This window comes from Heloderma suspectum, chromosome 1 (genome assembly GCF_057233095.1).
Source record: "Heloderma suspectum isolate Gila_16-S chromosome 1, 16-S_ref, whole genome shotgun sequence".
Taxonomy (NCBI): Eukaryota; Metazoa; Chordata; class Lepidosauria; order Squamata; family Helodermatidae; genus Heloderma; species Heloderma suspectum.
In genome coordinates, this window is record NC_139458.1 from 392,136,992 (window position 1) to 392,276,427 (window position 139,436).

The 139,436-nt window shown below is 43.9% G+C and overlaps 1 protein-coding gene across 3 annotated transcripts; it reads right to left on the reverse strand.

Annotated features, from left to right (window-relative positions):
* Window positions 1-10,227: 10,227 nt before the first annotated feature.
* On the reverse strand, window positions 10,228-98,132 carry STUM (stum, mechanosensory transduction mediator homolog). Of its 3 annotated transcripts, none has more exons than XM_084828642.1 (3): window positions 97,607-98,132; window positions 24,347-24,530; window positions 10,228-12,839 (listed from the first exon to the last, which is right to left on the reverse strand). In XM_084828642.1, exons 1-3 carry the CDS (start codon window positions 97,812-97,814, stop codon window positions 12,809-12,811), a joined length of 423 nt encoding a protein of 140 aa, XP_084684768.1. In that variant the 5' UTR covers window positions 97,815-98,132; the 3' UTR covers window positions 10,228-12,808. The 3 variants fall into 3 exon arrangements, with proteins under 3 accessions (XP_084684768.1, XP_084684767.1, XP_084684769.1); XM_084828641.1 differs by having other exon boundaries at window positions 24,351-24,530; window positions 97,607-98,084; XM_084828643.1 differs by lacking the exon at window positions 10,228-12,839 and adding an exon at window positions 21,514-21,769 and having other exon boundaries at window positions 24,351-24,530; window positions 97,607-98,084.
* Between the last annotated feature and the right edge of the window lie 41,304 nt (window positions 98,133-139,436).

The following is a 139,436-nucleotide window of genomic DNA, read 5'->3' on the forward strand; positions in this document are numbered from 1 at the left end:
GGCTCCGATATCAGCGGGGCAGTGCATCCACTCCGGGTTTCAGTCAGTACTTGTCAGAACTCTAACGGAGCTATCCAAGGTGCAAAGCCCTGACAAGGGACACCTGGAAGCCCCCACCCCACCCCCAATCCCCAGAGTTACTCATTCTTGTCACCATTGGAACTTGCCTGTTCACCCGGCTCTTGCTCCAGCCCAGACAGTGGTGGTCGTGGTGAGGAGTACCACTTGCCACTGCCTACTTGCTCTCCCGCCGTCAAGGAAGCAAGTGGCAGTAGTGATGAGGAAGAGGATGAGCAGAAATAGCAGCTGGTGACAATGATGGTGAGAAGGTTGACTCACTAGGGTGGGAGCCCATTGAGAGTCTTTTGCCTGAGCGCCCTCCAAAGGCTGGAGCTAGTATTGGGTGCTGACCAATTATTTAGGGGCGGGGTGGGGTAGAAGGGCTGGATTTGGCTTCTCCTACTCTAGCTGATCAGTGCAACTGCTGCTTTTCTGACAGGTAATTCTGGTGATTCTCTGGTTCTATCATGTACTCAGCACTGGGAGAGAGCAAAGCTAATGTCTAACCAGGTTGCGGTATCCACCTGGTAGCAACTTCGATAGTAACCTTGGAACATTTGATAGTGGCCTGATGTGATGACCCCTCCTATGGAAAGATATGTGAAAGAGGTGCACATATAGATACAATGATTTGGAAAAAATAAAACAAAGGATTTCAGCACCTTAACAAAAACCTACATCAGAAACCCTTGGACTGTTTGGGAAAACATCAAACGAACACCATCAGAAAGGACACAGTTATATTTATTATTTACAAAGGGGACAAAGGTTAAAAAAATGAGAGAATTTGCAATATCCATTTACACAGAGTATATTTCTTTCATATGTACAAACATGCTCACTGGAATTATCATGTTAGTGCTGGAGTTACAAGGGAGGGTTCTTCAGAACATACCAGGTGCCAAAGTTTCACCCTACAGTGAAATTCAGAATGCTCAGGCTAAACATCCAAAGGCTTTTGAGGGAAATAAAAATGATTGACTGGTGAAATCCCAGAGAATAGGGTGGGATGAATTTGGACATCCCAAATTAATGTAGGGAAATTGTGTCTTTGAATTTAAATGCCTCCGTCAGAAGTTCTAGCTACACTGGCATCATTCCATTGATGTGTGACTTCAGCATTATGGATGTAAGCAGCCATTGAAGGCCATCTGTGTGCATAATATAGGTATGCAAGCTTATGTAAGGGTTGCAGTACAATGCAGTTCCTATTTTCTGGCTTCATAGTCAAAACCCTTAGGTGGAAACGGGAACTTCTAAAACCTGAACTTGCAGCCATTCCCAGATGACTCTTTGATTTTCCATTGATAACCTCCATTATCAATGATAGCGGGAAGTGAATCCTTTATCTTCCCAAGCTAGGCTTGTAAATACCTGCTCGCTTGGTTACCTGGGGCAAGTAAGAATCAATTTCAGCCAAGGAACCAGGCAAGGAAGCTTTGTAAAATGGGAAGAGTCTGACAGTTTTATTTACTTACATGATTTATGTCAACTTTCCGAGAAGTTGCCCAAAGCACTGCCGAAGCGAAGCATAAAGTTTACCATCAGAATACCAATACTAGGAACATTTGAGAATGGCGCTCCGAAGACAGAAAATAAACACAGACAGAACAGCTGACCAAGAGGGAAAGCAGCTATTTCATTATAGTTTTCTGAACAAGAACTTCAACATGTTCCTGGAGACTATTCCTTAACAAAAGCTCCACTACCACAAAGGCTGCCCTCTGTGCCTGAACAGATTTTAATTCTGAAATAAAAAGAATGGGGTGTCGACGAACATCTCCCTACATGGCCTAAAGCGGGGAGGGGGAACTCTGGGACAAATCCGGCCCTCTGGGCTTCCCCAAATGGTCCTGCCCCTTTCCTCTGGACCCACCCCTTCCCCTCAACCATCAATCATTTGGTGGTTTCCAAGCTTTTGTGCATAGAATCATAGGGTTGGAAGGGGCCTATAAGACCGTTGAGTCCAATCCCCTGATCAATGCAGGAGTCCAAGTGCAGTGCCCCCCCCATGCCCACGCCCCGGTTCCAAAAGGTTGAAAAGCCTCCCCTAAGGCTTCGTTACTGGAAGCAAAAGCTTTACACTTAAGTACGCTGGTATATTTTTTATTTTGATCCCATCCCTTTTGCCCATCCCTCTTTCCTTTAACCCTACCCGCCAATGGAATTTTGGAGATGTTCCCTGGGTGTTCCGCCCTCAGGCTAGATGAAATTCAACACCGTTGACCTAGAGGGCTAAAGACGTTTATGCAGGGGAAGGTGCTCTCTGCAGCCTGATGCTGAGCCCAAGCCACATAGGGCAACGTGTGGGGAGGCTTGCAGATGTATTTGCAAAGCTGCTCTAGGGAATCTGCTTCATTGCTCTTATTGGTTTCCTGCTTTTAACCTAAACCGGTTTTATTCTAACAGAGAGTCATTGCTTCCTTTGTAGATATTTAGTGGATATTCTTCATTCCGAGTTATTTTAAATATCTGAAAAGTGCTTTGTGCTGTCCCTTGCAGCCATCCTTTGTAGGCTAGCTGCACACCAGCTGGGTATTATCTGAGCCTTTATAATCGTCATGTTTCTCAGAGGAGAAGCTAGAGGCCTCAGAAGCCCAGGGCACCCCCAGACCAGGGACTGCCTCCAGACCCACAAGAGCCTGAGCCCTCAGGGGAGGCGGTTGCAGGGGTATCCCTGTCAGGAGAAAGGGACTCTGCCACTGAGGCAGAGCCACCCCCTGATCCCCAGGAGTGTTGTCACCTCAAGCAACAGGCTAGCACAGCTCCTGTGAGGAGTGTGAACCTGCAGAAAAGGTCTCCTCAGGAGAAAGGGACTCCTCAAGAGTAGGGCTCTGGAACGGGAGCTCTGATTACTGCAGCTGAGCTCTGGGTGGGGTCCAGATCACTTTGGGCTTAAAAGCCTTCACTAGAAATCCAGCCAGTGCTGGAGCAACTTGGTCCATCCAGCCTTTGCTGTGTGCCTTGCCTCCTGAATTGTGTGCCCTGTGACTGATGCTCCGTTTACTGACCTTCTGGACCACTTAATGTACCTGACTGATTTACTGTGTTTGACCTCTTGCTTGTTGCCTTGACTACACCTGCTGCTGCCTGATCCTCGTTGCCTGATTGACTGTGTTCTGATCTCTGCCTGGATTTTGACAACTCCTGCCTTAGCCCAAGCCTCCCTGGACTGAAATTTGCATGCTTGATCATTTGCTTGCCAATTTGACTATTATATCACTCCCTGTATTTGCTTGCAAACAGCCAAGACTCGATCTAGAGCAGGACAATAGTGCTCTTGAAATTTATCAAGTTTGTAATATCCCTCTTGAGCTGTGCCAACCTCTTGGCAAAGCTGCCCAGCAGAGTTGCCACTAGCTGGGGGGGGGGCGCTCAGGCAAGTTGCCTTTGCAGCAGGAGGGGGGAACCCTGCCAGCTGCCCTTCCTGCATTTTTTAAAAACCTGTTGGCAGTGGTTCCTCCTAGGCTGAATCTAGGCTTACCGCCTTTTTTCGCTTCCAATGCGGTTTCACTGCCCGCCTTTCACACTACGCAGTAGCCGCCTCGAATTGGAACCAGAATTTCCTACTTCCGTGCTCCCGCTTTCAATACCCTAATATCCTGGTATTTCCCCTTAATGTGCTCTGATTTTCCACTTTAGCTACCGTATCCGGTCATAGTCCCCTCCCCTGCCTGTCCATATACGGCGGTGTTTGTATTTCCCTCCTGTCCAATCACAGCTCTTGACAGCCCCATGTCTTCTTCTGGCTACTGATCACATAGCTTCCTCAGCAACTACTGTTTCCTCAGTAACAAGCAAATGTGCACGCACTTGTCTGATGTCAGAAGCTAAGCAGGGTCGGCCCTGGTCAGTAGTTGGATGGGCGATCGCCTGGGAATCAGGCTTCCTGCACTGAGCAGGGGGTTGTTCTATCCCTTCAAATGAGACTAAGTTTTACCCCCTCCTATCCCCCGCTCCAGATGTTTTTTTTTAAAATTAAGGTGTTATCCTTGTAGAATCGGGGCGTCTCTGTGATTTTTTTTCTAATTCAGGCATGATCTTCAAAATCGAAGTTGTGAAAAAACAACATCTGGAGCGGGGGATAGAAGGGGGTAAAATTTAGTCTCATTCTAAGGGATAGAACAACCCCCTGCTCAATGCAGGAAGCCTGATTCCCAGGCGGTTGCCCATCCAACTACTGACAGCCAACCCCACTTAGCATCCGAGATCAGACAAGCGCGCGCAGGAAAACAGCACAGCACTTGAGTGTGAACCAAGCTCATGCATTTGATGATGCATTGCGACAGGGAAAATGGGTGAGTGTGAATCATCACGTTTTAATGCGAGCGCGTTTAACCCGATAGGACACCGAATTCATTGCGATGGCGGGTGCAGTGTAGATGGGCCCCTAGCCTCCGTCTGCTAGCAAATGGAAGTGCTGCAGCAGCTGACGGGGAGAGGCTCCAGGCTGCATGGCATGTCATTTTAAAAGTACCTTCCCCACCCTAATTTTGGAGTAGCAGTGATCTGACCCAGTCAGACGCTGCCTTTGGGGGAACATGACCAATGAATGGTGAAGAGCCATCCCCTCACCACTCATTGGCCATATGTCCCAAAGCCAGGATTTGATTGGGTCAGATCACTGCTACTCCAAACTTAAGGAAGGTTTCCTTAATACTTTCCATTGCACCTGTGCCCTCATTGACCCCTCAAGCTGGCTTAGTGCTGCTCTCCCCAGCCCCCCACTGCTCTCTTTAGGCCTCCTCGCCATTTACCAGAACAGAAAGGAGTCCCCTTTTCTTTTCCCCCTTCTTCTTTTGGTGCCTGTGCCTGCTGCAGAGGAAAACATCCACCTGCAGACACCCACCAGCTTCATTTCCTAAGAATGTCTCTGATCCCATGTGGGGCCCAGAGGCATTCATGGGAAATGAAGATGCCCCCCTCTTTCCATACAGCAAACCTTGCAACTTTGCAGGCTGAGGCCTTTCCACCCATTTCAGAACTGGGTTGCCTTCAGCCACCTGGGTCCTCACGCTTTAGCCCCATACTGGAGACATTCAACATACATCCTCCTAGTAGGACAATCCATTCTGATCCCTAGCTAAGCACCATCTCAAGTACTCAAGCAGTGTTCTATTGAAGAGAGCATGGAACCTGTATCTCAAAAAGGAAGGGGCTATTTTCATGTTAACTGGAGGAGCTGTAAAGAAAATCTAATTCTTGTTATTTTCCTTTGGCAACTCTGGGATATTATTCAAATAGCTGAGTTAACAGCATGCAGAAGGATTCATCCATCATTAATTAAAATTGATTAGACACGAACATTCAGTTTGACAGGCAAATGTCTTCAAGAACTACGGGCAAAATCCAGTATGCATTTGCCTAACTATTCCATAGCTCCTTTTATGCTTCAGTCAAGGCTGATGAAACACTGAATTAATACAATTGGTTTAAAAAAAAAACCCTGAAACTATACAACAGTAGTATTTACATGCAAATTATATGTCCCAATACCAGGTTGTACTACGTGTGATGCTATCTTTGCCAACATCATTAAAGCAATAGAAGCAGCCAACACACAAGCATAATTAAAAGGATGCAGTCTCGGAAGACACAAGACAGCCCTTAAGAGTTCAAGATTTCCATAGCAACTGTCCCCTGATTAATCCTGCTTGCCAGAACGCACAGAAATATGCTACAAGAAAGCACCCAGAAAATCCTTTGTCAAAGGCAGGCCCACTCTAGACTCCTGTGCTGTCCTGGGCCATTCAGGAGGTAGCTCTCTCAGCACCACACTGCCAGAAGGTATGAAGAGGTGTGTTTTAGGTAGATGCATCTAATGCCTCTTAAGAGACCAACTTGGGGAACATTTAGTGCCTGGTGACAACATTTAGCATCCAGTGACATTTGATCATTTTTTAAAAATTAAAAAATATGGGCGGCTAAACAAATGCTGCATTCAAAATAACTGTGGTTCCTTTTGTATCTCAATTTTTAATATTAAATAATGTACCAGGGAATTGTATCATTGGCTGAAGAGGAATCAAATGGCGGTAAGTGCCATTGGAACATCTAGTCCAACGCATTGAACCATGACAAGAATCCCCAGTCCCTAAAGTGGCTGTGGCAGCACCTGAATTGGGGAATTCCCTCCTCAGAAGTAGTACATGAGGCTTGCCCCATTGAAAGGCAATGTAAGGTCTTTTTTAATAATTCCATTAGATTTCTCAGAATTAGGACCACTTATCCCAATGTGAGATCAACCGATGCTCATTTATGAGTTTGTATTATTTTGAATTACTTATTTTTTTGATGCTTTTGTTGATAAAAATTAAAACCCACTTAGAAACTGCCAAGAAAGATCCCATCAATTCTGTAGGTTACTTCTTCTACTGCGAAATGCAGTTAACAATTAAAAAATCCTTCCTATTGTTAAACCCTAATCTCCTGCTCTGTAGCACAATTGCTGTTGATTTAGATGCTTGATACAGAGGAATGCCAACACGCAGCTGCTACCCCAATACCCAAAATGGCTGGGTTTATTCACAATATTTATATCCCTTGACAAATAATGTATTTCATTGATTCTAGAATGCCCTCCAAATTGAAATTAGCCAGGCTCCCTCTTTGTGTTTCTTTCAACAGAAACTGAAGACACTTTTGTTTCAATGGGATTTTAATATAAAAACCTAGTTTAAATGTATAGCATCCTTTATTCTTATTGCTTCTAGGTTGGTCGTTTGCTTTGTTTTTTTGTTACAGCTTTTACAAATGGTTGTACATGCATTTTTATTGATTCGGGCCAGCCCTACCATTGGGCAGAGTGAGGCAACCATTTCAGGTGGCAGATGCTGGTGTGTGTATATATGTGTGTGTTGCAGAGCAGGGGCAGGGTACTGGAGGGCTGCCTATGCCCCATAAACTATCCTGCTGTCCATAGGTGTGAACAGTGAAAGATGCTGTCCTGTCATTAGTGTTGAAGTAGGATTCAACTCTCAGTTGGTTTCTGTATAAGAAATGGTGGGGGCATCTTGTCCTTTCTCTCAGGCAGCAAAGTGTCTTGGGCCAATCCTGCTGATGATATTATATGGTTTTATTATTATGTTGCAGGCTGCCCTGGATACTTTTAATAGAAGAGTAGAATAGGAATACATCAGAAATAAACTACCTTTTCCATCTATCAGCCGTTCTGGGTTTTCCTTGAGCAATCTCTGTTTGGACATATTTTTAAATACTGGAAAACAACCCACATATTCTGCTCCTGCTTCAAGTCTTCTCTTTTATCTTTACACTGGAAAACCCAGAATGCTAAATTATATTCTTTGGTTTTATTGGCAGTGCAGGCCTGCCCACTTACATTTAGTAAGATTGTTTTTTGTTGTGCTTACAATGCTTTTAGCTGTTAATCCACCCTGTTTCATTCACGCTTATCTAATGTAATTTCCCTCTGGGCTGTGATTACATGATTTGGGACGTGTGTTAAGGTAGAGTTTGCCAACTGGCAGTCCACAAGCAGCATCCAGCCTGTGAAGATTTTGTCCAGCTTCCATGGGCTCACCTGCAGAGAACGTTCCCCATCAATGCCTCTGTAGTGGATGCTTGGGTCTGATGTCATCAGTGGACAAATGATGGCTCAAGTACACATAAGATAGTGGCAGTAGCTGCCACGAAAGAGGAGAATATGGTCAGAAGGAGATGTTAACGCATTTCCACCCTTGCTGAAGTTGGCTACACCAGCAAAGACCCTTGGATAGGCAGACAGTGAAGCTGTCCAAAGGGCCTCCTAGGAAAAGGTGAGCAGCGCTGGACTGCGCTATCACATTGCTGTTTTAGGCATGTGCCTTTCAAAGAGAAGTACAAACAAAAGGGGAAGAAATACATAAAGTTAACACTAAAAACTAGGCTTTTAAAAAGTAAGTAGTGGAAAAAAAGATGCCCTTTTGTTGATATAAGAACATCAAACTGAAGAGACTTGTGCGTTTACTATTATTTCAGTGTTACATGATCTATCCAAAGAAGTGCTCTCTGCTGAAGCATTGGGCAAAATATTTCACATATTTGGGCAAATCCCAGAATACTGCTGTTGTGTGACTCACACAACTTCCCTTGCCCACATGGTTGCACCAGTGGCACCCCCCCCCCCCAGCTGAGTGGGCTCACGCTGAGAGTAGCACTTGCTATGCTGTTGGGGATATGCTTGCCACCTGTCAAGACTATTTCTCAGGAATATAGCGGTAAGAATCATTAGGATCTGGATATATTTCTTCTCTCCACCCCCAACACCAACTACCTAGTTTTTTTTGCCCTTATTTACAAACCCTGCCCCACCTGTTTGCCTTTATTTTTTCCCTTTGTCATCCAATGTATTGTGAACGGCATTAAAAACTATGGAAAGTGGCAAGACGTTATGCTCAACATTTATGTTTTCTTTGTTTGTAATCAAACAGTGGTTCTTGTATCTTAACATACACCAGACAAAACAGTGTGTAATATATTGTCATGACTTGAGGACTCACACTGAAACAGGAGTGACCAGTAACAGCAAAAATAACCCACTGAGTTCCATAGTATATGATCAGGGATGGATACCGATCCCTAAACTTTGCTGCAACCTAGAAATTTAGATTCTTGCTTCCCACCCCAGCTCTGCAGGGCTGGCATCTGGGAATATGAAATATTTCTCCAGCCTTAGTGAACTATGCTAGACTACCATTTGATAACCCATGTTATTTAGTCCCAAACCAGAGCATTATTTGCCAAGTTGCCTTACATCTCCACTTATCCAGCACTGCTTATCCAGCTATGACTAGGTCACAAAGTGTTTGAGATTTAATGTAATATTCCTCTGAGGAGGACATAAAAATATTTACTAAGTCTGCTATTGTGCAGTGTCTAATGAACACCTTTTGGCAAACTCTTCATTGTAGAACTCACGCACAGAAAGGTTTACATTTCTACACTATTTCTTTGGAAACATATTACCTTCAATAATTACTTGCAATGCCACTGACTCTGTGATCTTGTCTAATTTACATGAAAGGAGGCAGCAGAGGTTGCTTAAAAACATGACCAGAGTGACTCTCATTTCAAACTCACAAAATGGGCGGATGTTTCTGAATTTTAATGCAATGACAAGGGCAGTTCGTTTCTTTTCTTACTGATCGCCAGCACTGTTTAAGGAAAAGCACCAATACTGCCTACCAATGAAATAAACTCACTCTGTTATCTGCTGTGGTTGTTTTCTTTTAAAACCCCATGTTCCTCTAAAATGTAAGAGAGTGGATCTATTCTGTAGAGTGCAGATCAAGAGACTAAATAAGCATATTAGAGTCATGGCTGGCTTTAAAAATAGTTAGGACAAAGTTATACTTTAACATCCCATTAAATCCAATGGGAGAGCAAAGTACTTGTTGAAATCTCTTTCACTGAAACCAGTGGGATTTTAAAGCGTTTAGAGCTTTGGGTACAACCCTTACATTTCCTTCAAAACATATTTAATGTTGTTTGATGTGGATAGCAACCATTAACATGCTTTCAGCATTCTTTTTGTTCATGTAACCAGTGGTTAAAGAGAAAATTCTTTCCCCATTGTCAGGAGAGCCCATACCAAGCCTAAACAACTAGTAAGCCATCTTTAAACATTTCTCAAGATTCAGCAGATGTCCATGCTCAGAGACTGAATAATCACCGTATTTGGGACCAGGAGGTAATTTTCCCTGTGACTGGCTAGGGACATGGTCCTCAGGAACCCCACAGTACCCACAAACAACCCAGTATTCACAACTCAAAAACAAACCATGGGTTCTCTTCCTGGGTTGTTTGTGATTAACAACCCATAATTACACCACAGTTTGCACGTAACAACAACCCATGATTCAAGGACAGTCTATACTCTGGGTTGTGCATTCTATTGGGGTGTTCCAATGTTTGAAACCCACTTTCTTAATAAAACTGTCTTTCTACAGAGAATAGCCAAGGTGGCATCCAATCTAAAAAAACAGAAGTACAACAGAAATGAAAAGAAGAGCCTAGTAGCACCTTAAAGACTAATACACTTTATTATGGCATAAGCTTTCATGGACTCTAACCCCACGAAGGCTTATACCATAATAAAGTGTATTAGTCTTTAAGGTGCTACAAGATTCTTTGCTGGTTTTTCTGCAACAGACTAACATGGCTCTCTGAAGGGCTGCCTACACCCGTACAAACCTGCCCATGTGTTAAGATCATTGTTGGAGGCCCTATTTGCTGGCCTTCTATTAGGATCTGGAAGGTTAGAGGGCTCTAACAATAGGACCTTCACAATGATGGCCCGTGCCCTATGGAACTTTCTCCCAAGAAATATACAGCTGGCTCCATAGGTTCTTCTTTTTAGGAGGGTTTTTTTTTTTTTAAGTTATTTGGCTTTTAATTGAAATTTTTTTGTTATAAATCCTGCTTTTGTTATTCATAGTTCATTCTTAAGTTTCAATAAAATAAATATATTTTAAACACTTAAAGGGTGGAACCCTCTCACAAGTTGAACATTATGTTTTAAATTATATGCTGCCTTGGGAAGACTGAAATCTTGAAAGATGGCTAAGAAATGCATAACATAAAAAGAACTGCTTCTCTGGAAATAGAAATAAAAGTAATGATTTAAAAAATACAGAGTACCCTTTCCTTCCATGGCAGATCTCCACACCACATTCCCAGTTGCTGTAGGTATGGAGATTATACAGGGCCATCCCTGTAGTAAGTGGATTTAAACATTATAGCTCCTAGATAGAGCAGCAGCAGTAGCCTTCATATGGTGGGCTCTTTTATTTGAATTGGCTTTACTGTATTTTAGGTAGAAAAAACCTAAAATCCTGGATTCTTGAATGTAATTTTCTCCATATGACAAGTCTATGTCCCCTATGACCAGGATTCACCCATTGACTCCCCTACCACTCAGAGCTGAGTAGACTGCAAGACCAATTGTCCAAATCCACAGCTGGGCAGAAAGGCTGGTTGTCTGTAAGCAATTAGAAACAGGTGTTGCCGGTGGGCTTGTGTGCCAGCAAGAGCTGTCACAATTGAGCAGTCAGAGAGACACTTGACAGCTGCAACTTTGCTTAAGGCCATTGGTTCTTGATTTCCAATTGCTGAAAGCAAAGTATTTTTCCAGAAGCAGGAAGGAATGTCAGTTGACACTACATTAATTAACAGCCTTTCCTTTAATCATTCTCATCATGGGAAATAAGAAAAAATGGAACCACTTAATTAATTACACATTTATCTTGTCCTTCCACCAAAAGCTTAGATGGCATTTATGGTTTCCAACTCCCATCTTCCCTGCACAACAGCCCTGTGAGGTTAAGTTTGGACTGAGAACATGAGTGGCCCAAGGTCACCCAATCAGCATCATCACTGAGCAAGGATTTCAACCCACGTGTCTCCCAGTCCAAATCCAACACACTGTCTGCCAAACCAGAGATGGGTAACTTGTGGCCCTCCAGATGCTTTGGTCTACAACTCCATCATTTCTCAGCACTGGCTATGTTGGCTAGGACTGTTGGGAATTGTAGGCCAAAACCCCTGAAGAGCCATAAGTTGCCCACCCCAGCGCTAAACCATGCGGATTTAGTAACAGCTTATGAAACACCCCGAGTCAGAGAGCATGGGTTCTGATCAGCTCTGACCAGAAGTCACTGAGGGCTAAGGGTGCCCAGGAAGGTTTAAATCATGAAACCACGTGTTCACAGAGTTTGGGACAGTACAGTCAACTTTCCTTTCTCTCCAGAAACAATGGGGCAGGATTGATTCCTTTGTCCCTTTAACCCTTAGCCTCAGATTTATGCTGTGTGTGTGCACCTCTGGTAGTGTACATTTGTTGTGCCCATGGCTAAGCACGTGGGCATGTATGTTAGGAAGTAGACAGTGGCCACAGCTTTACTAAACACAGGCTACAAAATACAATCTGTTGTATATGCCACATTTCCAAAGTATAGTAACAATATCGGCACAGTTCCCTTGAGGAGCTGAGCAGGGAAAGTCTCTCTTTTCCCACTCCTCATAAAACACAACATAAAACTTGCCCCTCCCACTTTTAAAACCTGCCTCTCGCAGCCAAGAACAAAGCACCTACATACAACCTCAGAGGGTGATGATGGATCTTGGCAAGAGCCAGCTTCTTGCTTTCCTGGCAGACAACAGATCAAAACTTCTCTTCAGCATTCAGCAGGCAGAAGATGGCAGGATGCATAAATAGCTGAGTCCACATTACCTAAACAATGACATCAGATTTACAAAAGCAGCAAGCAAAATCTCAGGATGGCTGCACAAAATTGATCTTCAACGAGCACCATTAAAACGCGCGCATGCGCGCACACACACACACACACACACACACTTGAATCCTCCTGCACCCAAGAAATAATCAAGGGGTGTCTTTTGGGAAACAGCTCATCCCATCAAATGTCTTTGACATCTTGCACATGTATCTGTTTCTTTGATATTCACATCAGGGCCATTTCCTCAGCGAGTCACAAACAAGGTGAAATGTTTCCAAGCGTTCCCACCCCGGGAAGGATGAAAACAGCGACATCTCTGAGTTAGCAGGTCCCCTTCCACTGAACGTCTGCTCAATGGCCATCCTCCCCTGCGACATCTCAGCCTAGTCAGCGGCTCCCTCCTGCTTTTGGAGCAGCTTGTCTGTCATGCTGGTGTGTTGGCTGTGTCAGTCCAAAAATCTGTCTGCCAGTGCCTCCACAGTGGAGTTGGCCATCAGAGTGATCAGTGAAGGTCACTCTCTGCTGCTCTGCACCTCCGCTCCGCTGGACATACAGAAACACACAGGAAGAAGGAGACAACAAAAATTAAGTTATCTTAGTGCTGCACTGGTGCCAAAACAGCATCACAGGTGATAGAGGATGCTATGCTGTTTGTACCCTCTGAGAGGGGGAAGAAGAGGCTTAACACATTATTTTGTTGCAAATACTCAAGTGAAAACCATCATGCAAAACAATACTGCTAATAATCTTAGCCCTTTGTAACACTGTAAAGCAGCAAGAGAGGGTATAAATCAGGAAGGTAGAAATCAACTACAAGGAATAGAATTTTCTCTAATTCATTTTTGGATGGATCTTTAAAGAGGACCATGCAAATCCCTCAATTGCACTGAGAGTGCAGCATTGGGTACTAGTCACCAAATTCAGCACCCTGAGAACCTCAGCATTTATTTTAAAACCATTTCTTTACTCCTTAGGGCTGCAAAATATAGGTCCAAAGGTCTTTCCAGATGAGGAGTTAATTGTGCAGTCACCTTGCCTCAAACACAAAATTTTATGAGGGGGCAGTGTCTTCTGTTTGTAACCTTCCCATGTTTTCCCACTGCTTCTTCCATTACCACAAAAAAACCATTCAAGACCGAATAGTTGCACAGTGCCTTCTGATTGGTAGTGCTAGTAGCTGACTATCTGGAAGCACCCTAAATGTGCAGACCATACCTGGTAAAAATATCAAGCCAGGGAGTTGGGTAGAGGCTGAGCATTCCCAGTAAGTGGGTTCAGGACCTTTCAGAATAAATTATGCAAAATGAAAGCAAAACGTGCATCATTTTATCCAGGTCCCAAATCCAACATTTCACTGTACAGAATTTTTATTTTTAAGGGCACACAGAGTGTATACATAGTTCCGGTGGAGGCTCCGATGTCAATGGGGCAGTGAATTTGCTCCAGGTTTCAGTCAGAACTCTAAAGGAACTATCCAAGGCCCACTGCATAGCCCTGTTTTCATGCCAGAACCCATTCACACAAACCATAACCTTTTACACCAGCCTTTCCCAACCTGGTGCTGGCCAGGTGTATTGCACTACAGCTCCCATCATCCCCAGCCAGCACAGCCAATGGGAAATGCTGATTTACATTGACAATGTAATTTTCAGAAAGTATGTCCATGTGACAGCTGTCCATACTCCAGCACGTAACTAGGACTGCTAGAAGATGATACGTCTCAAGATCCTATATGATAGGGTGAGGGTATGGACACTTGGGGTCCTATAAGCATCATCTCTCCCAGGGGTCAAAATTCCTTGCTTGTAACTTGGGTTGTTAACATGTAGAATTTAAAAAATGTTAAGAAAGCATTCAAGTGTTTTTCTCTCCTCTTGAGTAACATCATATGGAGAGATAGGAGGGCCATGCACACTACTTGCATCCCCTGCTGACTGCCGTTCATGAGTTGGGGGAAAGTCTAAAGTGGAGTTGGGGAGTCTTATGAATGCACGTAGGTTGTGCCGATGAGGTGCAACCCTGTATGATCAGGATTGCACTTCACAGGGGCAGCCGACACGCATTTGGCAGACTTCCCTGCTTCAGACCCCCCCAGTGCATCCATAGCATGGGAGCTGGGCCATCAGGGGTCACAACAGCATGGCAGGGCTAGCGCAGGTAACATCCACATGATGTTACTTACATGGACAGAAAGACAGCCAAGTAGGGCTTATGTTTCCAAAATTATTATATGCAACACTAGGGGTACTTCCTGATGCAGGAAAGTCATTGATGCTCTTCCACTGTGAACTACATGTTGAACTGCAATCGACTTTCCACATTTGGGGGGGATCTAGCACTTTTTATGGGTGTACACTGTGCTATGTTCCATCCATACTAATGGGTGGAACATAGCTGTGTGGGCAGGAAGGGGACAATTCACCTGCTCCCCTTGCTTCTCAAGTAGACTGTATGGTAGACACACTATAAAGAAACAGTTCAGAAGCTACGTGACGAAGATTTTCAACTCTTCCCACCCCATCCCCTGCCAGGAGAAAAGTGGTTGGCTTATGGTAATCTTTCTTTCTTTCTTAACTGAGGTGTGTGGGGGGGGTCACCTGTGTGGCAGGAGGCAGCCCTTGCCATTTCACATGCTGCTGCTGAGTCAGCCGGGCTCAGCACCCTCTTCATTCACTCACTCCCAGTCTCCCAGATTGAAGACTAGCACTAAAGGCATCTACACCTGCAGAAACAGTATGGATCTTCTGCACTTAAATACATATGTATATATATATGTTGGATCTTCTGTTCTTCCACCATTTCTCTGGAATGAGAAAAGGTGGCAGAACAGAAAAGACACAGGAGGCTTTTGACTCCATCATAACGTTGTGTCCCCCAACCCTCAGTAAACAAACTGCGGGAACTGCACACTAAACCCCCTGTCTGGAAGCACTCCAGCAGTATCCATGAAAACCCACATTTGAGGGAAAAAATTAAGGAGAGAGAAAAAGGGAAAAGTGAACTTTACATTGAAATACTACAACTATTAAAGTTAGTATCCAAAAGGTACAGTATGCATTCCAGAGGGTATGCATACTTATTTGTAACATGATATGAAATAACTTGTATGTTTGGACCAATTTGGATGAAACATTTCGTACTCACAGAATAACTCCCATGGGCACCATTTATGTTGGGAAATGGCTACCCGCCTAATTTTTCCACGGATTATCTCATGAGTACATTCCCACTTCCTGCCATGGAAGTATCTTCAGAAAGCTTAAGTTGATGGCCATTTCCAATCTAGGTTTTGTGTTCGTGGGAGCATGGCTATGGAATATCTGTTTGAGTGTCCCATCAATGAAAAAGTTATGTTTAGATTTCTTCATCCTATTTTGAGGGATTACACAAACAGGTCAGACTAGGAGAAATTGGAATGGCTGCTGGCAAATAATATAAAAGGTATTACCTGTAACAATATGCATTCTGGCAGCTTTGAAATGCCATCAAAATGTGTTGATAAGAATGTCATTGACTATGAGATGGCTAATTGATTTTTATGTTGTTTTGTCAGTTCTGTTTAACCTGTATGGCTTTGTTTTATAATTTTTTGCAAGGTCTAAGGCTAAACTAATTATCATCATAACCTTTATTATATTATTATTTCTAACATACTTCTTCCATATGCACTTCATGGGATCACTCAGAAAGACATTTCAAAAGAGCAACACATTATATCAGAAGATGTGCATTTCTATGTACTGGCTTCCTACTTTAAAAAAAAATAACCTTGCCTGAAATAAATATAAAAACCCTAAGATAATCTTAGGTAGTCTAACATTTTACACTTTCAGCATAACTTTCTAAAATGATCGCAAAAGCACATAAAGATTATTATCAGGGAGGAAACATAATGAAGTTCATCTACATTTCAGAAACTGAGTGGAAACAAGGTATTACTGCAAAATTAGTTCACAGATTTAGAAATTCAAGCATGTCAATCATGTGTGCAAACACCCTGATTGTGAAGCCAATTATATACTCTGATTTCTTATTGATTTTCCCTGAAAAAAGCAACACTAAGCTTTTCATATAGTACAAATGAATGGACTGAGAAAAAGGAATTGAGGAAAAAACATACCTTGTGAAACTTTGTTGATCATTTAGAGAATATGAAAGAAACATGAAAAGAGAAAAGGAAAGACGTTATAACTATCAGGAGTATTCAAAGCACATCAATAATGGAATTTTTTTTGAATAAGTAAGGTGATAAGCAAATAAACTCAGACCAGCTACTCTACAATTAAATAATGGACATGTAGGACTGAGGATTTTTCTTTTTCTGCTCTTTAAACTACAAGAATTTTCACCTGCTTTTTGCAAATGAAGGCATTTACTGCAAAGTTATAAATGTATAAATTTGGATCTACTTCAAGACTGAGCCACAAGATCTAGTGCATGGAACAGACGTTTAACTTTCAGCAAAGCTATCTCATGCTTTTTAGTAAAAAGCGAGTTCCAGGTTAGGGATTATTAGGAAAAAGGATCAAAACTGCTGATATCATGATTAATGCCTTTATACAAATCTTTGTTATGATCACACTTGGAATGCTGCGTACAATTCTGGTCTCCACATTTCAAAAAGGATATTATAGAGCTGTGAACAGTGCAGGAAAGGGCAATCAAAATGATCAGGGGACTGAAGCAAATCCCCTATGAGGAAGCTCAAGTGGCAAAGGGAAAAGCTGTGGATGGGACTGAAGTATATGCTTGGACGAGCACCTCTTGCCCACTCTCTGATGGCCTTCCATAGCTGCATGAAGACCTTTCCTTATCAGCGGTTATTTGATCTGCCAATCTGTTAGGTTTTAACAGTGCAATCCCATGCATGACTACTCAGACGTAAGTCCCACTGAGCTCAATGATGCTTACTCCCAGGTAAGTGGGATTACAGCCTTTCCTCCCCTGGCATTTTAGGTTAAACTGTTTTTATCTGTTTTTTATCCTTTGTAATTGTATGTAATCATCATTTTTAAATATATCTGTTCTCAGCCATTTTGAGCATGTTTAAATTGAAAAGCAGGCAAATTTTTAAAAAATAAAATACAATATTCCTCACGCGCACACACCCCTGCACCCAACAGCCAATGTGCAAGTTACATACTGCTACCTTGCCAGATGTTGCCCACCACATGAATTGCTTAAATAGAAGCAAGACTCCTGGTAAGGCTGCCATGCTAGCATTAACAAGGGGCAGGGAGTCACTTCATGGATCACTGCCATGTTGTGGCGAAGGGGCTTGCGTAACTCAGTGAAGCCATAAGCTATGCTGTGCAGGGCCACCCAAGACAAACAGGTCATGGCAGGCGAGAGTGCTGGACTGGGAGCTAGGAGATCCGGGTTCTAGTCCCCACTCGGCCATGGAAGCTCACTGGGTGACTTTGGGCCAGTCACACACTCTCAGCCCAACCTACCTCACAGGGTTGTTGTTGTGAGGATAAAATGGAGAGGAGGAGGATTGAGTATGCTGCCTTGGGTTCCTTGCAAGAGGAAAAAAGGCGGGATATAAATGCAATAAATGAAATAAAAATAAATGGCAACCCACTCCAGTATTCTTGCCAAGAAAACCCCATGGAACGTATCACAAGGCTAAAAGAGATGACGCCGGAAGATGAGCCCCTCAGGTCGGAAGATGTCCAATATACTACTGGGGAAGAGCAGAGGGTATTTCCAAGTAGCGCCAGAAAGAGTGAAGTGGCTGGGCCAAAGCCAAAAGGACACTCAGCTGTGGATGTGTCTGGTGGTGAAAAGAAAATCCAATGCTGTAAAGAACAATATTGTTTAGGAACCTGGAATGTCAGATCAGTGAATCAAGGTAAGCTGGAGGTGGTCAAACATGAGATGGCAAGATTGAACATCGACATCTTGGGAATCAGCGAACTAAAATGGACAAGCATGGGCGAATTTAATTCAGGTGACCATCATTTCTACTACTGTAGGCAAGAATCCCTTAGAAGAAATGGAGTAGCACTCATAGTCAACAAAAGGGTGGGAAAAGCAGTATTGGGGTACAATCTCAAAAACGATAGAATGATCTCAGTACGAATCCAAGGCAAACCATTCAGCATCACAGTAATTCAAGTCTATGCCCCAACCACTGAGGCCGAATTAGCTGAGGTTGATGGGTTCTATGATGACCTACAACACCTTCTAGAACTAACACCAAAAAAAGATGTCCTCTTCATCATAGGGGATTGGAATGCTAAAGTAGGAAGTCAAGAAATCACCGGGATAACAGGCAAGCATGGCCTTGGTGTACAAAATGAAGCAGGACAAAGGCTAATAGAGTTTTGCCAAGAGAATATGCTGATCATAGCAAACACTCTTTTCCAACGGCACAAGAGGAGACTCTACACATGGACATCACCAGATGGTCAATATCGAAATCAGATTGATTATGTCCTTTGCAGCCAAAGATGGAAAAGCTCTATACAGTCAGTAAAAACAAGACCTAGAGCTGACTGTGGCTCAGATCATGAGCTGCTTCTTGTTGCAAAATTTCAGCTTAAACTGAAGAACGTAGGGAAAACCACTAAACCATTCAGGTATGACCTAAATCGTATCGCTTATGAATATACAGTGGAGGTGAGGAATTGATTTAAGGGATTAGACCTGATAGACAGAGTGCCTGAGGAACTATGGATAGAGGTCCGTAACATTGTTCAGGAGGCAGCAATGAAATCCATCCCAAAGAAAAAGAAATGCAAGAAAGCAAAGTGGCTGTCTGAGGAGGCTTTACAAGTAGCTGAGGAAAGGAGGGAAGCGAAAAGCAAGGGAGAAAGGGGAAGATATATCCAACTGAATGCAGAGATCCAGAGAATAGCAAGGAGAGACAAGAAGGCCTTCTTAAATGAACAATGCAAAGAAATGGAGGAAAACAACAGAATAGGAAAGACTAGAGATCTCTTCAAGAAAATCGGAGATCTCAAGGGAACGTTTTGTGCAAAGACGGGCATGATAAAGGACCAAGAAGGCAGGGACCTAACAGAAGCAGATGAGATTAAGAAGAAGTGGAAAGAATATACAGAAGAACTATACAGAAAAGATCTGAATGTCCCTGATAGCCATGATAGTGCACTCACTGAACTTGAGCCGGACATCCTCGAGAGTGAAGTCAAGTGGGCCTTAGGAAGCATTAGTAATAACAAAGCTAGCGGAGATGACAGTATCCCATTTGAGCTATTTAAAATCCTAAAAGATGATGCTGTTAAAGTGCTGCACTCAATATGCCAACAAATCTGGAACACTCAACAGTGGCCACAAGACTGGAAAAGTCTTTGGTTTACATGGTTTACATTTACATGGTTTACATTTGGTTTACATTCCAATTCCAAAGAAGGGCAACGCCAAAGAGTGTTCAAACTACCCTACAATTGCGCTCATTTCACATGCCAGCAAGGTGATGCTCAAAATCCTACAAGCTAGGCTTCAGCAGTTTGTGAACCAAGAACTATCGGAAGTACACGCTGGGTTTCGAAGAGGCAGAGGAACTAGAGATCAAATCACCAACATTCGCTGGATCATGGAGAAAGCAAGAGAATTCCAGAAAAGCATCTCTTTCTGCTTCATTGACTATGCTAAAGCCTTTCATTGTGTGGATCACAACAAACTGTGGCAAATTCTGAAAGAGATGGGGGTACCAGACCACCTTACCTGTCTCCTGAGAAACCTGTTCGAGGGTCAAGAAGCAACAGTAAGAACCAGACATGGAACAACCGATTGGTTCAAAATTGGAAAGGAGTACGACAAGGCTGCATATTGTCGCCCTGCTTATTTAACTTATATGCAGAGTACATCATGAGAAATGCTGGGTTGGATGAATCACAGGTCGGAATTAAGATTGCCAGGAGAATTATCAACAACCTCAGATACGCAGACAATACCAGCCTAATGGCAGAAAGCGAAGAAGATCTAGAGCCTCTTGTTGAGGGTGAAAGAGGAGAGTGCAAAAGCTAGTTTGAAACTCAACATTAAAAAAAGAAAGATCATGGCATCTGGCCCCATCACTTCCTGGCATATGGAAGGGGAAGAAATGGAAGCAGTCACAGAATTTATTTTCTTGGGCTCCAAGATCACCGCAGATGGTGACTGTAGCCATGAAATTAAAAGACGCTTGCTCCTTGGGAGGAAAGCTATGGCAAACCTAGACAGCATAGTAAGAAGCAGACACTGCACCTTGCCGACAAAGGTCCATCTAATCAAAGCTATGGTTTTCCCAGTAGTAATGTATGGCTGTGAGAGCTGGACTATAAGGAAGGCTAAGCACCGAAGAATTGATGCTTTCGAACTGTGGTGCTGGAGAAGACTCTTACGAGTCCCCTGGACTGCAAGGAGGTCAAATCAGTCCATCCTAAAGGAAATCAACCCTGAGTGCTCATTGGAAGGACAGATACTGAAGCTGAAGCTCAAATATTTTGGCCACCTAATGCGAAGAGAAAACTCTCTGGAAAAGACCCTGATGCTGGGAAAGACTGAAGGCAAAAGGAGAAGGGGACGGCAGAGGATGAGATGGCTAGATAGCATCACTGATGCAATGAATATGAACTTGAGCACGCTCCGGGAGAGAGCGCAGGACAGGAAGGCCTGGCGTGCTATGGTCCATGGGGTCACGAAGAGTCGGACACGACTGAACGACTGAACAAATGTGAAGAGAAAACTCTCTGGAAAAGACCCTGATGCTGGGAAAGACTGAAGGCAAAAGGAGAAGGGGACGGCAGAGGATGAGATGGCTAGATAGCATCACTGATGCAATGAATATGGATTTGAGCACGCTCCGGGAGAGAGCGCAGGACAGGAAGGCCTGGCGTGCTATGGTTCATGGGGTCACAAACAGTCGGACACAACTGAACGACTTGAGCAACAACAACAACAACAACAACAACAAGGGAGTCACTTTAGAGAAGTGAAAAGCGACCACCCAAGTCCATGCAAAGTTGAACTGCAAAGACAAACTTCCTCCAGAAGCCATGAAATCAACTTTGAGCAGGTCCATTGTCTAGATGGGCAGATAATTTGGCCAGATTTGATATTGCTCCAAAAGAGACATGGCCCAATTGTCCGATCAAGAACTCCAGGGATCTGACACATGTTTGACTTGTGCTCTGCCAGCACAAAAGTTACAACTTCAGTGCACTGCATTCTTCATATTTGTAAATGGAGAATAATGACTGTAGTGCAAAGAAGGTGAACATATGGTGACTATTAGTTACAATGAATGCCTGAACACATAAAGGCCAAGCAAAGCGCTTCAGAGTGCGCTCATTGGCATGTGTTCCCAGAGGCTTTCAGAGCAATGACCTTTTGTGCAAATTTCCTTCTCATGCCCAATGAGAATCAACTGGTTTCAAAGAAGGGAGAAGCTTAGTTCCATGCAAGGCAAGACTTGTATCTGTTTTGTCCCTTTCCAGTAGATATATGCAACTGGCAAATACACACTGAAAACATTTTAAAATATGGATGAGCTGCTTGCATCCACAAGGCTTAGTCAAGGTTGGGTTTCAGGCAGATAATTGGTTCTATTAATTCATTGTGTCTCTTTTATAAAAAGTTGCTGTCCACCCACCTTTCACATGCAGGGGTGGCAAAACTGTGTTGCACTGGCACCCACAGCTAATGATGGTGTGGGACTTCAAATGGTGGGAAGCTAAAAATATAATGCCCTCCCTCTGCTTGAACACTCTGGCCCCATTTTGAATCAGGTGCTGCCCCTTTTGAGTGGGATCAACTCAAAATAGGGCCTGTCCCTTTTTGCTACTCTGTCCTTTCTACAAATTCCCACCCACCTTCCCAAGAGGGGAAAAAAACCCTTTATCTTTGGGAAGGAGAAAGGGACAAAAGCACACATTTCCAGCTCGGGGAAAAAAGTTGCTTGCATTCAGGACTGAGAACCTGCAAGATGAGCAGGGGTGAACCTCAACAAGGCTCCAACATCACTCATTCTCCCATCCCTAGAATTCATTCCCACAAAGCAGATGCCGCACGAGGACTCTCCTTATCTGGAAACTGTATGTAGAACATCATTTTGTCCCAGCTATACCTTTGTTCCAGAGTCTTAATGCATAATTTCAGGGCCAAACCCCATGTGATGTAATGCAAGAGACCTCTAACAACATTAATCTTTAAATTATTAATGTAAAACAGGCATGGGAGGGGAGCTGAATTTGCTGCAGTGTTTCTGGTGCGGCACTGAGCCCTTTCCCCAATATAAATTGCTCCCCCTGGGCCTGCAGAAGTAAAAATATAGGGTAGATTGGGGAAAAGTTTAAATATCCCCTCCCCCAGCACCATTGCTCTAACCAAATTTGAAACCCCCTGCATATATTTTAGTGTTGAGGGTGTGTCGGATGATCTAATCACAGCTCTACTGTACCTTGTGTGGTTTGGCCCTCGGATGAGCACAAGATTTTTCTTTCTTCAAGGTCCTGTACTTGCAAAGCCTAAAATCATAACACAGTCTATACAAACTCTGCTCTACTCTGTAGCATTACGTGGATGCAGGGAAGAAATTAAGGGTGTTAAGGCTGCAATCCTATACCCACTTACCTGGAAGGAAGCACCATTGAACTCAATGGGAGATACATCTGAATGAACATGTGTAGGATTGTGCTGTAAATGGCCTAAACTATCTTTCACAGAGAGACATTCTCCATCGCTAAATTGGAAAGAAACTGCAAATTTGAGGTTGGTTGCTGGGGGGAGCAATCCTATGGCTGCTATCTTGGAGCCTGCACGGACCTTCCCCCCACTCTGTGCTGCCTGTGAGGCAGCGCAGAATGGCCTCACGCTCCGTGCTCAGAAGAGGAGTGCAGAGCAGCCAAAACGGGGTGTTCCAGGGGGCGTTCTGGAGCAGGAGGGCAGAAATGCCAGTACAACACATCCTGTGTGTCGTTGGGCAGCCTTCTCCCCTGCTCCGCCTTCCCAAAATCGGCTGTCTAGCCTCAAATGCAGGGCAGGAGAAGCGTGGAGGGAACAATCCTCACCGTGCATCTCCTGCCCTGCATTGGATAGGTGGTCACCTCTGAGTTTGGAGGCGGCCACCTATCCCCATAGGATTGCACCCTTATTTAGTTATTACAACAGAATAATGGAATTTCCTTTGAAAGCAAAGGGACTTCCTTTTTTGGTACAAAAACTGCCTGGCGATACATCAGTGGTGTAGTGATAAATTAACAGTCTCCATAACCACACCCCTAAGGAGAGTTAAAAAATTCAGGTGGCTGTGTTAATCCATATCAGCAAACCAGTTCTAGCAGTTTTCACCTCTACCAGGGGCAGTTCTTTTGTAAAGCTAATGGGTCTTAATTGCTCAGTCAGGACCAAGCCACTTCCAAATACTTGGCATTAGACCAGGGAACAATATATTGTTATTGGGAAAATTCATTTTCCTGCAGCTATTGGGGCACCGGCAGCTAATTCCAGAGGGAACAGGGAAGTCTGGGGCTGGTTGCAGATGACATCAGCATCCCTGTTAATAAAAAAAGGTGCCAGTGCTACGTCCCTGCAACCCCTGGCTCCATTACACCACCGGTTCTATTTCTAGCTAACCCAGATGACAGAAGGTGGTCCTGAAAGAGCCACTAGTTGAAAGGAGAACCAGACAGGTTTCTCCAAGCAAACATAATGCTCAAGAACTAGTTTTTCCAGGATCTAGAACGCTGTGATTGTCTCACATATGGATACATTCACAAGACTAAGAAAATACAGAGTTGGGGGAAGGAAGTCATCTTCTGGGGACTGTTCCACCTCAAAAGTGGTTGTGGGAAACCTGATGTTGCATTCCACTCAAGGGAAGAGCAGAGTGGGCAAAGCTACAAGGAGAAGCAACAGTGGAAGAGGCAAGCAAGCAAACCCTATACTTAACCACCCTGAAAACAGATCTCACCAACAGGACAGGTCACAAAAGAATAGCTTACAGTTGCCAGAGAGCTTACTCAGTTTAGCTTGTATACCTACTTCCTAAGCAGACATATCTACACTCTGGTAACAAGGAGTAGGAAGAGATTGTACTCTACTTACTAGCAAGAATGACCATGTCCATTCCCCAAAATATACTCATGATCCAGCCAACCATCACAATTGCTGTGAGGATCTGAATCAGAGCTGCTGCAATGTTCAGCCAGAAGACACAGCAAATGTGCCTGTCGGGGAGATCAGTCCGGGCTCCACACAGCACTGTGAAGGCAGACACAAATGTCCCTGTGGAAAGAAAGACCAACAGTAAAGACTCAGAAGAAAGCAGAAGGTCACAAGCACAGCAAATAAAACCAGAACGTTCAAAGTCAATGTAATTAGTGAGCACAGTCTCAGAAATGTTCCACATTTGTTTCAAGGACACCACCATCAACTACTTTTGAAAGAGTTTTGGAGACACCTTAAACCTATGAAAAGGCAAGTTTAAAAAAAAGGTTCACAGGATTGTAGTATTGGTAAGGACCATTTTCAGCTTGTTCCTATGTGGTAAACCCATCCACCACAGATCTCTATTTCTAAATATCAATCCACATTATCTCACATACTAACAATGTGAGATGGATATCTTTATCCATAGAAACATCCAAGCAATTATGCACTCATCCGCTTCCATAACATTTCTAGAATATATATGTACAGTTAGGGTGGTACCATGGGCTAAGCTCTTGCTTTTAGGTTCTTTATTGCTGCTAGAAGAAACACTCCATTCATGAAGTTTTCCGTTATTATTTTCATTTAGTATATTTCCAAAAAATCAGATAAGGACCCAATCTTCTAGTGCCCATTTCCTAATACATGTAGGGGCTGTGGACGTTACAGTGAAGAGGTGCATGGGTGGGCAGGACAGGCAGAGGTGAAAGCATTTTGGGTGAGCTTCAAACACTACTACTTTAGGGGAGGGGGATGCCAGTCACCCAAGCCTCTTGGAAAGGGACTAAGCTATGAACTAAAACATTGGAAGTGAGGTGCTGCCCCACCACTGACCATTTTAAAAAATTCAAGTCTTTTGCATATTCAAATGAAGCTGCTTTCTCCCCCTCTTCCTTTCTGTTGTTGCCTTGATTTCCAACTCCCACTTTCTCCCAAAGCCTCTTGAAGTTAGAGAAGCAGTTTAGAAGGGTAGAAGAGAAAGAGAGTGGGTGGGAGCTGCTGGTGCCACAGAAAGCGGCTCTGTAATGAAGCTGGGAGGCAGAAGAGGGAAGAAAAGATAGAAGATTCTCCCTTTAATGTGAGAGTCTCCCTCTGGCCTTTATCTTCCTAGGATTTATCAGCTGTTGAAGCCTAAGGATGAAGTGTTCCACTCTGCAACTGTTACCTGCTTCCTTTGGGTAATAAATTCTCATACGAAGCAAGAAAAATAGGCTATGCTATCATTCCTGGACAAACGTCATTCATTTTTTCTCTATGCAGAAGCTATGCCTTATATTGCAAGTTTGGGTAGAAATTAATCTTCTGTTACTCGTGTTTTGTTTCTTACTGAGCAATAGACAGGCTGGAGCTGTCATGCTGCACCTCTGTCCCTGCCAAATGCCAACTAAAATAACAGTTCCTCAAACTGAGAGCAAAATTAGATTGTACTCACTGAGCGTACAGCACATCCATGCATGCCAGAGATGCTGCATATATACATACACACATACATACACAGTTCACATGCAGGGCCTTTTCAGCTGTGGCACGCTGGTTGTGGAATGAGCTTCCCAGAGAGGCTTGCCAGACGCCCACATTGTGCTCTTTCGGGTGCCAAGTGAAGACCTTTTTATTTTCCAAGCCATTTTAAGCTATTAGTGCTGTTGTTTTAAATCTGTTATCGTATTTTAGATCTCTGCATTGCTGCTAGGCTTTATTCTGGGTTGTACTTTTATACTGTAGTTTTAAATGTTTTTATTTTATATTGTATGATTATTTTGTGGTTTTAATTGTTGTGAACTGCCCAGAGAGTTTCAGCTATTAGGCAGAATAGAAATGTAATGAACAAACAAACAAAATATTATTACTAAATATAAGTGGTAGCCAGTTTCTAAGGAGATCAGTGCTGAGACTCAAACCTGTCTAAAACAACAACAACAACCTGTCTGTTGAAAGCCCCAACTCATGATCTCAAAATGTGGGAAAGATGGCTATGGTTGCTCAGATGTGCTAGAAATACACTCTGCACATGAACACTATTTTCTTCTTTATTAATTCAGGTATTCCAGGCTGGAACAAAACAGGCTTTGCAAAATTCCAGGCAATCAAAAACAGCTTCCAGGTTTGAGCACTAGTAAACCCTGGCACAAATCTTTCAATCAGTATTAATCTATATTTGAAATTCCTCTTTAGAATCAAAACCCAAAACTTATTTGACAGTTCATATTCAATATTTGAAATCCTGTATTGAAAACGGAGGGTGGAACTGGTTGCCAGGGAAACTACTGGTTTAAAAATGCATGGGAACAGTCTAAGATGACGCATTGATCTGAATTGTGCCAGTGCTCCTGTATAAGTATTTGGGTAAGTACCCAAATTTCATCAAATTTTGGATCAAATTCCAAATGTCAAAATCCAAAAACTTACAGATTTTGAAGTTTCAAACATCCAGCGCTTACCCCTAGTCTTTTTAATAAGTATGTAGAAGGGAGAATTTTAGCAGGTACAGTTTCTCCTATCATAGATCTGTACTGGAGGAATAAGGTGCTTAGGCACCTTTCATAGGAACATAGGAAGCTGCCTTATTCTGAGTTAGACCATCTAGCCCAGTATTGTCAACACCGACTGGCAGCAGCTCTCCAGGGTTTCAGGCAATACTTTTTCCAGCCTTACCTGAAGATGCTGGGGATTGCACCTGGGACCTTCTGCAAGCAAAGCGTGTGCTCTGCCACTGAGCCACGGCCTTCTCCTGTGTAGACAATCTGGCAACCCTCAAGAAAGCAGAGGTTCAAGGACCAGAAAGTAAAATTTCAAATGTGTCACATTATCACCACCTCATAAACTAGCCTTCCCCAATCTGGTGCCCTCCACGTTGTTGGACTACAACTCCCACGATGGCCACGCCTGCTGGAGTTGCTGGGAGTTGTAGTCCAACACATCCGGAAGGCGCCAGGTAGGGGAAGACTTTTATAAGCAAACAGCTGTTCATTCCTTGAGGAAAAAGCAATAATGGTAGAGTTAAACAAATAGTTACCATCCCTGTTGGCTCTATATGTTCCAATTAGCCAGTACACTACTTTGCAAATGGAGAAATTATACCTTTGAGAAGATAAAGAGGTCAATGAAATGCAAAATGAAACACCTAATTACCATCATAGTGGCAGAGCTCCTGAGTGATTCAAGAACTGGCAACAAGCCAGCTCTCTGATTCTTTGACCCAATATTGTGCTTTCCACTTGATACCATGTTTTGTTACATCGCTATTCCAAATGTTCATACCCACACCTCCCCAATGAAGTGACACCAGGCGAGGATGACTAATAGCTGGTGCAGAAGCTATTTGAATGGGCTTACCCATACAAATAAATGCTCATGAGAATAGGCAATTTCCCCCATATGACAAGGGAAGAAAAGCGATTTTCCACAGGTGCCATCCTCCAGTGATACACTGTTCTGACTCCCTCCAGAGAGCAGTTATTTTCCTGGATATGTAGGTTCCTACTGCTACTGGGTCAGTAACATCAGAACTGATCCAGAGCTAAGCACAGCAATGTCTCAAAGCCATATAATGCAGGACAGTAGACTTGCCAATGTTTAGCACTTTAAAAAAGGCTTCTTGAGTACACCTACTCCTGTGTGGTACAGCTGGGCAAAACTCAGCTTCTAAAGAAGTAAAAAGACAAATAAAACTAATGGTTAAAAAAGCAAAAGATCCAAGAAGATAAGTCGTTTAAAATGTCACCTGGAATAACACAAGAAATAACCACTGGAAGATCATACTGCTTGAGCAACCACATTCCCACACAGGTCTCCATGATATCAGTTGGCAAGTTAGCCATAGGCGGGGTGACAGGAAGGAGACACATACTACATAATTTTGTAACTAGAAAAATGCAGTGTCCCAGAACAAACTCATACCTAGCTGGTAGAAAGATATTTGGGTCCCCTGCAAGAACCAGCAGAGTCACTGTCTTCTGCTATGAAAGTGCTATGTGAAAAGGCCCACAGAGTTTCTCTCTGATGTCACATGGGTGGAGGTAGAGATTTTTGTGTGAATGTCTGTTGTCTTATAATCAAGCAGTGAGAGACACATTCAGTGATCAGCACAGTCGTGCGGTATAGCTCTTGCTGGGCTATACCACTTCAGGCTGCATGTGAGAGTGCATGTTTGCACACAAAAACTGCATGCATAAGACAACAGAGAAATGCCTAGGTTAGATCAGTATGCAAGTTTTCTGTGTTTGACGTAGTACTCAAAATGATGGTGGTGTGGGGGAAGAAGACCTAGTATTCTTACATTTTGTCATGGTTCCCTTAGCTAGTCTTTTAGAAGGCTGGACAGGGCATGATTTAGCTAAAATTGGGGTGTCAGGGGGTGGAGCTTGTAGATTTCATTGAGGGCCCTCCTGTTCTTTCCCCCATACTTTGATCACTGGTGCAGGGAGATTAGTTATACATAAGAACATTTAAGCAATGATGCCTCACATGCAGCCTAAAGTGGTACAGTACAGCTTGGGCTCAGCTTGCAAACCACCACCTCTTGAACATTCTTTGAAATCTGAAGATGAGCATTATTATCCCATCTCTAGGCTGTGAGAAGTAAAGGCATTCACATAAAAAAGCTCATTCTCTGAATAACTTATGCTCCACTGCAATCATATTATTTCTGAGAGGAGACACATTTTTGAAGATACGCACACACACGATAGAAATTAAAGCATATAATTTATTCCTGTTTGTTATTCCAATTGCTTCATTACAAATATAGATTTTTATTGCAGCTGGTCACATCCCTCAGGGATCCTAATTGTGTCACTGTTTAGTTGCTTTGTCTATTATTATACCACACACACACGTGTATATATGCATGCACACGTGACCTCAGAGACTAGTTGTGCCTCTTATCAGTTTTAGCTGGTATACCAGCTATGGCTCTTCTTGGATAGAGAGAACCTTGCCACAGTGGTCCATGGATTGGTAAGTTGAAGACTGGATTATTGCAATGTGCTCTATGTGGGGCTGCCCTTGAAGTCGGTCCAGATATTGCAGCTGATGCAAAATGCAGCAGCTCGGTTGCTGTATGGAACAACCTATTACCAACCTATAACACCTCTGCTGAAAGAGTTGCACTGGCTACCTGTACACTACTGGGCCAAGCTTAAGATATTAGTACTAGTGTATAAGGCCCTAAATAACTTAGGATCAGGTTATTTGAGAGACCGTCTCTTCCCTTACTGTCCTGCCTCCTACCTTTGGTCATTAGGGGAGGCCCTTTTGGTGGTTCTGCATGCTCCCTGAATTCAGCTGGTGACCACTCAAAACAAAGGGTGTTTAGTGTAGCTGCCCCTGCTGTGTGGGATACTCTGCCCCTGGAGACAAGGTATGTGCATTTTCAATGCATGCTAAAAACATTCTCTTCACCCAAGCTTTCCCAGCTTAATTTTTGTGGATTGAGTATGCTGCTGGTCACTCTTAGATATGTATCTCTAAAATTGATATTTTGTTATTTCTATACTGTATTTAATTGCATTTTCTAATTGTTTTGCATTGTAAATCAATTCAGTCATTCCTTTTGTTAAGTGATATATACATTTCTTAAATAAAAATAAAATAAAATAAAATAAAATAAAATAGGAGCATTTTTTACATTCACTGCTCCTTGGCAACCTGGGGCATGGAGACCATGCCCCCATAAGGCCCTCACTGTGTTGACAAGCACCTTTTACCATCTCACAGAAAAATAAGAAGCCGCCTTATACTGATTCAGACCACTGGTCCAACTACCCCAGGATTGGCGGCACTGACTAGCAGCAGCATTCCAGGGTTTCAGGTGGGATTCATTCCTAGACTACCTGGAGATCCTGAGGTCTCAACCTGGGACCATCGGCATACATGGCGCGTGCTCTGCCACTGAGCTATGGCCACTCCCATCTCAGGTATATCTACTGTGTGCCACAGACAGAGGCACACCAAAACCAACAGTGCCATCTTGATTGCACCATGTATCTATTAGCCAAAGATTACTGGGTACTGCGAACTCTTCGTGGTTTCTGAGATTTCTATCAGTTATTTGGAGGCCTTAATCAATATTCTTCCAGACATTCACAGCAATAGCGATGCAAGTAAACAAACCACACATGCACAGAGTTTGTTCTACAAACTGAGTCAACAGAGTATCAACATCCCTAAGTAGTAAGGGCCATCATCAAAAGGAACATGAGCTGTTTTCAAAACAATAATGAAAAGCTGGCCCAAGCCATCAAAAGAGCAATGGCCTCAGTGCCGTTGACATACTTTCATAAGACAACAGGACATGGCAGTAATCTCAGCATCTAGCTATGTAAACAGAATGCAGACAACCAGAAACAGAGAAGTGCAGAGACATGGGAGTGAAGAAGGAAGGAAGGAAGGAAGGAAGGAAGGAGTACCTGAGTGGATGTGATGGATTCCAGGTGTTCATACTGAAATATCTTTCCAGAGTGTTCTTCGGTATAAATTTAGATGTTTTTCTTAAAACAAGATCAGTCAAAAGTAAACAAAGTAAAGAAATTTTGGACTGAAGCCTTATCCTCTGCCCCATTGTGTCCTCAGACACAAGTCGTCTTGAGTATATTTTCAAATCATAGAACAGAAATTTTGGAAAACAAAAAATCCACAGCTTGAATGAAAACTCATTCCTGCTTCTGATGGCTTCATCCCTATTCTCCTTCAAAAAGCAGATATTGGTAGAGCTCCCCATTAAGTTAAACAACCCTTCTTCTCAAGTTTCTGAACACTATTAGCCAAGGCAGAGTGGAATAAGTCAGAGTATGTCCAGATTTCATTAGAATTCAAAGAGCTTCTTCTACACCAATGTTCAGAGTTGTGTTCTATTTTCTATAGCCAATATAATTTATATCGCAGAAGTCTTCATGCAAAATGTCAGGACTCACAATGTTGACTTTACTGATACCTAACTTGTCCTCCCTTCCCCATACTAATCACTTGCTCCAGCTCCTGACATCAGCTTCTTTCAACCTTGTTTTCCCTAGTAAGAGCAGATAGAAGGGAAGGCTGAAGGAGGAGGGCTTAAAGCCCTTCCTGTAGATCAGCAGTGGGCAACTTGTGGCCATCCAAATGTTTTGGCCTACAACTCCCATCAGCCCTAGCCAGCATAGTCAATGGTGAGATAGGAACATCTCATAAAGATCATATGACAGCAGTTTTAAAGGAACTGCACTGGTTGCCAACATGCTTCCGGTTGGAATTCAAGGTGTTGCTGATGACATTTAAAGCCCTAAGAGGCTTGGAACCTTGATATTTGAGGGAGCACCTCTCCCTATATGCCTGTCCGAGGATTCAGATCTGTTGGAGGGGCCCTCCTCTGCGTCCCACCAGTGCGAGACATACACTGTGGTGAGATGTGGGAGAGGACGTTCTCTGCTGTGGCATCCCAGTTGTGGAATGCCCTCCCCTTGGAGGCCCAATTGGCGCAGACGTTGGTTTCATTTTGGTGCCGTTAAAACATGGCTTTTCACCAAAGCCTTTGAGGGCTAACTGATTCCTCCAAAGTTGCACACTGCTTTAACTGTTGTATTGTTTTAGATTTTCTAATTGGTATTAGCTTGTTTAATGGTTTAATATGCTTTTAGCTGTTTACATTATTTATTGTTTTATACTGTTTAAATTGATTTTATCTGTATACCACCCTGAGATCTTAATGATATAGGGCAGGATACAAATGTTTTGAATGAATGAATGAATGATGAGAGTTGTAGGCCAAAACAAGTTGCCCACCCTTGCTGGATATTTAAGTATGATAAAGACAGGCTGTATTCAAATGCAATACTTGGGTTCATGCCTTTCCTTTTCTCCTCTTGTTCCTCCCCTTCTCTGTGGCAATTAGAAGCTTCTGATCACAGTTAGTGAGAAAACATGGTTTGCTATTTCATCCAAACTCAGATAACCATGGCTCAGATAAAATGGCAAACTATGATTTTGTTGCTAAGCATAACTAATCACGGAGTGTGAAGGGAAGACACAAGCCCAAGGCTTGTGCTTGATCATTCCCATAAAGCTAAACTATGGTTTACTGTTACATCTGACCAGCCCCAGTGCCACCAAACTGCCCATCCCTGGCAGACAATGGCATAAAGAGAGATGTTACTTTGTGGATGCTTTAAAATAGCCAAATTCCCTCCAAAGTCAAGTCTGGACGTCTTCCAGAAGTGCCACAAAACGTTTTCATTTGGGTTGGCTTCCAGTGAGTAGATTTAGGCCGATATCTGAGCATTTTGTGGCAGAATCCTTTTGTATGTTTAGACAGAAAAAAGTCCTCCAATTCCCAGAATTCCCCGGCTAGTCATGCTGGCTGGGAATGCTGGGAATTATAGGACTCTTCTTCTATCTAAACATGCAGAGGATTGCGCCCTTAGTTGTGATTTTTAAAGCCTTTTGTACTTTGCATTTTTTGATCTTTTGGTTGAGACACGCCCCGTTTCCATGCAGTGGGTGGGATACAAATCGAAAAACAAGTAGGACTGAGTATTGACAGAAAACGGATCCCAGGAGACTTCACTCAAAAATGCCACTGGTCCCAGGAGTCTTCAAAAACACAGCACACATCAAAGCAGTGTTGATGCTGGCATAACTCCTGGGTTTCTTGCTAGGTTAGCGAGGGAAAAGATGGATTAAAAGGAAAACAAAGACAATGTGGGTTCTCTAAGAGTCCTTAGCCTTGCCGAATACCTACAGCAATACATTTATAAACCAAGTCTTGTTCCAAAGGCCAACAGCTCAGCTGGCACAGATGATCAAACACAGAAGAATTTATGATAGAAGCTCAATTTCCAGAGCCTGTTATCTAAAGGCAAGTTCCTGAATCTGCTTCTGCATGAGAGTAATCCCTTTCCAACAGCCCTGCTGTGATTATTATCAGCCATCTAAATGTCTCTGTTTCATGAAAACTAACAGCCCAGATGACATTTTAGGGCCAACAGTCCACCGCAGCCATCGAATCCCAAAATATCTGCCTAACCGTAATTCACTAATTGTCTGCTTTTAGTTTCCCCTTTCTTTATAGCCCACAGCCCCCAATATTCCTAGTGACACCCCATTGCTCTGTTATTATGGTCACACACATCTCCAACATATTGACAGGCTCTGGCTCAGAGACAGAGTCAAAGATTAGTGCAATCTTTTAAAAGCAGGCAATTAATTGGGTGTACATTATGGTGTCAAAGTTCAGGACCCAAGCTATGCTTTCCATTATGTCCCAGCAAAGAGTCTTGCAGGCTAACTTTAAAGGCTATCAAATTTATTACGGTATAAACCTTCAAGGACCACAAATCCACTTCATCAGATGCATGGAATGTCATCCTGAGTTGGCAGATATATACATGAACATGAGTATAGACACTGAGATCAAAGGGAAATGAAATGCAAAAAATGTAGACAGTGATAATTATATTGCAGCTTAGATGTATGTAAAATAATCACAGTGACCATCCACAAAGTAGCATTAATAAACATCCTTGCACTGGTAAGTTAATTAACAGCTGTAGTGGGATAAAACCCCATAATCTCAATTCAAGCCACATGTGTTAGAATTAAACTTCTTAGTAAGCAGTTTATCAATATTCTGAATAGTTCTATTTATGTGGCATCGTAAGGGTGCAATCTTGCAATTAATTGTTGTCTTCAATTTATCCCTCTTTTTGGTGAAACTATGCAGAAATTTGGTGCGATTGGTATACAGGAATATACTCTTCTATTTTACCCTTTTCATCAGACATGGTATGAAGTCTCAATGACTTATGGTGGATGGAGGGCTGAATACAAAGGAATTGCCTCATTTTAAACTAAACTCCAGTAATAATGGTTTGGAAATTGTGCTGGTGATCACCTTTAAGCCCTAAATGGCTTGGAGTCCAATATCTGAAGGAACGCTTCTTTCCATACCATCCTGCCTATGCTCTGAAATGTTCCGAGGAGGCCCTTCACCTTGTCCCATCATTGGGGAGAAGTGCACTATACATCTACAAAAGGAAACACCTTCTCTGGGATGGTGCCCTGACTTTGGAATGCTCTTCAGATACATCTACAACAGATGCAAACTCTTAAATCTTTTTGGCACCATATTAAAACATTCCTGTGGGGAAGTGATAACAGGAACATCTCTTACTTAATGATGGAATTCAACTCCCTCAGGATGCTCAGATGTACTTTGAGCTTGTTCCAGTTATTGAAATATCAGGCTACCATTACCAAGCATGGGCAACTTTGCTTTTCACAAGTTTCACCTAATGAGAAGGCTATGAAGAAGCTTCCATTCAGATTCAAACAGCAACTGTCATTCAGGCCTCTAGATCTCTACAATGCATTTTATGCAAGGCAAAGTTGCTCTTGAAAAATGGTTGCAATAAGTGCAGAAAAGCTACCTGACAGAATAGTTGTCCAGAAATAAGTTACTGACTTATCTGGCCACAGTGGTAGGGACTGAACATACTGGTATAATTGAGGGAGCACATACTTCAGAGAGCACAAACACTTGTATTGGCTTCTTACAGCCTTAGGAAAGGAAAGGTTCCTCCTGTGCAAGCACCGAGTCATTGCTGACTCCTAGAGGGATGCCGCTTTCACTGGCGTTTTCATGGCAGACTGTAGTGGGGTGGTTTGCCATTGCCTTCCCCAGTCATGACTACCTTTCCCCCAGCAAGCTGGGTACTCATTTTACCGACCTCGGAAGGATGGAAGGCTGAGTCAACCTGAGATGGCTACCTGGGTCCCAGTTTCTGCTGGGATCGAACTCAGGTTGTGGGAAAAATTTCAGTTGTTCTGACTTAATATCAATTTTGAGACAAAGTCTGCAGACCTCACGGCCACAACTGGCCTAATCTTTGGATTCTTCTGTTTCTTCACCCATCCCGTGCTTTGTGTACCATCTAGCCTGATGAAGAGTTCTGGAAAACGCAAAAGCTTGTACCATCTTTTGTGGCTGGTCTTAATAAAGGTATTTACCACCATAACTGGAACTTAGTAAAGGTATTTATCACCATAAAAGAACTATGAGAAGCTGTCTTGAGCACTCAGTGTCAGAAACTTGCTCCTCTCCTGTGACTTATTGAAAGCTCTCAAATACACTGAGAACAACGAGAACCCATCTGCCTGTACAACCCATGCATCACCACCACCCATGCATCAGTAAAGCTATACGATGAAGGCATGTATGAAGGTATTACTTGTGGTTGCTTTACAATTGTTCTGGTTTTCAGTTCCGGTGAAATTCTCTTGGTTTGCCAAAAAACAACAGTTTTCAGTCAGTTATACAGAGGCTCAAGCCAGCATAAATGCACACATTATTTTATTATTTTATTCTAATTGTTACTGCTTTTATTATTGGCTTTATTTTGTTACTGTTTTTATTATTTTTATTATTCCAGAGCCATTTCAATACACGACTGCATTACTTCAAAGAAATGGAAGTGGGCAATTTTCCTCTCCTCGGACCAGGAGGATTTTCTAGTCAGTTAACTTTGACAACCACTGATCTGCCTAATGGGAAGCTTGAAACAATGGCCTTCATGGCACTAATAACTCTGGGGACTGATATGTTAGTGACTTTGGCTGCTTTTTGTAGACAAATGCATCAAAGGCTACAAAACAGCATCAGGGTAGGAAAGAGAGTACTGGATATGCAAATCATTTTTTCCATGTTGGGCAAGTCACCCATCAGGAGTTTTAAAATGTGCTTTGCTAGTCTATTTATTTACTTATTTTAAATAGCTTATATGCTTTTAAATAATAGTTAATAATTCCCAGGGCTGTTTTCAACAATCATAAAACAATATTAAAAAAAATCCTAGGTCACATAAATAAAAAATAATTTCTAAAAACCCAGATCAGAATGTAAAAGCAGAGCCAATAAAAGTTTGTCAGCAACATTTGAGGACATGCTGGTTGAGCTGGACAAAATAAAGAGGCCTTCACCTGACGTTTGGCATTCCACATGCAGGGTACCCTTTCTCCAGTCACTACCCATCTAACTTCAGAAAGCAGAGGATGTGGAGGAGTGCTTCCAATGGCAATCCTAGCATCCAGGCAAGCTCATGTGGGAGCAGGCAGGCCTAGAGATACTTGTTCAGAACTGTAAAGGTAAGCATCAGCCATTTGAATTGGCCCTTTTCAACGCAGCACTAGCTATCTAGTGTGACCCCCAACATATTGAAGGTCCTCTTGGGCAGAACAGCAAGTTACAAACATTGTGGATAGGTGGTTCTTGAGTCCAGGAAACAGGAATATTATCTGTTCTGGATGGGGTTACACTTCCCCAGAAACAGCAGATATATAGCTTGGGGGTGCTCCTGGATTCCACTCTGTCACTAGAAGCCCAGGTGGCTTCAGTGGCCAGGAGTGCCTTTTTTTCAGCTCCAGCTGGTTCACCAGTTACAGCTATTCCTGGACAGGACTACCCTGGCCACCGTTATCCATGTGCTGGTAACCTCCCAATTAGATTACTGTAACTTGCTCTACACAGTGCTGCCCTTGACAATGGTCCAGAGATGGCAGTTAGCGCAGAATGCAGTGGCCAGCATGTTAACAGACATGTCTATAAAGGCACATATTTGTTGTTGTTTATTTGTTCAGTCGCTTCCGACTCTTCGTGACTTCATGGACCAGCCCATGCCAGAGCTTCCTGTCGGCCGTCGCCACCACCAGCTCCCCCAAGGTCGAGTCCGTCACCTCCAGAATATCATCCATCCATCTTGCCCTTGGTCGGCCCCTCTTCCTTTTGGCTTCCACTTTCCCTAGCATCAGCATCTTCTCCAGGGTATCCTGTCTTCTCATGATGTGGCCAAAGTACTTCAGTTTTGCCTTTAAGATCATTCCCTCAAGTGAGCAGTCTGGCCTTATTTCCTGGAGTATGGACTGGTTTGATCTTCTTGCAGTCCAAGGCACTCTCAGAATTTTCCTCCAACACCACAGTTCAAAAGCATCTATCTTCCTTCACTTAGCCTTCCTTATGGTCCAGCTCTTGCAGTCATAGGTTACTACGGGGAATACCATTGCTTTAATTATGCGGACCTTTGTTGTCAGTGTCATGTCTCTGCTCTTAACTATTTTATCAAGATTTGTCATTGCTGTCCTCCCAAGAAGTAAATGTCTTCTGATTTCCTGGCTGCAGTCGGCGTCTGCAGTAATCTTTGCACCTCGAAATACAAAGTCTGTCACTGCCTCCACGTTTTCTCCCTCTATTTGCCAGTTATCAGTCAAGCTGGTTGCCATAATCTTGGTTTTTTTGAGGTTTAACTGCAACCCAGCTTTTGCACTTTCAGGGCACATATTACACCTTCCTTAAAAAATCCACATTAGCTGCCTATTAGTCACCGGGTCCAATTTAAGGGAAGTACTAACATACAAAGCCCTAAATGGTTTGTGTCTTGGATATCTGAATGAACACCTTTTTCCATATAATCCTGTCCTGCTTTGAGGTCAGCTGGGGGGGAGGGGGGCTTCTGAGGATGCCATTACTAGCAGAGTTTTAAAAATCTATAACTCCGAAGACGGCCTTCTCAGCAGTAGCGCCATGGCTGTGGAAAATTCTCCCTCCTGAGCTCCAGTGGGCTCCTAGGCTATACTTTTCGGTGCCAACTGAAGGCCTGACTGGTTTGAAATTGTATCTGTTTTTATTTGATTTTTGTGACCCAGCTCCAAGGTCACATGTGATGAGGGGCAAGATACACATTTTATAAATAAAATAAATATAAATATATCTAATACAAACACACACACTCACTTTAGATATTTATATACACATAATGGCCTTTTCTTCCCATACGTCCATGCTACCTTTCATTTTAATTTGTGCAGCAATCTGCATTTGCAAACTTCACAAACCTCTACATTCCCCACAAATCATTTCAGTCTCTTCATATCTTTGGATTTTCTGCCCCACATATTGGTGTTGTTCTTTTGAACAACCTACCTCTGAGCTTATGATTTCTAAGAAATGTGAGCAGACACATATTTGCCAGACAGCCTATGTTGAGATATACATGAGACAGACTTGGAAGTGAACAGCAAAGAACAGCATCAACATTGGTGACTGAGCTTAGAAGTAAAAGGTAAACAATTTTTAGCAGTAAAAATATTGTTGCATATATTCCCTTATCTGGGTCACATTACTTCAATCCTGCAACATGCTAGGACCTGCAATTCGAGTCTTTAAAAACTGGAAAACATGCCATTATGTTTAAGCACTACAGTTCCACTGATCTTTAGCTATTTGTTGTTCAGTCGTTCAGTCCTGTCCGACTCTACGTGAACCCATGGACCATAGCATGCCAGGCCTTCCTGTCCTGCGCTCTCTCCCGGAGCGTGCTGATCTTTAGCTATACAAGTATTTTAAAATAAGGGAAAGTTAGAGAAGAAACTCTTAGAAAAGGATATCGGATCATCATCAAAGCACACAGATTTAAGAACTCCCCTAAAGGCATTTTTGTGCTCTCTGCAATATGCCAAATGTTCAGTATCTTAAGAGCAGGTACTTCACTATTTCTCCATTTAGTAGCAACCAGTATTTTGGCAGTTGTCAACGGATTCCAAACTACTTCATAATGTGTTTCCTTTACCATATCTTTAATATATCTGAGTAACATGACCAGTGGATCGAATGGAACTTACACCAAACATTAATTTAATTGTATACGTAACCTAACTCCAAAATGTGGCTATTTTAAGGCATAGCCACCAAATATGCCCAAAATCAACTTGTTCCTGTGTACATTGCTAAGTCTGACCCAGCCCATTCTTATAAATTTTATTTAATTGTGCTGGTGTGAAATACCACTGGTATAATCATTATAATGGTTTTCTCTAATGTTTAAACAAGGGGACAGTGCTGGTCCTTTCGTGAAGATAAAGCACTACAAGTTCCACAGATCTTAGTAAGGCTTTTCATCTATACAAGTATTTATAAAATAGGGAAAGTTAGAGAACTAACTTTCTAAGAAGAGGATACAGGATCAGAATTTAAGCACACAGATTTAAGAACTCAACCTAAGGGCAGTTTATATCTTGGCAAACTGATGTTCCCATACTTTGTCTGCTGAGATAATGTGAACTGGGGGTGGGGGTGGGGCTTTGAGAGAAGATGCTTAGGGCATCTCTACACCAGTCTAAAATCCTGCATTTAAAATGGGGCTTTCTGCTTCCGTTTTAAACGGCAGGATCACAATGACTCCCTTTTTCACATGCTTTCTTTCCCCCCACCCCCTTCCCCCTCCTTCTCCCCGTATCTGAGTCTTCCATTATCTTTCATTGATCTTGCTCCTCCTCTTGCTGCTTTTACTCTTTTCATGGAGGAAACTGAAGCGGAACACAACAGGATAATTTGATAGCTCATTATCTGCGATCTATTTAAAAATGGAACGAAGGGCATTTAGTGCAGGAGAAGCCCTGGAGGGACATGGCATCATGTAAAGAGCCCACAAATTTCCATGAATGAGCAATCTCAATCGCAGGATAAAAGTTCAGTGTGAAGGAGCCCTTAATCCTTCCTATACCACAGATTCTCCCTGCAATTCCTCCCCCCCACGCGAATGTATTAGCATTACAAGACAAACATGGCATTGGGATTCCTATGTTTGCCTCAGGGTGTGAAGGAGAACTGAACACAGAATGTGAAATGAACCGATTATCGTCTAACTGGAACAATCAACACCTTGGCAATTGAAGGATTTTCTAGATTTAACTCTTCCTAATAAAGTTATCATCCTCCCTCTCTCTCCCTCTCTCTGTCACCCCCCCCCCCAATTCTAGGTGAAAAGATAGAGGGCCCCATCATGAAATCCATAAGCCTCATCCTGATTCCCCCCAATTTTAGTCAAATCATCCCTCCCTATAGCCTTATAAAAACAACAGCTGTGGGGCCATCACAAAGGTTAATGGGAGAGGCCCTCTCTGCCCCCTCCCCATAAATTCAGAACTGCTCCAAAGAAGCAACTCCCACAGCCTCTGAGCAACAGCGTTTAAATGGGAGTACTGATTATCAGCTGCAAAGATGAGTTTATTTAGAGCTGAAACCAAATAACGAAGTCCTGCTTATCAAAGATTCCTCCTGTCTGTTCCCTAAAGTCTTTGATCTAAGGATGTTTATCCTGCAAGCCAGGGGTAGACAAATTGCGGCCTGTGGGCTACATGTGCCCCCAGGTGCCCCCTGTGGCAAAGAAGAGACAGTGTGCAGCAGAATTTTGGCAGCAAACCACGTCAGAAGGCTAGAACAGCCCGATTTTGCTTGCTTTCAAGTGACATTTAGCCATTTTAGCCTTCTGTAGCTGTTTGACACTAAAATTGGTGGCAAATCACCAGGTTTTTTGCCACCCCCAAATTCAGCAGTATTTGAAAAGTAGTCTGAGGAGGGGTCGGGGACAACGACACATCGTCACAACCTGAAGCTATTAAATCTGAATTAATTCATATATTCCTGTTGGAGTTCTCAGATTAGTCTGCATTTTTTTTTAACACTGTTGATCTTTAAATTTTGGATCATCTGGAAGACTAGAAACCAGGAGCACCACTTTGCAGCAGTTCTGCTCCTATTTGACAGGGCACTATCCAAGAGCAGCATTGGATAACCTTTTCTAACTTATAGGATTTTACCTTACAGATACTGCAGTGTTCCATCTTGTCTCCTATGCCTTTAAACATACATATGCACCCTTTGTAGCAGGCACTCTCTGACTGGGTTCGGACAACACAATAACCCACAATGGGTTAAATAAGCCTCCATGGCTTATTTAACCCACAGCTGGTTATTGTGTTGGAATTTTTAAATCCACAGTGGCTTATTTGGCCAAATTAAGCCGCTCCGATAACCTACCGTCTGCAGTAAGGGTTATTTAACCCACCGTCTCGTGTCATCTGGCACTCAGTGTGGCTTATTCCGATTGCCTCAGGGTCTGCTGGCAAGAGCAACCAAAACCCCTGCAGCTGCTCTGCTCCAGCCTGCAGAGCCCTTTTTCTGAGATCTGACAAGCAACCCAGGGACAACTGCAGCCAAACAAGCACAGACTTCCCTGATACTGCGCCACAGTTACAAAATGACAGCTTTCCCCGAGCACAATGACAGCTTGTGCTATCCCACTACAGTGAAGCTGTATAATGACAGGCTTCCCTGATCACTACTTTCAAATTGTGCAACATGGGAAATAGGGGCAAATAGGGGAATAGGGAAAGAACTGCTCACTTTTCCAAGAAGAGCCACATTTCCTCAATAATCCACTACAGAATCTGGGGGCTCCCCATGAGGGCACCCCACCTGTGCAAATTTGCCCCATTCCAGTAAACTCTCAGGGAGTTAGTCTTTCTATCTTTCTTATACATTTTGTCTCAAGACTGATGGCATCCACAGTGGATCCAGAGCCTCATTGTTGCTTTGCTGTTGTGCCACTTTCCACCAACCTCTCTCTTTCTCTACACACACACACACACACACACACTTATTTATAATGTAACTAAAACGTACTAGGAGCTTTACAAAAATATATCCCTGCCCAGATCACTTACAAGCAAAACAAGCAAGACAGTAAAACATTTTTATCGGAGAAAAAAATAAGGAGCAACAATATAGAATTGCTGGGAAAAAGTAGTTTCATTATATACGAATGCAGCGGTCAGCCCAGCATTCATACATGCAATACATGTCAACATAACCCAAGCAATAGATAACCCTATCTAAAGCATTGTTTCGAACAGAATGTTTCCTATTAGGGTTGAGAAAACCCAGAAGAAATGGACGGTGCTGATCCTTATCTATGGTTTTCTTTGTCTAAAACTGACCTTTACCAGCTGTACCAGACAATGTACATATTTATAAACATATCTGGGTTGACATCCTGGAAGAATTTCAACTTTGCTTGAATAAACAGAAATTGATTAATGAGGAAATGGAGGCAGGCTCCAAGATTCATTGTAAAACACACATTGCTCATAATAGCTATAGAAATGGAACATTCCATTTCTATGGAAAATTAGCAGTACCTACTAATATACAACAAATGCCTTGAATGCAATCCGACTTATAGGATGCAAATTGAAATACAGAAATACAAAAATAAAACCCTCATATGATTGCCACCAAAACTAAAATACTATCTACTATCTTCCTTGTATATGGAAGTTATACTATTGTTCACTGCTTAAGCAAAGGCACATTTGCTTTAATATTTGAAAATACTGCTAATGTATTCTCTAGATTATGAAAATATGACTGTCTCCAAGTTCTGAAAAGAAAATCCACTTGCTCAGGCTGTCTATACTACTGGGAAGGTGGGGGTGAAAATATTTGCAGGAAATCCACGTTCCAATCTTTTATGCATTGTTGATGCCTGATCCTAGCCACGCCCTCTGCCCGAATCTGCTATTGCTTCAGTATAATTCCTTCCTTAAAAGGGAACAATAGCCAGTCAGGGATCCTGTAGTGAACATGACATCAAGGCATCACATACCCTAATTTGGCAAAATGATTGTGATACTGACAGCGAACAAATCCTCCTTTCACCTCCACTCTGAAGACAGAAGAAAGAGGGCATGGATCGCCATTGCCCAAGCAAAAGAGCTGATGCTCCCTGTCCTGCTACACTGCATGGAAAGTTTCATTGTCCACCAGTTCTGTGAAGCAAAACATCTGCGTGAGCAGCAGGGTGCTATTACACTCATGTCCTAGTTGTGGGCTCCTCACAGGGAGTTGATTGCCCACTATGTGAACAGAATGCTGGTCTAAGTAGGTCATTGGTCTGATTCAGCAGGGCTCTTATGATGTCCCAACCAGACTCTGGTCATGCATAGTTCTTACTGTGACTAGTTGGGACGAATGGGGATCCACATCTCACTGAAAGTAATGCGCTGCAGACGGACATTTAGATGCGCATCCATATCCATTCTGCTCCAAGAATTCAACTAAGTACTACTAGATAAGGGTGAGGGAGGATTAGCTCATTTGTCTCAGCGATGGTGACATGTTCCATTTTCTCTTTCCTGATATCTTCCCCTCCCAAGCCATTTTACACCCTTCCAAAAGGTGGACATGTTTCATGAGGAAATAAAAAGTGTGTGTGTGTGTGTGTGTGTGTGTATGCATAACATGCCCTCCTGTTCTGGCTCAGCGCAACATATATAAGTGCGCGAGATAGGACAGAATCAGAAAGGATATGGCCACAAAGCTGCAAGGGAAACACATGTACCTGACAGAATTCAACATGCTAATTTTCTGCTTACTATACAACTTGAATAAGGGCACTTTAGGAATTCTTCAACAGATATTTTAGGGTTGCATTTTAGCATTAGATAACCATTAGTTTTCAACAAATACAACAGTGTTTTCTTTCTTCTGACAGCTACACACAAGCTTTTATGGTCAAAATCATCCAATTACAGTTCTTCTTATTACATTAGATGCAGCATCCTACGCCTGCATCTACACGCACGTACATATCTTTAGCTAATTGCGTTATAATTTGATGGCAGAAGCTTGTTATTGTCATTCAAAATAAAAAATAAACAAACATGGTCATTAAAAAGTTACCTTAATTTTAGGTGCACTACCTTCTACATAGCGTGCATTACATCTGCCTTTTTCAAATGAAATTCAGAGAGATACCAATGACACTGGCATAATTTACCAATGCAAGTGCCTTGGCTCTGGTACAGGGTGGAACGTGGTCAGTCAGATTTAGGACTTCAAGGACTAGTGGAAAATGTAACTCATTTTCCATTAGTCCTTGGTGCAGTGCACCTTGGTGCAGTGCAGTTATCAGCTTACCCAGACAATCAGTGCAGTATATCTGCTTCCAGCCTGTTTCTGTGCCCAATTCACAGTATTGGTGTTGACCTTTAAAGCCCTAAACAACTTGGGACTGGAGTATCTAAAGTAGCCTTACTCAACCTGGTGCCCTCCAGATGTTTGGGACTAAAACTCCAAATGATTGGTCATGTTTCCTGGGTCTGATGGGAGTTATAGTTCAAAACACATTGAGGACACCAGGTTAGGGAAAGCAGAGTTCTAAAGTAACATCTCCTCTCCTTAAATAATTTTCGGAGGCCCTCCTCAAGGTGCCCCAGCCAAATGAAGTTAGGCAGGTGGCTACAAGAAAGATGGCCTTCTAAGTGGTGGCACCATTTATGGAATGCCCTCTGAAAGGAGGCTCACCTACTGCTCACACTTTTATTTTTTCAGCAACAGGTATAGACATTTATCTTCCCTCAGGCATTGTAGGGGAATCTGATTCCCCTGCGACTATTATGATAACAATAAAAAATACTGTATTGTTTATTATAAATTATAAACAATATTATTGTTGTTTATTATCATTGTGATTTTATTTTCATAGAATCATAGAATAGTAGGGTTGGAAGGGGCCTATAAGACCACGGAGTCCAAACCTCTGCTCAATGCAGGAATCTAAGTCAAAGCATCCCTGACAGATGGCTGTCCAGCTTCACCTTGAATGCCTCCAGTGTGGGACAGCCCACCACCTCCCTAGGTCATTGGTTCCACTGTCATATTGCTCTAACAGTCACGAAGTTTTTCCTGATGTTCAGCCGGAATCTGGCTTCCTGTACCTTGAGTCCATTATTCCATGTCCTGCACTCTGGGATGATCGAGAAGTGATCCTGGCCTTCCTCTCTGTGACAATCTTTCAAGGACTTGAAGAGCACTATCATATCAGTCTTCTCTTTTCAAGGCTAAACATGCCCAGTTCTTTCAGTCTCTCTTCATAGGGCTTTGTTTCCAATCCCCTGATCATCTTAACTGCCCTCCTCTGAACCCCCTCCAGTTTGTCTGCATCCTTCTTAAAGGGTGGAGCCCAGAACTGGACACAGTATTCAACATGAGGCCTAACCAGTGCTGAGTAGAGGGGAACCAGTACTTCACATGATTTGGAAGCTATGCTTCTATTAATGCAGCCCAAAATAGCATTTGCTTTTTTTGCAGCTACATCACATTGTTGGCTCATATTCAGCTTGTGATCTACAACAATTCCAAGATCCTTCTCAATTCCAAGATCCTTGTAGTATTGTTGAGCCAAGTATCCCCCATCTTGTAACTGTGCATTTGGTTTCTTTTTCCTAGGTGCAGAACTTGGCATTTCTCCCTATTAAATTTAATTCAATTGTTTTCTGCCCAGCACTTCAGACTATCAAGGTCACTTTGAATTCTGTTTCTGTCTTCCAAAGTATTAGCTATCCTGCCCAATTTGGTGTCATCTTCAAATTGGGTAAGCATTGCCTGCTCCTCCTCCTCCAAGTCATTAATAAAAATGTTGAAGAGCACTGGGCCCAGGACTAAGCCCTGCGGTACTCCGCTCGTTACCTCTCCCCAGTTTGAGAAGATCCCATTGATAAGCACTCTTTGAGTCCGATTCTGTAGCCAACTGTGGATCCACCTTATCGTTGTTTCATCTAGCCCACTTTGAGTTAGTTTGCTCATCAGGATATCATGGGGCACTTTGTCGAAAGCTTTGCTGAAGTCCAGGTATATGATGTCCACAGCATTCCCACAGTCCACAAGGGAGGTGACCTGATCCAAAAATGAGATCAGATTCATCTGGCAGCATTTGTTCTTGACAAATCCATGTTGGCTTTGAGTAATCACTGCATTGTTTTCAAGGTGCTTACAGATGGATTGCTTTATAACCTGCTCCAGAATTTTTCCAGAGATTGATGTCAGATTGACTGGTCTGTAGTTCCCAGGTTCCTCCTTTTTGCCCTTTTTTGAAGATAGGGACAACATTTTGTTGTTGTTCAGTCGTTACGTCATGTCCGACTCTTCGTGACCCCATGGACCATAGCAGCCAGGCCTTCCTGTCCTCCGCTCTCTCCCGGAGCGTGCTCAAGTCCATATTCATTGCATCGGTGATGCTATCTAGCCATCTCATCCTCTGCCGTCCCCTTCTCCTTTTGCCTTCCGTCTTTCCCAGCATCAGGGTCTTTTCCAGGGAGTTTTCTCTTCACATTAGGTGGCCACAATATTGGAGCTTCAGCTTCAGTATCTTTCCTTCCAATGAGCACTCAGGGTTGATTTCCTTTAGGATGGACTGATTTGACCTCCTTGCAGTCCAGGGCACTTGTAAGAGTCTTCTCCAGCACCACAGTTCGAAAGCATCGATTCTTCGGCGCTCAGCCTTCCTTATAATCCAGCTCTCACAGCCATATGTTGCTACTGGGAAAACCATAGCTCTGATTATACGAACCTTTGTTGGCAAGGTGATGTCTCTGCTTCTTACTATGCTGCCTAGGTTTGCCATAGCTTTCCTCCCAAGGAGCAAGCGTCTTTTAATTTCATGGCTACAGTCACCGTCTGCGGTGATCTTGGAGCCCAAGAAAGTAAAATCTGTCACTGCTTCCATTTCTTCCCCTTCTATATGCCAGGAAGCGATGGGGCCAGATGCCATGATCTTCGTTTTTTTAATGTTGAGTTTCAAACCAGCTTTTGCACTCTCCACTTTCACCCTCAACAAGAGGCTCTTTAGAGCCTCTTCGCTTTCTGCCATTAGGGTGGTATCGTCTGCATATCTGAGGTTGTTGATAATTCTCCCAGCAATCTTAATTCCGACCTGTGATTCATCCAACCCGGCGTTTCTCATGATGTACTCTGCATATAAGTTAAATAAGCAGGGCAACAATATGCAGCCTTGTTGTACTCCTTTCCCAATTATGAACCAATTGGTTGTTCCATGTCCGGTTCGTAAATTGCTTCTTGACCCTCGTACAGGTTTCTCAGGAGACAGGTAAGGTGGTCTGGTACTCCCATCACTTTAAGAATTTGCCACAGTTTGTTGTGATCCACACAATCAAAGGCTTTAGCATAGTCAATGAAGCAGAAACAGACGTTGTTCTGAAATTTTCTTGCTTTCTCCATGATCCAGCGAATGTTGGTGATTTGATCTCTAGTTCCTCTGCCTCTTCGAAACCCAGCTTGTATTCCCAGTAGTTCTCGGTTCACATACTGCTGAAGCCTAGCTTGTAGGATTTTGAGCATCACCTTGCTGGCATGTGAAATGAGCGCAATTGTACCGTAGTCTGAACACTCTTTGGTGTTGCCCTTCTTTGGAATTGGAATGTAAACTGACCTTTTCCAGTCTTGTGGCCACTGTTGAGTGTTCCAAATGTGTTGGCATATTGAGTGCAGCATTTTAACAGCATCATCTTTTAGGATCTTAAATAGCTCAGCTGGAAGACTGTCATCTCCGCTAGCTTTGTTGTTACTAATGGCCCACTTGACTTCACTCTCGAGGATGTCCGGCTCAAGTTCAGTGACCGCACTATCATGGCTATCAGGGAGATTCAGGTCTTTTCTGTATAGTTCTTCTGTGTATTCTTTCCACCTCTTCTTAATCTCAACGGCTTCTGTTAGGTCCCTGCCTTCTTGGTCCTTTATCATGCCCGTCTTTGCACCAAACGTTCCCTTGAGATCTCCGATTTTCTTGAAGAGATCTCTAGTCTTTCCCATTCTGTTGTTTTCCTCCATTTCTTTGCATTGTTCATTTAATAAGGCCTTCTTGTTTCTCCTTGCTATTCTCTGGATCTCTGCATTCAGTTGGATATATCTTCCCCTTTCTCCCTTGCTTTTTGCTTCCCTTCTTTCCTCAGCTACTTGTAAAGCCTCCTCAGACAGCCACTTGGCTTTCTTGCATTTCTTTTTCTTTGGGATGGATTGAGTTACTGCCTCCTGAACAATGTTACGGACCTCCGTCCATAGTTCCTCAGGCACTCTGTCTATCAGGTCTAATCCCTGAAATCTATTCCTCACCTCCACTGTATATTCATAAGGGATATGATTTAGGTCATACCTGAATGGTTTAGTGGTTTTCCCTACGTTCTTCAATTTAAGCCGAAATTTTGCAAGAAGCAGCTCATGATCTGAGCCACAGTCAGCTCCAGCTCTTGTTTTAGTGACTGTATAGAGCTTCTCCATCTTTGGCTGCAAAGGACATAATCAATCTGATTTCGATATTGACCATCTGGTGATGTCATGTGTAGTCGCCTCTTGTGCTGTTGGAAAAGAGTGTTTGCTATGATCAGCGTGTTCTCTTGGCAAAACTCTATTAGCCTTTGTCCTGCTTCATTTTGTACACCATGGCCATGCTTGCCTGTTATCCCGGTGATTTCTTGACTTCCTACTTTAGCATTCCAATCCCCTATGATGAAGAGGACATCTTTTTTTGGTGTTAGTTCTAGAAGGTATTGTAGGTCTTCATAGAACTGATCAACCTCAGCTTCTTCTGCCTCAGTGGTTGGGGCACAGACTTCAATTACTTTGATGTTGAATGGTTTGCCTTGGATTCGTACTGAGATCATTCTGTTGTTTTTGAGATTGTACCCCAGTACTGCTTTTCCCACCCTTTTGTTGACTATGAGTGCTACTCCATTTCTTCTGAGGGATTCTTGCCCACAGTAGTAGATATGATGGTCACCTGAATTAAATTCGCCCATGCCTGTCCATTTTAGTTCGCTGATTCCCATGATGTTGATGTTCAATCTTGCCATCTCATGTTTGACCACCTCCAGCTTACCTTGATTCATTGATCTGACATTCCAGGTTCCTAAACAATATTGTTCTTTACAGCACTGGATTTTCTTTTCACTACCAGACACATCCACAGCTGAGTGTCCTTTTGGCTTTGGCCCAGCCGCTTCACTCTTTCTGGCGCTACTTGGAAATACTCTCTGCTCTTCCCCAGTAGTATATTCGACACCTTCCGGCCTGAGGGGCTCATCTTCCGGTGTCATCTCTTTTAGCCTTGTGATACGTTCCATGGGGTTTTCTTGGCAAGAATACTGGAGTGGGTTGCCATTTCCTTCTCCAGTGGACCACATTTTGTCAGAACTCTCTGCCATGACCTGTCCGTCTTGGGTGGCCCTGCACGGCATAGCTGATGGCTTCACTGAGTTACGCAAGCCCCTTCAACACAACAAGGCAGTGATCCATGAAGGGGAGAGACAACATTAGCCCTCCTCAAATCATCTGGCACTTTACCTGTCCTCCATGATTTCTCAACGATAATAGACAGTGGATCTGAGAGTTCTTCTGCCAGTTCCTTTATTACTCTAGGATGCAGTTCATCTGGCCCTGGAGATTTCAACTCATTCAAAGTAATTAGGTGTTCCTTGACCATAATGCCTATCGATCTCAAGCTGCAATCCTGCTCCTTCAGCCTGTACTTCGCCTTTGCCAGAGGCCTCATAGACCCTCTTTTGGGAGAAGACTAAGCCAAAGTAGGAATTGAGCACTTCTGTCTTTTCTTTGTCAGCTGTTTTCATTTTGTCATCCTTATTTAATAGCTGAACCACCATTTCTTTCCTCTGTCTTTTACTATGCACATATTTGAAGAAAGCCTTTTTGTTGCTTTTAGCATCCCTCGCTAACCTCAGCTCATTCTCAGCTTTAGCCTTCCTGACGCCATCCCTGCAATCCTGTGCTACCTGCCTGTACTCTTTCTTTGTAGCTTGGCCTTCCTTCTACTTCCTAGATGTGTCCTTTTTTGTTGTCAGGTCATCTCTAAGCTTTTTGTGAAGCCACACTGGCTTCTTCTGTTGTCTTCCCCCTTTTTTTCCTCGTTGGAATTGTTTGTAATTATGCCTTTAGAATTTCCTCTTGTAAAAACTCCCACCCATCTTGGACTTCTTTTCTCATGAGATTCACTTGCCATGGGACCTTACTTATCATTGTTCTTAGTTTATTAAAATCGGCTTTCCTAAAATCCATGGTACGCGTTTGGCTAAACTCAGGTTTTGCTTCCTTTAGAACCAAGAACTCAAGTATAACATGGTCACTTTCCCCCAGAGTTCCTGTAACTGCTACTTTATCCACTACGTCATCTCTGCTGGTTAGGATCACGTCAAGGATAGCCAATCCTCTAGTTCCTTCCTCTACTTTCTGTAGGAGGAAATTATCAGCAACACAAGTCAGGAATTTCTTGGGAGGGGCCATGTTTTGCAGAATTTGACTCCCAACAAATATTGGGGAAATTGAAGTCCTCCATTACTACTACATCATGCTTCCTTAAAACATTGGTTATTTGCTTTTCAAAAGTTTCATCCTCGACTTCTTGATTGGGTGGCCAGTAGTAGACTCCAACCGCCAGGCTCCTTTTATTCTTTGCTCCATTTATTTTAACCCAGATTCTCTCGATGGGCCTACCAAGCTCATCCTCCTGTATTTCTGTGCAGAGATATGTATTTTTTAACATATAGTGCAACTCCACCTCCCTTTCTGTTTCTCCTGTTCTTTTTGAACAAGTTATATCCTTCAATTGCTGTATTCCAGTCATGGTAGTCATCCCACCAAGTTTCAGTTACACCTATCAAGTCATAATTTCCCTCCTGTATTAAGAGTTCAAGTTCATTCTATTTATTTCCCATATCCTGGGCATCAGTCTACAGACCATGTGCTTTATAGTCTGGCTTTCTTCCTACATGTTTCTGAAGACTATTATTGGGCACTGTTAGAGCTGTTCTCTCCGTTGTGGTGCATGAGCCTTCATCCATTGTTACCCCCAATTTTACGTCTCCCTTCACCGTAGGATTCAGTTTAAAGCCCTCCTGATGAAGTTCTTCATGCTGTGGCCAAACACATTCTTCCCAGCCTTTGTGAGGTGCAACCCATCCCTTGCCAACAGTCCATCTTCCAAGAAGTATAGCCCATGGTCCCAGAATCCAAATCTCTCGCGCTGGCACCACCTTCGTAGTCAGTCATTCACCTGGAGTATTTTTCTTTCCCTTTCTATCCCTCTTCTAACTACGGGAAGGATGGATGAGAAAACTATCTGGGCCCCAAAGTTCTTGAGTTTCCTTCCCTTCAAAGTCTGATGTGATTTCTTCGTAGCTCCGCTTGGCGGTATCATTTGTTCCCACATGGATAAGAAGGGGATACCTGTCAGTGGACTTTATGAGTGCAGGCAACCCTTCAGTCATGTCTCTAATCCATCCTCCTGGAAGACAGCATACCTGGCGAGTCCACGGGTCTTTGTGACATACTTGGGTTTCGATCCCATGCAGCAAGGAGTCTCCCACTACTACTACTCTTCTCTTCTTGTTGTTGTAGGCCTTGGTTTCATCGCCGGTGCTTGACTGACCTTCAGCCTCTTGCTAGCTCTCATGCAGGTTCCCCTGTAATTCTTCCTCTGCAGGCTGTCCTCCAGTCTCATCCTCAAGTACCTGGACACGGTTCCATAGTTCCAATGCTTCCACTGGTGTAGAATGGCTTCTAGTTCTTCTGCTCCTAACCGCCACCGTTTTCCAAGCAGTATCCTCTACTCCATTTTTCCTCACCTCAGCATTTTCCTCTTCTGCTTCAGCTTGCTGTTGCTCTTCTAGCTTCTGTTCTTCACTTTGCTGCTGTAGTTCCACCATTCTGTCCAAGAACCCTTCGTGTTCTCTTATTCCCTGGAGGGTCAACACTCGCAGCTCCAGTCCTCTTACTTTTTCTTCCAGCAGCGTGATCAACTTGCACTCGTTGCACGTGTAGGCTATGTTGATCTCTGGCAAGAAAACCAACATTGCACAGACCTTGCAGGTCACCACCACTGGAGAGTCTTTTCCTTCCATAGTCTCTATTCCCTTTATGTTTCCAGCTTTCTGACTGTCATGGAGTAGCCTGTGCTTTGTCCTCTATTCACTGGAGGTTAAAAACACAGGCCCACTGGTATGGAAGTGTGTGTTACAAGAAAAAGAAATTAAAAAAAAGAAAATTAGGGGCCTCCCCCTTGACCTCCCCTGGCAAACTCCTGTTTGCTCTTCCTGTCCACTCGCTCTGATCGCTCACTTTCCAAGGCCTGTAATTTTTTATTGTATTCATTACTTTTCACCTGTTTTATTATGCAAGCCACCTTGAAAATATGATAGACAGACAGACAGACAGATAAATAAATAAGATGCCTTTAGTGGAGGCCTATCCCACAAATACTAAATATCGAGACTCAATTCAAAGGCAAAAGAGCTATAGGAATTACTCAACGATGGAATATTAAATAATTCTGCATTTTCAGTCTCTCTCCCCCCTCCCCATTTTTAAACTCCAGTGCAGATTACCCAAGACAAAGAACATGCTCCCATATGAACATGCCTGTGTACAAAGACTAACTGGTGAGTCCCTTCTTCAGATTCTCCCTACATCCAGAGGTCAGGCAGGTGATGTATAGGGGACATCAGAGCCTCTGAGAAAGATAGCTCATTCCCCAGACTTTGCGGGGGGTGGGGGGTGGATGGAGGGGAAAATGTTATTTAATGCATTGTTATTGAAATATTAAGATGCCAGTAGATGCATTGTTTTGTTATTGAAATGCTCACTAGTGTTTATTTTTTATGTACCGCTGTTAATTATTTTTCTTGGGTGCCTGTTATGAGCTGCCTTGAACACAATTTCTTTTGTAGGAAGGAAGAGTACAAATGAAATGAAATGAAGAGTACAAATTTCTGCAAAACATGGCCCCTCCAGGAAATTCCTGACTTGTGTGGCGGATAACTTCCTCCTACAGAAAGTAGAGGAAGGAACTAGAGGATCGGCTATCCTTGACTTGATCCTAACCAACAGAGATGACTTAGTGGATAAAGTAGCAGTTACAGGAACTCTGGGGGAAAGCGACCATGTTGTACTTGAGTTCTTGGTTCTAAGGGAAGCAAAAGCCGAGTGTACTCAAACGCGTACCCTGGATTTTAGGAAAGCTGATTTTAATAAACTCAGAACAATGATCAGTAAGGTCCCATGGCAAGCAATGCTAGCGAGAAAAGGAGTCCAAGATGGGTGGGAACTTTTAAAAAAGGAAATTCTCAAGGCACAATCACAAACAATTCCAACAAGAAGAAAAGGTGGAAGACAACAGAAGAAGCCAATGTGGCTTCACAAAAAGCTTAGGGATGACCTGAAAACAAAAAAGGACACATATAGGAAGTGGAAAGAAGGCCAAGTAACAAAGGAAGAGTACAGGCAGGTAGCACAGAATTGCAGGGATGGCGTCAGGAAGGCTAAAGCGGAGAACGAGGTGAGGTTAGCGAGGGATGCTAAAAACAACAAAAAGGCTTTCTTCAGCTACGTGCATAGTAAAAGGCAGAGGAAAGAAATGGTTGTTCAGCTATTAAATAAGGATGGCAAAATGATAACAGAGGACAAAGAAAAGGCAGAGGTGCTCAATTCCTACTTTGGCTCAGTCTTCTCCCAAAAGAGGGTCTATGACCCCCCTGGCAAAGGCGAAGTACAGGCTGAAGGGGCAGGATTGCAGCTTGAGATCGACAGGCATATGGTCAAGGAACACCTCATTACTTTGAATGAGTTCAAATCTCCAGGGCCAGATGAACTGCATCCTAGAGTCATAAAGGAACTGGCAGAAGAACTCTCAGAACCGCTGTCTATTCTCTTTGAGAAATCATGGAGGACCGGAGAAGTGCCAGATGACTGGAGGAGGGCTAACGTTGTCCCTATCTTCAAAAAGGGTAAAAAGGAGGAACCTGGGAACTACAGACCAGTCAGTCTGACATCAATCCCTGGGAAAATTCTGGAGCAGATCATAAAGCAATCCATCTGGAAGCACCTTGACAACAATGCCGTGATTACTCGAAGCCAACATGGATTTGTCAAAAACAAGTCCTGCCAGACAAATCTGATCTCATTTTTTGATCAAGTCACCTCCCTTGTAGACCGTGGGAATGCTGTAGACATCATATACCTCGACTTCAGCAAAGCTTTCGACAAAGTGCCCCATGATATCCTGATGAGCAAACTAGCTCGAAGTGGGCTAGATGAAACAACGATCATGTGGATCCACAGTTGGCTACAGAATCGGACTCAAAGAGTGCTTATCAATGGGACCTTCTCAAGCTGGGGAGAGGTAACGAGTGGGGTACCGCAGGGCTCAGTCCTGGGCCCAGTGCTCTTCAACATTTTTATTAATGACTTGGAGGAGGAGGTGCAGGGAATGCTGATCAAATTTGCAGATGACACAAAATTGGGAGGGATAGCTAATACTTTGGAAGACAGAAACAAAATTCAAAGTGATCTGGATAGACTGGAGTGCTGGGCAGAAAACAACAGAATGGCATTTAATAGGGACAAATGCCAAGTTCTGCACCTAGGAAAAAGAAACCAAATGCACAGTTACAAGATGGGGGATACGTGGCTCAACCACACTACGAGCGAGAAGGATCTTGGAATTGTCGTCGATCACAAGCTGAATATGAGCCAACAATGTGATGTGGCTGCAAAAAAGGCAAATGCTATTTTGGGCTGCATTCATAGAAGCATCGCTTCCAAATCCCGGGAAGTACTAGTTCCCCTCTACTCAGCACTGGTTAGGCCTCATCTGGAGTACTGTGTCCAGTTCTGGGCACCACACTTTAAGAAGGATGCAGAGAAGCTGGAGAGGGTTCAAAGGAGGGCAACAAAGATGATCAGGGGACTGGAAACAAAGCCCTATGAAGAGAGACTGAAAGAACTGGGCATGTTTAGCCTTGAGAAGAGAAGACTGAGGGGAGATATGATAGCACTCTTCAAGTACTTGAAAGGTTGTCACAGAGAAGAAGGCCAGGATCTCTTCTTGATCATCCCAGAGTGCAGGACACGGAATAATGGGCTCAAGTTACAGGAAGCCAGATTCCGGCTGAACATCAGGAAAAACTTCCTGACTGTTAGAGCAATACGGCAATGGAACCAATTACCTGGGGAGGTGGTGGGCTCTCCCACACTGGAGGCCTTCAAGACGAGGCTGGACAGCCATTTGTCAGGGATGCTCTGACTTGGATTCCTGCATTGAGCAGGGGGTTGGACTCGATGGCCTTGTAGGCCCCTTCCAACCCTACTATTCTATGATTCTATGATTCTATGAAAGTCTAATCTGAAAGAACAATATTATTCTCATTTTTATACTTGGGAAATGGAGGCCAAGACAGAGAAATGGAGACCACAGAGCAATGATAGGCCCCCTAGAGTCATGTTGGCTCTTCCCCCAGAAACATGCAGAGCAGCTTTAAAAAAGGACCAGTCCTTCATACATCTGCCTGCTCTTACTGATACAGCAACACCCACTTCTTTATTTCCTGTCCTTCATTTCCAAATTTATAACATATCCCAAACATCAGCTACTAGTACAGCAGCTGATTAGGAAGGACTAAGGAATGAACATTACAAAATTGGGAGTGGGGGTGGATAGGAGAGAAGATGCATTCCCTCCATTCCTTTTTTAGCCCATTCCGTATAGCTGAAGCATCATCAGAGTTCTGCTGGTGCTGCTTTGGAAGTTGTAGCAAGAAGCCAGATGTTGAACAGTGCAATTCTATACATGTCTACTCAGAAGTCCCATTGAGCTAAAAAGACTTACTCCCAAGTAAGTCTTGCAACCATAAAGGCCTTATTTTTCTTCTGTCTCATAATCACCTAGTGTTCAAATAGTGAAAGCTGGGGGCATTATCAGTTGCTTCAAACACAGAAGCACATAGTCTTTTAATTACATTTGTATCGGTATTGCTTGTTGAATTTGGGCAGCAAATGGTTTCAGGAAGGAGCAGCCTGCATGATAATTATAACTCAGGTAACATTTTCCAAATTTATCCCATTCCCCCCCGCCCCGGCCAACAAAGACATATTTACCTTCCTCCAAAAAAGAGAAAAAAAGATACTTTCCAAATGCTGCAGAATTAGCAGGCAAGTCATATTCCTTTGTTTGGAAGCAATATTAATTTTGCACTGTTCAGAGCTATTTATAATTACTGGACTTTTCTAAACTCAGAAACCTCTGAAAAAAATGTGTTTCTTTTCCTGATATTCTACTTTTAAGTCAGCCAGATGAGTATAATCTGTTTGCAGCCTCTCCAGCCTAGAAGAACTGCAGGCCAGCCAAAGACTCACATCAGTGTCTACAAAGTATGTCAACACTAGTGGTTTGTAAACCTTTTATACTAGTTAAATTTGGGAACACTTCTGTCAATCACTCCCCAACCCCATCCCACATAGGTAATGGTGGGATGGGGTTGGGGAGTGATTGACAGAACCTTTTAAGAGAATTGGAAGCAGACTCTTTTTGGCTGTCAGAACTGGCTTTCAAACAAGTAATAAGTTCTCCATGCCTCTTTGCATTGACCATTCTTCTTATCTTAATTCCCCTGAGTTCTGGGTAATGGTCTCTTATGTTCTGGAAGATTTCTCATAATTCCTTGTACCACACTAGCTTTTTTCTAGTCTTCCCACCCCCAACCTTCATAACTGCTTCATTCTTCAGGGCAGCTTTTTACAACATTGGCATCATTCACAAGCCTTAGATGTGCACTGTTGCTAGGGAACAAGTCCCAACTGTGCCCAGATTTTAAAACATACAAGTCAGGAAAATATTGTGCTTTTTCTCCAGTAAATTGGTGTGTGTGCATGTGAACATGCATTTTTATTGTTTCATTTTTATTCTCAGACACTCTGAAGGTTGCATTGACTTTGCAACCTTCTACTGAAGGGCCTGTCATCTTTGTTATCTGCATGTCACTGTGCACACCAATGTCACAGCATAGGAACAGCCGTGTTGTTGTTCAGTCGTTCAGTCATGTCCAACTCTTCGTGACCCCATGGACCATAGCACGCCAGGCCTTCCTGTCCTCCGCTCTCTCCCAAAGTGTGCTCAAGTTCATATTCATTGCATCGGTGATGCTATCTAGCCATCTCATCCTCTGCCGTCCCCTTCTTCTTTTGCCTTCAATCTTTCCCAGCATCAGGGTCTTTTCCAGGGAGTTTTCTCTTCGCATTAGGTGGCCACAATATTTGAGCTTCAGCTTCACTATCTGTCCTTCCAATGAGCAGTCTGGGTTGATTTCCTTTAGGATGGACTGATTTGACCTCCTTGCAGTCCAGGGGACTTGTAAGAGTCTTCTCCAGCACCACAGTTCGAAAGCATCGATTCTTCGGCGCTCAGCCTTCCTTATAGTCCAGCTCTCACAGCCATTCGGTGCTACTGGGAAAACCATAGCTCTGAATATACGAACCTCTGTCGGCGAGGTGATGTCTCTGCTTCTTACTATGCTGTCTAGGTTTGCCATAGCTTTCTTCCCAAGGAGCAAGCATCTTTTAATTTCATGGCTACAGTCACTGTCTGCGGTGATCTTGGAGCCCAAGAAAATAAAATCTGTTACTGCTTCCATTTCTTCCCCTTCTATATGCCAGGAAGTGATGGGGCCAGATGCCATGATTTTCATTTTTTAATGTTGAGTTTCAAACCAGCTTTTGCAGTCTCCACTTTCACCCTCAGCAAGAGGCTCCTTACAGCCTCTTTGCTTTCTGCCATTAGGCTGGTATCATCTGCGTATCTGAGGTTGTTGATCATTCTCCTGGCAATCTTAATTCTGACCTGTGATTCATCCAACTGGCGTTTCTCATGATGTACTCTGCATATAAGTTAAATAAGCAGGGCGACAATATATAGCCTTGTCGTACTCCTTTCCCCATTTTGAACCAATCGGTTGTTTCATGTCCGGTTCTTACTGTTGCTTCTTGACCATTGTACAGGTTTCTCAGGAGACAGGTAAGGTGGTCTGGTACTCCCATCTCTTTTAAGAATTTGCCACAGTTTGTTGTGATCCACACAATCAAAGGCCTTAGCTGTCAAGGGCTCCTTGGAGGCCTCTCTCAGTCTAATCAAGTAGCCAAGTCCAGACACAGACAAATGGATTCTTTTCAAAGCTTTATTCCTCTTTTACAACTTAACAACTCTACTGTTAGCAACTAGATATGAGCAGCAGAGTACCTATGCCCTACGTTGGAACAGTTGGTCCCCATTTGAAAGGGAATTACTGGCAGACCCCTGAACTTAAGGACTAGGGAGAGTCCTTCCCCCTTTCCCTTGGATCCTCTGGGTGCAGCCGTTGTTTGCGTGCCAACCGGGCACTACGCCTCCTTTCTGCACCCTCCATTTGGCGCCGCTCTCTGCGTAGGCGTCACACGTCCGTCAAGTCTGCTTCCCGCACTCTGTCACTCCCAGGACTGCTATCTAAGCTAGGAATGCTGGTGGGAGGAATCTCCGTCAGCTGTTGGCCCTGGGAAAGAGGAGCGCACTCCTCTCCCAGGAGTGACTCCTCTTCCTCAGAATCAGAACTACTCTGGGATTCTATGGGCTCAGTGTCCACCCTGACATTAGCATAGTCAATGAAGCAGAAATAGATGTTTTTCTGGAATTCTCTTGCTTTCTCCATGATTCAGCGAATGTTGGCGATTTGACCGTTAGCTTTGTTGTTAGTAATGCTTCCTAAGGCCCACTTGACTTCACTCTCGAGGATGTCCGGCTCAAGTTCAGTGACCGCACTATCATGGCTATCAGGGACATTCAGATCTTTCCTGTATAGTTCTTCTGTGTATTCTTTCCACCTCTTCTTAATCTCATCGGCTTCTGTTAGGTCCCTGCCTTCTTGGTCCTTTATCATGCCCGTCTTTGCACAAAACGTTCCCTTGAGATCTCTGATTTTCTTGAAGAGATCTCTAGTCTGTCCCATTCTATTGGTTTCTTCGATTTCTTTGCATTGTTCATTTAAGAAGGACTTCTTGTCTCTCCTTGCTATTCTCTGGAACTCTGCATTCAGTTGGGTATATCTTCCCCTTTCTCCCTTGCTTTTCGCTTCCCTTCTTTCCTCAGCTACTTGTAAAGCCTCCTCAGACAGCCACTTGGCTTTCTTGCATTTCTTTTTCTTTGGGATGGATTGAGTTGCTGCCTCCTGAACAATGTTACGGACCTCCGTCCATAGTTCCTCAGGCACTCTGTCAATCAGGTCTAATCCACCACCATAATTAGGGAGGAAGAGAATTGCCCCAACCCTATGTTGCCTCCTTTGCTCTTTCAGTAGTAATTCAATTACCCTGTACAGGTGAGGAAGAGGAAAGATGTAGCAAAGGACATTACGTAAGAGCTTGTTTCCTCCTCTCTTCCAGTATTTCCCTTTTATCTTGCAATGGCCCCAAGTGCACCAACAACAAATAGCATAACTGAATTATGTCATTTGATCTGCGAGCTTTGTCGTCTAGAGCCAAGCTGTTACCATCATAGGGTTTACATTTGACACAACAGCCCTCAGACTGAGACCAGGTTATCAATAAGCTGATTGCATTCAAAATTTTTAAAAACTGTTCAAACAGCTGAGTAACACCTTGCTCTCCCTTGTGGCTTAATGGCTGCTGTCATTTTAAGATGAAGTCAGGCGATGTAGAACTTACATAACATTTGTGCGAAATATGATATTGTTCAAAGCCTTGTAGGGAGACACTGTGAGCGAGCATGGGAAGCAATTCTTAGCACTGTCCTGGTGGCTGTCCATCCTAGATCCCTCCCGGCCTTCGCAGGAAGAGGCAATAACAATGGGGTTTCTGGCAAGTAGAGCAGGATCAGGCAACCACCCCATACGCTATTCAAAAGAGCAGCTGACACACACTACTGCCCAACTCAGGTCAGCCACTTCTTGCATTTCATCACTGGAGAACAATCCCATGAAGAAACTGGGAATTGGGCACACTGTCATTCTAGTCACACTGATCAGGTCTGCCACAATAGCCAGGAAAAACAAAGCCCATTGACTCAAGGACTTTGAATGGGGGATATGGCCCTCTGCTCTGGCTTCAGTATCTATGCTCCTTTCTACATAATCACTGAGTAAGCAGCAGATGTAGTTGGTACAGCTATTGCCTGGGTTGGTGAGAGACAAATCCAAGGCTGACTATTCTCTGCATTAAAAAATGTGTGCCAAGAAAAGCTGAGTTTGACACCTTTTATATCATCTCAATTGAGAAATGTTGGCATAGAACTGTTTATTTTGCAGGGTTGATGCCCAGGAGGATGGGTATCAACATAATTGCACAGCATTGAAGCCTCACATCCCAACCACGACCCTCCAGCATTTCTCAGATGAAAACAGAGACACATTTGAAGAATGCCCTGTTTTCCTAAAGATAACTTCCTGAGACTCCCTCCAATTATTACACATTGCTAGAAGGCTCCAGTCTGCCTGCTATATTCATTTACTCTACAACAGCCTGCCCTCCACTGATTTAAAAGCCAAGGCAGTGCTTGCTCATTGGCTTCAAAGGTACAGTAGGAAAACTCCCCCCAAATCCTACAATGTGCTGTGTACCATTCAAAGTGTACCACAGCAGCGTCAGTGTATAAAATGGCAGTCTGGTGTTGTGCATGGTGCTTTAGTGTTCACATGCATTTATATGCATGTGCACTGGAAACAAGATGAATCCACCTTCCCATCTCAGAGATTTGGGGCCAGACTAAACATTTTGCTAATCACACATAGCAGAGCTTACTTATTTGAGAGTAAGCATGTGCAGCCCCAGTTTGGTTTGGGACCATGGCAATTTGGGAGGGGGGAATCTAATCTTCCCCCTCCCATTTTTGTCTTAAAATTCCAATCCCCCGCAAACCTCAATGGGGGGAATAGCATTAAAAAAAGAAAAAACATTCCCATAGGAATCAATGCTATGTGTGATTAGCAGAACATTTAGTTTGGCCTTTTCAGTTCTAGAGACCCTGCATGGAGAGCCCTGAGAAATGACTACTCTAATATCTAATAATAACATTTTAAAAAGGCATCCCCACAAGGAACACAAAAAGGGACAAAATAAATACAGAGGTTTACACATGAGAACCATACTGTTTAGGAACCTGGAATGTCAGATCAATGAATCAAGGTAAGCTGGAGGTGGTCAAACATGAGATGGCAAGATTGAACATCGACATCTTGGGAATCAGCGAACTAAAATGGACAGGCATGGGCGAATTTAATTCAGGTGACCATCATATCCACTACTGTGGACAAGAATCCCTTAGAAGAAATGGAGTAGCACTTGTAGTCAACAAAAGGGTGGGAAAAGCAGTACTGGGGTACAATATTAAAAATGATAGAATGATCTCAATACGAATCCAAGGCAAACCATTCAACATCACAGTAATTCAGGTCTATGCCCCAACCACTGAGGCTGAAGAAGCTGAGGTTGATCAGTTCTATGAAGACCTACAACACCTTCTAGAACTAACACCAAACATAGATGTCCTCTTCATCATAGGGGATTGGAATGCTAAAGTAGGAAGTCAGGAAATCACTGGGATAACTGGTAGGCATGGCCTTGGTGTACAAAATGAAGTAGGACAAAAGCTAACAGAGTTTTGCCAAGAGAACACGCTGATCATAGCAAACACTCTTTTCCAACAGCACAAGAAACGACTCTACACATGGACATCACCAGATGGTCAATATCGAAATCAGATTGATTATGTCCTTTGCAGCCAAAGATGGAGAAGCTCTATACAGTCAGTAAAAACAAGACCTGGAGCTGACTGTGGCTCAGATCATGAGCTTCTTGTTGCAAAATTTCAGCTTAAATTGAAGAACGTCGGGAAAACCACTAAACCATTCAGGTATGACCTAAATCATATCCCTTATGAATATACAGTGGAGGTGAGGAATAGATTTCAGGGATTAGACCTGATAGACAGAGTGCCTGAGGAACTATGGACGGAGGTCTGTAACATTGTTCAGGAGGCAGCAATGAAATCCATCCCAAAGAAAAAGAAATGCAAGAAAGCCAAGTGGCTGTCTGAGGAGGCTTTACAAGTAGCTGAGGAAAGAAGGGAAGTGAAAAGCAAGGGAGAAAGGGGAAGATATATCCAACTGAATGCAGAGTTCCAGAGAATAGCAAGGAGAGACAAGAAGGCCTTCTTAAATGAACAATGCAAAGAAATCGAGGAAAACAACAGAATGGGAAAGACTAGAGATCTCTTCAAGAAAATTGGAGATCTCAAGGGAACATTTTGTGCAAAGACGGGCATGATAAAGGACAAAGAAGGCAGGGACCTAACAGAAGCAGATGAGATTAAGAAGAGGTGGCAAGAATACACAGACAAACTATACAGGAAAGATCTGAATGTCCCTGATAGCCATGATAGTGCGCTCACTGAACTTGAGCCGGACATCCTAGAGAGTGAAGTCAAGTGGGCCTTAGGAAGCATTAGTAACAACAAAGCTAACGGAGATAACAGTCTTCCAGCTGAGCTATTTAAAATCCTAAAAGATGATGCTGTTAAAGTGCTGCACGCAATATGCCAACAAATCTGGAACACTCAACAGTGGCCACAAGACTGGAAAAGGTCAGTTTACATTCCAATTCCAAAGAAGGGCAACGCCAAAGAGTGTTCAAACTACCGCACAAATGCGCTCATTTCACATGCCAGCAAGGTGATGCTCAAAATCCTACAAGCTAGGCTTCAGCAGTATGCGAACCAAGAACTACCGGAAGTACAAGCGGGGTTTCGAAGAGGCAGAGGAACTAGAGATCAAATCGCCAACATTTGCTGGATCATGGAGAAGGCAAGAGAATTCCAGAAAAACATCTATTTCTGCTTCATGGACTACGCTAAAGCCTTTGATTGTGTGGATCACAACAAACTGTGGCAAATTCTTGAAGTGATGGGAGTACCAGACCACCTTACCTGTCTCCTGAGAAACCTGTACGAGGGTCAAGAAGCAACAGTTAAGAACCAGACATGGAACAACCAAGTGGTTCAAAATTGGGAAAGGAGTACGACAAGGCTGTATATTGTCACCCTGCTTATTTAACTTATATGCAGAGTACATCATGAGAAACGCCAGGTTGGATGAATCACAGGTCGGAATTAAGATTGCCGGGAGAATTATCAACAACCTCCGATATGCAGACGATACCACCCTAATGGCAGAAAGCGAAGAGGCTCTAAAGAGCCTCTTGTTGAGGGTGAAAGAGGAGAGTGCAAAAGCTGGTTTGAAACTCAACATTAAAAAAACGAAGATCATGGCATCTGGCCCCATCACTTCCTGGCATATAGAAGGGGAAGAAATGGAAGCAGTGACAGATTTTACTTTCTTTGGCTCCAAGATCACCGCAGATGGTGACTGTAGCCATGAAATTAAAAGACGCTTGCTCCTTGGGAGGAAAGCTATGGCAAACCTAGACAGCATAGTAAGAAGCAGAGACATCACCTTGCCGACAAAGGTCCGTCTAATCAAAGCTATGGTTTTCCCAGTAGTAATGTATGGCTGTGAGAACTGGACTATAAGGAAGGCTGAGCGCCGAAGAATTGATGCTTTCGAACTGTGGTGCTGGAGAAGACTCTTACAAGTCCCCTGGACTGCAAGGAGGTCAAATCAGTCCATCCGAAAGGAAATCAACCCTGACTGCTCATTGGAAGGACAGATACTGAAGCTAAAGCTCAAATATTTTGGCCACCTAATGCAAAGAGAAAACTCTCTGATGCTGGGAAAGACTGAAGGCAAAAGGAGAAGGGGACGGCAGAGGATGAGATGGCTAGATAGCATCACCGATGCAATGAATATGAACTTGAGCACACTCCGGGACAGAGCGCAGGACAGGAAGGCCTGGCGTGCTATGGTCCATGGGATCACGAAGAGTCGGACACGACTGAACGACTGAACAACAACAACACAACATAAGAGGAGGGTCCATCTGGTTAGCATTCTGTTTACCCAGTGGCCAATCAGCTGCCTGTGGGAAAACCCCAAAAGAACATGAGTGCAATAGTACCCTCCCAGTTGTGTTCCCCAGCAACTGGAGAACATAGGCATACTGTGCCTGACACTGGAGGCAGCATACAGCCATCATGACTAGTAGCCATTGGTAGTCTTATCCTCCATGAATTTGTCTAATCCCTTTGTAAAGCTATCCAAATTGGTGGCTATCACTACATCTTGTAGTAGCGAATGCAATAGTTTACGCGCTGTGTGAAGACGCATTTCATTTTATATGTCCTGAATCTCCCAAATCTCAACACCAGAAAATAAGGTCTGTGCCTAATAAATAAGACAGCTGGAGCATATGTGATTAGTGAAGAAGCTACTCTTTTAAAATTTTACCAGATATCATTCCTACATTTTTAAAATCTATAACTGATCTTCTTAGGATGCTGCATTTTATGCAAAATATCCTCCTCTACAACCACCACCAATCCCGCATACCACAATCTTATATATGTTTACTCAGAAGTAAATCCCACTGTGTTAAATGGTACTTACTCCCTAGCATGTTTAGAATTGCAGCCCCAGTCTATTTTAGTTAAGAGCACAGCAGAGACCTGCTCTCAGCTGGTACCCTCAGATGTTACAATATAAAATAATTAGCAATAGCAGAAGCCCACTAATCCACCTACTTTATAACTCACGCCTAAGAATTGGCAGTTTCTACCCACTAGTTAGCAAATCTCCTGCCAGTCATGGGGAACAGGCCTCATGTTGCTAAGATTCTATTTTTTCTCCTTTTATACAAATTATTCTACAGAACATTTAATGTGAAGTACCTTAAAAAATTAAAATTAAACTGTGCTTATTAAATGAAGAAGAGAGTAAATTTTACAGTATTTATTCTTGGATTTTAGATCTTGGTTATTTGCTCATTTGGAAAACACAACTCACAGCTACATTCTCTACTGAAAAGTACTAACTTTTATTCCCTCACCCTACCCCAAACTCAATTTGGGGCCTAAAATCTAAATAGTGTTTAATCATAAGCGAGGTTTCATCTCTGGTCTGAAAAGCAAGTCAAGATTAGAGATGTGTGAGAAATTAGTTTCGGTTTGTTTTTGATCAGGATTTACCAGATTCGCACCCTCCAGACTGAACACAGACTCAGACACAATCTGCAGTCAAAGTTTGTACATTTGCAATGTGATTTGCGGAACAAAAAAATGTGTTTGACAACATGTGTACGTTTGAAAAATGTGCATGAAAAAATCCATACTTCTGAAAAATGTGCACAAACACGCTTTCATCAATGGGAGAAGAATGCATACATTTCAAAGATGTGCACAACTGATGTGTGTGTTTGGAAAAATACGCACAAAAATACACATGGATTTTCATGCGAAAAGAAAAAAATAAAGCTTGCAATCTGGTACGGACTCGAGTTGGAATAAGCTTCGAGATGGAAGTCAGACAACTTTGGCAAACTCATGTTTTGCTGATTCACACATCCCTAGTCAGGATACTTATTTTGCTTTCTTCCCACCTTTCCATAAGAATCCCATAGATGCTTGGGAGTCAAGCCCTCAAAACACATGAAGCTGAAGCTGCCTTATATGAGCCCAGACTCTTTGTCCATCTAGCCTAGTGTTGTTTACTCTGGCAATAACTGTCCAGGGTTTCCAGCAGAAAGACACCTTTCCCATCACCTGCTACCTGATCCTTTTAACTGGAGATGGCAAGGATTGAACCTGGGACCTTCTGCATGCAAAGCATGGGCTTTATCACCAACTATGGCCCCTTCACAGTTGTAGAATTCTATTGTCAACAACGGCAATTTTATGTTCTGTTGGTCTTAAGACAGCCATCTTCCCCTTTAGCAAAAAGGGCTCCAGGGGTTCTGAATGATTAACAAATTATAAAAATGTGTTTTTTCTCTTCTCTCTCTCATTCCATTACACATTCCTTAAGAGTCAATTACTATTTTTTCTTGTTTAGGTCACATTCATGTCTGGAACAGATGGCTCTCTAGAAGAGGCCTTTTCTCTCTCTTCCTTTCGTGGTTATTATCCAATAGCTCAATTAAAGCATCAATGTAATGGTAAAGCCACCCCAGAGCCAAATGGAGTTTACTTAGATGTTTTCCATTCTAGCAATATCTTAGATTCCTTTCTTCTAGGCTTGGTACAAATTTGTTTTCTTTACAAAATCATACACAAGGGAGTCTGGTTTCTGTGAACCACAAGTTTCTGGCTTTCACTATTCTAAACATTAAAAAGTTGTTAAAAACTTAAAGAAATAAAGAGGGAGTATTTCTGCATGAGGACGTCTCCCAACCCTTATTTGGTACTTAAAAACAAAAGGATGGGGAAAGTTGCATTTTTAAAAGTTGCAAGACGATATATGGGGAAGCCAAATGTCTACGCTATTCTATTTTCTGAATACTGCATATCAAGGACTAAGCACACTCAGAAGAATGGTGCCTTCTCATTCAGTTCAGCCCTCGTACCAGGACATACAGATCCATGTTTTACCACACTCGCTAGCTGTTGTGCTTCTGTCTGTAACATACTCACTTTCTACTGACATTCCAAGGGACAAACTAGCTATTATAAGGGAGACACAGAGCTGTAACTATTCCATGCCTCTTTTTCTTGTAACTTGTAATGCAATCATTACATGCAATAGAATGATGTGTCCCTGATTCCACTTAATATGAAGCAGAAATAGATGTTTTTCTGGAATTCTCTTGCTTTCTCCATGATCCAGCAAATGTTGGCGATTTGATCTCTAGTTCCTCTGCCTCTTCTAGGGATGCACGAAAGTCACTTACCTGGTCTCACAGCTTGCTTCGCGGTGGGGGGGAGGCGCTTCACTGCTCCCCTCGAAGTTCAGGCCGGGGGGGGGGAGGCTTCCCTCCTCACCCAGCCGAAATTCAGGCCGGGGGGGAGGCTTCCCGCCTTGCCCAACCGAAATTCAGGCCGGGGAGAAGCGCCCCGTCTCCCTGGCCACGAACCTCAAAAGAAAAAAGAAAAAAGAAAAAAACGCCCCTGTGATAGGCTACGTAACGATTAACGTAGCCTATCACGGCTAGATCTGCAAAGTCAGCCATGATAGGCTACGTTAATCGTCACGTAGCCTATCACGGGTGACTTTGAAAAAAAAAAAGCGCATACGCAAATGGCGGCCCCCATAGGGAGCCGCCATTCGCGTTCCTTATTTGGTCCCTGTAGTCTACGTAAATCTTTATGTAGACTACAGGGACCAAATAAGGAACGCAAATGGCGGCTCCCTATGGGGGCCGCCATTAGCCGTACGCGCTTTTTTTTTTTAAAAGTCACCCGTGATAGGCTACATGACGATTAACGTAGCCTATCACGGCTGACTTTGCAAATCTAGCCGTGATAGGCTACGTTAATCGTTACACGTAGCCTATCACAGGGGCGTTGTGTTTTTTTTTTACTTTTCTTGTAATGGCGGCGGCGGCGGCAGCCGGTCAAAAGACCGGCTGCCGCCCCTGCCCCTGACGAAGACCTGCTGAACCGCCGCCGGGACCCGCCGCCGGGAGGGACATTCGTGAAAGGTAAGTCCCATCCTGGGGGGGGCGGGGGGCGGAGAATTTCTCCCCGGACAACCTTCGGAGGACCGAATGCATTGGCACTTGGCCCCCCGAAGTTTCGGGGAGAAATTCTCCCCCATCCCTAGCCTCTTCGAAACCCAGCTTGTACTTCCGGTAGTTCTCGGTTTGCATACTGCTGAAGCCTAGCTTGTAGGATTTTGAGCATCACCTTGCTGGCATGTGAAATGAGCGCAATTGTGCGATAGTTCGAACATTCTTTGGCATTGCCCTTCTTTGGAATTGGAACGTAAACTGACCTTTTCCAGTCTTGCGGCCACTGTTGAGTGTTCCAAATTTGTTGACATATTGAGTGCAGCACTTTAACAGCATCATCTTTTAGGATTTTAAATAGCTCAGCTGGAATACTGTCATCTCCGCTAGCTTTGTTGTTACTAATGCTTCCTAAGGCCCACTTGACTTCACTCACTAGGATGTCTGGCTCAAGTTCAGTGAGCGCACTATCATGGCTATCAGGGACATTCAGATCTTTCCTGTATAGTTCTTCTTCTGCGTATTCTTTCCACCTCTTCTTAATCTCATCTGCTTCTGTTAGGTCCCTGCCTTCTTTGTCCTTTATCATGCCCGTCTTTGCACAAAACGTTCCCTTGAGATCTCCAATTTTCTTGAAGAGATCTCTAGTCTTTCCCATTCTGTTGTTTTCCTCCATTTCTTTGCATTGTTCATTTAAGAAGGCCTTCTTGTCTCTCCTTGCTATTCTCTGGAACTCTGCATTCAGTTGGATATATCTTCCCCTTTCTCCCTTGCTTTTCACTTCCCTTCTTTCCTCAGCTACTTGTAAAGCCTCCTCAGACAGCCACTTGGCTTTCTTGCATTTCTTTTTCTTTGGGATGGATTTCATTGCTGCCTCCTGAACAATGTTACGGACCTCCGTCCATAGTTCCTCAGGCACTCTGTCTATCAGGTCTAATCCCTGAAATCTATTCCTCACCTCCACTGTATATTCATAAGGGATATGATTGAGGTCATACCTGAATGGTTTAGTGGTTTTTCCTATGTTCTTCAATTTAAGCTGAAATTTTGCAACAAGAAGCTCATGATCTGAGCCACAGTCAGCTCCACGTCTTGTTTTTACTGCCTGTACAGAGCTTCTCCATCTTTGGCTGCAAAGGACATAATCAATCTGATTTCGATATTGACCATCTGGTGATGTCCATGTGTAGAGTCGCCTCTTGTGCTGTTGGAAAAGAGTGTTTGCTATGATCAGCGTGTTCTCTTGGCAAAACTCTATTAGCTTTTGTCCTGCTTCATTTTGTACACCAAGGCCATGCCTGCCTGTTATCCCGGTGATTTCTTGACTTCCTACTTTAGCATTCCAATCCCCTATGATGAAGAGGACATCTTTTGTTGGTGTTAGTTCTAGTAGGTGTTGTAAGTCTTCATAGAACCGATCAACCTCAGCTTCTTTGGCCTCAGTGGTTGGGGCATAGACCTGAATTACTGTGATGTTGAATGGTTTGCCTTGGATTCATACTGAGATCATTCTATTGTTTTTAAGACTGTACCCCAGTACTGCTTTTCCCACCCTTTTGTTGACTATGAGTGCTACTCCATTTCTTCTGAGGGATTCTTGCCCACAGTAGTAGATATGATGGTCACCTGAATTAAATTCGCCCATGCTTGTCCATTTTAGTTCGCTGATTCCCAAGATGTCGATGTTCAATCTTGCCATCTCATGTTTGACCACCTCCAGCTTACCTGGATTCATTGATCTGACATTCCAGGTTCCTAAACAATATTGTTCTTTACAGCACTGGATTTTCTTTTCACTACCAGACACATCCACAGCTGAGTGTCCTTTCGGCTTTGGCCCAGCCGCTTCACTCTTTCTGGCGCTATTTGGAAATTCCCTCTGCTCTTCCCCAGTAGTATATTCAACACCTTCCGACCTGAGGGGCTCATCTTCCGGCGTCATCTCTTTTAGCCTTGTGATAAGTTCCATGGGGTTTTCTTGGCAAGAATACTGGAGTGGGTTGCCATTTCCTTCTCCAGTGGACCACATTTTGTCAGAACTCTCTGCCATGACCTGTCCGTCTTGGGTGGCCCTGCACGGCATAGCTTATGGCTTCACTGAGTTACGCAAGCCCCTTCGCCACAACAAGGCAGTGATCCATGAAGGGGAGTGGTGGGTATTTCAGCTTTATTAGTGCCCATAGATTTGTGCTACTGTCTCCTTGTTACTTCTCTCTGAGAGAAGACTAGCAAAGCAGTACAATCTTTAAAACAAAAGATGAGAAACAGGCATGAGCCCTTTAATCAAATAACTTCTAATGGGATAAATTGGGGAGGGGGGAAACCACCATGGTAAATAGAATATTGTAAGGATACTCCATCAGACTTAAGAGGGCTGTTCATTCACAAAAACTTCCATGTGGGCAAGGCAGTATATACAAGGTCATTTAACAGGAATGTGCTCTCCTTTGAATGGTACTTTTGTAGACACTGTCAAGGTAGTGCTGTGTCAATGCCTGCATGTGTGGCAAAGCAGAGCAAATCTGAGTCAGTGATCACAGGTATCAAACATATGAAGAATAGGGACTGTAGCAATAATTGAATTTGATGGTTTGTATGGTGTATCCTTAACAGTCTACAATATTGATATTATTTATCACAGAATCATAGAACAGTAGGGTTGGAAGGGGCCTATCAGACCATCAAGTCCAACCCCCTGCTCAACGCAGGAATCTAAATCAAAGCATCCCTGACAGATGGCTGTCCAGCCTTGTCTTGAATGCCTCCTGTATGGGAGAGCCCACTACCTCCCTAGGTAATTGGTCCCATTGTTGTATTGCTCTAATTTTCTGATTTATATGTAATATTGTTAACATATATACCAACCAGCCCATGCCTTATGATCTTTCCTGGGCTCCTTTGTCAGAGGAAGCTCATTTTGTAGGAACTAGGCAGAGGTCCTTCTCTGCAATGGATCTTCATCTCTCTTGAAGCTTCACTGGCACTGATGCTGCTATCATTTCAGCACCAGTTTAAAACTTATTTGCCCATGCATTTAAAAGTGTTGTGTTGGCTTATATTTGGTGTGCTCTGCTGTTTTTATGCTTCTGATTTGTTTTTCTTGCAGTATTTTATGGTTTTATTTTGATTGTTTAGGCTTAAAAAAAATATACTGCCCTGATATTGTAGGGTGAAGGATGGGTTAAAAATACTTTAAATAAATAATATGTTAAATAATATGTGACAGGCCATTTCTGAAGCTTTCTCCTGAAAAGATGTAATCGAGTCAAAACTCTTCAGAACATTTAAGGGCGCAATCCTATGCATGTTTAGTCAGAGAAAAGGCCTACAACATGCTGGCTGGGGCATGCTGGGAGTAGTAGGCCTTTTCTCTGTCTAAACCTGCATAGGATTGCACTCTAAAATTGTGACCAATTAGAGAGATCACACATACATAATAAAGATGCAGACACATTTTATATCCTTAGTGTAGCTGTTTTTATATCCAGAATACTTAATTGTGCCGCTGATTTGACCTTCTGTGGTAGTAACTTGCCTAAATTAACTTATAATTTATTACCTTGCCTGCATGCTAAAAATGCAGTGGACTACATGAAGACTCTGCTCTGCTTGCAAAATTTAGACCACTGTAGACTGAGTCTAACAAAATTTGTATTAGGTCACAAAGCCCAAGAATTCTTAGAATTCATCTGAAACATCTGTATTTTTCAATATTGGCGAAAAGTGCTGCTCAGGATGTGGTACATAACCTTCTCAGAGGTAGCACCTAGATTATGGAACTCCCTTCCCTATAGCAGTTCAGTGGGTCTCCTCTCTTTTGAGCTTTAGATGAACTGTAAAATATTTTGTCTGGCTTTTTGTCAGCCTAAAAAAATTCCCTTCTCCTGCTAGTTGGTTGTATTTCTAGTGACCCTGTTCTGATGTCAGTTAATCATATTTTTCTTGGTTTGGGGATTTCAGTTGTATATTTTTTTTATTGTAATTCAGTTTATTTATTCAGTTGTATATTGTTTTTTATTGTAATTTGGGGGGAGGGGTGTTTTAGGATCAAAAAGTAGGACATAAGTACCCCCAAACAAACAAACAAACAAATAAATAAATGTATAGCAATAGTTAAAACTGCTAGTGTCACCAGTTCTGTACCAAAATCCTCAACTCACTATCCACAAATGCAGTATATCATGTATAATGTCAGATAAGTGTACACACAGACAGACACAGGAAACCACATTTATAGAAATGAAATCGTCATGGCAACAGGAAAGGTTTCAGAAGTATTTAAAAATAGCAAATTAAAAAGACCCATTTATGAAATCGAAAATCCATTCTTTCATAAATACTCTTAAACACTTTTTTTCCGAAATGCAGAAAATAAAGGTTTGCATCTCCGCAATTTAAAACCATATCACCCAGAAGTTTGATAGTGATGGGTAATTTAAAATTTAGAGAAGCAATTGCATTCAGAATATTTTATTCGTTTACAAAATATCTTCACTGTGTTATGCAAAATGTCTCGCACAAACTTCAAATTATTCGAACTTCCAACGTAGTCTAGAATAGAGATTGACATTGATTATTCCCACAATTTTATTTGGATATTTCCATTAGAACATACGTTTTTTGTGTTTTACAGTTGTGCTATAAATAGGTACTTGGATCCACTTTTCTGCTTAACAATTCTTTTTGTTGTTGAAAATAGATAACAAAAGCAGTCCAATTTTTTGAAAGGTTCCAATCATCTTATGCACAATGTTGTGGGCATAAGCCCCACTGAACAAAGAACCATATTCGTTATTGTTATTGTTGTTGTTGTAGTAAACATGCCTAGATTCAAGTCCAAATGTTATTTATACTACTTATTTTAAATCCTTAGTTTAAAAATAATCCCTCAATTCATGCTATGACTAGCTCATCTTAAAGTTAGACCATATGGATTTATAATCTTGCTGCCAAGAGTTTACGGCCATAACACAATCACACAACTTCAAGGATAGCTTTACCATGTTGTCCTAGTAATGCTTGTAAGATATCCAGGAACTTTGGTTTGCAGTCTGCCATTATTATGAACATACAAACTGATCTGTAAAATGGAGTAGCCATTACACTCATGGCATATTCCTAATTTGCTCTCACTGCAGAACATACCTGGTCACAGTTTCTTGATTTAAAAGCCTTTGCAAAAGCTGGCTGATGAATATTCATCTTTTTGCCAGTGCTGTTGAACTATTCAGGCCAAGATTCAAAGAAAAGGCATCAGACTCTCTCTAATTAAGGCACAAACAGAAAATCTTGCACACTACTCAGTCTTGTTCTGGGATCAGGAGCAGGTAAACTACAATACATGGCTTGCTTTAATGTTAACTAACGGCTGAACCCTAAGCTGTTACTGGAATGCAAATCCCAGAAACTTGTACAAACTTCTGCCACATGATGACTGCTCAGATTAAACTTTGAACAGCTTTAGCAGACACTCCGAGCTCCACAGCCTAGAGGGATGTAGCATTCCCACTGACCTGGTTCACACATAACCAGCGGCAGTGCTAGTAGAAGTGCATTCTGGGTGGTGCCCGGTGACCCCACAGCTCCCCATTACAATTTCCGTACTCCTCTCCAATTGCCTCCTCCTTTCTAGCATGGCACGATGCTGCCATGCTGTTCTAGTGTTAGTCTGTGTGAGCTCTCTGGCGTAGGCCTGGCTAATACTTCATTTTGTGTACTGTTTATGTGTGTGTATTCGCAGATTGCAGCAAGCAAGATGGCTGATTCACGAGAGGCTATGAGGCAAGATGGCTGAAATCCTGGAGGGCTGCCTGAGGAAATGATCCCCAACAGCATCAAAGGCTGCTCTCTCGATACAGGAAACGGATGCCTGCCCAAGAGGCGTGAAATGATCCCACATGACCAGGCTTGCCAGTGAGAGAGCAAAGAGGCAGCAGGAGGAAGAGAAGAAAAAACCCACAGAGTTGCATGGCAGCCAGCCTAGATTAACAGCAGCAACAGATTATGATCATGTTTTCAGAGCAGCTAATTGATTCTTATACTTTACTGAAGAGAAGTAGGGGAGAGAATGAAAGAGAAGGGGCTGGTTTGCATGATTGAAGCAGGGGAAAATAATTTCCCTAATTGGCCTTGCTGGGGCAGCTTATCATGTCATCTGAACCTGGGTAGCATGGCTTGTTTGGGGGGGGGGGGTTGCATGCAGCAACCCTCAAATAACACAACAGCCCATGGGTTATTTGAGGGTTGCTGCCCCCTCAAACAAGCCATACCACCCAGGTTTTGGACAACACGGCAAGCTGCACTAGCAAGGGTAATTCAGGAAATCTGGCCAGCATGGACAGGAATGTTAACAAGCTGCCGTGGCCTGCCATGATCGTGCAAACCACTGTGAGAACAGCAACACCACCACCACGTCTGTCCCTTTCAAAACCAGACCTGACAACAAGGACTCAGGAGACAGTCCAGCCAGGCACAGCAATCCAATACCTAATATTAACTGGGAAGGGTTTATGGGGGGAGGGGACTGGGGGGAAAGAAGGGTTGCTTTGCTATGTTCTATGCTATGCTATGCTATGCTATGTTATGGTTTGTTTTTGTTTTTTGTTTTAAAAAAGAATTCAATATCTCTGATTCTCTGGCTGTGTGTGTGGAGTGGGGATGGGGTCTAGATCATGGCTAGAAATGGAATCATGATGAAAATGCATGCATTAAAGTTGGTTGAGTTAAAAATTAAATGGACTTGCTTGGTGAGAAAGGAAAAATTATATAGGGAAAGTGAATTATATGGAAAGAGGGGTTGGGGGGGTTGCTTTGCTATGGGGACTGTTTAAAAAGAATTCCTCCTGTGTCTGCGTGTGGGGCGTCTATATGTCTAGATCATAGCTGACTTAATTATCTTGATGAAAATGGGTCCAAGTTGGCTGATTACTTCAAAAATTAAATGGATTTGCTTGGTGGAAGAATGTATTATAATAGCACCTTCTTGGATTTCTACTTTATAGAAATTAATTTAGTCCTGCAGCTGATTTGCAGAGTGGGTAATCTTTATTCATTATGAATTCCACTTGTTTATATGAAAGCTTTTGGATTGCTTAAATAATCTCATCCCATTGTGTGTGTTTTTAACAGTGCAATCCCATATGACTACTCAAAAGAAAGCCCCACTGAGTTCAATAGGACTTACTCCTAAGCAAATGGGTTTAGGATTGTGGCCTAAGAAGCCTTTCTGGATTGTTTGCTTCTCTACTGATTCCCAGTGGTGGTAAATCAAAGGAGTCATCTCTTGCTTTGCTCAAGAATGCATGTAGTTTGTGTATTTTAAATAAGGATTTGGTCCAGTTTGCTTTCCCAAAGTGTGCCCATGTGGTTTTAACAGAACACACCATGTAATGTATTGAAAAACAGCTATGCTGCATAGCCTTGCCACCATTTTTCCTTCCAATTTTCCTCTGTCCACCTTTATTCTGTGTTCTTGCACCATGCAAAATTTTTAAAGAATGCTATACTGTGCGGCCTTGCCACCTGTTGACACCTTCCAGAGCTGTTCTTCCATGCCTTTGTTCTCTGTTCTGGGGAACGGTGGGTGGGGGTGGGTGGGTGAAGGGAGTTGCCTTACTGACCCTCGCCCATGGTGAACCCTTGGCTCCACCTCTGTCAGTGCCTCACCCTCAGCCCTCCCTGCCCCATTACTCACCAGCCACCTCTGCACATAATGCTGGCAAATCATGGGTTAATTAATTATGAGTCATGTGCGTGTACAGTCCCCTAACTTACTGGTGTTGGGGGACTTCAACGTACATTTGGAGGCCATCATCACAGGAGCACCTCGGGACTTCATGGAGACCATGGCCTCCTGGGAGCTGCACCATATTCTAACTGGGCCCACCCATGTAGCCGGTCATGCACTAGACCTTGTGTTTGTTTCTGGAGAAGCGGGGACTGATCTGGAAGTCGGGGGTATATCCACCACCCCCTTGTCATGGTCAGATCACTATCTGGTGATGTTGGACTTCTCGGTTCCACAACCCCTCCGCAGGGGTGGAGGACCCATTAAAATGGTCCGCCCCAGGCGTCTTATGGATCCAAATGGATTCTTGAACGCGCTTGGGGATTCTCTGGGGCATGCCAACGGCCACTCGGTTGAGACCCTGGTGGGTGACTGGAATGCCGCAATCACTGGGGCATTAGATCGGGTGGCTCCGAAACGCCCTCTCCCCCTGAACAGGGCTCGGACTGCACCATGGTTCAATCTGCGGTTACGAGCTCTGAAACAGGAGGTGAGACGGCTAGAGCGCCGGTGGCGGAAGTCTCGCTCCAAAGACGATCAGACACGGGCTAGAGCTATATCTTCAGCCTATCACGTGGCGGTGAAGGCAGCAAAAAAGGAATATTATGCTGCCTCCATCGCGTCTGCAGAGTGCTGCCCCAGGAGGCTGTTCCAAGTGGTCCGGAGCCTGGTCGGTCCTGTGGCTCCGGAACCACTGGAGCATTCTAAGGCCTCCTGTGAGGCTTTGGCAAGGCACTTTGCAGATAAAATTGATCAGATTAGGTGTGTTACTCTGCACACTGTGGATACAGTTAGTGAGCAAGAGGCGGCCTGTGGCAAACCGGTTTTGTGGGATCGGTTCCAGCTTCTTCCTCCTGATGAAGTGGACAAGGTGCTTTCATCTGTAAGGCCAACCACCTGCTTACTTGATCCTTGCCCATCTTGGCTCATTATGAGCTGCAGAGAGAGACTGGGTGAGGGGATCAAGGCGGTGGTGAACGCCTCCCTTGAGGAGGGAGTGATGCCATCAGCCCTCAAGGAGGCAGTGATAAGACCGCTCTTAAAGAAGCCCTCCTTGGATCCTCAAGTTCTGAACAACTTTCGCCCAGTCTCAAATCTGCCATTTTTGGGCAAGGTGATTGAGCGGGTGGTGGCGGTGTAGTTGAAGGCACACTTGGAAGAAACTGATTATCTAGACCCATTTCAGTCGGGCTTCAGGCCTGGGCATGGGACAGAAACGGCCTTGGTCGCCTTGGTGGATGATATGAGGAGGGCTCTGGATAGGGGTGAATGCTCCTTCCTTGTTCTCCTCGACCTCTCAGCGGCTTTTGATACCGTTGACCACGGTATCCTCCTGGACCGCCTGGAGGGGTTGGGCATTGGAAACACTGTATTGCGGTGGTTCCGGTCCTTCCTCTCTGGCAGGTACCAGAGGGTAGCACTGGGAGAGGAGGTTTCGGACCCGTGGCCACTTACTTGTGGGGTGCCACAGGGTTCCATCCTCTCCCCGATGCTATTTAACATCTATGTGAAGCCACTGGGGGCTATCATCAGGAGGTTTGGGGTGCAGTGTCATCAATATGCGGATGACACTCAGCTCTACCTCTCATTCAAATCTTCACCAAGGTTGGCCGTAGAATCCCTGTCCAAATGTCTGGAGACCGTGAGTGGCTGGATGGGGAGGAATAAGCTGAAGCTCAACCCTGACAAGACCGAGGTACTTTTGGTGGGAGACAAGAGGAGGCTGGGGGATGTTGACCTGGTGTTGAATGGGGTACAGCTACCCTTGAAAGACCAGGTCCGCAGCCTGGGGGTCATTTTGGACTCCCAGCTGTCCATGGAGGCTCAGGTGTCAGCTGTGAGCCGGACAGCGCTGTATCAACTCCATCTGATACGGCGGCTGCGCCCCTACCTTCCCGACCATCTGCTCCCATCGGTAGTACATGCCCTGGTCTCCTCTCGTTTAGACTACTGTAATGCGCTCTACGTGGGGTTACCCTTGAAGACGGTTCGGAAACTGCAGCTGGTACAGAACGCGGCGGCTCGCCTGATTAAAGGCAGCCGCCGGCGAGATCACATCACTCCAGTGCTGAAGGAGTTGCACTGGTTACCAGTTGTTTTCCGGGCCAAATTCAAGGTGTTGGTTTTGACCTTTAAAACCCTATATGGTTCCGGCCCAGCCTATCTTAAGGAGCGCCTCCAGCAACACCAGACAGGCCGCTTAACAAGATCAGCCTCGGATGGCCTTCTCTCTGTCCCATCAGCCAGGACAGCTAGACTGGTGGGGACGAGGGAGAGGGCCTTCTCTGTGGTGGCCCCCACTCTGTGGAACTCCCTCCCTAGGGAACTCCATCATGCCCCCTCTTTAATGAGCTTCCGTCGTGCATTAAAAACGTGGTTGTTCAGGCAGGCATTTGGGGTGGGTTAGGGTATTTTTTTAAAAAAAAATTTATGGTAAAATTTTATTGTTTTAAATTGTTTATGGTGGGTTGTACATCGCCCAGAGTGGCTGGGTGACCAGTCAGATGGGCGATTAATAAATTTAATAAATAAAATAAAAATAAATAAAATAAATCAGCCTGACTGGAGGTTATTTCATGACATGAGAACCCAGACACTATAGGTTAATCGTGGGTTAAACAACCTGCCATTAACCTATAATTAGTTCTTTGGTTAACTGTGGGTTGCTTAAACCATGATTTACCCATACTGTCCGGGTTCAGACATCACAAAATAACCTCTGATTGGAGGCTGCATATTCAAAATGGCACTGGCAGATGCTAAGCATGCAACCTGGCAAACTGTGGGTTAATTAACCCACAATTCGCTGCTGTGTTACACAGGAACAGGCCCTCTCTATGAACAGAGTATTTACCAATACTGAAACAAAATGCGTCAGCCCATGATTGTGCAGTTCTCTGCTGATATCTCCTCCTGGGTGGGTATGTACCAACACCATTGCATCTAGATCGATATTTTTGAAGTAAGGAAAAGCCTCATGAAAAACATTGACTTTCATCAAATTTCACAGAGAAACCAATTACTTAGACTTTTGTTTTAGTAACTTGTTTAAGAGGTAAAAAAAATAAAATCAACACTGTCAAGGATGTCTTCCCAAAGGGAAGATGGAGACTACACACAGGTGATGCATCTATCAATGTAAACCAAGAAGTACAATTCATATCCTGAGTTTTTCCTTGCAGGTTTTGTGCATGACAGGAGTACTAGAAAATTTATGAAATCAGAAGTAGTACACACTTGGAAGAAACAAGACTGAATGAAGAGGAAAATGATTTTAATTCATTGCTTTAGAAACTGAAGCAATGCAGAAACCTCTTAAGAGGAAGTATAGATGCACAGAGATATATGGGGTAGTTGTTTTTGTTAGAAGATGGTTGTCATTTTACCATTCTGGCACAAACAATCCTGATCTGTGCCACACATGTACCAGTTCTCGGTTCTGAGTTTGTATTCTATCTGCTTCCTTCATCCACTTGAACTCTAGAGCACCATGTTTCTCCTATTGCAGAGGCATGTCTTACTAATGAACTAATGGAATGATCTCCCTCACAAGGCCCAGCTGGCGACAACATTATCTTTTTTGGCACCAGGTGAAGACCTTCCTCTTTTCTCAGGTATTTGGCTGCATATGATGAAGTTTTAAACAGGTCTTGGATTTTCTTACAGTTGATTGTTTAAAATTGTTTAGATATATGTATATCACTGTGTGTGCTGTCATATGTTTATATGTAAATCATTTTATATTATGGATAATGTATTTTAAGGTTTCCAATCTTTGTAGACTGCCCAGAAAGCTTCAGCTATTGAGCAGTATAGAAAAGTAATAAATGAAATGAAGTGAAAATGAACGAACTGATTAATAATGAAACCCCAATGTCCAGAACTGTCTTGTTCTTGCTCCATCTTTTAGTCATCACATGGAGATTCTCCTTCAAATTCTTGCAAAATATATATTTATTTGTACATTATCCATTATTTGTATATTTACCGGTATATAACCTCTGTGTATCCCTTCATGGATTACTGCCTTGTTGTGGCGAAGGGGCTTGCGTAACTCAGTGAAGCCATAAGCTATGCTGTGCAGGGCCACCCAAGATGGACAGGTCATGGTGGAGAGTTCTGACAAAATGTGGTCCACTGGAGAAGGAAATGGCAATCCACTCCAGTATTCTTGCCAAGAAAACCCCATGGAACGTATCACAAGGCTAAAAGAGATGATGCCAGAAGATGAGCCCCTCAGGTCGGAAGGTGTCCAATATACTACTGGGGAAGAGCAGAGAGTATTTCCAAGTAGTGCCAGAAAGAGTGAAGCGGCTGGGCCAAAGCCAAAAGGACACTCAGCTGTGGATGTGCCTGGTGGTGAAAAGAAAGTCCAATGCTGTAAAGAACAATATTGTTTAGGAACCTGGAATGTAAGATCAATGAATCAAGGTAAGCTGGAGGTGGTCAAACATGAGATGGCAAGATTGAACATCGACATCTTGGGAACCAGCAAACTAAAATGGGCAAGCATGGGCGAATTTAATTCAGGTGACCATTATATCTACTACTGTGGGCAAGAATCCCTCAGAAGAAATGGAGTAGCACTCATAGTCAACAAAAGGGTGGGAAAAGCAGTACTGGGGTACAATCTTAAAAATGATAGAATGATCTCAGTATGAATCCAAGGCAAACCATTCAACATCACAGTAATTCAAGTCTGTGCCCCAACCACTGAGGCTGAAGAAGCTGAGGTTGATCGGTTCTATGAAGACCTACAACACCTTCTAGAACTAACACCAACAAAAAATGTCCTCTTCATCATAGGGGATTGGAATGCTAAAGTAGGAAGTCAGGAAATCACCGGGATAACAGGCAAGCATGGCCGTGGTGTACAAAAGGAAGCAGGACAAAGGCTAATAGAGTTTTGCCAAGACACCACACTAATCATAGCAAACACTCTTTTCCAACAGCACAAGAGGCGACTCTACACATGGACATCACCAGATGGTCAATATCGAAATCAAATTGATTATGTCCTTTGCAGCCAAAGATGGAGAAGCTCTATACAGTCAGTAAAAACAAGACCTGGAGCTGACTGTGGCTCAGATCATGAGCTGCTTGTTGCAAAATTTCAGCTTAAATTGAAGAACGTCGGGAAAACCACTAAACCATTCAGGTATGACCTCAATCATATCCCTTATGAATATACAGTGGAGGTGAGGAATAGACTTAAGGGATTAGACCTGATAGACAGAGTGCCTGAGGAACTATGGACGGAGGTCCGTAACATTGTTCAGGAGGCAGTAACTCAATCCATCCCAAAGAAAAAGAAATGCAAGAAAGCCAAGTGGCTGTCTGATGAGGCTTTACAAGTAGCTGAGGAAAGAAGGGAAGCGAAAACAAGGGAGAAAGGGGAAGATATATCCAACTGAATGCAGAGTTCCAGAGAATAGCAAGGAGAGACAAGAAGGCCTTCTTAAATGAACAATGCAAAGAAATGGAGGAAAACAACAGAATGGGAAAGACTAGAGATCTCTTCAAGAAACTTGGAGATCTCAAGGGAACGTTTTGTGCAAAGACGGGCATGATAAAGGACAAAGAAGGCAGGGACCTAACAGAAGCAGATGAGATTAAGACGAGGTGGAAAGAATACACAGACAAACTATACAGGAAAGATCTTAATGTCCCTGATAGCCATGATAGTGCACTCACTGAACTTGAGCCGGACATCCTAGAGAGTGAAGTCAAGTGGGCCTTAGGAACCATTACTAATAACAAAGCTAGCGGAGATGACAGTCTTCCAGCTGAGCTATTTAAGATCCTAAAAGGTGATGCTGTTAAAGTGCTGCACTCAATATGCCAACACATTTGGAACACTCAACAGTGGCCACAAGACTGGAAAAGGTCAGTTTACATTCCAATTCCAAAGAAGGGCAACACCAAAGAGTGTTCAGACTACGGTACAATTGCGCTCATTTCACATGCCAGCAAGGTGATGCTCAAAATCCTACAAGCTAGGCTTCAGCAGTATGCGAACCAAGAACTAGCAGAAGTACAAGCTGGGTTTTGAAGAGGCAGAGGAACTAGAGATCAAATCGCCAACATTCACTGCATCATGGAGAAAGCAAGAGAATTCCAGAAAAACGTCTATTTCTGCTTCACTGACTACACTAAAGCCTTTGATTGTGTGGATCACAACAAACTGTGGCAAATTCTTAAAGAGATGGGAGTACCAGACCACCTTACCTGTCTCCTGAGAAACCTGTACGAGGGTCAAGAAGCAACAGTAAGAAATGGACATGGAACAACCGAGTGGTTCAAAATTGGAAAGGAGTACGACAAGGCTGCATACTGTCGCCTTGCTTATTTCATTTTTCTGCAGAGTACATCATGAGAAACGCCGGGTTGGATGAATCACAGGTCGGAATTAAGATTGCTGGGAGAATTATCAACAACCTCAGATATGCAGACGATACCACCCTAATGGCAGAAAGTGAAGAGGATCTAAAGAGCCTCTTGTTGAGGGTGAAAGTGGAGAGTGCAAAAGCTGGTTTGAAACTCAACATTAAAAAAACGAAGATCATGGCATCTGGCCCCATCACTTCCTAGCATATAGAAGGGGAAGAAATGGAAGCAGTGACAGATTTTACTTTCTTGGGCTCCAAGATCACCGCAGACGGTGACTGTAGCCATGAAATTAAAAGACGCGTGCTCCTTGGGAGGAAAGCTATGGCAAACCTAGACAGCATGGTAAGAAGCAGAGACATCACCTTGCCAACAAAGGTTCATATAATCAAAGCTATGGTTTTCCCAATAGCAACGTATGGCTGTGAGAGCTGGACTATAAGGAAGGCTGAGCGCCGAAGAATTGATGCTTTTGAACTATGGTGCTGGAGAAGACTCTTACGAGTCCCCTGGACTGCAAGGAGGTCAAATCAGTCCATCCTAAAGGAAATCAACCCTGACTGCTCATTGGAAGGACAGATACTGAAGCTGAAGCTCATATATTCTGGCCACCTAATGCGAAGAGAAAAGTCACTGGTAAAGACCCTGATGCTGGGAAAGATTGAAGACAAAAGGAGAAGGGGACGGCAGAGGATGAGGTGGCTAGATAGCATCACCGATGCAATAAATATGAACTTGAGCACACTCCGGGAGAGAGCGGAGGACAGGAAGGCCTGGCGTGCTATGGTCCATGGGGTCACGAAGAGTCGGACACGACTGAACGACTGAACAACAACAAACCTCTTTGTTAGTTCTCCATTATTTTTTTTAAAAAAACCAAGTTTGAACATAGACAAGAAACCAAAATACCAATTACCCCACCAAAAAACAAATACTGCTTTGCACAAAGAAAACACCAAATATGTCTAGAGATATACAATGGTAGGTATGAATGATCATATATGCATGTGTAATTATGCACTCAAATACACTGAGCTGTATTTCTGACCTTTTCCTTGGGCATGCATAAGCTCCATTGGTGGGAGGGAAGGATGCCATAAGCTCTCACTGTGTTCTATAGTCGTAGGGCACCAGTGAAGAATTAATTGATCACTATTATAAATAGTCCCCTTCATGGATCACTGCCTTGTTGTGGCGAAGGGGCTTGCGTAACTCAGTGAAGCCATAAGCTATGCCGTGCAGGGCCACCCAAGACGGACAGGTCATGGCAGAGAGTTCTGACAAAACGTGGTCCACTGGAGAAGGAAATGGCAACCCACTCCAGTATTCTTGCCAAGAAAACCCCATGGAACGTATCACAAGGCTAAAAGAGATGACGCCGGAAGATGAGCCCCTCAGGTCGGAAGGTGTCCAATATGCTACTGGGGAAGAGCAGAGGGTATTTCCAAGTAGCGCCAGAAAGAGTGAAGCGGCTGGGCCAAAGCCAAAAGGACACTCAGCTGTGGATGTGTCTGGCGGTGAAAAGAAAATCCGATGCTGTAAAGAACAATATTGTTTAGGAACCTGGAATGTCAGATCAATGAATCAAGGTAAGCTGGAGGTGGTCAAACATGAGATGGCAAGATTGAACATCGACATCTTGGGAATCAGCGAACTAAAATGGACAGGCATGGGCGAATTTAATTCAGGTGACCATCATATCTACTATTGTGGCCAAGAATCCCTTAGAAGAAATGGAGTAGCACTCATAGTCAACAAAAGGGTGGGAAAAGCAGTACTGGGGTACAATCTTAAAAATGATAGAATGATCTCAGTACGAATCCAAGGCAAACCATTCAACATCACAGTAATTCAAGTCTATGCCCCAACCACTGAGGCCGAAGAAGCTGAGGTTGATCGGTTCTATGAAGACCTACAACACCTTCTAGAACTAACACCAAAAAAAGATGTCCTCTTCATCATAGGGGATTGGAATGCTAAAGTAGGAAGTCAGGAAATCACCGGGATAACAGGCAGGCATGGCCTTGGTGTACAAAATGAAGTAGGACAAAAGCTAATTGAGTTTTGCCAAGAGAACATGCTGATCATAGCAAACACTCTTTTCCAACAGCACAAGAGGCGACTCTACACATGGACGTCACCAGATGGTCAATATCGAAATCAGATTGATTATGTCCTTTGCAGCCAAAGATGGAGAAGCTCCATAGAGTCAGTAAAAACAAGACCTGGAGCTGACTGTGGCTCAGATCATGAGCTGCTTCTTGCAAAATTTAGGCTTAAATTGAAGAACGTCGGGAAAACCACTAAACCGTTCAGGTATGACCTCAATCATATCCCTTATGAATATACAGTGGAGGTGAGGAATAGATTTCAGGGATTAGACCTGATAGACAGAGTGCCTGAGGAACTATGGACGGAGGTCCGTAACATTGTTCAGGAGGCAGCAACAAAATCCGTCCCAAAGAAAAAGAAATGCAAGAAAGCAAAGTGGCTGTCTGATGAGGCTTTACAAGTAGCTGAGGAAAGAAGGGAAGGGAAAAGCAAGGGAGAAAGGGGAAGATATACCCAACTGAATGCAGAGTTCCAGAGAATAGCAAGGAGAGACAAGAAGGCCTTCTTAAATGAACAATGCAAAGAAATGGAGGAAAACAACAGAATGGGAAAGACTAGAGATCTCTTCAAGAAACTTGGAGATCTCAAGGGAACGTTTTGTGCAAAGACGGGCATGATAAAGGACAAAGAAGGCAGGGACCTAACAGAAGCAGATGAGATTAAGAAGAGGTGGCAAGAATACGCAGAAGAACTATACAGGAAAGATCTGAATGTCCTTGATAGCCATGATAGTGCGGTCACTGAACTTTAGCCGGACATCCTAGAGAGTGAAGTCAAGTGGGCCTTAGGAAGCATTAGTAACAACAAAGCTAGCGGAGATGACAGTATTCCAGCCGAGCTATTTAAAATCCTAAAAGATGATGCTGTTAAAGTGCTGCATTCAATATGCCAACAAATCTGGAACACTCAACAGTGGCCACAAGACTGGAAAAGGTCAGTTTATATTCCAATTCCAAAGAAGGGCAACGCCAAAGAGTGTTCAAACTACCGCACAATTGCGCTCATTTCACATGCCAGCAAGGTGATGCTCAAAATCCTACAAGCTAGGCTTCAGCAGTATGCGAACCGAGAACTACCGGAAGTACAAGCTGGGTTTCGAAGAGGCAGAGGAACTAGAGATCAAATCGCCAACATTCGCTGCATCATGGAGAAAGCAAGAGAATTCCAGAAAAACGTCTATTTCTGCTTCATTGACTACGCTAAAGCCTTTGATTGTGTGGATCACAACAAACTGTGGCAAATTCTGAAAGTGATGGGAGTACCAGACCACCTTACCCGTCTCCTGAGAAACCTGTACGAGGGTCAAGAAGCAACAGTAAGAACCAGACATGGAACAACCGATTGGTTCAAAATTGGGAAAGGAGTACGACAAGGCTGCATATTGTCACCCTGCTTATTTAACTTCTATGCAGAGTACATCATGAGAAATGCCGGGTTGGATGAATCACAGGTCGGAATTAAGACTGCTGGGAGAATTATCAACAACCTCCGATATGCAGACGATACCACCCTAATGGCAGAAAGCGAAGAGGATCTAAAGAGCCTCTTGTTGAGGGTGAAAGAGGAGAGTGCAAAAGGTGGTTTGAAACTCAACATTAAAAAAACGAAGATCATGTCATCTGGCCCTATCACTTCCTGGCATATAGAAGGGGAAGAAATGGAAGCAGTGACAGAGTTTACTTTCTTGGGCTCCAAGATCACCGCAGACGGTGACTGTAGCCATGAAATTAAAAGACGCTTGCTCCTTGGGAGGAAAGCTATGGCAAACCTAGACAGCATAGTAAGAAGCAGAGACATCACCTTGCCGACAAAGGTCCATCTAATCAAAGCTATGGTTTTCCCAGTAGTAATGTATGGCTGTGAGAGCTGGACTATAAGGAAGGCTGAGCGCCGAAGAATTGATGCTTTCGAACTGTGGTGCTGGAGAAGACTCTTACGAGTCCCCTGGACTGCAAGGAGGTCAAATCAGTCCATCCTAAAGGAAATCAACCCTGAGTGCTCATTGGAAGGACAGATAATGAAGCTGAAGCTCCAATATTTTGGCCACCTAATGCGAAGAGAAAACTCCCTGGAAAAGACCCTGATGCTGGGAAAGACTGAAGGCAAAAGGAGAAGGGGACGGCAGAGGATGAGATGGCTAGATAGCATCACGGATGCAATGAATATGAACTTGAGCACGCTCCGGGAGAGAGCGCAGGACAGGAAGGCCTGGCGTGCTATGGTCCATGGGGTCACGAAGAGTCGGACACGACTGAACGACTGAACAACAACAATAAATAGTATTGGGAGTCAATCTTCTTCTGTGTTGGCTAGCTGGTTAACTACCCTGTTGCTCTTGTGTCTGGGGCATAACAGGCAACAAGATCCAGGATATCATGCTTCCATGTTACTCCACAAAAGAAAATAAATGGGATATATACTTTCAAGCACTTGAAAGGTTGTCACAGAGAGGAAGGCCAGGATCTCTTCTGGATCATCCCGGAGTGCAGGATATGGAATAATGGGCTCAAGTTACAGGAAGCCAGGTTTCGGCTGAGCATCAGGAAAAACTTCCTGACTGTTAGAGCAATACGACAATGGAACCAATTACCTAGGGAGGTAGTGGGCTCTCCCACGCTGGAGGCATTCAAGATCAGGCTGGAAAGCCATCTGTCAGGAATGCTCTGACTTGGATTCCTGCATTGAGTTTCCTGCATACAAGACTCAGTGGTCTTGTAGGCCCCTTCCAACCCTACTATTCTATGATTCTATATGTATTTTTAAACATGCAACTTAAAAACAACAACAGTCCAGGGTGCTAAATCTTGGCAAAAATGTCGGGAATCAACATTTGAAAGTAGCACCTGTGAACTAGAGGAACTGAAGGAACAGGGAACAGAATGTGGAAGTGGTAGTGGAATTAGAGAATGCACCTGGAAGGAAGACATTTCCTGGGTAACCAGAGCCAACTCATTTTCACGTTAAATAACCTGAAAGACTGGTTTCTGTGGAAGGTTGCACACGCGCGCGCACACACGCACACACACACACACACAGAGGCATGTCTCCAATGAGAAGGGCAAGCGCATTCACACTGAGCCCACTGCACATAACATGTACATAACCTAGACCCAGTGTTTGATCAAGATCCGTTACCACTCCAACAGACACTCTGCATTCTGCAGCCACTGAGAAAGCTCAATTTTCATTGGGCCATTTTTTATGGTGAGGTAACATCCTTAGGTTTCTTTCCCCAAAAGATGTTTCTCTTTCTACAAACTTTGGAGTTTCCCCAAGCATGCTAATATCTCCCCTGTGTAGCCCCTTTTGGCTACATAGCTGCTGAAACTCAGCACCCGAGTTCGCAGTTACTATATATACAACATATTTACGCACACAGCACCCACTGAGACCTGTCAAATTTGTGCAATTAAAAAAAATTAAAATAAAGCCTTAATAAATTGACCCTCTCCTTCCATACCATTCATCTTCTTTTACCTTCACCATAATCTTCGTAATGCATCTGGTCCACTTAAAGGACGAATTAGATGAACAGATACCCAGCCAACTGTTTTCTTCCACGCATGTTCTCTAATCTACATCAATGGCACTCCACACATTAAAATTACGCACATATCTTTATTCATTTCTAGATTTTTAAAGTTGTTTTGGGCACAATCTCTGCAGAATCTACAGTACTGGGATTATGTAGACAAAATATGGCATGTAACGTATTTTTTAAAAGATGTTACGCAAGCTCAGACTGAAAAGTAGCAAGTCATTGTTATCACAGGTTTTACAGCATCAAAATAGGAATCTTGTAGCCTTGGTTATCTGAAACTCTTGACTCATAGTCAAAAGCTCAATGGATACTTAATATCTTTTTCATGTTTTTATTCTCATAACATTGCCTGAGGAAGATTAGCCTGAATGATCATGACTTCCTCAAGACTATCTAGAGAGCTCCTGGACTGGGCAGATGTTTCAACAGGGGTCTCCCTCATGGAGGATGCAATCCTATCTGGATAGGTGACCACCTATCCAATGCAGGGCAGGAGAAGTATGGAAGGGATTGTCCCCTCCATGCTTCAGCTGCCCTGCACTTGCAGCTAGACAGCCGATTTTGGCTGTCTAGCTGCGGGAAGGCGGAGCAGGGGAAACGGCTGCCAAACACATTGGATGCGTTGTACCGGCATTTCTGCCTTCCCCGCCCCGGAACGCCCCGTTTCCGCCACTCTGTGCTCCTCTTCTGAGTACGGAGCCATTCTGAGCTGCCTGTGAGGCAGCACGGGAGGGGGGAAGGTCAGTTCTCAGGGAACCAACCTCAGATCGTGGGCTCCAAAGTCAGTTCCTGGAGATCGACGTATCCTATGGCTGTCTAGCTGCTGATTAGCAGCTATAGGATTGCTCCCTAAGAGAATGAGGAAGCCCCCGTTCATATGAAGCTCCATATGTGCAATGAAACCCCCACATACACACTGGAGTCAATGGATCAGAGATATTCCTTCCCAAAGTAATTGTTATGAAATAACAAGTCCTTCTCTGTGTTTTTACAATGAACAAATTTAAACAAAAAACAAATTCCTTGTTTTTACAATGAAGACATTTACAGTCTGAGGTGGGGTACATGATCCAGATTACCACTCCCAGGCATTCAAACAGGACTTTTATGAATGGTTACAATATTTTAAGAATGGTTACAATATTTTAAAAGGCATTACTTGAAATACATTCATGTGGAAATACATTCATGTGTGAACATACATTAGAGAAGAGGAAGGTAGTGAAGTAGGCAAAAGTGTAATGCATTGACTCAGAAGCACACTAGGGTGCCAAAACTGCTTCCCACACTGACTGGCACACAGCAGCTCTAGAAGGTACATGGTCTGTCAGTTATGGGGCACAGCCAAGTCCTCCTCTCAGCTCTTATCAGCAGCATACAAAAGAGGATACAAACTACTGAAAGCAGCAAGGGACACCAAAACAGAACTTTCTTTCCTGCCCTATCCAAGCTAGGTTTTACTAACTAGAGCTTAAGCTACATATAATGTCAGTGCCAGCTCCTAGTTTTTGGAGGGCCCTTGGGCAAGACACCCTTGATGGGCTCCCTCTCTCAGTGAGCCGACCTTCTCACCACCATTGTCACCAGCTGCTTCTCATCCACTTTCTCATCACTGCTACCACTTGCTTGACAGGCTGAGCACCAGTGAGAAAGTAGGTAGTGGCATCTGCTGCTCCTCCTTTTCACCACCACCACTGTCTGGGCCAGAGCAAGAGGCAGGTGAACAAGGCAAGTAAAGAGGAGCTACTCCAGGGGGCTCTTGTTAGTGGGTTTCTGCTGTGATGTGGGACCTTGGCAAGTGCCCGATCATGCCTACCCTTGATGCTGGCCCTGTATAATGTAGGTCTGACCCAAGCATGTATAAAGCAAGGAATAGGGGACTTGATTTAATGAGCCAAAGGAGTGCTTGAGCGAGAGAAACTGAATCATCTCCCCTGTTACGGCTCACCTCCTGGTAGTCCAATGTTCAAATCAGAGATTTCATCTCACAATGAAGGGTGGGGAGGTGTTTCTAGGAGGTGGGCAAAGACTGAGCCATGATTGAAGGACTGCTTATCCTCTCTGCAGAAGCAGTGGTTATTTAAAAAGGGGGGGGCACTGTTATGTGCCACACAAAGTTTTAAAGAGAACAGGGAATGGCTGTTCCAAACCTTGGCACAAATTTCACCCACCCACTCTGAAATGCCCCTGCAATTTGGGGGCTGTAAAGCAGGCAGCAAATTGCGAGGGGAAGGCAGATCAATTTTGTGCAGCATTGGTTCAAACTCCCTTTCTTCCAGCTAGGCTCAGATATTGGAAGCAAGTCCAACAGAATAAAAGCATGGCTGGGAGGAAAACTGACTGTGGGTAAGTAAGCTGTAGGAGGGTTTAAGCTTCACACACCTTCCCACCCTTTTCCTTTTAAGATATATTATCCCCTTTATTCATGATTGACAAAGATTGTAGTAATTTGAGCCTGAGCTTAGGAAGCAATGAAAATTATTTTGGACTGCAAACCAAATGAGATTTGATACCTGGACTTCCCAACAGTTTTTGTTCATAAATAATGATCTGGTGGGAGGGCTGAGGAGTAACTAGTCAAGTTTGGATGAGACCAAATTATTCAGGATGGTGAATGGACAATAATATGGCAAATAAGGTTCACTATAAGTGTAAAGTGATATACACTGGTGCGCACACACACAATTGCACATATATACTAATGGTATCTGGACTGTGACTTATAGTGCAATCCTGTACATATCTACTCAATTAAGTCCCACTGAGTTCAATGGGGCTTACTCTCAAGTAGGTAGATATAGGACTGCAGCCTTAGAGTGCTTCCAAATAAAGCTATTTATTTATTTATTTATTTATTTATTTATACATAAATACATGCATTTCTTCATTACCATGCCTCATTCATGGAATTTTACAGGGGACCCAGATGACATCGTCTTCTACTTCTGACCCTCACATGTTTTCCCACTAGTTCTTTTATCTTTTTTCCTTACTATAGAAAATCTACTAAGGAGGCAAAAATGGAATAGCTGACAAAGCCTTCTAACTGGTAGCGCTACGAGCTCTCAGCCTGGAAGCACCCTTAACCAGGAAAGAGATCGTGGGGTCAGGGATACATCACCACTCATGTGCCTCCCTGCATCTCCCTCCATAGAATCATAGAATAGTAGGGTTGGAAGGGGTCTACAAGACCATCAAGTCCAACCCCCTGCTAAATGCAGGAATCCAAGTCCACATTACTGGACATTAGTAGCAGGGAAACATCTAAACCGGGTGGCAGAGTCTGTGTGTGTGGAAATGCTAAATTTTAGAACAACATTTTGCAAATACCACAAGCCACGTAGGCTTCATTCGGATGCAATGAGTAAGCCTCAGGGTCGTGAGCTTCCCCCACCCCACTGCTTTTGGTGCAGCCATTAGGAAAAGATAGGAAACATTTGTTTCCATGTTCAACTAAATAGTGTTTAATGTTACATCTGAACTGTGGTTAATCTTAACTATAGTTTATTGAAACCAGCTTCATAAACAATGGCTTAAAGTTGGCTTGTTTCAGTGAGCTGTAGTTAAGACCAACCACAGTTTATTTGGGTTTGACAGAACACAAAATTGTGGTTAGTTAAAAATGGAAGGAGGCGCTTCCAGTCTCTGCTTCACAGCTCTGCTAGAGGAGAGGAGGGGATGAAGGAGTACACAAGCCTGCATCTTGAGAACCATTTTCTTGGTGGAAAGGTGGAAGTATAAATCCAATAAATACATAAATAAAATCTGGACCTCTCATAACGTTCTGTGAATAGGCAGGGCAATTGCAGGATAAAAGGCTTGCCTGGAAGCACTCACAGTCTCTCAGCTAGCATCCCCTATAGTGCCCAATCATGTAAACTGTGAAGGCATTTCTAAAATTAAATTATCCATATTCAAATTTGTTAGCTATTTCATCTCCTGTTTAAAAGCCCTACAATAACAAAGTACCTTCTAAAGCAGTCTTCCCCAACTGGATGCCCACCAGATGTGCTGGAATGCACTTCCATCACTCTCAGCCAGTATGGTCAACACAGGTTGGGAATGATGGAAGTTGCATTCCAACATATCTGGAGAGCACCAGGTTGGGGATGGGTGTTATAAAGCAAGAACATATACCAAGGAAATCATCTGGAATTAACTCTACCATATGGTCTTGTCCTAGACAACCTCAGGCTAAGGAATTTGATAGCTTTTTTTTATATAGCAACTATTAGTAGTATAGGTATGTTGTCTGTCTTAAACGTCTCTTCCATGTCCGGATTCCTTTCCCTCATAAAGGAATATAATTGCAGAAAATGTATTTTAATGTTAGCCAGGGGACAGAAAACACTTTAAAAGGGGCTCATTAAAGCAAAAGTAATTAAACTAACCAAAGAGAAGGTCACACTACTGAGTCATTGAAATTCATACTACTGTGCCATTAGAACTAGAATAAAGCCTTTCCCCCCACTTTTCTTGAAATATTTTTTTAAATTAATATTGCTTCCTGTCATAACTACTCACTGCTGAGCACTTTTCATCATTGGCACCCAAGGCATATATACATATAGTCTAGGAAAGATATGGGGATGGCGGGGAAGCACTGAACATGGGCAAAATTAGAACAAAAGCATTTGAAAGTATTTTTCACTCAGAAATGATAGCTGATTAACATATCTAAAATCTGCCAAAATCAAAGCATGGGAACACCCTCAAATTTGCATTTTAAAATGGTTGGCCATGTGCTAAACTGCAGGTAAGCAGTTTAGTAAGCAGTCTCCTTGAACTTTTATTGTTTCAATTTTGTAACATCTCAGTGACTAGTAATTAGTTACAATCAAGGTCTAAATATGCAGACCCAGGAACATGGTATGGCATTTGTTATATGTAACCACACTATCAATAATAATAAAAGAGGATGTGTTTCTTCTGTCTGTCAGTGCTATAGCATCAAAACTGTGAAACCTACACATATGAAATTTGGCATGCATATTATTTATCTATTTATTTATTTGATTTGCACCCTGTCTTTCTATCAAGAAAAACAGCACTCAGAACAGCTTACAATCACAAATAAAACTTGATTAAAACAGTAATAAAAACAAATACATTAAAACACAATTAAAAACATAACAACAGAATAACAGACCTGCTCAAACACCAAAAGCTTGCTTGAATAAAAAGGTCTTTGCCTCTACTGAAGGGATCTTAGGGGTAGGCACCTCAGGGTTATTTGGTTTTTAAAATGCATTAACTTTAATTAATTTAAGTGAGTCTGTGTGCTTGAAGACTGCAGTTGCATCTTCAGTCATTGGGTGGAAAGTTTCCTTAACCAGCACATAAGGAGAAATTACACTCACCTGCAGATTAGCATACAGATGCAATTTTGAAACGCAAATTTGAGAGTATTCCTGTGCCTCGATTTGGGCAGATTATGGATGTGTTGATCAGCTATCATTTCTGAGTAGAAACACTTTCAAATGCTTTTCTTACAATTTTGCCCACATCGAACTGTATTTTTTCTTGACTAATACATTACGTGAATTGATGGTTGACTGCTTTTACTTCCATAAAGACAAGAGCTCTGGTGTTAAATTCACTGCCAAAAGGAAGAAATCAGGGTGATGTGAATGCAAATTATCTTAGTGGTGATGATGTTTTTAAAGACTGGGTGATGTCAATGTATTTTTTATTGCACTTTTATAGGTTATTTAGCTGCTTCAAGTAATTTGTTGCCGTATGCAATTTTTTGTTGCCGCTCACCCTGACAGTGAAACAGATGTAATCATTTTATAAACAAATCTACCTTTGTAGATATGTCTCAAAGCCAATACTTTTCACATCCCAGCTGGATCTGGAACAGGCATCTGATGGTCTCTTCAGTTGCCTCCCTCTGTGTTGGATACCTTCCCATAGGGCAGTTGGTCTTAGATGACTTGGAGGGGAGGGAAGTTGCACACTGATTTTGTACATTACTGTCCATTATTGGAAACACAAGAATCACTTCCTCCATCAGCACTTCTTTGAAAGTCCAAACCTACCCCCAAGCTAAATTATTCAGGACTGATTCAGTGTCACCCCAACTCTAATATTCAGAGATACATGCATCCTGGTTTCCTGTTTCAAGATAAGCAGAGAGCACAAAGTGGTTTCAATGCATTTCTTATCAAAGCAAGGTCACTTAAACAGATGACCATTTTCTAGAAGTTAACCTGAGTGGGTTAGATGGATTTGCTAGAAACCAAGAACAGGAGGTTCTGGGTTGAGTCCAATGTCAGTCTAATGCAAGTTCCATTCATTTCAGTGGGTCTACACTATGTAGGATACTAATATTGGATTCAACCCACTGATCCTTTGTTCTATTCATAGGACAGCACAGGATCAATGCTACAATATACTCCAAAGAAAGGGTAAAAATTCTTACTTTCTAATTAAAAATAAAAATCAATTTCTAGATTGCAAAGGATGTTTGAGATTGCTAGTTTCCACAGCGAGGCTGTTGTACAAGTGTACAAGGGAGACAGTCAGATGGTTTTTGGCATCACTTCCAAAATGTTTTAAGCATTCATATTACGGCATTTCCATCATTACTTTTAAAAACAAGTGAAAGACATCTAGTAAAGTTGTTGTTGTTGTTCAGTCGTTCAGTCGTGTCCGACTCTTCGTGACCCCATGGACCATAGCACGCCAGGCCTTCCTGTCCTGTGCTCTCTCCCGGAGCGTGCTCAAGTTCATATTCATTGCATCCGTGATGCTATCTAGCCATCTCATCCTCTGCCGTCCCCTTCTCCTTTTGCCTTCAATCTTTCCCAGTATCAGGGTCTTTTCCAGTAAAGTACATGCTATTAATTCCTGTTTCAGCATATGGAGGGTAAATATGCTTTTACTCCAAGAGGTGGAAGATGCTGATGCGACTAAAGTGACATTCTCTGCTTCCTCTCCCATGACTGTGCTCAGAGAGGTGAGAAATGATAGAAAAGCAAACGAATATCGCTGATTCAGTCTATAGGGTGATTTCTTAAAAGGCACTTCTGTCAATTTATTAGGGGAGGGGTGGTAGCTTGGTGGTAGAGCACATGATTTGCATGCAGGAGGTCCCAGGCTGAACCCCTAGCACCTTCAGGTATGACAGGTAAAATTCCTGCTTGAAACCCTGGAGAGCCGCTAGCAGTCAGTGTCAAGAATACTGTCCTAGATGGTCCAATGGTCTGACTTAGTATAAGGCAGCTTCCTATGTTCCTAATATACAAAATAGCAATAATGTTTCATTTCATAACAGGATTAAGAGAAACCACAGAGCAAACAAGTAGTAAATCATGTTAGAGAAGGCAAAGCATTATGGTGGCAATCCTATGCCCAGTTTCTTATGAGTGAGCTTCAATCAACTCCGAAGCGCCATGCATAGAATCACGAAACATATGGCTATGTCTGGGATGCAAAGCAACATAAGGAAGAGACAGGGCATGTCCTCTCTAAAGAGTACTTAAATTTAAGAAATATACATACACATGTAATATTTAAGACTATAATAATAATTAAAAAATCCCTCCATTTCAAGTGGGATAAACAGATGGGGTACCTTCAGCTCTTGAACACCTTGTAAACCACCCTGAGCTCCTTAGAGGAAGGATGGGATAAAAAAATTACTGAATAAATAGATAAAGTGGGTACTAGAGTACAATGATGAGAGAGAGAGAGAGAGACAGAGAGAGAGAGAGAAACTAAGATTCAGGTAAGCCATCTGTACTGACAGGCATATCCCAAACTAAAGACCTAATATACTGATGGATCCCATTTGACACCACTATTATTTAACATGTATTATTGTTAATAGCGTGCAATACATGGGTAAAGTTTGGGAATGAGCCACTATTACAGGTATTGTTTCTGTAGTACACTGGATCAGTAAATGATGTGGTGCTTTGTCTGTTTTTCTCACTTCCTCATTTAAACACCAGTGATCAAGGAATAAAGTATTTAACTTCTCACCAGATCTGGAGTATTTAAACCCAACAGCAGCTCAACAGAACACTATTCTACAGTGTGTTGCGCAGCAGTGTCCTCTGGCTAAAAAGCTATTTACAAGGGGACAACATAGCATACCAAACAGAAAGCATGTCATTTTTATCAATGCCAACATCTGTAACACCTTATCTCACTGAACGCTGTCCAAGTGGATGACAGCCAGTTACTTGCTCTCAGAAGGAGCTCTGCCAATTATTCCTTGGGATTTTAAAAATTATTATTATTGTGTTGCTTCACAGGCTTCAATCATTCTTTTTATATTACTCTCTCATTTTCACTGCAAAGTACTTTATAGTTCTATCATTTACATTTTAATCCCTGCCTTATCATCTCACCAAAGATATATAAGTGATTTTAAAACTTAACATACTACCCAATGGAGAGGGGGGAAAAGCATACAAAAGGAAACTGCATGCCTATGAAAGGTGCAGATATTTTGGGGAAGAAAAGAGTAACTCTTACTATCAGGTTGCCACTTTTGATCCAACAGCTGCACAACAGGTAAAAATGCAGCAGATGGAGCTTTATTCTAGCATAGAAATAGTTTTCCCCGTGCTGCATCTTCATGTCACGAAAGGCTACATTTACGGAGTTTGGGCTCTTATGCAGCTATGAGGAGGTATGAAATCTCTCACAAGAACTTTATCTTTGAGAGATTCTGATTGAGGATTTCTCCAGCTATACAGTACAGCCCCATCATACCTTAAACACCTGAGCTGTTTCATTCCTTGAAAAAGTAACATTTCCCCCTCCCTTCCTTCCATACAGAAATCCTTACAGATATCAGTAGAGATGCGATACCTTCCTGCATGAATTCATTGAACAACAGGGGTAGCCAACAGAGTAAGGCAAGAATGTTCTGCCCTGTTAGCAGAGATCCACAAACCTTATCCCTAAAACAGAGAGTGTATGTTTGTCATCTCACTATTGAGGCAAAAGTTGCTTGCACCTCTGCTCCCCACCCATCTGCAAATGTCCCAAGTTCCCAACAAGAGTGAGAGGCACACATTGGATGAAGCTATACAGTGTATATCAACAAGCTTATCAATCACTGTGGGTTTTGGATTGATTAATACTGAATATAGACTACTCCTGGCTCCAAATTCAAAATCATCTATATAGATGAGAGTCATTGCACATACTGAAAGAAACATCAGCAGTAGATTCAGAGCAAACTGAAGAAAGTACTTCTGCACATATGTCCATATAAATCAATTTATGGGATTTGATGCCACATGATCTAGTAATGGCTACTAACTTTGATGGCTTTAAGAGGAACATAGACAGATTCGTGGAAGATAAGGCTTGCTCAATGGGTACCTACAAGTTGTGATATATAGAACCTCCAGATTCAGAGGCAGTATACCTCTACCAGTTGTAGGCTTCCTGGATGCATGTGGTTGGACTAGGAGACTAGACGGACCTTTGGTCTGATCCAGCAGAGCTCTTCTGCGCTCACAGTGGGAAACGAAACCCACCCTGTGCAGAACATCAGGTCTCCCACCCCCATCTGTGAAAATACTAAGAATAAGGTTTTTTAAGTGGCTTAGCTTATCCAGGTTAAGGGTGCAATCCTATGCATGTTTAGCAAAAAAAAAAAAAAAGGCTGGGGAATGCTGTGAGTAGTAGTACTTTTTTTCTGCCTAAACATGCATAGGATGTGAGCCCTAAGTGGTATATATGGGCCTTCGTTTTCTCCAAGCGCTCGCTCCACCCCCTGCTTCCATCTCTCAGCCTGGCAGGCAGTCCTGACTAGTTGGCGATCTTGCATTCATAACCACCTCCCTACCACGACCCACTTTCCCTTCTCCCAAGTAACAGAAAGCAGCAGGTTGCAGGGAACTAATTGGCCGCTTATCAGTTAGAGTAGCCGCCAGAGAGGGAAAGCGAAGGCGCTTGCCTAATAAGAGGCTCCCCGTGGCCCCCGCCCCTGAAGTGCAAGAGCGACATACCGACGCAGGCTGGAGGAACTCGACCAGCAGCCATCCGGCGAGCTTCTCCGGGCTGCAACCTCGCACATGCCCAAGCCCAGATCCACGCTCGTCCAGAGAGTGGATCTCCCCAGATCCCACAGTACCTCTCCCGCGCCTCGGGCGCACCCCGTTTCCCCCACTCGGGCAGTTTTGCACGCGCAGTCGTGCAGGCGCCCTCCGCCGCGCGTGCAACGGCTCCGCGCCGAGAAAGTCCCCGACGGGCAGGAGCTGCGCGCTTACCTAACCCCGGCACGAAGGTGTTGAGGAACAAACAGAGGACGGCCACGGGGAAGGGCATGTAAGGGATGGCGGCGCGCAGGGGTCCCTTCTTCTCTCGCACTTGCACCACCACGCCGCCGGAGGAAGAGGCGGCGGCGGCGGCGGCCCCCCTCGGGGCGTCCCCTGCAGCTCGCCCGGCAGAGTCCCCTTCTTTGGGGCCGTGGTCCATGACGCCTGTTGAAGCGGGCTGGTGAGCAACGAGGGAAGGGGAGACGAAGCGGCCGCGCCCCACGAGAGTCCCTGCCCGAGTGAGGAGCTGGAGCGGGCGTCCCCGTCTGCCTGAGGAGGCGCCGGAGCCTCAGGAGTGGGGGGAGCGCGAGGCGAGGCGAGGCGCGGAAATGAACACGCGCCCAGGCTCTGTCGAGGGCGCCGCTTAAAGAGACAGCACCGCGCGGCGCACGCTCTCGGCCTCTCCCTCGGCTGACTCGCTCCCTCTCTCGCACACGCTGCCCTCGCGCGCCCCGAGTGGTTTGGCCCGCGCGACTACGCGCGCGCGCTTCGCCTTCCCAGCGGAAAGCGCGCATTCCCTCATTTCGTCCAGATCCGCCCTCCGGTGTCTCTTCGCGGAGTCTCTCGCCTTCCAGTGCTCGAATCGCGCAAGATTAGGAGGACCTACCGCGACCCCCCTCCCCACGCACACGCCCGTAGCTGCTGGTCGTGGAAAGAAAGCTACAGCGGAGCCATTAGTTTGTCAAAGTGGGGGAGGGGCGGGGGGCGGCGGGGCCTGGGGATTTTATTAAGACTACCCCTTCCCAGTGGAGGCAGTGGGGCTGTGAATCTGTTCTGGGTTTCAGTCAGAACTGTACGGGAGCAAGGCAATGTGCTGAACCCAATGGGTTCAGCTAGCTAGCTCACTTAGGCTCCACCCTGCCTCCTCCCCACCCAGCCCAATTATTCTATCTCAACTGCGCAGAAATAATAAAACCCATTTATTAGGACATGGGCCCCCAACAGGGGCGTTGCTAGGGTCTTAAAAGATCCAGGGCACAGGCCCATAACACAAATTTGCATACACACACACACACACACACGTCTAAGCACAGGTCTAATATATATATGTGTGTGGTGTGTGCATGCAGTGTGCTTGTGTGTGTGGAGATAGATTACATACATAAGTGTGCACTGACCCCCCCACCCCACTTCAACTCAGTCCCTGATTGAGCATTTTGGAAAACATCCTGCTCCGGCCAATTTGTAGTCAGACCACTTCAGCTCAGCACCAAACCTGAGTCAAGGTTTAGAAAAATGAGTCTATGATTCCTGTTGACTACCATGGGAAATTAGAAAAAAAACTAACTTTTTTCTCTTGGTCAGAACTGGATAATTTCAGGCATAGTAGTCCCCTAGAAGGGATTACACCTGCCCAATGTCAGAAAAATATGTGCAGGGTTTATATTTTGATTTTCTTTTAAAGGGAACTGCCAATAATGTTTTAATTCCTTGGAAGAATTGGATAAAAATTTCAGGATTCATTGCCCCATCAGAGGAGATCATGTCTGCCAAATTTCAGAATGATAGCCACACAAGTTTTTGTGTAAGAGTAGCCTTGACATTTTGAGGTCTCCAAAAGAGGACAGACTTATCTCCCTATGTTCCTTGTGGACCATTGTTCTGAAAGTTACAGACAGCCTACAGTTGTCCTTAAGTAAGAAACCAGCAAAGTTTCAGAAGGATAGGTGCAGCAGTCCATGTGGAAGTTCTCCAGTTTGGGGGAGGGAGTGATTTGCTTTCCCTTCCATTCACACCTTCCCCAATAGTTAAATTTGGGTAAATTTGTATGAAAATGCACAGGTCATTAGAGGTGTCCCCCAGGCAAGAAACCTGCAAACTTTCTGAAGGATATACATGCATTATAATTTAGAATGACTAGAATTTATTTACATTTCACCAATGTTAGCAGCAGGGGAACATGGGTGGGAAGGTGCAGTTGCACTCATGTCTTGCTTGTGGGTTTCCGATGGGCATCTGATTGGCCACTGTGTGAACAGAATGCTGGACTAGATGGAGCTTGGTCTGATGCAGCATGGATCTTCTTATGTTCTTAAATAGAGATTGCATCTGAGCATGTGCAGAATGTTCTTCTTTCACCACTGAGCGCTTTCATTCTCCCCCTACCAATTCTGTTCCTCTCCATGCAACCATCCTTCCTCATCCTACCATCCTCCAGCAACTCTTCATAAAAACAGAGGTCTTGTTTTGTGCAACTCCTCTCTATGCACAAGCTCTCATTGTATCTTCCTCCCCATAACTTCATTTGTGCCAAGACTTCACCAGGATTCAGCCAATGAGTCTGTTTTCAAAACTAGGGCTAAGTTATGGAGAAAGTTATCTGAGCATGCACTAAGTGCCTTTCCCTCACCACTGAAGCTAGAGTTCATGCAACCCCCCCCCCCCAAACTCACAAATGACAAAACATGCATAGGACTGAGCTGAAACAGAATTGGGTGTGCACTGTATTAAGCCTGCTGTACCATGCTCACAACTGCAGAATTGTTGACACTGACTGGCAGCAACAGCTCTCCAGGGTTGCAGGCAGGATTCTTTCCTAGCCCTACCTGGAGATGCTGGGGATTGAACGTGGGACTTTCTGCATGCCAAGCATGTGCTCTGCCACTGAGCTACAGCCCTTCCTATTACTGGGTAATGGCAACTGACAGACAAAACAGCCCAAGATTTGAAAGAAAACCACTTTTCTCAAAGGCTTGACTGAGGAGGAGAAAAACCAACCCTCTTGTCTGGTTGTTGTTGTTGTTGTTGTTCAGTCGTTCAGTCGTGTCCGACTCTTCGTGACCCCATGGACCATAGCACGCCAGGCCTTCCTGTCCTGCGCTCTCTCCTGGAGCGTGTTCAAGTTCATATTCATTGCATCAGTGATGCTATCTAGCCATCTCATCCTCTGCCGTCCCCTTCTCCTTTTGCCTTCAGTCTTTCCCAGCATCAGGGTCTTTTCCAGAGAGTTTTCTCTTTGCATTAGGTGGCCAAAATATTTGAGCTTCAGCTTCAGTATCTGTCCTTCCAATGAGCACTCAGGGTTGATTTCCTTTAGGATTGACTGATTGGACCTCCTTGCAGTCCAGGGGACTCGTAAGAGTCTTCTCCAGCACCACAGTTCGAAAGCATCAATTCTTCAGCGCTCAGCCTTTCTTATAGTCCAGCTCTCACAGCCATACATTACTACTGGGAAAACCATAGCTTTGATTAGACGGACCTTTGTCGGCAAGGTGATGTCTCTGCTTCTTACTATGCTGTCTAGGTTTGCCATAGCTTTCCTCCCAAGGAGCAAGCGTCTTTTAATTTCATGGCTACAGTCACCGTCTGCGGTGATCTTGGAGCCCAAGAAAATAAAATCTGTCACAGCTTCCATTGTCTGTTTATATAAAGTCAAATACAGTTCAGAACTTCTCTTGCCCACTGAAGAGAATTCTCTTTAAGAATTCCCCAAGATATGCTCTGGGTGGAATAAAGAAGAGAAAGAACAGGATAGGGGAGGGAAGGGAAGGGAAGGGAAGGAAAGAAGAAAAGAAGAATGGTGATTGGAAATGTGTGTGGGGGTGGGGGGTAGAGAGAATTCCCTAAGCCAAGTGGCTCCTTTCAGAGAGGTAGTAATTCAGAGGAATTTAGGAGGCTGTGGAGGGTTTGTAAGGATTGCACGTACTTAAATGAACTTTATGAGGTAAGGTGGCTGAGGGCTTTTTCTAGCTTTTTTTAAAACTGTAGAACCTATTTAAAAGCCCCAACAGTTTCTCAATCATGACACCACATAATCCTAACCCTCTCTTTGGGATTATTTGAGTCCTACAGCTATTTAGGAGAAATTAAAATGGAGGGGGAGAAAGAAGTTTGTGGAGGCTGATTGGATCCTTTGCTGTACTGAAGCTACTAAACTTCTGCAGAATCCAAAGGTTCCAGTTCGGGACAGTAAAATCTGATGCTGTGTGAAATACCAGTATTTTACATGGAGATCTTTCTTCCCTTCCTTCTCCCCCTTTAAAATTTCATTGCAGGCAAGCTCACAACAGTGGGCATGTAAGAGCAGAGAAGAAAAGTAGGGGGAGAGAAATTTTTTGCACCTCAAAAAAACCCTACACCAGAGATTAGGGATAGTGACCTCCTAATGGTCACTTTAAATACCTTCTGATTAGGATCTCTAATCCCCTGGGTGACTTGACAGTTTTTACTTTTTGTTTTAGACTGAGCAAAGGAGGCTTTACGCATGGCTAGCACAAAAGCCACTGGACCTGTCTGAAATTTGGTAGGTTCAGTCAGCTCCATAGGGCCTGCTAGGTCCTCAAATTCCATGAGTTTATGTGGAAGTGCAAAATATTATAGATCTTTACTTTGACAGATTTTCTTGGAAAAAGCAAATTTTACTTGTAGCTAGCACAAAAGCCACTAGATCTAACTGTCTGAACTTTGGCAGGCTCAGTCATCTCTATACGGGCTTCCAGGTGCCCAAATTCCATGCACATATGTGGAAGCACACAAAAAATACAGCTCTTTGCTTTGACACATTTTCTTGAAAATAGCAAACTTTACCTGTGACTAGCACAAAAGTCACTGGACATAACTGCCTGAAATTTGGCAGGTTCCATCAGCTCCATGGGGACTACCAAGCCTCCAAATGTCATGTATTTATCTTACAAACTAAAAAAGATATGGCCGTTTTGTTTTCCAATGCAAGTCAATTGGAAAATGTAAAAAAAATGGCAATTAGGACAGCTCAAAAGATCCAGGGCCTGTGCCCAGGTGAGCCAATCCATAATGATGCCCCTGGTCCCCAACCTTTTTTGGATCAGTGAGTACATTGGGAGAGAGTGTTATGTGGACACTCTCCCAAATGACTGCCAGGGGGGTGGGGGGTTGCCCATTCATAAAATGGCTGCCATGGTAGGCATAGGTGGTCACAGAAGGCCAACTAAAGCCTAAAAGAAAAGAAACTTGCCCAAGAAACTAAGTACAAGGCAGAGGTAGGGTATAATCTACAAAACACAAAACTATTGTTTTGGCCCCAAATAGAAATACTGCTGGAGGACAGCACTTTGCATTTCATCATGCCTGTGTCCCAGTTTAAAAAATAATTTTAAATATCTTAAGAAATAGAATAAAAATCAGGAGGGCCAGGGAGCCTGGTGGGCAAGAGAAGTGCCGATGGGCACCACTTGGGAGACCTCAGTATTAGGACAATATCTTTATTAGGCCAACTCAAAGGTCACAAAAGAGTGTGCAAGCTTTTGAGTTCTCCGGAACTCTTCACCAGGCCAGATGAGAGACAAAGCAAAAGTGGGGAGTGGCTAAAGTTGAAGCCATAGGGTTTTATTGAACTAGTCCTACTTAGAATAGACCAATTGAAATGAATGGGACTTAAATAAGTCTGCAGTTAGTCACAGGCTTAAAATGGAATGTGGGAGGAGGTTCCAGACATTCAGATTAGGTTCTACTAGGTGCTGTGATAATTTCGGGCACTGGACTGATTGATGCACCGGACAGTCCCCAGTCATTCCATCTTTTCCTGGTAAGAAAAAAGATGGAAGAAGTGGCACGGAAACACAAGAGGTTTACACATCAAAGACAACAATCCCCCATAAAATTCTGTGAGCAAGGCTGGGCGAGTGCACAATAAAAAAAAACCTTGTCTGAAAAATACTCTAGGTCTGTTGGGATGAGGAAACAAAAAATGATCAATCCCCCATTTTTGAAAGTATAAAATCCAGCTGTTACTCAGAACAACAGAGTCTTGTGGTGTCCAGGGCTGGCCCAATACATTTTGCTGCCTGCGACAGGGTAGCAAATGTGGCCCACAACTCACCCAAGTCAAGGTACAAGTATCCAATGCCAACCCAAAGTACCTGAGGCAGAAAGCAACTTGCCACGTGGACCTTCTCCATCCCAGTACAAATCACAACAAGGTTTTCAATGGTGGCCTAGAGAGCCAGTGTGGTGTAGTGGTTAGAGTGTTGGACTGGGATTTGGGAGATCTGGATTCTAGTCCCTACTCAGCCATGAAGCTCACTTTGGGCCAGTCACTGACTCTTAGCCTAAAATACTTCACAGGTTTGTTGTGAGGATAAAATGGAGAGGAGGAGGACCATGTAAGCTGCCTTGGGTTCCTTGCAAGAGGAAAAAGGGTGGGGTATAAACGTAATAATAAAGAAATAAATTGGAGCTTGCTGAATGGCACAGTCTCTATGTGGTGGGTATTTTAGGCAGCCACCGCACAGTCACTGCTTGTGTGCATTGAAGCAAAGTGTTGTAGTAGGGGAACTTAATAAACTAAGGATCCACAGTATGGCAGTGATCAAGACAACCAGGCAGAGTTAAAGGTAAAGCTGTCATCTCAAGCAACAAAATGCAGTACCAATAAGGAGCAGTTTATTGGTACTTCACAGCTGACCAAAATTGCCACTGTAAAACTGCAACTTTAACTGAAACCTTATGTGTTAGGGTGCAATCCTATTGGGATAGACAGCCATCTCCGAACTTGGAGGCGGCCGCATATCCAATGCAGAGCAGGAGAAGCGCGGAAGGAATCGTCCCCTCCACTCTTCAGCTGCCCTGCATTTACGGCTAGACAGATGATTTCGGCTGTCTAGCCATGGGACCTCAGAGCGCAGGAAGCAGTGGCCGGACGACACGCAGGATGTGTTGTACTGGCATTTCCGACTTCCCCACCCCAACATGCCCCCAGGAATGCCCCATTCTCACCACTCTGCACTCCTCTTCCAAGCTCGGAGTGTGGGGCCATTCCGTGCTGCCTACGAGGCAGTGCAGGAGGAGGTGGAGGTCAGTTCTTGGGAACTGACCTATCCTATGTCCATCTAGCCACTGACTAGTGGCCATAGGATTGCTCCCTCCATCTTTAAGGTGCCACAAGACTCTTTGTTGTTTTTTCTACAACAGGCTAACATGGCTACCCCTCTGGAAGATGCTTAGGATTATACAGTAAGAGTGCAATTCTATGCATGTTTAAACAGAAAAAAGTTCTACAATTCCCAGCATTCCCCAGCCAGCTATGCATTCCTAGCCCTAAATCACTAAAGATCCTAAAGATGCTCGTCATTTGGAAGCAGAGTGAGGGCGGTAGTAGTGGTGCTACCAGATTGCTGTATGCAGACATATCCCAGCCATGGATGAAAGTGACAAATACACATCTGCTTATGTCACTGCCTTAGAAGTGCCATTATTATGCTGATGCTGTAGGCAGCTTTTTAATTATAGATTTTGACACTAAAAAGCCGCTTGCAGTAATAGCTGGATAACTTTGCCTCCAAGATGGCACCATATGAGGATTTGTATTGCTAGCAGACATTCTGGATTCTAGATTATAGTCCTAATATGTAACAATGACATATGCAAGTTTTTCCCACTGCATGTTTCCAGTGTACTGACATATTTCCTCTCCACTGCCAGTCGCAGTGCATCTGCTGGGGCTACAGAACTCCACCTTGGTTCTCTCTCTGCTCATTGGTCCCCCTTGTACTCCACTGGCCATTTAAAAAATAAATTTATTTTAAGAATGTATTCCCAAATTGAGCACAGTGTATCTGGAACTGCGGCCGCTGCTCTCTGCTGCTTCTCTGCAATCCGATCTGCCTCTTTACTTTTTAGGAGATATGCATAAACTGGATTGTGAACTGTGCTGCTTCTGCATAGGCCTGCTTTGGTGGATGCTTTGTGGGGAATATACAAAGGTGTGGATTTTTTGATGCTTTCAGAACTTATTGCTGTGTTCCAAGGCTGCTTTTCTGTGTGGCTATGAGGATGTCATCTGTTGTTGTTGTTGTTGTTCTGCACTCAGCGTTGCAAGCATGCTCTCTATGTCCCCTTTTGCAATGGTGTTTCATTATAATGATGACAGGTGGCTGGGTAAACCCCCCACCTTTTGCACTCTTGATCTTAAAGTTATTTGTGCAATGGGAATTGTTGCCTGTACAGGAGAAAATGGGTCCAGAGGAGTCCTTTTGTGTGGATCCTCCCCACTTTTGCACTCATGATTTTAAAGCTCATGTGCCTCAGTTTCCCCTTTCTGTGGTATGGGCTGATGGGGTTTCAAAACACTGCTCTCACTCTGGTGACTCCTTGGCTCCATGCCCTGATGACCCATCCTCTGCCTCACCAGCAACAGTGGACACCAGCTGCCACCATCCACCACATAGAAACACCTTGCATGCTGCTTTTGAAAGACAACACCCACAGCCAAAGCTGCACTGTGTGGCTGAATCAGTGCCTAAAGATCTAGGAATGTTGAGACTATAATGCACTACTTATTTATTTAAAGCATTTTCCTTTGCTTTTTACCCCAAAAGGCTCCCCACACCATCTTGCAGATCAATAAAAACACCCAAGATGTTTTTGGGCACTCCCTGCCCTCCAGCTTACAATCTAAATTAGCCTTCCCCATCCTGGTGCCCTCCAGATGTTTTGGGCAAAAATTTCCAGACTTCTGGACCATTGGCCATGCTGGTTGTGGCTGATAGGAGTTGAAGTCCAAAACATATGGAGAGCACCAGGTTGGGGAATGCTGATCTAAAGGCATGACACCAAGGAAAATAGAATAGGGAGGGAGGAGGAAAAAAGTAGAATCAATCACCAATTCTTAAACTTATAGTTCTTGTAATGAACAGCTGAGCTGAAAACAGTTCAGGTAGCCTAGATAGACAGGTAGCTAGGGGACAGATGAGGGAGAAGGGAAGCCAAGACACCTAGGGAAAAAAATGTACATAGGAAAAAAAATCCAAGAGTGGTTCCAGAGCTCTCACATCTTTTTCCCAAATAGCGGCATATTTTGAATTTATACATATCCACTTCTTTAGATATGGGTGAACCATGTAACATCCTAGCATGCACGCATGTAACTGAACGATAGTAGGAGTAGCAGGGCTTAGAGCAATACGACAATGGAACCAATGACCTAGGGGGTAGTGGGCTCTCCCACACTGGAGGCATTCAAGATGAGGCTGGACAGCCATCTGTCAGGGATGCTCTGACTTGGATTGCTGCACTGAGCGGGGGGTTGGACTCAACGGTCTTGTAGGCCCCTTCCAACCCTGCTATTCTATGATTCTTTGATTCCGCCGCCACACCCAAGAGCAGCAAGGTAGTTTTGGAGGAGGGCAGCCTGTGTGGCACATGCAGCTTTTCCTCCAGCACTTCCTTGTCCCCCAGCATCTGCCACCTGAGGCATCCACCTCATTCTGCCTAATGGTAGAGCCATCCATGAGGACTAGTTGCAACCCTTACAACCCTTACAATTTAGCTTGGGTTTAGGCACTTTGATGTAGAGATTTTTTAGGTTACAGATGCACTGAAGACCTGTGGTCCATAAAGCACACAGCAGCTGATCTGTTCAACTCTAGTACAGATTGGGGTAGTAGTTGGGTCAATATGGGCAGCACAGTCCACAAAAAGAGAGTTGTATTATTAGTCCTTCCACAATCTGGTGCTTCTTCTTTGAATTTGTAGGTAATGTTTCCTATATTTCTGGCTTAGCACTGGCATCACAAGAAGTTTCAAACTGTTTGAGTCATCTGAGCAAGCAACACAAGGTCCATGAGTGTCCAATGTTGTTAAATGCAGCTCTTGTCTGTCTGTCTGTCTGTCTATCTATCCATCCATCCACCCATCCATCCATCTAAATGTGCAAATACATGGTCAAAGCTGTGTTCATTCAAGCCCTCTGACTCTTTATGAAAGGAGCCTGGCCATCTGAAGGTACATCTAAAGAGATTATTAAAATGTTTTATAGTTCTTGCAGATTTACCTTAAAGCTTGTCAAGGCTAACATAGTACATTGCATCCAGTTAGCAGTGCTAAGTCAAAGACCTCAACAGGATTTGAATAAGGATTTGAGCAGGTGTTAGCCAAGATGTCCCAAAATATACTATTTGCTTTGATGTAGCATGTGTGCTTTTTGCTGGCACATATTAAAACACAATTATTCTGCTAGTTTCGGCCCACCTACACTTTCGCATATGATTTTTCTTGGTTGTCTCCCACACAGCCACTCATTTCATTGCATGTATACACCCTAAGGGATCTCTCAGGGCTGTTTCACACTAGGTGGATTTCCTATATAAATCTCATCATCACATAAAAAATTTGAACCCCATGTGCACATTATCATGTGTGATAAGTGCACATATGTCTATTTCACTGTGGGTACATGCTACAGGAACCCATTACCACTCATGGATTTCCACCACCTCTGAGACTGATGGGTGTACACCAGCCTCCCCCAAACTAGTGCCCTCCAGATGTGTTGGACTACAACCCCCATCATCCCCAGCCAGCATGGTGGCAATGTTAGCTGGAGATGATGGATGATCTAGTACAACATATCTGGAGGGTACCAGATTAGGGGAGGCTGGTATACATACAGCGTACAAACAATCCCTAGTGATATCTTTATAGGAAATATTGACTATGTGATGCAACCTGATTGATACTTCGCTACATCGCTAATATACTTCTTGCCCCTCACTGTCCAGACAGATGTGCCAGACTTCTTCTTCTTCTTCTTCTTCTTCTTCTTCTTCTTCTTCTTCTTCTTCTTCTTCTTCTTCTCCTTCTTCACATTTCTATACCACCCAATAGCCAAAGCTCTCTGGGTGGTTTACAAAGATTAAAATTACAGTATGCAGTGATTAAAAGCCATTTACATAAAAAAACATAAACAGACAATATACACAAGAGAACATATATCTAAAACAACTTCAAACAAGCAATCAAGCAAACAACCATATAAGACAATCCAGGATTGATTAAACTTATCATATACTGCCAAATGTCTGGGAAAAGAGAAAGGTCTTAACCTGGCACCGAAAAGATAGCAATGTTGGCGCCAGGTGGGCCTTGTCGGGGAGATCATTCCATAAGTGGGGGGCCACCACCGAAAAGGACCTCTCCCTTGTTTCTGTTTGTAGTTAGATCCACATAAACGTTTTCTTCCTGCCTGTTGAACAGCTTATCAGCGGCAGGTTCAGGAACAGGAGAACCTGGTGCCCTAATATTTTTCATTTTTTAATTAAATCTTTTTATTTTTGAAGGGGGCCAGGAATGAAGAGCTTTGCAGGTGCCATGGGCACCTATTTAGACTCCTCTATTTAGACTCGTTAGAACACTTTCCTAGGAAAAGAGGCTGTCAGTGGGAGAAGTAAGCCTTCCAAGCCTGATGCTTGCCCCCAAACTGACTGGGGCAGCCTTTCCCAAACCTATGCACTCCCAATGGTTTAGACTTCAGGTCCCATCAGTCCCAGCCAGCATGGCCAATGATCAGGAACAGAACAGCTGGAGGGCACTGGGTTGGGGCAGGCTGGACTAAGGGATGCAAACCAGTGTGTGTTTATAGACCAAAATATTCTGTAAAACATTAATGAGGGTGGAGTGGGATCCCATGCACCGTGTCCACTCCCATTCTCCAAACGTTCATTTTAAGGCTGGAGTAGAGCTGACTTACATTCAGCTGTGCACACAATATAGGGCTCTTTCCATGCAACTGGGAAACTTGGGGATCTTTGGTTCCCTATTGCAAGAAGGGAGTTCTGTGCACATATAGTTGAACATGCATAGCTTCTTTTCCAACCTTAGTGTCAACGTGTGGTGGTTAAGAGCGGGCACAGTCCATGTAATCCTGCTCACCAACTCAAGTTCAGGGACGACAGGGCCAGACCCAAGTCTGGCAGGGCCCTTGGTGCTCCCCTGTGTAGTCCCTGCTCCCCTTGCATGGTGCCCCCCTCCCCTTACATTGGCAGCTGGGGTGTGTGGCTGGGCAGGGGATTATTTTTTTATTTAGATAATTATTTAGATATAGCAATGGCAGAGGCAGTTAAGCATAGCAGTAGCAAAGAGCTGGTTTAGCCGGCAAATGTTGCTGCTGGCACTTGGTATTTTAATGTCTCTTAGGCCCTGATGTAGCATCACTCCAGAGCCACAGCTACACGAGCTTCAGTGACCAGCCAAGGAAAACCAGCAGCTGGCCCACACAGAGAGGAGTGTCATGTCCAGATGGCTGTAGCCAGTGGTGGGGTTGGTGGTGGGCCATCCTGAGAATTTGGGCTGTCAGCAATTGCCCAGCAATGCTGACCATTGGTGCTGTTTAGAACACTTGACAAGCGCTACTAGGCTAGAGGAATGTGGAATTCTTCAATATATGTATGTACAGTTGCAATAAATGATAGTGGCAATTTTACACAGACACTCACTGCATAATGTCTTATGCTGTGAAACACTTGGGAAGGAGAGGAGAAGTAGCAAGGTATTTTATGTGATTTCATTAGTCTCTGTGTGAAAATTTACTGCAGTGCACAAAAACAGCCCCGGGGGGGGGGGGGGAGGGATTTGATGTGTAGATTTAAGCCCATAAAAGCATGACTTGTCTGTTTGCTAAATGTGACTTTGCTGCTTTCTTTAATTTCTGAGTTACGAACACTAGAATGCATCCTATTGGTCCCATGAGATATAAAATCTTCCTACATGATGGGTACTTGTAATTTACCCCACAGCTTGCTGAGTAGAATGTTAAGAGAACATGAAGGTGTCTGTGGTTAGAAATGGTGACAATGGTGGTCACTGAAGATGCAGCTGAATTAAACAAAAAAAAAATCAAGGGAAATGTTAATCACAGGACAAAGCGTAGACAAGAGACAAATTTTGCAACCCTCTATTAGCAAGCAATGCAGAATAACTTTACCCTTCCACACAACTCATGACACAGTTTAAAGCATCTACCATAAATCCATGAGAATTTCAATTATTTATATACAAAAGAGTATGAAGACATGAGCAGTTTTACAGAAATTAGAGACTGATGCTTTATTCTCAGGTTAATTTTTGACATAGTAAAGTCACCATATAGTGATTTCGTTAGAGCTTTACAGACTGTTCTAGCATTACAGTATACATGCAAGTATGGTGCAGGAACAAGTCTCAGACTCAGGCATGTTTTTCCTACTACATGACAGTATAGAATGTGCTATCTGGCAGACACATGTCCATGTGTGCATACAATCTGCCCAGACAATCCATCCATCTCTTCTGTGACAGGTAGAATGTGTAGGCAGTGGATTATGTACTTCAGTCTATGCCCAAATTCATGACATTTTTTAATTATGTGGAACAGGGTGGGCATGCACAAACCAGAGTTTTGCTTCTGCACCCCATCATGTCTAGAATCTGCTTTCCAGTCAGTGTGTGGTTCTGTGTTTCTAAGGCAGTTTCTGTGGCGCATATTTTATTTGAATATCTGCTCAGGAGGTAAGCACTGATATTCAGGGGCAAACACTTGGAAATTAGATATATCATCTGGCACCACATAAAGACATTTCCCCACATGCCCAAATTACATCTCATAATCCTATTTCAAGAGTTCTTAAATAATGGTTTTAAAATCATTTATGGGGGGGGAAACCATTGTAAATAAATGTTTAAAAAGACTTTGGGGCAAAACCGCAGCTCTGCAAGCAAGCCACAACAGATTTAGGATGCGATCCAGTCAAAGTTAAGCAGTTTTCAATGGGATCCCATTGACTGGAGCACATACTTAAATGTCCCGCACTGACATAAATGGGTCTGAAAAGTGTTTAGCTAATCATGTCCCTTAATTTGAATTAGAATGAGAGAGGTCCAAATTATCATTAATGTGTAGTTCAGTCAAGCCTTGGTATAAATGTATCTGTAGTTACATAGCTAGATTTTTGCTCCATATCAGACCATGCAGTGATGAAAATAGACTTCAGCTCTGAGAAGTTCTGATTTGTGTTTATGTTTGAAATGAGCCTGTACATTTTAATACTATGAAATTAGCTTGGAAATTAATTTAGTAGATCCTGAATGGAAACCATTATGTTACCCCTATAGACAGTCAGTGTGATTTCCATCCCTTCCTGGTCCTGTCACGACAGAAGAAAACTGCCCTTATAACGATCTATAAGGGTTCAATCAAAATAATAAATAACAGCAGAAAAAAAATATAGGCTTGCTGGACTCCCTGAGGTCAAATAAATGATTCTGGTAACAAGTTCTGTACTAACGTTCCAGCAGATGAAAAAATACAGAATGGCTAAATCCATTATGCTAGTAAAAAAGACAATTCAGTATGGTCAAATGCTTTTACAGCATCCATGAATTAAAGCAGGACTGACAGATCTGAGGGTTGTGAGATCTACTTTGTGTTTCACTAAAACCTTGAGATCACCAACCAGAGCCAGGTGCAAAAAACATACATTTAGAATGAAGGAACAGAGCACCTTCTTGTTCAGGCCAGGAAATTGTTTTCAGTTCCAGAACTGAGCTTACCATTCTTCTACCCCCAAATCCATTCCTTTCTTCATTTCAGCAGCCTAATTTGTGCAGGGTTAGAGACTGTTTGTTGTTGCTGTTGTTAAATGAGGGAGGTGTGGCTGGATGGGACACAGGGGATTTGGCAAAATTATAGGTATCTTAGGGCTGAATTGCACCACTCACTCTGGCTATATAATTGTACTGTCTTAAACATGCATGTGCCTTCCCTACCCTTTCCCCTGGGTGACCATAGTCAGGGAGATAAACTGGGGCCTCTGGAGTGCTACTGTGGTACTGCTCAAAATGGGGTCCCTTCGGTTTGGCTGGGAGTGTTTGGTTCTATGCCTAGGGCACAGGCTAGGCCCCTGGGAGACCACAAAGGCCACATCATGTTTCTCTCTCCTGTCTGCTCCTGTGGCTGTGTGCAGGGTGCTGCTCTTGGGAGAGGGGCCTAGGTTCTAGTCCTGCTGTCTCTCCCTTTTCTATATTCACTAATTATTGCTGGCCAGTCCCCTGAAGGCAGGCTTCCTGTTTCCTTTAACATTGCAAATTGCATTGCTATGAGCCTCACATAGTATTGCTTCCTGGAATTGGAATGGCAGTCCTTCCTTCTCAGTGTGCCCCTGAAATTTCCCCCAGCCAAATGGTGGTTGTTTGCAGGTTGCTGCTGTTGGGGCTGTCAGGGGAACTGAACCACAGGTTAGTCCCAGAGCTAGTTTGCTGCACTCCTAACCACTAGGTCATGGAGGTATCTGATGAAGGAGATATTGTACTCTTCCAGGCAGCCCACTTGTTGGTTTTGTGTGGAGCGGATGATTCCTGGGTACAATGATGTCACTCTGGAGTTCCTACTGTCTCCACACTAGGGATGTCAGTGAAATCCGCAACGGAACCAAATGAGTTTGGATTTTCATGAATCAACCAATGGATTCCACAGTGGACCAGCTTTTCCCCTGTTGGGTGGATTCTGCAGACTTGTGGACCGGTTTTCTAACTTTCCTGAATTTTGTCAAATTTTGTTGTAGAAAAATACACAAAATAATAATAATTTTTTAAAAAACTGGCCAAAATGCACATTTCCCCCATTGGCTAAAGATTGGAAATGAACATTTGGGAGGAATGTGTGCATTTTTGCTCGTGTGCAAATTCGGATACAAAAAGAATCCAATTCCATTGATGGACAGACAATGGGATGAAAGGTGCCTGACAATCTATGAAACACAGACGGAACGGATTTTACATAATCTGTACATCCCTACTCCACACATTGCCTTCCATGTATAGAATATTGTTGGTTCACAACATTGTGATTAGTGGGTGTGATAGAGCAGTAGAGCCAGGATTGCCATGGAATGGTTGCTATTATTGCTAAGCCAACTCTTGCTTTTATAGCTTTGAGCTTTTGACTTTGCTGCTGGGAGTACATAGGATTGTGTGTATATTTTGCTGGCATTAGCCCTGGCATAGTGACTGCTGATATAGTGGGATCTTGGCTTGGCTTGTTGTAAATGGATTTATTCTTAGCATAGGTCAAGAGAAGTCAGAGTTTTCTAGAGTTTGGTGTATCAAGATCAAGAGGGAGCAAGCCACCACGCAGTTAGGAACAAGAAGAACATGAGAAGAGCCCTGCTGGATCAGACCAACGGTCCATCTAGTCCAGCCTTCTGTTCCCACAGGCAGTGGCCAGCCAGCTGCCTGTGGGAAACCCCCAAGTAAGACATGAATTGCAAAACCAAGCAGCTGTGGCACCTGGTGGAGTTGCATTGGTTCCTGGGGTCATCTGACTGGGTGTTGGTTGGGCTTGCAATGTTGCCTATGATAATGCCAATCTGTCTTGTAACTCCTTTGGCAGATGTGCTGCCTTTGGGCACAGGAGGGAAGGAGCTGGAGTCTGGCCAGACCGTCAGAGGCTCCTAGTGCCTGACAAGAGGTAGGGAAATCTATAAAGATAGTAAAAAACATAAACAAGCAGTTAGGCATCCTTAGGTCAGCATGGTTACCACTGCACCAAACAGAAGCAACTTTGCTTGCTGTACAGATGTGCCCTTAAAGTGCAAGCAAATTAAATGCAAAGACAAATTATAATCATTAAATGCAAAGCTTAAAGTAAAAGCGCTTCCCAAAATAAATGCCACAGAGGGTGCATCCACACCCGGCTTTTACTCTGGGGTGGGTGCGAGACGAGGTCCCTCGGCACAGATTACGCATTCGCAACTTCGCAGTCTTCCATGGTTTCCGCCCCCAAAATGAGGATTTCCACTGTGTAGTTTTCCTGCGACTTTTTTGGCTGCTGTGGCTTCACCACAGCGGGGTGTGCTGTCTATCTATATCCCTCGGGGTGATGGCACAGTTTGTGGTGGGCGTGGGGTGGGCAGTGTGACACCTATTTCCTCCTCCCCATTTCCTCCTCCCCAGTCCTCCCTCTTCCTTCGTGGCTGCGCAGTTACGAGGGCATGAAGAAGCGCTCTCACTTGTTTGTTCACACCTTCGCAGCTTTGCAGCTTCGTTGCTCCAGCATGGCTGCCTCAGAGTCAGTGGCTAAGGGCAGGGGTGTTTTTTGGAAACACTGCAAGATTCTGGACCTGCTGAACATATGGGGGGAACAGAAGGTTTAGGAGCAACTTCGATCCAGCCATAGAAACATTGATTCGTACGAGCAGAACTGCGGAAACGGGGGCACAACCAGGGCGCAGTGGAATGCAGGACGAAAGCAAAGGCTCTCCAACTGGAACACCACTGGGTAGTGAATCACAACTCCTAGTCTTGTAACAATGCTGTGACCTGCCCTTATTATGATGAGCTCCATAGAATCCTCCGAGGGGATGCTACAATTCAGCCAAAGTGGTTGAGCTGTAGCATCCAAATTCAGAGGGTGCCTGTGGATACTCAAGTTGCCCCAGTAGCAGAGGGGTCAGAACAGCTTTTTACCCACAACCTAGGGACCATAGATCTAGACTGCTACTTGGACCAGACCAGACCACCGGGAGGTAAGGTACTGTACCCCAACAATTCTCCCCCCCTTCCGTTTGTGTCACTACAGTGGGGATGGGGATATGATGCTTGGGAATTCTCCTTCTTTCCAGAGGAAGACCGGGAGGTGGCTGAGGGGGAGGCAGTGGAAGCAGAGCCAGCCCATGGTTAGTTGCTCTGCCATTGATCTCTCCCTGCCCCCCCCCCAAACACAGAGCTCCGCATATTCAACTGGATAAACTCCCCGCCAGTGTATCTCAGTAGATATTTCAGTTCTGAGAAGCTGTGCATGTATGTCTGGTGTGTGTGGGAACATTCTTCTTTACTTCTTCCCATCCTGGTCTTCTAAGCGGGCCGCCATTTCTAGAGAATCACCAGGTGTGAGGAGGGCAGTCTGGGAAGCCATTGGCAGGAAAACTAGGATTGGTGTCATGGTGGCAGATATTCGGAAGTATGCTGATGTGCAGTCCATAGGTATGCCTTATCGTGCTATACAATGGCATAGCTTCCCTTCCTTGCCCAACTGTCCTTTGTGAAGGGGGTGGGGTCACTGCTGTGTGTTTTCCTCTGCTATTCTTTCCTGCTACCACAATAGCCCTGCAAAAGGGGGTAGAAAAGTAACACTGTAGGGGCAGAAGAGGGGGAGCGACTGGAAGTATTCCCCTTTCCTAATACTATCTGGCATACCAATATAAATACAGATATACTTTGGTGGTGTGTGTGTGCCATTCAGCAAACGAAAGACAAAAGGCGAAAGTGTTGTTCATTGATCTTCCTAACTTGCCCTTCCCTTCCCGCATTGCACACAGGTTCCTGCTCTGCCACAGTTTCGGGGGAGGACTCCCTCATGGAGGGGATGGAAACATCAGTTGAAATTGAAGCAGAGGAAGACCCAGAGGCAGGTTAGTCTGCAAAGGGTGGGCTAACACACAGCACCAAGGCATGTGCAGAGTGCTTTAGAATAATATTCACTCCACGTTCTATCTGACTGCTGAGTCTTCCCCATAATTAGTAGTGGGAAGTGAAGTATGTCTACAATATCCGCCAAAGAAACCCAGATTGTAATGCAGACAAGAAGGTGTGGTTTCTCCTTCGGTGGTGGATATACAAACCAAAAGCTGTGGGGTGGGGGGCGACTATGGGGGTGGGACTGGGGGGGGTGAGGAGAGGAAGGAAAGTGAAGCATTGGCAGTAATAACAATGTGAAAAGAGCCTTGATGATGGATCAGACCAAGGGACAATCTAGCCCAGCATCCTGTACATACAAGGAGTGGCCAGATGCCCCCATGGAAAGGTCACAAGCAGGGCAGGAGAGAAATTGCCCCCTCCTGCAGATGTTCCCCAGCATACTGCCTCTGAAACAGGAGGCAGCAAAGAGCCATCATGCCTAGTGGTCATTGATGGCCTTTTACTCCATGCTTTGCCTCACCCATTCCCGTTTTTATTTATTCACCTAAAAATTGGGCAAGGCACCTTCTGGGGAAAACTGCTATCTGGTGCCTTTCTGACTGCATGTGTTTGTATGCAGTGCAAGCAATACTACACAATGCAACCAAAATAAAGCAGCAGCAGCTGCTGCTGTGGCATCTGAAAACACAACACAGCCAGAAGGCCTGATGGACCCAGTTTTGGACTACAACTCCTAGAATCCCTGAACACTGGACGTAGTAGGTGTGAAAACAGTGCAACCATGTGCAGATTGCTGGGCAATCACAATCTGGGGAATTCAAACCATGTGTGGTTTCTCCTTCTGTCTAGTTCCTGACATGGCTATCCCCAACCACAAAGCTACACTTTCTCCGACAATCAGGCTTGCCATGGCAAGAACCAGGAGACCAAAAAGGGCAGCCAAAGCTGACATGGAACGTCAACTCCACCATGCATCAATGGAAACTGGCAGCCTTCTTCGTAGGATGGATCGGGATTCCGACACCTTTGAACGCTACATGAGACACATGGTGGAGGATGACCTACATGCATGCTGGCACTGAGAAGCTGTGGTAGCGTCATTGGACAGGCAGTGCCTGTTGCTGGAGGTGCTGGTGAAGTTGTGGGTGGCAGTGAGGGAACCCACAACAGAGATGAGCATTGCACCTCTTCCACAAGCAGCCCCCCACAGGAGCAGCAGCCCCCAAAAACCAGTCCTCCACACAACCCTGACCACACTGTGTTCAGGCCATATACACCTCCTTACAACATGGCAGTTCCACCACCAGATCTGGGAGCTTACTCTGAAAGCGTCCCGCCTGTCCTTACTCCCCCACCTGCTCCTTTGGGCACCGGACATAGAAGAGTGCAACATCCCATACATAGGCCTCGGCAATTCTCCCTGTGACAGAATTTCTGTCTGTCTGTCCCGAGGAAAGCGGATCCATGCCAAAAAAATTTCAGTTTGAAAATTTAAATTTTAATACTAAAAACTTCAAGAAATTGAAAACATAGGAACAAACTGGTGTCGTGGCCACTGTCTCTGCAGCACTCCACCAAGCTACATCAGTGGGGGTTGCCTTTCCGCTGGTTCCTCCTGCCTTCCTCCCTGCAAGATCTCCCCCAAGCACCCTACGCACTGGTCAAGAGTGTTCCCTGCATGCAGGGGAACCAAGCATATTGCACAGACTGAGAAATGCATTGCCTCGACTGTGCAGTTTTGGTTTGGGCGAGGGGGGCTGGGTGCGGATTCTAGTCAGCCGCAGAAAGAAGGCTGAACAAAGTAGAATGGTGTCAATCAAGGGAGAGGATTTGGTCACCTCATGGACAGCGATTCGCTCACACTGTACTACAAACCCGTGTGGTTGTGAAGCGAGTGTCATGCCCACTTGGCAGTGGTGCTGTGATTTCACATGGGAAAAGTCAAAACGTCCAACATGCATAAGGCACATCCTGGAGAACCGCAGCGTTGAACGCGCAGGCAGGATCAATGCTATGGAAGCCCGGTGGATCTGCACATTTTCGTGTATGCGATGGGCCTATGGAGTGGAGCAGCACAGCTCCCTGGGTTTACAGCGATAATCTGAGTTTGTCTTCGTTTTAAAATGAACATGTCTGCCGCGCCTTCCTCCACCGTGCAGGGCAAAGGGAGCAGGCATGGAGCTAATGATGATGGCTGAACAGGAGCTTGGAATGGAGTTCACAGGTAGGACTCCAGTCTGGGCTTTGTTCATAGAATCATAGAATAGTAGAATAGTAGGGTTGGAAGGGGCCTACAAGGCCACTGAGTCCAACCCCCTGCTCAATGCAGGAATCCAAGTCAGAGTATCCCTGAATGTTCGCTGTGTGTGTAATAATAATATAGGGGAGGTTTTTTTGCACTGCAGAGTCCACAAAAATTCAGCAGAGCAGAAGCTCTGTTCAATGTATATTTATTTATTTATTTATTTATTTATTTATTTCATTTCTATACCGCCCAATAGCCGAAGCTCTCTGGGTGGTTCACAAAAATTAAATCCAAACAACACACAATAAAACAATTTAAAATATACAGAACATTAAAACCACAATATAACAATACAACCACAATAAAACCTAGCAGCAGTGCAGGAGTTTAAAATACAGATTTAAAACAGCAAAGATAAAAATGCAGAAAGCTAAAATGCTAAAATGCCTGGGAAAATAAAAAGGTCTTCACCTGGCGCCGAAAGGAATACAATGAGAAATACAATTTCTCAGTGATTTGAAGTCTGAGCAACCATGGAGAGGGGCATTTATGTGTCTATGTTTTTTTTACATTTATATCCTCTCTTTTTTCCTCCTTAAGCAACCAAAGGCGGTGTACATAAGCCTCTTCCCTTCCCCTTCGCCCTCACAGCAACAACCCCTGTGAAGCAGGTTGGGCTCAGAGTCTGTGACTGGCCCTAAGTCACCCAGTCACTTCACACCTGAGTGGGGACTGGAACCCAGATCTCCCGACTCCCAGTCCCACATTCTAGCCACTACAGCACACTGGCTGAGGTATGCCTCAGGCTTTCCATACTGGAACCAGTCACTGAAAGCATTAGCAACAGGTCCTGAACTGCAGCGATTGCTAGGGGCTGGGTATGTTACTGTCTCTCAACAATCCAGCTACAGTGTGGGAAAAGTGCGGTGTTTTGTTCTACAGCGCAAAGAGTTCAGACACACATGAACATTGGAGGCGTGTGTTGAGTTTCCAGCTAACCAGCACATAGAGCTATGGGAGACCTTGCAGGATGTTCAGCATACCCTCGCAGGGATAGCCCAAATATGGTGTGCCGGAGAAACACACACTCAACAGCTATGTCCCCCTGTACCAAAAAACTCAGAACAGCCAGTAGGTTCTTGCATGCCCTTCATTGGAAGTGAGAGACCCTGCGGGACAGCACGATGCCATCAACAGCATAACAGCAGTAAAGTTGATTTTCTCAACCTTGATCCCACCCATGCAGGTGCTCAGACTCCATTTGCCCTCAAAAGGACATGTAATGAGAAAACAACAGGATGCAACCCAGGAAAAGCCTGGTGCTGTGGCATTTTATTTCAGCGGCAGCAGAGATAATGAATCATACACATGTGCCACATCTACGAGCCCACATCCTAGACACTTATTTGCAGTTAGTCCACAGCAGCTCGGAGATTGCATCTCACACCTTCTCCCCCTCTTCTTTATGTTTCTGGTCCTCATTCACCCGCTGTGCCCCAAGGGTTGCTAGTTGTATAGGCGCAGGTGCCTCTCTGCTATTGCATGGCCCTTGCTTTCACATGTGTTGTGCAATATCACACAAGCAGTAATTGGTGAGATGACATTCTCCTCCGCAATCTCGAGCCGCGCTGTCAAACAGCGCCAGCGGCTTTTCAGACAGCCAAAGGTGCACTCCACCACATTATGTGCCCTGCTGAGGGAGCGGTTGAAGTGTGCCTTGCGGGAGTTCAAGCTGCCACCAAAAGGCTTCATCAACTACTTACGAATAGGGTATGCCCCATCAGCCACTATAAAAGCTGGCACCTGCACCCCATTTACTGTTGTTGTAGGGTTTCCGGGGACAAATGCTCCAGCATCCATGGTCTCGCATACTGCTGAGTTACAGAAGACATACGCATCGTGGTTTTTCCTGCTCCAGCCGACCTCTTGATGTCAATGAATCTGCCAGTGCGATCGGTGGTTCCCTGGAGCAGCATGGAGTAATATTTCTTCCTGTTAATGAAGTTGTCACCCTGCCATGGCAGTGAAACAATGGCTACATGCGTGCCATCTACGGCGCCCACGCAGTGACCAAATCCAAGTCTCCTGAAACTCGCCATCACCTGAAAGAGATGTTAATGGTTAATGTGGCAGGAGGTGCACATGCAGCCTGGGGATCGGAGAGTGGGCGCAACGTTCTGTGCCGAGTGCTCAGGGACCTGGGGGGTTGTGTTGGGCTGGCCATTAGCACACATTCTAGGAATGAGGAAATCACCCTGCCAGGGGTGCTCCAATTGAATTCTGCATTTTGTATTGGGGTGGACCACTTAGCCCTACAGCCTAATCGATGACTCTGTGAGAGTAGTTTGCGGGAGCTAAGGCTCCTCTATCAACCCCAAAGTGACAGGAATGAATGAACAGGGCACACAAACTCTACCAGACAAAGAAGAACAGGCACTTACAGTGGAGACGTCACCGAGTTTCACGGTCTGGGACAGCAGCACATGCTCCGTGGCAAAGCAGACTTCCACCATAATCACAACAGCGGTTGTTCTGCCTACCCCAAACTGTTTGGCCATGGCGTGGTAGACGGACATGTTGACAAGGCGCCAAATGCAGAGCGCGACCCTTTTGACGACCGGGATGGGTTCCCGAATGTTGGTGCTTTCTCACTCCAAAAGTGGCTGCAGGTGGTCTGCAATCTGGAACAAAGGCCCACGGGACATCCAGATATGCGAGATCCACTGCTCATCATCCCACTCTTTAAGGACAAAGTTCTCCCACCAGTCTTGACTCTTGGGAAAGCACCACCACTGCCGTGCTTTCTGTGGAAGGAACCCTGTGGCTTGGGGGCTGGGATGGAGCAGTATCTGCTTGTACCTGATGGTGCCTAGAAAAGAGGAATTCTGTCTCCTTTGACACAGAAATGCCTTTGCCCTCCTCACGTGCCTCAAGGTCCAAATACACTTTGCAGAGACTTGTGATATTACCGAGGACAGCCGAGATCATGGAAAGGTACACCTGAAGCTGGGAGGGATCCATTTTGAATTGAGGAATATGCACCTAGCGCTCACGTGAGCGAGATTTCTCAGGTGCAGGATCGCGAGAGTACGGACATTCAGGGAGCTTAGTTTCTGGTTCTGCAAAAACCGTTGCTATGACAACCAAAAAGATCACTAATCACATCCTACCACAGACATGCGAGTTCACACTGCTGCAACCCTGCTGTGTCAGGCCCACGCAGAGTATATCGCCACAAAACTGCGCAGCTTCTCGTCCCGTGTATATGTACCCTTGAGGCTTTGCAGCAATGGAGCTGAGCAGTTCTGACGCTGCGAAGGGCCAAGTCGGTGCCACGTACACAGGGCCAAAGTCAGGAAATGCAAAGAACAGCTAATCTAAATACATGAAGTGTAAAAAGAAAATGGATAGCTAGAGTATTAAGATTAAACCTTTCTGATTGTTAAGGATGATTGGTAGTTGGCGGCCATTCTTTTTTAAGTTGATGGCTTGCTAATAGTTGGGAATGATTTATGTTCCCTCAATTGCAGCTAACTGGTGGAGATGTTTTCCTGAATGGGCAATTTACCTGGAGGTTGAGTCTGACATCATTGTTCTGCCAGTGGGGGTTGTGTCAGAAAGATGGCAGTTTAAACTTAGGGCAAAGACAAGACAGCTGAGAAATTTTAGCTGGAGTCAGTGGTGTGGCCAGGGTTGAGGGACCTTGAGCAAGATGCCCTCCACCCCTTCCCATACTCCTGGGTGTTCAATCTACCTGGTTCCTCCCCCCCACTCTTTTCAACCCCCCCTACATTCTCTCTCTCCCCTCACTCTTTACAACTCCCCCTCAGTGATTTATCTCTGTCACTCTTTCCAACCCCCTCCAATCGCTTGTTCTTCTCACTCTCTCCACCCCCCCCAGTGCTCTTGCATTCTCTCCTCACTTTTCTCTTCCACCTGTGCTCAATGCCCCCCAGTTTGCTTTCTGACCCTTACCATGCAGTGCCAGAGCCAGCAGCACTTTCTTTCCCCTCCAACTTACGAAGAGTTTGGGCATGCTGCAGAGTGAAGTCGCACTTTCACCTGGCAGCTTGATTTCCCAGAGTGCTTTTGGCCCACGTGGGGAGGCTCTCTGGGAAAATGAAAATGCTGGGTGCAGCTACACACCACAGAACACCCAACCTCTTCTGTTTTAAATTTTTAAATGATGTTGTGGGCAGCTGTTGTGGTGGTGACTACATGGGGATCCTTAGGGCTGCAGAGCCCCAGGCCAGTGGTCCAGCTCTAGCAGTGCCTCTGGCTGGAGTTGGCTAAAACTGAGGCAGTTGTTCTTTTGTGGAACTCAATGCAGGATTAGTGTCAGCGCTAGCTGTTTTTTTAGGAATTCATCTGTTACTAGTATGCTCTCGTTGTCTGTATATAAAGAAATATTACAAGAGTTACAAAATATACATTAATGTAATACCTTTATTAGGCCAACTCAAGAGTCACAAAAATGTGCAAACTTTTGAGATATCTAGATCTCTTCATCAGGGAAGATGTTACAAAAGTAGTTGGGTGGGGGCAGGGATAGGAAGGAGCAAAAGGCGTAAGATGATATGGAGGATAAGGGTTTGCAGATATTCAGTTGGGATGTACCAAGTGATGTGATGTTTTCAGGTTTCAGTGCCCTTAGGAACACTGGGAACAAGAAAGTAGTGGACAACTGTGGATCCTTCATTTTGCATTCTATAGTGCTTTCTTGTTCAAAGAAATCTAAGCTATATAGTGCTACCCCTGGCCTTCTCCCTGCTCAGGAAAATGAGCAGTGCTAGATACAAATCCCAGAACTAGAGCAAAAAGGGCAATGTCCTTTTAAAACATGTATCTCATAAACAGATCCTGAATTCTTTCCAAGGCACTTTTACATAGTTTAGAGGCAAGACCAAAATAGACCAAAATACCAAATTAATTAGGAATGCTATTAGGAAAAACAGCAAGTGGCATGTTTGCTGACAAACCCTTAGGGGGCTGACATATCCCACCATATCTTACCATATCTCATCTTCATTTACATTGGCATAAATATGGAGTCACCACATTGCTAGGATTTTTCTGCTTTTGTTTACATGAGAGATCTAATTTCCATAACTTCAGATTGCTCTTAGTGCAGTAAGTTAATTATTTCTGTTCACATGGGAGCAGGAAATTTGATATAGATATAGATATATATAGTAACATGGCCATTACAATATCAACTATGAGCAACAAATCTAGTTGCTCAGGAGAGAAACTAAAATTAGGCAGTTCTGTTTTGCCCTTCAAGAGATAGCTGTTCTAGGTTAGAAAAAAATGCTCTAAATTTCACCACTGTGCAGAACCCTACACAGGCTCATACAGTCATCCCAGATGTGAAACCAAACCACTAAAATTGTCCTATTCCAGCTGGTACAAGCCTTGTTTTTAAGACCTCTGAGGAAAGTCTAAAAGAAATGGGAGGTTGACTGCACTTGACAGATCCCACCATGTCTACAGGTGTGTTTGGGGGAAAACGCCAGAGGAATGTTGCATGCACTATTGGGCTGAGGGTTTTGTCGTTAACCTTTTCAACTAGCTATGTGACTCCCGAACTTGTAGTGCTTTGAGTTTTTGGTTTTAAATGTTTTAATTTATGAGTTTAAACTTATGATGTATTTTGATGTTACTGCAAGATATTTGAGCCACTTCAAGATATTTTTTAGATACGGTAAGCTGTATATAAATCAATTAAATATGTAAGTAAATTAAATAATTTTTGTGGGGCTGGGGGGGGGGCAAAATAGCACCAGACTTCGTATGGGGAAAGGAACTTAATTTGCAGGTTGCGTGGCTTCCCTTTGAATACCATGTTAATGAACGTCCTCTCCGAACACATGGATGAGCATACACACATGTTCTGAAATATACACATCTAAGGGTGCAATCTTATTGGGATAGGCGGCCACCTCTGAACTTGAGGTGACCGCCTATCCAATGCAGGCTGTCTAGCTGTGGGAAGGCAGAGCAGGGGAGGAGCTCCCTAAGGGATCCTTTAACATTGGTCATAGTGCTTCTTGGCAGATTTGTCCCAATGATGTGTGTGTGTGTGTGCGCGCACACACACACACACACATTTATTCCAAAGTGGGTTGGTTTATTTAACACACAAGAATCAAGACACGTACACAATGGTCATGTTGGGATTATCTTATTGGTAATAGGCACTATATGAACCCCAATAGGGAGTTAATCAGTTCACACACAATGAACAATCTTATGCATTTGAGGCAGAAGACCTAATACCATAAGCATCCATGCACAGGACTCAAAAGGTGGGGAAATTAGCTCAGAGGCACACTCAGCATCCGAACCAAGAGCTGCTGATCATAGAACGTGAGGCCATGGACATGCATGTTGGGTCTGGGTTTCAGTGGGTTCATTCCAGGGGTGTTATTGGGGTCAGGGCTAAGCAAACTGGGACTCCAAGGGTCATAGGTGTCCAGGCCAGATGTGAGACCTAGGGGAAGCAGATGGTCACTGTGTGACCCATTCTGGGTCATACTAAGCAAGGCAGGACCTTAGAGAGTGCACTGTATGAAACGTTCACTGGAAAGTTCTCCCATAACCAGCTGTTGTCCCAGCGAAGGACTACAATCAACTGAGGCCTCAGAAGCTGGCAGAGCCTGGTCTTTCAGAAGCTCTACCCCTGCAGGATGCTGACCATAGTTCTTCAAGGGCAGGTGTCTGTTTCTGCAGTCTCAAGCTTCTGTGTGGCTGGGGAATAGGAGAAGCTATAGGGGAGTCAAATGATGGGAGAGTTCCATTCTCTGGTTGGGATGATATAGAAAGAAAGGGGTGTTGAGGGCTCTTGCTGAAGTGGGGTGACCAGTGACCTATCTGAATCAGAGTCCTCCTTGGGGTAGTTTAGAGCCTCAGAACCTGGGGACATGACAATGGGGGTGGGGGATAGAAAAAGAGATTGGGGTGAGAATGACAGTCAAGAGAGAAGGGGTTTGCAGCAGTTTGCATGAGGCACATGCATAGCCTGGGGCTAGCCAGTATTCTGGGCCTAACCTCTCTAACCTCTAACCTCTCACACAAGCACACAATAGAAAAAGCATCTGAAAGGGGTGGAGGGTACAATTTGTAGGAAAAAGACCTCCCTGCAAAATAGAGCAGAACTGGAAAGATACCTCTCCATGGATCCTGTTGAATCCTTCCTGAAAATAGAGTTGAGGTGTGGGGAAACTCCTGTGGTTGCTGTAGAAAAGGAGCCTTGAAAAAAGGCTGTATGTAATTCACTGTTTCAGCCAAGGTGGAGACTTAAGCAGCCAGAACCAGGTGTTCTGGGGAAAAGGATTGATGAGGCTCTCTGGCTTGAAAGTAATTTCAGCAGAAGGGAGTGTCTTATTCAGCAAAAACGTCTGTTTTGTGTCTGTTGGATGCTGCAATGTCTGTTTAATACAGGTTTGTGTAATTGCTTGTGGTACAATGCAGCTAACGCTTCTTTTAAATATATGTTTTGGCAATGTCCAGCAGTTGTTTCTTCGTGGGAGGAGGTTATTATATGGAAAAATTTTGTACTGGAACAGTCTTTAGTATTTGCTGATGTACACGGTCTTTGAAATTATCTACCTGCTTCTTGGAAATTAATGGTCAGTGTACATGGATTTTCCACACCCTTTTGACTGTTAAAAGACTGATATTATAACACTGGAAGGATAAATGCTCACCTCCTATAATGCAATGGTCTGAGAACCTTACAACGCTTTCAATATTTGAATAGGTGGTGCATTATTGCCACCTTTGAATGGATACTTATTTGGATATCTAGTCTGCATTTGTTGAAGCTTATGTATGATTGCTAGAAAATTGTATTTTCAGTTTCACATAAATGCATTTCTTAGATATTCATTGATATGGATATATGCAAATCTATGTATATAATTTTTTGTTTCATTTTTTCCTCATATTTCAATATATATTGAATTTCACAAGAAAAATGAATTTTTAAAAAAGGAATGTATGGTACCATCACCTTGAGGAGACCAGGAATGTGTTGTATCCAGACCTTTGCAGGGGCCATGAACACTGGACATTTGAGCAAAAGTAACTATGTGCCTGGATGAAAAGAATACTGAAAGAATACTCCTTTTGACACACTGGAGGACTTTTGTCCAAATCTAATCTGACTGGGACTTCCCCAGGATTGCTGTAATTAGGGTAGAGATGTCCACCCAACCACCATACTTATTAGTAATTATGGAACACGGTGGCAGTATGTGATTCTTTGCCTGGGGTTTATTCATGCCAATCTCCTGATTAATGTGCCTAATCCCATCATGAGGCAACCAATTTTAGTGTGGTGGATTAAATCATTTTGCTAGATCTTACTCTGAGTACATGACCAGAAATTCATAGAATCACAGAATAGTGGGGTTGGAAGAGGCTTATAAGACCATCAAGTCCAACCCTGTGATCAATGCAGGAATCTAAGTCAAAGCATGCCTGACAGGTGGCTGTCCAGCTTCATCTTGAATGCCTCCAGTGTGGGAGAGCCCACCACCTCCCTGGGTAGTTGATTCTATTGTCATATTGTTCTAACAGTCAGGAAGTTTTCAGTCATGACCTAAGAGGAACCCAGTTGTGTGGCTGGGTTCACACAACATGCTAACCCACACTCAGTGGTTGAGTGTGGGTTGTTCTTGAATCATGGGTTATCGTGTTGTCTGAATGCAGCACGTTTTCTTGTGTTGTCTGAACACAGCATGTTTTCTACAGGGTGGGTTATCATGTTGTCTGAACGCAGTGCATTTTCTGCAGGGTTGCTCTTGTTAACCATGCAGTGTGGCTTGTTAACCAACCTGAACAACCCAGCGACAAATCATGGGTTCTCAAGGTGAAGAGAAGAAAAATAGAGAAAAATAAACCACACTGCATGGTTAATAAGCCACTCTGTGGAAAACATGCTGCATTCAGACAATACAATAGCACACCCTACAGAAAATGCACTGCGTTCAGACAACACGTTAACCCACCCTGTGGAAAACGTACTGCCCACGGTGGGTTAGCGTGTCGTGTGAACCCAACTGACTGGGGCTTCTTGCTCCTTTCAGCAGGAGGTTCAAGCATCCCAGTATAAGCCTCCCAGGCTTGCCTTTACACAGAGTGGCAGACTGAACTTCGTTAAGTGATGGCACAATGTCACACAAAATACTGTATCTCAGGCTTTTATGTCAGGAAGCTTGCCAATAACCAGATAACTTGGCACCTTCCTGTCTTTCTTTCTCTTTCTTTCCTTCCTTCCTTCCTTCCTTCCTTCCTTCCTTCCTTCCTCTTTATGCTGCTATGGCAAGTGGCAGCAGCACTCCTAGGCTGCTCTAGGGCCACCCCTGCACAGACACAACACCTTGATGAAAGGATACTGTATCATGATGTACTTACCTTCAAGGGGCATTGGGGAGGGAAATGACTGTCCCCAGATATAACCCAAGGGTGGGCTAGAAGTGCTGCAATAATGTCACAGCAGCAATTAAAAAAAAAAAAACCAAGTAAGGGACGGTGGTGACGTGCTATCTGATATTCTAAAAAAAAGAAAAAAAAGTCCCCTTCCTAAAAATTAAGTCAGCTTTCACCACCCCATCCCTGAAATTGGCCAAAGGTGCCTCCCCACTTTTGCAACCATAAAACAAAGCTGAAAGTTGGGAGACTCATTTGGGGCTGCACTCTACCTGCATGCTCTTATTGTTCTAAAAAGAAGCCTTCCCACCCACCCCTATCCCTATCCCCACCCTCATGTTATATTTAACTGGGACAGATACAAGTTTAAGCAAGTTGGTGTGCTGCCATGATGTTTACTTTGGCCATGAGTCATAAGTATGTTTTAGTTATTATACAAAGCTTTGCAAAGGTGATGAGGTTTATGTTTTTGTTGGCTGGTTGGTTTTTAATTGCATGAAATTTGCACTTGCACTTGTTTTTAGTAAAGGATCCAGACATTGTCAGCTAAAGTAGCATTTCTGCTCCCGAGATATACTATTTTCCCACTGGCCCAAATGCTGTAAAATTTCAGTTACTGGGAAAATCTGAATTTTCCAGTGGACATGACCTCCCAGTCTTTTATTACCCCTTGGAGAAGGCATCCTATCGTAGTAAAAAGCTTGTGGAAAAGAAAGGTTATCCAACTGACCTCCAGCCCAAGGGAAGAATGATGGGGACTCCTTTATTGAACCAATTTGAAGACTGTGGTTTGGCAATATGGCTCCTGGCCTGATGAAGATACAGCTAGAAGAAGTTAGAAGGATCTTGTGAGTTCCCTGGGAACTCACAAGCTTTCCTTGGCAAATATATACAGATTTACTGTACTTGTGTAATTTATTCTAAATTAAACATTTGAATTTCCTTGGCCAAACACAATCCAGACAAGATGAAATGTTGCATTTTACTTGGCAACCTGTTCAGAAAGCTATGAAATTGAAGAACATGTGCTTTGCTCCATTTTTGTACAGGTTCATGTCAATTGCAAACCAATTATGAAGGTAATTTATGTACAGATGTTCTGGTGCCAGCTGCTTGATAGTTAAATTGAAAAGGAAACTTCAGTCCTCTATCAAAATAGGAATAGTACATAGGAAAGGAAGTAATTTTTACTTCCAAGCTAGATCTGGAGACATTGGAAAGAGGAAATAAGTATTATAACATTTTCAGTTTTTGCTTAAAGCAATCTGTAATGCAAATATAAAATCTAAAACTTTTAATTTAAAAATGGTTTATCCCACACGAACATTTACACATGGCGCCTGAGAAACATTGATGATATCATGGACAGCAGGCATGTAAGAAGATCTACCAGGACTTCAATAACTTTCACCCCACCATCAGCCTCTGCCTAGGCCAGTCCACATAGCAGGTTCACTTTCCCACTACTATTGTGCAGCTACGTCATGGACATGTAAGCATCATCTTATATTGGAAATCAGCTGACAGCTACACATACGTACATGCTTCCAGCTTCTGCCTAGAAGATACCACAAACTCCATTGTTTATAGCATGAAAGGGGAACCTCCAGCCCACAGGCCTGATAAGGCCCACTGGGGTTCCTCATCCAGTCCAGCAGCTTCTTCCCTTGTTGTTGTTGTTGTTCAGTTGTTAAGTCGTGTCCGACTCTTCATGATCCCATGGACCATAACACGCCAGGCCTTCCTGTTCTTCCCTTGGCCCCACTCCAAAGATCTTCTCTCTGATCAGCAGCTGATCAGAGATTACTGCTTTTTCCTGCTTAGCACTGAAAAAGACCCTCTTTTCAGTGCTTAGTAGCAGAAAGCACTTATCTCGGATAAGTGCAGAAAAAGGCTCAAAAGAAAGCAGGACTGACTCAACACAGCAGCTGTCAGGGTTGGATCGGAGCCCAGAGAGCCCCAAAGCAGCTCTGATTCTGAGGAAGAGTTAGAAACTGCGGGAGAGGAACCCGCGCGCGTTTCAGAGTAGCAGCCGGGGAACAGCCCCCCCCCCGTCCACATTCCTGAGAGTGATAGTGACCCTGGCAAGGAGAGGGCGGAGCAACAGCAGTTTCTGGACGCTAGGCACCGGTGCACCCTCAAGCGCGAGATGGCAGGTGCTGAGAGGTGGCGCTCAGCCCGCTTGGTGCATCGGCAACAGCAGCGCCCCGATGCCCCACGGGAAAGGGGTGGACTCTCTCCTCCTAGCTCATAAGTACAGCAGTTTCCCGCTTTCCCCTTCAAACTGAGATCAACTGATTCCTAAGGTTAGAACCCCGGAGTAGGCAGCCCTCTTAAGTCTTACTCTTGTTGTTCAGTCGTTCAGTCGTGTCCGACTCTTCGTGACCCCATGGACCATAGCACGCCAGGCCTTCCTGTCCTGCGCTCTCTCCCGGAGCATGCTCAAGTTCATATTCATTGCATCGGTGATGCTATCTAGCCATCTCATCCTCTGCCGTCCCCTTCTCCTTTTGCCTTCAGTCTTTCCCAGCATCAGGGTCTTTTCCAGAGAGTTTTCTCTTCGCATTAGGTGGCCAAAATATTTGAGCTTCAGCTTCAGGAACTGTCCTTCCAATGAGCACTCAGGGTTGATTTCCTTTAGGATTGACTGATTTGACCTCCTTGCAGTCCAGGGGACTCGTAAGAGTCTTCTCCAGCACCACAGTTCAAAAGCATCGATTCTTCGGCGCTCAGCCTTCCTTATAGTCCAGCTCTCACAGCCATACATTACTACTGGGAAAACCATAGCTTTGATTAGACGGACCTTTGTCGGCAAGGTGATGTCTCTGCTTCTTACTATGCTGTCTAGGTTTGCCATAGCTTTCCTCCCAAGGAGCAAGCGTCTTTTAATTTCATGGCTACAGTCACTGTCTGCGGTGATCTTGGAGCCCAAGAAAGTACAATCTGTCACTGCTTCCATTTCTTCCCCTTCTATATGCCAGGAAGTGATGGGGCCAGATGCCATGATCTTCGTTTTTTTAATGTTGAGTTTCAAACCAGCTTTTGCACTCTCCTCTTTCACCCTCAACAAGAGGCTCTTGAGATCCTCTTTGCTTTCTGCCATTAGGGTGGTATCGTCTGCATATCGGAGGTTGTTGATAATTCTCCCGGCAATCTTAATTCCGACCTGTGATTCATCCAACCCGGCGTTTCTCATGATGTACTCTGCATAGAAGTTAAATAAGCAGGGTGACAATATGCAGGCTTGTCGTACTCCTTTCCCAATTTTGAACCACTTGGTTGTTCCATGTCTGGTTCCTTGGAAAAGAGCCCTGTTGTCTGTGTGTTGATTCGGGCTACCTGAGGATTTCAGAAGGCAGCAGGAAGCAACCTTGTGACAGCAGCTTCCTCACCCTCTGCAGAGGGTAAGAAAGGTGCTGTATTGAGTCAGTCCTGCTTCCTTTTGAGCCTTTTCCTGCAGGCCTGGCCTACTTGCTTCTAAGTTAACATGTGGATGCTTGCCCTGCCTACTTGTGAGTAAACATGATGCTCAGGCTTATTTCTGAGTAGGCTTGATATTTGGGATGCTATTTCAACATGCTGCTGAGTGAGGCAGGCCTACTTCTAAGTAGACATGCTTGTTAATATAAATTGGTAAAAATGGAATTGGGGGATTTGGATTTTTAGCTCTGCCCACTACTGGAATGGAATCGGGCCCTCAGAGCACAGAAAGGTCCCCATCCCTAGTCTGCAGCCAATCCCTATGTTACAAGTGTACTGGAATTGAAGTCACCCATTATTACCCACTAGTACAACACTTAATACACACATGAATGAATACAGTATAGTATCTGTGTGTGTTTGTAATGTGGTCAGGTCTCACACATAAATGAATTGTGTTGTAATATTATGCCGGTACTTTTCCAGCTGCACAGGCTGCCAGTCCATTTCCAGGCCCAGTTCAAAGTGCTGGTATTCAAAGCCCTAAATGGCTTGGGGCCAGGTTGTCTGAAGTATTGCGTCCTCCTATATGTGCCTCCCCAGACCTTAAGATCATCCTCAGTGGTCCTTCTCCATGAGCCCCTGCCAAAGGAAGTGAGGCGGGTGGCTACTAGGAAGAGGGCCTTTTCTGCTGTGGCACCCCGGCTGTGGAATGAGCTCCCTAGTGAGGTTCGCCTGGCACCTACGTTGCATTCCTTCCGGTGCCAGGTGAAGACCTTTTTATTTTCCCAGGCATTTTAGTATTTTAGCTTTCTAGTCTTTTAGCTTTGCTGTTTAAAATCTGTATTTTAAATCTATGCATTGCTGCTAGATTTTATTCTGGTTGTAATGTTATATTGTGGTTTAAATGCTTTTTATTTTTGTATTGTTTTACTGTGTACTTTTTGGTTTTAATTTTTGTGAACCGCCCAGGGAGCTTCAGCTATTGGGTGGTATAGAAATAAATAAATAAATAAATGTGGGAGAAGTAGGAGGCGTTTAGAATGTATGTTGTATCATTTGTGTTTATAGTGTGAGAACAAGCCAGATTATAGTCCTCCAATTGTGGAAGAAATAGGAGGGCATGCTGCTATTTTATTTTTAGTCCGTTAACTCCAGGCATAGATGTTCAGGAATTCAGGTTTAAAAATAAATTGTGTGGTTATTGACAGCTGTGCACCTGTGTAGCTGCTTGGTGAAAAATACCCTCCAAAAAATTCTCAGATTTGCTGCCCGCAAGTCCATTAAAATCCTTGCAAGGAAAAATCAGGGAATAGGAGGAGAAGGGGAAGATGGGGCAGTAGGGCCAGTGGGGAGGTCATGGTGCTGTTTCTGGCTTCTTTTTAAGTCTGGTAACTGTATGTGCACCTTTGCAGCTGTGCAGGAATTAAAAAATTAAGTTCTGTGGTTGTTCATAGCAGGTATGCAGTGAAAAATAGCCACTCACACCCCAAAATCACAGATTTCCTGCTTGCAAATCAAAATTCTTGCACAGTTACACACTAGCAAAACCAAGCCATATAACAAGGATATAAACAGTGGAACCAGACTCTGCAACAAATCCAGATGCCAGCTCTGTCCCCATATCTGCTCTGGCAACATGATTACAGGACCTAATGTCACCTACAACATTAGGAGAGTATTTACTTGTGCATGTTACAATGTGATATATGCAGTCTTCTGTCAGCAACACCCTTCTTCATTCAACATAGACTGGAGCAAGTTTGCTGCTTCTGGGTACCTTGCTATATTACTAAGAGATATCAGTAAAAACTTTTTTTTCTTTCCTCCCAAGTTTAGAGGAAGGACCGACCTTGTTTTTATCCATTTGATGAACTCATTGGCCTATTGTATTCACAGGATTCTTTCCTTTCTGACCACTTTTCACATTTAGTTTCTTTTTCTTAAGTTCAACACCAGTCTGAACCATTGATTTGGTACCTCGAGAATGCAAGTTTTAAAACTTGTTCATATAATACACAGGTCCCAACTGAAGAAGTTTAGACATACCCTTTTAAAACAGAAAAGATCCACAATTTTCTTTTCACATACTTTTGTACACCTTACATGCCTGGCAACAGGCTTTTATATGTAAATAATGATAATAATTATTGGTGGGCCATAACTGGCCAGTAAAGATGACTGTTTACCTTGTTCTTTATTTTGTTCCTTCCCAAATGCCTTGCACAAGGAATATTTTAGCTAGTTCCAAAACCTGCTCTCCGTACATACTTAGAACAACCCCATTGTTTTAAGGATTCCTCTTCCAGGTCCCTATTTTTAGGCCACCACATCCTATACATTAAGCCATCTTTCCAGGTCAGTCTCTCTCTGCTTTCATTGGAACCCAACTTTTCCAATGGTCTAGCAACTTCCCTGAAACTCTGTATACTAGAATCCTTCAGTAACTCCTTAAACTTCTTTGAACTCTTCTTTAAACTAAGGTACTCATTTTTCAGTTTTTTATCAGAATAAAAATTATTTTCCTTTTTTACAGGAAATTTTTTCTTTACCCTGTAACCAAATTTCTTATCACTTTCAAATTGTTACTTTCTACTACCATACTCCCTCATGCTTGAGAATCAGCTGGTCTGCCATTCCTGGAGCCTACATCAAAGTTTCTGGTGCCCCATCTTTTACCTTGACCTTTATTTCCCTGGGGATCTGAAAATAAAACTGATCCAGATACACTAATTCAACCATTTCTCCAACGTATCCGCCTTGGACTTTTAACCCATTTCCACAACAGATCTTTTAGTTTAACTGCAAATGCCACCAAAGATCTGGATCCCTCTGGGTGAACCTTTCCTAAAGCATTCCATTCCCAACTGGTACCTTTTATGAACAATTTCCTTAAATTCAGTATAAGACCTATTACCATAGGCATGCTGTTAAAAACCTCAGCCAGTTCCCCACCAGACTAAACTAGTAAGAAGTCCACTTCCTGAATTCCCCAGTTTTTGGCAGCCCTTTCAAACGTTGACAGGAACAGCTGTGGATTTTGTTCTCGTATGAAAGATGTGAAGTCCTTTGGGGTCACTCTGCTGGGTTGTTGGTGAAGTGGGTCTATGGATTGCTCCACCTCCAAGCTCGCACACTTTCTCTCGAGCTGTAACCACCCTTCCTTGAGATGTTGTTGCTCCTTATGTTGCTCAGCCTCGTGCTGATGCTGCACCTCACACTGTTGATGCTCCAGATTAGGGATGTACGAAAGTCACTTACCTTTCAGCGGATTATGTTCGGGGGGGGGGGAGGCGTTCCATCCCTCTCCCTGGAATCCTCAACGGGAGCGGGGAGAGGCAATCCGTTCCTCCCCCCCAGAATCCTCGACGGACAGCTGTGCTCCACGGCGGCTCTGCAGAGCAGCCGGCCAGGCCCAGGCCAGAGCTGTCTGCAGCCAGATTTCCGGCCGCGGAGGGCTCTGGGTAAAAAAAACAAACAAACCGCGTACGCAAATGGCGGCGGCTATGGCCGCCGCCATTCGCGTTCCTTATTTTTTGCCGTCGTAGTCTACGTAAATATTTACGGAGACTATTACGGTGAAAATAAAGGGGAACGCAAATAGCGTAGCGGGCGCCATTTGCGTCCCTTTTTGCGTCCCTTTTTGATTCGCCATTTTAGCCTATGTAAATATTTACGTAGGCTAAAACGGCGAATCAAAAAGGGACGCAAATAGCGCCCTCTACGCTATTTGCGTTCCCCTTTATTTTCTCTGTAATAGTCTACATAAATATTTACGTAGACTAAGACGGCAAAAAGTAAGGAACGCAAATGGCGGCGGCCATAGCCGCTGCCATTTGCGTACGTGGTGTTTTTTTTTAACCCAGCCGTGATAGGCTACGTAAATCTTTTTACGTAGCCTATCACGTCTCTGTAAAAAAATACAACCCCCCCCCCTCCAGACTGGAAATGGTGGCGGCCGCTGTCCAGAACATCCGCCCCAGGTAAGTCTCGTCCTGGGGGGGATCCCCGGGGGGGCAGACCGTTCTGCCACATATTTCGGGGGGCCGAATGCACTTGCATTCGGCCTCACCGAGATCCGTGGCAGAATTCTCTGACATCCCTACTCCAGATGCATGTTCTTTTCCACCAGCTGCCGTTGTTTGTCATGATCCTCAAGCTCCAGCTGTAAGCAACTTGCATCTAGGTCCATCTCTTGCTGCAACCTCTTCTCCTCCAGCTGGATCTGTTCAGGACACAGCGGAATAACACTGGGCAACACTGGATTGATATTGGTCACTGTTGCATCATCACTTTTAATAAGCATAGCTCCCAGACCTTTCACTAATTTCCTCTCATATGAAGGTTCTTCTCTTTGCAACCTGGGATCACAGCTTCTTTATCCATACTAAAATAGTCTGTCATTTCTATCTTCAGCTGTGGTGGCATTGGCTCTAAAAATACAAATCCCTTCTTTTCTCTTTTTCTGTCTCAGTGTGGTTCCAGGAACATATATCCATGTTTACTCTCTGTAGCAGTGTGGCTCTATTGATTTTGAGCCCACTGCTAGTGCCATCATATATGTGGGGTTTGCTTGATCCCATTTCTTACCATCACATATGGGGAACTTTGGGGCCAGTGCTACCACCACCTGTGGGAAATCTGCTCCTGCACAGGGCAATCCCACCTATAGGGTTTCTTATTTTTCTAGCAAATTGCCTATATTACAGGGCCTAAGGAACTCCCTGCCACTATAACTCAAGTTCTACAAGCTGACCTGTTTCTGCTGCCACCAATTCTTTCAGAATATTTCAAAACCTCCTAGTAAGAGGCATAGGTGTGAGATAAGCACCAACACTAGATTAACTATTAAACAATTGGTTTATTAAAGGGGTATTTTGTACATAGGGAAATATTTACTTTGGAATGTTCAAAAGTCTCCTTACTGACGATTCTCAAGGGCTTGAGGGACACTCTTGCTGATACATGCCACTTAATGAGTTTTTTTTCTTTTTTCTTTTTTACCTCAGGCCAAATTCCCTAAACCTCAACCCCAGCCAAATTCATCCACAACTAGGTCCAGCTCTTGAGTACAGTATTCATCTGACACCAATGCACCTCCTGTGGTACAACTGGCTGCATGGACAGTTTATCTGGTTTTCAGCGCCTGCTCGTCAAAGCTCCTATTGGTAAGATCTTAGGCCAGCTTCCTGCCATAACACAGCTACCTGCTCCCTACTCTTGATCTTCACCAGCCATGTATGGTTATCACACAGAGAAGGAATTGCTTAATATTCAGGCCTTAGCTATTCACTTTATCCTCAGCTTTCTCCTAGTCCTGCCACCACTACACACCAACCAACAGACTTTCTCCCTCGTTGACTGACCACCAACTGCCTAACTGACTCTCTAACTATCATTTCCCAACTGCTCGTCTTCACCGACCTAGAACCCTCAGCCAGTCAGAGTCTGATGTTTTTCAGACCAATCAAACTTGTATTTACCTGATCCAGGCCCCATCTATAAATATTCAAAGTGACTCTTTCTCTCTCTCTCCCCCCATTCAAAATTTACCATCAAGCAGTGCTCTTACATTGGCCTTCAACACAGTAACACGGTCTCACAGAGGCCACACAGAGCATTCAAACATTTCCACATAAATGGTTAAATACATGGCATTTCTTCGCACTTGGCATCATTGATTGGCTTTATTCCTGAGATCAGTAGGGGTGATCATTTTTTGAACCAATCTATCTTATAGGTATCAAGCCTGGGCACTGTAGGGTCTTGATTTTTCCAGTCTCCCTAAAAATATTTTTGATAAGTTGCTGCAAATTGCTTGCTGCTTTGAGACAGACCCCATATGGCTCATATGTTTACTTCAGCTTCATCACATTCTCAATTTCCTGATCACAACTACTGGCACAAACATAACTTCTGACAGTATTTTGCTCCTTCCCCCACTTTTGAAAAATGTATGGACATTTTTGGCATGCCATCCTTCCCCATTTTATAAACTTAAAGCAGAGTTTTCAAGAAAACAAAGCAGAATCCTTCCATATTATTATTTAACTCTGTTCTTTGTTAGGACTCACCTGTTTTCTTAAATGACCACCATTCTCTGGATGTGGAACATTTATATTTATATTATCTCTGCTTTTCTGTTCAAATCTTCTGGCATTCTCCACCTTTCAATTTCTCTTGGTTTTTTTTGTCTTTTTGAGTCCTTTTTCTTTACTTTTGTATATCAAGGTTTCCAAGGGGATAACACAGTACAGGTGGGCAGTTATTTGGTTAAAAAATGTGGGTACAAGGATTAATGGCTATAAATAAAAATATTAATAAATGTCGGTTAGAGATCAGAAGAAGGCAAGGCCAGCTCCATGCTTGAGAGGGTCCTCAGCTAGCTGCTTACACACTACCCAAAAAGAGGAATTATATCACCAAAAAAGAGGACACCAATTTATATAACATTTGCATATGCAAATGAATATACACAAGAAGAAATTTAGAAATAACAACTATAATTTAAACAGAAATACAATACATCTCACCATAGAGGACAAGACTGATTAGGTGACCTGTGTGCCTGCTCAGTCTGTCGCCCAGTGCTCACTATCCCCTGCTGCTCTCCCTCCTTATGGTGCCTTGATGCTAAACCAGACTTGGACTGAACAGCCCATCAAACATAGGACACCTCCAAATAGAGGACTGCCCTCTGTCAACTCTCCAAAGTACAGAAGTGTCCTGTATAATTGCTGGCCACCCTGCGCCTCAGCACAGTGCTCTCGTGTGGATCCCCTCTTAATATTGGTGGGCCCTAGAGGGCTTACTTGGTAGTGCCAGCAGCATTCCCATCACTGTTAGGGAGCTGGGTCTGGGAGCCACCATTTCCCACAATGCCCTGGAGCAAGCTTACATCAAGGGCATTGTGGGAAATTGAAATTATGGCTCCCAGAACCAGCAGCTCAGTGCTGGAGTGCCAAAAGAAAGCATTTAACAGGGACCTGCATGCTGATGTTCAGAATCCAAGCATGGAGGGGAAAAGGACCAAAGCCTTGAGAGCAGGTTTGTGGGGGACGAGCCCAGACTGCAACCCCATTTCCATTCAGGGGAAAAGTGAAGCTATTCTCTTATGGCCCTTTGGGACCAGGAAGTGTTTTTTCCACATGAGATGTTGCGTGTTTCCTCTTTGTCCACCAACTCTCTGCAACATCTTTCTCCTTGGAATGAGATGCTTCAGCCAGGTGGTGCCAACTATTAAAAAACTTAAAGGAACAGTTTTGAACATCAGATTCCTGGAAATTGCTTACTTGCTTGACTAGCAAGGAATATTCAGTGGAGCGAGCAAACAAGCTAATGCACACCCAGAGTTCAGGAGCATCTAATCTCACAAAGGGGCACAGAAAATCCCTCCCTTGCTAACAAATCCCTTGCTTTTGCATCATTTAAGTTCTCCATCATACCTTTCATCTTTCAAATGTGTTACAACCAGGGGCATTGCTAGGTTTTTAAAAGATCTGGGGCACAGGCCCATAACATAAATTTGCATGCTCACGCACACACGCACATATATAATATATCCGAGTCTAAGCGCACCTCTAATATATATATATGTGTGGTGTGTGCATGTGGTGTGCTTGCGTGTGTGTATAGATTATATACTTACATAAGAAGTGTGCACTGACCCCCCACCCCACTTCAACTCAGACCCCAATTCAGCATTTTGGAAAACATCCTGCTTCTGCTTGGGCCAATTTGTAGTCGGACCATTTCAGCACAGCACCATACCTGAGCCAAGGTTTGGAAAAATGAGCCTTTATGCTTCCTGTTGACTACCATTGTAAAACTGTAACTTTTTTCTCTTGGTCAGAACTGGATGATCATTTCAGGCATAGTAGCCCCCTAGAAAGGGATTATACCTGCCCAATGTCAGAAAAATAGTTGCAGGGTTTATATTTTGATTTTCTTTTAAAGGGAACTGCCAATAACATTTTAATTCCTTGGAAGAATTGGATAAAAATTTCAGGATTCATTGCCCCATCAGAGGAGATCATGTCTCCAAATTTCAGAATGCACAAGGGTTTTTGTGCAAGGATGGCCTTGGCATTTTGAGGTCTCCAATAGAGGACATATTTATCTCCATAAATGGACCATTGTTCTGAAAATTACAGACAGCCTAGAGGTGTCCCTATGTAAGAAACCAGCGATGTTTCAGAAGGATGGGTGCAGAAGTTCATGTGGAAGGGGAGTTCTCCACTTTGGGGGAAGGAGTGTTTTGCTTTCCCTTCCCTTCACCCCTCCCCCAATAGTTTTTTGGGTAATTTGTATGAAAATGCACAGGTTATTAGAGGTTTCTCCCAGGCAAGAAATCTGCAAAGTTTCTGAAGGATATACAAGCATGCAAATTTAGAATGACTAAAATTTATTTACATTTCACCAATATTAGCATCAGGGGAACATGGGTGGGAAGATGCTATTGCACTCATGTCCTGCTTGTGGGTTTCCCATGGGCATCTGGTTGGCCACTTTGTGAACACAATGCTGGACTAGATGGAC

Coding starts and splice junctions, on each gene's coding strand:
- STUM (XM_084828643.1), bottom strand. CDS start 97,814: ATGGACCACGGCCCCAAAGAAGGGGACTCTGCCGGGCGAGCTGCAGGG. Junction 24,531..97,606: donor CACCTTCGTGCCGGGGTTAG/GTAAGCGCGCAG, acceptor TTCTTTCCACAG/GGACATTTGTGTCTGCCTTC. Junction 21,770..24,350: donor GGACATGGTCATTCTTGCTA/GTAAGTAGAGTA, acceptor AAATGTTTTCAG/TGTGTATTTGCCAGTTGCAT.